The sequence below is a fragment of the Schistocerca nitens genome, chromosome 5, assembly GCF_023898315.1.
Source record: "Schistocerca nitens isolate TAMUIC-IGC-003100 chromosome 5, iqSchNite1.1, whole genome shotgun sequence".
NCBI lineage: Eukaryota > Metazoa > Arthropoda > Insecta > Orthoptera > Acrididae > Schistocerca > Schistocerca nitens.
In genome coordinates, this window is record NC_064618.1 from 668,555,707 (window position 1) to 668,699,885 (window position 144,179).

At 38.9% G+C, this 144,179-nt stretch overlaps 1 protein-coding gene across 5 annotated transcripts; it reads right to left on the reverse strand.

The window, feature by feature from the left end:
* Nucleotides 1-3,920: 3,920 nt before the first annotated feature.
* On the reverse strand, nt 3,921-117,014 carry LOC126259795 (uncharacterized). Of its 5 annotated transcripts, none has more exons than XM_049956811.1 (12): nt 116,643-116,817; nt 104,389-104,450; nt 99,045-99,074; nt 85,111-85,262; nt 74,010-74,095; nt 73,762-73,875; nt 65,582-65,683; nt 59,221-59,295; nt 51,362-51,473; nt 30,722-30,777; nt 27,576-27,654; nt 3,921-4,883 (listed from the first exon to the last, which is right to left on the reverse strand). In XM_049956811.1, the coding sequence occupies exons 1-12, from the start codon at nt 116,677-116,679 to the stop codon at nt 4,415-4,417; spliced, it is 1,374 nt and encodes a 457-aa protein (XP_049812768.1). In that variant the 5' UTR covers nt 116,680-116,817; the 3' UTR covers nt 3,921-4,414. The 5 variants fall into 5 exon arrangements, with proteins under 5 accessions (XP_049812768.1, XP_049812769.1, XP_049812770.1 ...); XM_049956812.1 differs by lacking the exon at nt 116,643-116,817 and adding an exon at nt 106,510-106,686; XM_049956813.1 differs by lacking the exon at nt 116,643-116,817 and adding an exon at nt 105,900-106,266.
* Between the last annotated feature and the right edge of the window lie 27,165 nt (nt 117,015-144,179).

Consider the following 144,179-nt stretch of genomic DNA (forward strand, 5'->3'; position numbering starts at 1 on the left):
ATACCCTAATTGCAGTACCGGTGCTCTAACTCACCTGCTCCTCCTAGCTTCCTGCATTCGGCCTACACTTTAGCTTTCAGGAGCAGACTCACATGCCGCCTTCCAGGTGGGATACAAAACATTGTACCATGGAATAAATGTTTTATAGTCAAAATTGTTTTGACCTCTGAAACTGTCATCTTCTGATTTTCAACTGATACTTAGACTAAGAGGTATCCATGATGTATACAACATGTCATGTAAATGTAAACATTTGTACATATTTGTATTTGTGCTACACATCATGCATTGTAATAACAAACAAGCCTCAGTGGAGTACTACACATGTAAACATGCTCACTGGCACAAGATCCATTTTATCAGTATATGGTTTTACTTCTGACAAACCTACATATAATATGCTGTATATCCTCCACCATAATGAAAATATGCCATGAGTGATAAACTGCCAGCTGAAGTGGCCGAGTGGTTCTAGGCGCTAGTCTGGAACCGCGCGACCACTACGGTCGCAGGTTCAAATCCTGCCTCGGGCATGGCTGTTTGTGATGTACTTTGGTTAGTTAGGTTTAAGTAGTTCTAAGTCTAGGGGACTGATGACCTCAGCACTTGAGTCCCATAGTGCTCAAAGCCATTTGAACATGAGTGATAAACTCCTAATGGAACACGATTTATAACCAAAAATTTTTTTGAAGATCAGAAGAACGTAGTTCCAACTGTCAAAACTGGTCATCAATAACAAATATTAATTAATGTTCTCTTGGCTATAAAAAGTTTTTCCACATTATATATAGATCACTCTTTTCATTTTCTCCATGTGACTACCTTCAGTTAAATTGTACCCTGGGATGGACGTGATCAGCCAAGGGATCAGATAATCCTTGGCAGTAATGAGACCTTGTAGAGTACCTATAGGCCCATGGAATAGAACGATATGGGTGCCCAAATCATCATCAAACCCCCCCCCCCCCCCCATGTTTCACTCTCAGGGCGTAAACTCGGCCAGAAGTTAGAAACAGCACGAAACAAGACTCATCTGACCAAATGACTTTCTTCCATTGCTCCAGAGTCCAGGTTTTATGGCTTTGGCATCATGTTTTCCTGTTATGGGCATTTGCATGACTGATGACTGGTTTTGGCATTTCAGCTTTCCTTCGTGTTGTTTTTGTACTGACAGGGTTCGCGAATGCGACATTCAGTTCGGCAGTGCTTCGTGCAGCTGTTGTCCTCTTTATTTTTCATCACTATCTTCTTCAGTGACTGTCTGTCATGATCAATCAACACACCCTTTCATCTGCATTGTGACTTAGCAGACGATGTTTTTTCACTTGTCCCTGTATGTGGTATAAATCTTCAATACAGGGCCTCTCGAAACACCAAACACTTCAACTACCTTAGCTGTGCAATCACCCGTCATATGGACACCAGCAATTTGCCCACACTGGAATTCACTTAGCTCCAACGTAATGCTCTCACACTACCTCAACTGGCACTTGCAATGTATTGAGGACATAACTCAGGTGCCGTTCATGGTCAGATATAATAGCACAACTTGGGGCATAGCGTATTGTGAACAGTAATGCTCCTATGTAACACATTCTTGGATCTCTCCCAAAGCTACTTTTTACGTCTTAAGATTTCTCTCCATTGACAATCATAAGCTGTGTTTTATTTGCAAGGAGCTGTTCAATACAGTCACAAAACTGGACTGATACTATGCACCCTCATATTTTCTCCGTTGGCAACAATGTGAACTGTGTAATATTATTGGTATTTCCGTCCTATGAAAGCTTTGAGTACCCTTTGAAAGACATTTGTTTTGTATAATTTACATAACTGTAAAGATGCGCATCTAGCGCGGACGCTAATACATCGATTGCGCAGTCAAAGAAACATTTTAACAGAAGCTGAACTGTCGTTCCGCTTCGATCTAAATAAAAGATGACAGTAAAAAACGTTTGTAGATCTTCAGATTTTTTTTTAATGTACTTCTGCTTGTGATGTGAAAACGTAAAGGAGGTCGACTTTAAGCTAACAAAGTGAGCGGTCTTGCCAGCGTGCAGACAACATTATTAATTAATAACATTCAAGTAATTTATGTTCGAAACTGTAACTCAGCAAGCTATTGTTATCAGAGGTGTTGAACAGTGCAAAAATTGTCTTTAACGAAGGAGAAAAGTGACTGTAATTTGTGACAAAAACGCGAACATAGGAGCTAGTACAGGACAGACTGAAATCTGCTCGCACCATGGAGTTAGATAATTACTTATGTAAGTTATGCTGTCTATAAAGTAGCTCTAATTGCTTGTGAGAATTATTAGAATATATTTAGTGTTTACCAGACTTCTTATTCTGTTTTTTTTTCCTTTATACTTTTTTAATCTCCATGCCATATTATTTTTATGAATGTCAAACAGCTTTTACTACAGCAGAGAATACTGTGGCATCCTGGTCGTAGACAGAAGGCCGCTCCTTGTCTTCTATACAACTCATAGCTGCCCCATTTATGAATGATTTCATTTGCAAATGCATATTTTTTACTGTTCATTGTTAAAGGTCCCTTAGGTAATTATAAAATTCATACTGATTACGTAAAGAAATCCGGGTTGTTCTTTTCCAAGTAATAGAAGTCTTTGCGTAATCAAAAACTAGCCTCCTTCTGACAACGATCAGGAGCCGACCAGAAGACGGACGTCTTCGACCGCTTTCGTGTCTCCTGTGGCAAAGCTGTGCCAAACTGGGAACACGACATTCTAGTATGAAACTCAGATTTAAATTGAAAGAATTGAAATATATTTAATAGTAATAATTTTTTTTATCATACTAGAACTGTATCGAACACCTTCTGTAAGTCAAGGAACAGTTCCATTGCATTTTGTGTCTTGTGGAGGAACAGAGTAAAAGATTGGACATGATCATTGTTTGCAGAATTCGTGTCATTCCTGCAGTGGAGATTTTGAATTCCAGGAAAGTCATAAGCATGCATAATGTGTATTCCAAAATTCTACAGTAAATAATTTATTGACTTTAGTGTCGTAGGCCTATAGTTGTGTGCATCTGTTCGACTACCCTTCTTGAAAACTGGAATGACCACTGCAGTTTTCCATTCACATGGAACACTTTGTTCCTCCTGCTGCCTACGACAGACTACTGTAGAAAAAGAGTGAGCTCTCTCACATATTCTATGTAGAATCATATACATATACCATCAGGTCCAGTCAGCTTTTCTGATGTAACTGTTTGCAGGGAAATGAAATGGGATGAAAGTTCTATTGCAGGTACAACAGGCAGTAGGCTTCAGTTCATCGGTAAGATACTGAAAAATGCAATCACAAGTGTAGAAAGGAAAGTGCTTACAATGTCATTCATGCAACACATTACAGAACATTAGTCAAGAATGCCAGTGTGAATGCTCACAGGTTGTTTGATCCATGGGAAAGCAGCACGGGGATGCTAAAAAATCTGAAGTAACAGGCACGTGACGATTGTATGCGTCAGTCCATGAAAGCCTACTTACAAATTTTCAAGAACCAGTATCAAGGGAAAAGGTTTGGAATATACTAAAATTCCATGTAAGATTAATTAATTACAGTGTGTACACTTAAGAAACAATTTTAAGAAAGGAAGCTTGAGATACAGGATATACTACAATCTCCTGCAGGATTAAACTAATTACAGCGCACATAAAGGCATTTAAGCAGTCACTCTTCACATGCTCTATATACAAATCAAATAAGAAAAAATTTCAATATGTGGTACAAGACACACATACTGTGCCACACAGTTCACTATGGTTTGTGGAGCATAGATGTTGATTGATAGAGTTGCAATTTATGGAGGGTTCGGAACTTATTTATTGAATAATTTAATATACTAGAACTTTATGTATATGTATAAATAGTAACACTCTGCTAAGACAGACAGTTAAGCTCCACGTGCACTGATTAAACCTGTTTTTGGAGTAAAGTGTTAGTTCTTGTTGACAATCCCACACTTGTAAGTGGCACTTGGTTCCAGATTCTACGTGAAAATATAGTGCACACCCAGAGAATGGAATGCAGACAAATTATTTTCTGCTACAAGAAACTGCTTTTATTGGATCTTTATTCCATAACACACGATTCAACTCATTTTTATTAAAAAAATTAAAAAACTATAACAATATAACATAAAAAGTTCTATACACTAAGAAACATTTTATGTTTGTTCTGTACAATAATCATATATACACATAAAGTATCTTAAAATACTGATAGTCACAGGAAGGATTAAGTACGATCTTACTGAGATGGACGACAATTACATTGAGCACTTCCATCCAGTCCGCTGCACAATATTGTATTACAATACGTGCTTATTTTACTTAAAAATACTCGCTGTAAAGAAAGTGAATGAATAGGTCATGTCACTATCATTATCAACGAATATTAACATGATTTAATATGTTTATATTTACAGGAAGATTAATATTTATAGATCCTCCCTCTGTGGAGGGTGGTTTATCTCTAGTCTGTGTATTTTCTCTAGAAGTATCATCGTGTAATTCCTCAAATTTGACAGAAGACTTAGAAATAAATCCAGAATCATATTTGGATGGTAAAAAAAATGTTTTCAATATGTTCTTTTTACATGAGCATTGTACAGGTACTTGACAACTACCCTCTATGTCAGACACCGAACACAAGCTATAAGTAGAATGATCTGATCTCAAGGCAATGTTACACAAAGAACCATGAGTATCAAACATGTGCTCATTGCTGCCTGTTTTCCTATTTAAAGCACACTTCCTGCAAGCAGGTTCAACCATTATGTCCCCTTGTTTGGGAGCTGCGGCTTCTTCACTCTGATTCAGATCCACCTCCATATGTTCAGTATTATTTGATAACCTACAAACAAACAAAAGTGACATATAGAAAAGAAGTAAATTTCATCACAAACTATACATAGAAAATACAATTAATTAGTTATTTTCATGTTTGTAATGTCTCACTTCAGTATGGAATATGTCAATTAATTATAAAAAATGACACTTTTCTCAGTGAAAAAATCTATGGAGCAGAAAGGACTATCTAGCAAACATACTTTTACAATTCGAGAGAAGGAAAGTTGCTACTCACCATATAGCAGAGATGCTGAGCCATGATAGACACAATAAAAAGATTCACACAATCATAGATTTCGGCCATTAAGGCCTTTTTCAGCAGTAGACAAACATACACACACGCGCACACACACACACTCACGCAAGCGCAACTTGCACACACATCCGCAGTCTCAGAGAGCTGAAACTACACTGCGAGCAGCAGCACCAGTGCATGATGGGAGTGGCGACTTGGTGGGAATAAGGAGGAGGCTGGTGCAGGGAGGGGAGGGTTAGTATGGTGGAAGCGGTGGACAGAGAAGTGTTGCAGTTTAGACGGAGGGTAGGAGAGAAGGTGCGGAGGGGGGAGGGGGTAAGTTGTGGAAAGGAGAGAAATAAAAATAAAAGAAATTAAAAGACTGGGTGTGGTGGTGAAATGACGACTGTGTAGTGCTGGAATGGGAACAGAGAGGGGGCTGGATGGGTGAGGACAGTGACTAATGAAGGTTGAGGCCAGGAGGGTTACGGGAACGTAGGATGTATTGCAGGGAAAGTTCCCACCTGTGCAATTCAGAAAAGCTGGTGTTGGTAGGAAGGATCCATATGGCACAGGCTGTGAAGCAGTCATTGAGATGAGGGGTATCATGTTTGGCAGCGCGTTCAGCTACAGGGTGGTCCACTTGTATTTTGGCCACAGTTTGTCGGTGGCCGTTCATGTGGACAGACAGCTTGTTGGTTGTCATGCCTACATAGAATGCAGCACAGAGGTTGCAGCTTAGCTTGTAGATCACATGACTGGCTTCACAGGTAGCCCTGCCTTTGATGTGACAGGTAATGTTAGTGACCGGGCTGGAGTAGGTAGTGGTAGGAGGATGTATGGGACAGGTCTTGCATCTAGGTCTATTACAGGGGTATGAGCCATGAGGTAAGGGATTGGGAGCAGGGGTTGTGTAAGGATGGACGAGTATATTGTGTAGGTTCGGTGGACGGCAGAATACCACGGTAGGAGGGGTGGGAAGGACAGTGGGTAGGATATTTCTCATTTCAGGGCATGACAAGAGGTAATCAAAACCCTGGCGGAGAATGTAATTCAGTTATACTTTTAATTATTTTAACTTGCTTTACTCATCTATCAGCAACATTAATACACTAAGGAAGATATGAAATATTCTTATTTTTGTTTAATATGCCACTTTCTACATCAGTCAGATTAAATCATGACTAGTGGAGACCATTGTTTTCCATATTCTATATGTAATGATGACTGTTTAGAAAATCTGAACAGTTGCAACAACAAAGTTCATTTAGGACTAAATAAATTGTTAATTTGATGTTGTTTTGCCTAGTTGCTTAAATATGAGGGTGGGCTGAAAAGTAATGCCTCTGCATTTATGTGAAAACTCTTAGAACTTTTTAAATATAACAAACTTTATTAACACTCTACATCTTTATTCATCATCTCTACTTATTGATTTCTCAACATAGTCACCCTGGCAACGAACACATTTCTCCCAACAAGAGACCAGTTTGCTGATTCTGTCACTGTAGAATATTTGACTCTGTTGACAGAGCCGCAACATCACCTCTGCTTGCACTGCTTCTTCACTATCAAAATGAAGTCGTCAAAAGTGTTCTTTAAGTTTTGAAAAGATGTAAAATCAGATGGGGCAAAGTTGAGATTGTATGAAGTATGATCGGTGACAGTAAACACAAGCTGTTGGGTTGTCGCAGATGTCACAGTACTAATTTGTAAACTGGCATTGCCATACTGAAAGAGAGGGTGGTCCATGTGTGAATGAATTCTTCAAATTAGCACTTTCAATTTTCTGAGGGTCTCCTCACAATACCCTGTGAAGTTTACAGTTGTGCATTAAGCATGAATTCCAAATGTACCATACCCTGAACATCTCAGTACACTGGGAGTATGACTTTGCCTACTAATGTGATAGTCTGGAACTTTTTTGGCATTGGTGATCACTTTCTGGCAGAATTTCACTGATGCTCTTTTGTTTCTGAGATCAAAATGGTGAACCCAGTTTTCATCACCTGTCACAATGTTATCCAACAGTTTTTTCTGATGAGTTCATCTACCCAGTTAGAATGAGTCTCATTGGCTACAGTATGTGGTTGTCCAGTCTGAGCTTTGTCACACAAGTTGAGGTTGGTACCACAATTTCCTACATTATGAGCACTAACAACCCAATGTCACTCATTACTGATGTTGATACAATCATTGCCATACACAGTTTCCATTCTTCTATGAATTTCTATTGGAGACACATTTTCAGTGGTTAGAAACTCAATTACAGCATGCTGTTTCTCACATGCCAATGAAGTTACATTACACACTGCCATATTATGCACTACAATTCAGAGTTCTCTAGTGGCAGAAGGTCACAACTTGCTTCATTGAATGCATGACATGTAATACCTCAAGTGATATTAAGAACAGAATCAGAAATTTGGAGGCATTGCTTTTCCACGTGCTCTTGTAATTGCCTACAGAAAGCTTGATGATGTAAGGCACATACACAATATGATCAAACGTATCTGGACACCTGGCTGAAAATGACTTACAAGTTCGTGGTACCCTCCATCCGTAATGCTGGAATTCATTATGGTGTTGGCCCACCCTTAGCCATGATGACAGCTTCCACTCTCACAGGCATACTTTCAATCAGGTGCTGGAAGGTTTCTTGGGGAATGGCAGCCCATTCTTCACAGAGTGCTGCACTGAGGAGAGGTACTGGTGAGACCTGGCATGAAGTCGGTATTCAAAACATCCCAAAGATGTTCTACAGGATTCAGGTCAGGACTCTGTGCAGGCCAGTCCATTACAGGGATGTTACAGTCGTGTAACCACTCCGCCACAGGCCATGCATTATGCACAGATCCTCAATCATGTTGAAAGATGCAATCACCATCCCCAAATTGCTCTTCAACAGTGGGAAGCAAGAAGGTGCTTCAAACATCAATGTAGGCCTGTTCTGTGATAGTGTCATGCAAAACAACAAGGGGTGCAAGCCCCTCCATGAAAAACACGACCGCACTATAACACCACCGCCTCCGAACTTTACTGTTGGCACTACACACGCTGGCAGATGACGTTCACTGGGCATTCGCCATACCCACACCCTGCTATTGGACTGCCATATTGAGTACCATGATTCGTCATTCCACACAACATTTTTCCACTGTTCAGTCATCCAATATTTATGCTCCTGACACCAAGCAAAGTTCTGTCTGGCATTTACCGGAGTGATGTGTGGCTTATGAGCAGCTGCTCAACCATGAAATAGAAGTTTTCTCACCTCCTGCCTAAGTGTCAGTGCTTGCAATTGATCCTGATGCAGTTTGGAATTCCTGTGTGATGGTCTGGATAGATGTCTGCCTATTACACATTAAGACCTTCTTCAACTGCTGGCGGTCTCTGTCAGTCAACAGATGAGGTCGGCATGTGTCCCTTCAGGTTTCCACTTCACTATTTCATCAGAAACAGTGGACCTAGGGATGTTTAGGAGTGTGGAAAGGCTGCATACAGACGTACGACACAAGTGACACCCAATCACCTAACCATGTTCGAAGTCCGTGAGTCCTGAGGAGTGCCCCATTCTACTCTCTCACGATGTCTAATGACTACTGAGGTTGCTGATGTGGAGTACCTGGTAGTAGGTGGCAGCACAATGCACCTAATATGAAAAATGTATTGTTTTGGGGGTGTCTGGATACTTTTGATCACATAGTGTATAACCCCATTGGCACACTTTTGGCAATGAATAATTATTAGAATTTTATAGCATATTAACTGAATATGAAGGAAGTGACTTGTTATTCGTAGGCCTATGGTAGACAACAGAAAATTCCAGTATATAGTACTACAAAAATTTCATGTATGCTTTGTTCACCACATGCCACCATACTTACGGATTTTGAAGATGGCCAAAAACTGGTCACTATTAAATATAGGTTTTGTGACTGTGTTTAAAAGAAAAAGAAGAGCATAAGATCTATCAAAGTTTCTAAATAGCAAACAGATGCAAAAACAATGGAAGTTTTACCCTTGCAGGGTGTATACGACCCGGGACAACCGGGAAATCCGGCAAAAACCCGGGAATTTTCTCATTCGGGAGAAACCCGGGAATTTTTCGGAATTTCGGGAATTTTTCATTGCTTTAGCTTTCAGTTAAATTTTTGTAATTTTGACTGCAGAATTGATTCTCTAACAAAGAATTTTATTGTTTCCTGCTACTGGAGAATGATACTGCAGCAATAAAATATAAACGAGAAGGAAAAAAATAAATCTAGTGGCAAAGGAAAAGTGCAATTTACAACAACAAAACACCGTGCACGCACAAGCAAAAATATGTCAAAGGCCGTAGGGCGCAGACTGTAATTCTTCGTAACAATAAACTGCTTGCTATGAGCATGATGTCACAACTGTTCACATTACGTTCGTTTGACCAGTTGCCAGCGGTCTGTTGCGCATGCGCATTTGATCGCGTATAAGCAGTACCTTCTTTCATCTCCCACTACTTGAAGTTTGGCTGTTAGCTGTATCGGTAGTAGCAGCAAGCAGCCAGATGCAAATGAGAAAAATTTTTCTCGCTTGCCATAGCTGCCAGATTCGCGCTTTCACAGAGTTGTCTGAGTTGTAGTGGGGAAGGGGTTAGTCTCCACGTGACCCGTGTTTACGTTAAGTGACTTCGCTGCTTATCTTCGTGTACAGCTCCCACGTCAAATGAAAACAAAACGGATTTCTGTGGCCGGGAGCTATCAACTGAATTAAAATACATTCACATAATTACGGAAGGCAAAAACATATTATTAATTTCAATTTTCTGATTTTATTTTATTTCCAAGTTAGGAGCAGTCAAGCATTAATCGCCTTGCAGAACAATGAAGTTATTTTTGCTGAATCATGCATTTTAGTATGGTTCACGAAATTCCAATGCTCTTTGGAGTATCCTCTGATGCCCTGTTTCTTTTATGGTGTAATGTAAGCTCTCTTAGTGCTTTATACACACTAACATGCGGGCTTCCTACACCACTGCAGTTGCACACGCACAATAATGCCAGTTTTCTGGCGCTCTCTGGCAACTGGTAAATTGAACCTATTTCTAACAGTCTCCAGATAGTACTGTGAATGGTGGTTAGAAAAGCGTTACTTTCAAAGTAAATTTCTTTTTACGCAAGAAGAAATAAGTTACGTGTGGGAAAGTGGGATGGATATCTAAATCATAGAGCGTTCGAAACTGAACAGTTTGAGAACCAGCCACTTACAAGAATTTTGAGCCAAGACATTTATGTCATAATTTTAAATTTACTGGCACAGTTGTGTGATGTATCTTAAAATGTAACACACGCAAAAGAGATCAATATTACATGTGAAAGCTTAACTTCTGTTGTAGCGTGTTAATCTTAGAGACCAATATAATGTGTAAAAGCTTAGCTTTTCTTGTAGATATACGGTACTGTGTACATTAATGTAAACCGTTAACTTTTCCTCTTGTGTGTTCGCGCTATGTAACCAGTGATCTTGCTATTGGCTGACTATAACACATGTCCTATGCTCTGAATAGCTGCTGTCATCGGCTGGCGAGACCTCGTGGCTTGAGATACGACTCGCTTACAAAAGGACATCACAACCTCGGTTTCAACGCTCTGGAAACTAACGCGCTGTGTTTGGTGCAATTCGAATTTATACTTTCATAATACGAAAATATGCAGCGTATATGTTGCTGCAAATCAAAGGTCCTTCCAAAACTTCTCTCATTTTTTTTAATTAAAAGTCTCTCCATACTTCTCTCCCCCGTCTTTTCTTTTTTTTCCCGGAAGTTCTACGCGATTGTATAAAACGTTAACCATTCAAAGGATTGATAAGTTTTGCAGTTCCGAGGGAAAATCTACTGAAAACCTGCTGTCACTTAACACGGAAAAAGTGTATATTCGCCCGGGAAAAAGCATATTTTTTAAACAGGATATCCGGGAATAATCCGGGAATTTTTTTTCCTTGTCCCCGTATACACCCTGCCTTGGTTTTCCTTCAGATCTGGCAAATGCATAGAGGAATACCCATTCTGCTAGCTCTAATTGTCACACGTCTTCTTCTTTCCTTCAGCCCCCCACACTCTTCTGTTCATTCCTTGTTTTTCCAATTATGTTTGTTTCTCTACCTAATTATGTTTGTTTCTCTACCTCACTCTTTAAGTTTGTCTTCTTTTTTTTACTTCTGAATGGCACTGGAATGGCATTCTACTTCATCAATTTTTCCAGCCTCTCTCTAGCAACAGTGGAGAAAAGATAAGAACTTCAATAAATGTTTCATCATTCTGCCTGGAGAAAATGACACAGAAACTGATTTCAGAGAATCCCAGTACACTGTGAACAAGCTACTTTTGAAAACAACTGACAGGAAAGTGAATCTGTGTACAGTACCCTACAGATTTGACTGGGCAGACCAAGACAATAGAATATATAAAATAAACAAAGTCTTGATGGAAAGCACAACCCAGTATAGTCATGCTAACACAGTGGTTATTATTAAGTTTTTAAGGAGGAGTAATTATATGAGACATGAACTGCAACTGCTTATGAAAGGAAAAGAAAAAAATTGCACAAACCTACATTATTCAGCTATGCGACAGCCTATCACTGTTCCATTGATCTCAGTTAATTTGCTTGCAATAGAAAAAACTGACTGCCATAAAACTGAGTACTCACAGTCTGACAAAATAACACAAGCAACAACAGCAAAATAATCAATAACTACACCTTCGGTGGCACAAATAACTGGAAAAGAGGCAGCACAGAAAACAATAACCTTGTGGGGCGGGGCGAAAAAAATGGCTTTGAGCACTATGGGACTTAACTTTTGAGGTCATCAGTCCCCTAGAACTTAGAACTACTTAAACCTAAGTAACCTAAGGACATCACACACATCCATGCCTAAGGCAGGATTCGAACCTGCGACCGTAGTGGTCGCATGAAAAAAAAAAAGAAGAAGAAGAAGAAGAAAGGAGCTGGGGAAGAAGCAGTGCCAAAAAAATCATGGTGAACAACACAGCAGAGCACAGCTTTCAAACATCACATGGAAGATATTTCTTATGACCCAGTCCCCTGCAGAAGAATACAATGAAGATTACAGCCAGGACTCCCGGGGTGTGAAACTCATGACAGAAACAAAAAGAATACAGGACTTTTCACTTCAAAGAATTAATATAGAAAGAAAGCACTTTATAATTATCTAACCATGCTACATCATAATGTATAGAGCATGACTATCAAGTTTGTAAAAAGATTTTCTTTTGACTAATACTTTGAAGGAAGTTTCAGTCTTGCTGCAACAAAAACAAAAATGTACTGCTAGAATATCAGACTTCCAAAAGGTTAGTAGCTTTTGCAAGGAAACACACAAGGGGTGGAACATGTGTATATGCAAGAACAGGTATTAAATCTTTTTTTAAAAAATGTACTGTTTATCTGAGCTAACAGAAAGTAATAATTGCATGTATATACAGGGTGAGTCACCTAACGTTACCGCTGGATATATTTCGTAAACCACATCAAATACTGATGAACCGATTCCACAGACCGAACATGAGGAGAGGGGCTAGTGTAATTGTTTAATACAAACCAGACAAAAATGCACGGAAGTATGTTTTTTAACACAAACCTACGTTTTTTTAAATGGAACCACGTTAGTTTTGTTAGCACATCTGAACATATAAACAAATATGTAATCAGTGCCATTTGTTGCATTGTAAAATGTTAATTACATCCGGAGATATTGTAACCTAAAGTTGACGCTTGAAACCTCCGATGTTCAGTAGCGTGTTGTAACAAACACGGGCCACGGTCGGCAAGCAGCATCTGCAGGGACATGTTTACGATGACGACCGTGTTTACGAGTGTGGCTGTAGTGCACTGTTGTGGTTTGGTCTAGCTGTCGCAGTATCCGCATGTAGCGCTTGCTGCTATTGTTATTCTGCATTCATCTCCGCACGCAGACCAACTGTAGTACACCATGTTACCAGACGTCTGTGATAGTGTAGTGTTGTAGGAACTGTGACCATGGTGTATTCGAACTCTGAAAAGGCGGAGATGATACTCATCTATGGCGAGTGTCGACGAAATGCAGCTGAAGCCTGCAGGGTTTATGCAGAACGGTACCCGGACAGAGAGCATCCAATGTGCCGCACATTGCAAAACATCTACCGCCAACTGTATGCAACAGGTATGGTCGTAGCACGCAAACGGGTCCGTAACAGGCCCGTCACAGGAGAAGCGGGTGCAGTTGGTGTGTTAGCTGCTGTTGCCATGAACCCACACATGAGTACACGGGACATTGCGAGAGCTGGTGGACTGAGTCAAAGTAGTGTCATGCGCATACTGCATCGTCACCGCTTTCACCCGTTTCATGTGTCGCTACATCAGCAATTACATGGTGATGACTTTAATCATCGAGTGCAATTCTGTCAATGGGCATTAACAGAGAATGCGGGTTTCACAAACCACGGGGCAGTGAATCTACGGAACATGCATTACTGGTCCGTGGACAATCCTCGCTGGCTCAGACAGGTAGAGCGACAGCGACCGTGGACTGTAAATGTATGGTGCGGAATCATTGGCGACCACCTCATTGGTCCTCACTTCATTGCAGAGACCCAAACAGCTGCAACATACATCGTGTTTCTACAGAATGACCTGCCAACGTTGCTCGAAAATGTCCCACTGGAAACGCGTCGACGTATGTGGTATCAGCATGATGGTGCACCTGCACATTGCGCAATTAACACTAGGCTGACCCTTGACAGGATGTTCGACGGGTGTTTCATAGGACGTGGAGGACGCATAAATTGGCCAGCCCATTCTCCTGATCTTACACCTCTGGACTTCTTTCTGTGGGGTACGTTAAAGGAGAATGTGTACCGTGATGTGCCTACAACCCCAGAAGATATGAAACAACGTATTGTGGCAGCCTGCGGCGACATTACACCAGATGTACTGCGAGGTGTACGACATTCATTACACCAGAGATTGCAATTTTGTGCAGCAAATGATGGCCACCACATTGAACATCTATTGGCCTGACATGTCGGGACACACTACTCCACTCCGTAATTGAAAACGGAAAGCACATGTGTACGTGTACCTCACACCTCATGGTAATGTGCATGTGTGTCAGTGAAAAAGACCAATAAAAAGGTGTTAACATGTGGACGTAATGTGCTGTTCCAGTCTCTTCTGTACCTAAGGTCCATCACTGTTCCCTTTGGATCCCTATGTAATTCGGTGCTCTCCGATACACACGATCGAACAGCGGAGGAGTGGTACTCAAGCGTCAACTTTAGGTTACAATATCTCCGGATGTAATTAACATTTTACAATGCAACGAACAGCACTGATTACGTATTTGTTTATATGTTCAGATGTGCTAACAAAACTAATGGGGTTCCATTTTAAAAAACGTAGGTTTGTGTTAAAAAACATACTTACATGCATTTTTTTATGGTTTGTATTAACCAATTACACTAGCCCCTCTCCTCACGTTCAGTCTGTGGAATCGATTCGTCAGTATTTGATGTGGTTTACGAAATATATCCAGCAGTAATGTTAGGTGACTCACCCTGTATAGTTTTGAGTGCTGTTTATCTGAGCTAACAGAAAGTAATATTATGATTACATGTATATATAAATTACCATCTGGCAATTTTAAAGTGTTCTCTGATAATTTAGAAAACCTCTTTAACTGTAAACTATTTAAAACAGTCAAAATACACAATTGTGTCTGTGGATTTCTATGTTAATTTCAGGGATAACTGTACAAAAGGCGAGCAATTGGTTAATCTGCAAGGAACATATAATAGGGATATAATTATAGAACATACCACCGGTATTGCAGCAAAAGTGAAACTGCTATTGACTAACATTTACTGATAAATCAAAATGTGGCTAAAAAGCTGAAGATACAAATTCAGGTTTTACTGATCAAGAAGCACAAACTGATTTTTTTATAAATCTACCAAGCAATGTGACAATGATAATTATGCAGAGAGAAAATTAATTAAAGAAGACAGAATTAAATTCTTTAATCTCACATTAAAAAATGTAAATTGGGACAAGGAAACCAATAGATCTGTACATGTAAGATTCAACACATTCTTGTCTAATTATAAATGCAGCTGTGCTATTTCATTCCATCTGAAGAGAGTTAAAATTAACAAAAAATCAAATGCACAGATAACAAGCGAAATCAAAGTCATTAGAAAATCTCCAAATGCTGTATAAATTTTCAAAGTGCCATATTGTTTTGAAACCATGTGCGAAGTACTATAGGAAAAAGTATAGGGGAGCTGTAATAGCAGCAAAAAAGCAATACAATGATCCATACTTCAGAAAGGACAGCAACAAAATGAAATCAGTGTGGAAAGTTATAAATAATCATTCATACAAACACAATAAAGGAAGTAATACATTCACCATACAGCACAGAAATGAAATTTTTTATGATCCATTTCTAATAACCAATATATTTAATTACCATTATATTAATGTAGTTCAAAACCTGATCAAAAGTAAATATCATCCAGACACAAGGAAGAAATTCCAGTAGTGGAAGAACACTGTCCATATATCCACTAGCACCCAAAGAAGTACAAAGGGCTATAAGTAAACTGAAGAGTAAAATGATCTGTGGATTTGATGATATCCCTAACAAAATTATTAAATATAGTGCTGCTAATATTGTTTCTCAACTTGTTAGCATAATCAATAGCTACTTTGCAACAGGAGTGTTTCCATGCAGACTTAAGCAATCAACAGTAATACTAATTTGTAAAAGTGGTGAAAAGTTTGACATTAGAAACTTCAGACTTCTTGTTAATGCACAGATTGGTTTCAGAAAAGGTAAATCAGTGGAAACAGCTTTCTTCAACTTCCTAAAACTTGTTTCCAAAGCTATAGATGATAATGAATTACATTAAACTGTGTATTGTTTTTGGACTTTCCCAAAGTTTCTGAAATTACAAATTATGATCTAGTATTTTTAAAACCATTAAGGTGTGTGTGGCATTTCCTATGAGTGGTTTTAGTCATATTTACTTGACAGGTAACAAGGAGCGAAAATTTGTCAGAAAGGTAACGTGCACAATTCTGAATATAAAAAAGGTAATTACAGGGAGCCCAAGAGTTCAGTACTGGGCCCACTATTGTTCATGGTTTTTATTAATGACCTATCATAAAAACTATTAATGGCATAAACACAGCATTTACACAGGCTACCAGCTTTCTTATGATAGGAAAGAATGATTAAGATCTGCAACAAAAAATGACAAAACAACAGAAGTAACAGAAAAAATGGTTTAAAGATGATTGTCTAGTTGTTAATGATGAGAAAACTGTATGGATGAACTTCAACCATATACAAAACAAAGCTACAACCAACATAAAGGTTGCGATAGTGACAAGCCACATTCATTGGGGGAAAATAAAGGATAATGGGAGGATGAACACCTATTGAAGGAAAAACTTAACACAAAGTTATTCAAGAGCTGTTACATATTAATAATGTTCAAATATTGTTGCAATGCTGAAACAGTGTTGTGCTTAGTCTACTAAGATATGATAGCCATTCTGGTAAATACTACTTTTGCAAAACAGTCACTTAAGCTTCAGAAGAAAGCTGTTGCTCACAGAAAATCATGTAGAGGTATTTTTAAAGAATTAAAGATCATGACACAGCCATCTATATATGTAAAATTATCCGTTTCATTAAGGCCCTTCAAAAGTTTTCAAGTTTGAACAGTGGGATTCACAATTCTGAAACAAGAAAGAGGGATGCATCCACAAAATCAACATACCAGGACTATGTGTTACATATAACATAATCCACTGCTTCTACAGCATTAATGAATACACCCAGTTCTTGGAAAAAAGCACAGGTCACACCTGCCTACAAGAAGGGTAGCAAAAGTGATCCACAAAACTACTGTCCAATATGCTTGACACTGGTTTGTTGTAGAATCTTAGAACATATTCTGAGCTCAAACGTAGTGAGGTATCTCGAACAGAATGACCCCCTCAATGCCAACCAGCATGGATTTCGAAGAAATTGATGATGTGAAATCCAACTCGCACTTTTTACATGTGACATACTGAAAGCTTTGGATCAAGGCAGTCAGGTGGATGCAGTATTTCTTGATTACCGAAAAGCATTTGCCTCAGTACCTCTCCTATGCTTATTGTTAAAGCATAATCATATGTGGTATCAGGTGAAATTTTTTACTGGATTGAGGACTCTTTGGTAGAGAGGATACACCATGTTATCTTGGATGGATAGTCATTGCCAAATGTAGAAGTAACTCCTGGTGTGCCCCAGGCAATTGTATGAGGACCCTTATTGTTCATGTTGTGTATTAATGAGTTTGTAGACAATATTAATAGTAACCTCAGACTTTTTGCAATTGATGCAGTTTTCTGTAATGGAATACAGTCTAAAAGAAGCTGCATAAATATTCAGTCATACCTTCATAAGATTTTAAAGTGGTGCAAAGATTGGCACCTTGCTGATGTAAAATTGTGCTGCTGTAAAATTGTGCACTTCACAAAATGAAAAAGAAATGTAGTATCCTACGACTATAATATCAATGAGTCAGCCAACTCATACAAATACCTGGCTGTAACACTTTGTAGGGATGTAAAATGAAGTGATCACTTAGCAGGGGTGGTGTCAGGGGGGGGGGGGGGGAGCTATGGGGGCTATAGCCCCCCCCCCCAATGGAGTATCATATTACACTGGATAAAATGACTTCAGAAATCAGCGAATATATTACTTCAACAGATTCATCATATTTTATAATTATTTAGCAATATAGGTTGCAATGTATTTCAAGTATTTCAAACACATTTTAACAAAAGAACAATAGCGGCAAATAGCTTACTATCTATTACTTACTATCTATTAATTTAACTTAAAATGGGCATCTCGTTATTTATTAATATACTGTACATTGGATGTATATTAATGTACGAGTACCACTTACAATAATCAAGAAAGCTAAATATGCCGGGTATGCCTAACAACACTTAAATTGCTGGACCCAGACAAAAACTTTGAAGTCGCTGGACATATGCATCAAATCATATTATTTTCCCAGGCACACACATTCTGTAGACAGGTTTTTACCCTGAACTCCAAAACAGTTACCAAAAACTACTTTAAGCAACACCAAATTTTACCATTTGTCAGTGGAGGATCCCAACTCTCTTTTTGTTAAGCAATATTCCAACCCCCCCCCCCCCCCCTCCCCTGCCATTAGTACCCCCCACCCCTTGACCAAATTCTAGAGTCACCCTGTCACTTAGGCTCAGTTGTGGGTAAAGCAGGTGGTAGGCTTTGTTTATTGGTATAATACTGGCGAAGTGCAATCAGTCTACAAAGGAAGTTGCTTAAAAATCACTCATGTGACTGGTTCTAGAATATTGCTGCTTAGAGTGGGGTGCGTATGAAATAGGAGTAACAGGGGATATTGAATGCATACAGAGAAGAGCATCGTGAATGGTCTCAGGATTGATTGATCTGTGGGAGAGTGTCACAGAAATAGTGAAGAAATTCAACTGGAGGACCCATGAGGATAGATGTAAACTATCCCGAGAAAGTCTATTAACAAAGTTTCAGGAACTGGCTTTAAATGATGACTCTAGGAATAAACTACCAGCCCAATGTATGGCTCATGTAGGGATCATGAGGATAAGATTAGAGTAATTACTGCAGACGCAGAGGCAGTCAAACGGTCATTCTTCTCGTGCTCCATATGGGAATGAAATGGGAAGAAACCCTAATAAATGGAACAATGGGATGTACCTTCTGCCATGGACTTCATGGTGGTTTGCAGAGTATAGATGTAGATGTAAAATATTGTTTACTTTACTACAATCAATCAGGATGTGTCCGTAAGAAATCTATCAGTCTAGATATAATACTACAACTTACCTGTGGCTATACTGTGTAAATGAATGTAAATATGTAAAACTTTATAGTGTCTTGTATTTTGAAAGCCCTATGTCATGAATGTAATAAAATGCAAGCTAAAAAAATAAAATAAATAAATAAATTAGAGATCTACGTAGATAAGACATGTGCTATCCGTGCTGCATTTACAAGTCTTATTTGCATCTGCAGATATTAAATCCTTGAAAACCACTTTAATCTGTTTGGTATGTCGGATTTCTGATGGTAGGTTTGCACCTGGCCACAGTTGCTGAAGTTGTCCCACATAATTCACAAGAGGAAGTAGCAGCTGATTATGACCATGTTTTAATACAACATAGTCTGTCACATTGTTGATATTTTCAAGTTATGATGTCCTGTCATAATTTCTAGAAAGGATTTTGTAAAATTTTGTGCAGAACATTTTCTTGCTATGGAGCACTCAAAGTCATGTTACAAGATGTTGTGACATCTTCCATACTGTTACATATTAACCACATAATTCATTTTTCTAATTATGTTAATTCAACATAATGTTAAATCATGCTAACATGCTGCACTCCTGACTAATACACATTGCATTGTGTAAATGCAAATATTTTTAAGAGAAATGCTGATGGCATCACTGAATTTATACTGAACATTAATTATGACATAGTCCCCTATGTCAACAATGTGGGAAAAAGACAGATTGCCATTTACTGTAAAGAAGACACATGAAGTTGTAGACAGGCACAATTAAAAGACACTTACATAAAGCTTGCAGCCACATCCTTCAGCAGTAAAAGAGAGATACACACCATTCAAACACACAAGCAAGCACACCTCATGAACATGTGACCTCCAACTCTAGCTTCTCATGCCAGAATGCACTATCACATGAGATGCAAGCAGCAATCTGGAGGGGACAGGGAAGGAGAGGGAATAGTAGAGCACGAGTGGGAGAGATGAACCCTGTGTGGTGGACCAGAATACCAACAGGCACAGCAACAGGAGATTCTGAGGCAGGGAGGTGGGAAAAACAGGAACAAAACAAGAGAGAGGGTGTGGGAGGTGGAAGGGGGGGGGGGGGGGGGAAGACAGGCAGATGCAATGGCTGAGGGTGGCTAATGAACAGTGTTAGAGATGAGAATGGAGAGGAGGTGATAGGATGGGAGGGTGGAAACTTTTGGGTGGAGGGTGTGGGGACAGTATGTTACCTTAGGTTAAGCCCAGGATAATTATGGGAGTGGAGAATGTGTTGTAAGAGCAACTCCCATCTGTGCAGTTTAGAAAAGCTGGTGGTGGAAGGGAGGATCCAGATGGCTCGCGTAGTTAAGCAGCCATTAAACTCAAGTGCTTTACGTTCAGCTGCATCTTGTGCCACAGGGTGGTCTACTTTGCTCTTGACCAAAGTTGGGTGGTGGCCTTTCATTCTGGTGTACAGCTGGTTGGTAGTCACACCAATACAAAAAGCTGTGCAGTGATTGCAGCAGAGCTGGTAAATGATATGGCTGCTTTTGCAGTTGGCCTGGCCCCTGATGAGGTAGGATAAACATGTGACAGGACTGGAATAGGAAGTACTGGGTGGGTGGTTGGGCAGTGCCAAGACATCATATCTTCGTTCCTTCACAACCTGAATGCCTTCTCTCCCATCCACTTCAGTGGTCCTCCTCAACACAATCTATATGGCCTCCTCCTCTCTAATGGCTCCATCCACACCCCTGTCCACGTTACACCCACCAATGAAGCATTATAACAGCTGTCATCCCTTTCACACCAAAAAATCCATCCCATACAGCCTGGCCAGCTGGGGATGGCATATCTGCAGTGACAAAAACTCCCTTGCTCAGTGTGCTGGGGGTCTCACCAAGGCCTTCACAGACAGGCACTAACCCCAGACGTAGTCTGTAAACAGCTCTCCTGTGGCATTTCCTCTCACACCTCCAGTTCTCCAATTCTCCCACCACTTCAAAGAACCAGCCACAAAAGAGTGTCCCCTTGATCACCCAGCACCACCCCGGACTGGAACAACTGAACCACATCCTTCGCCCAGGCTTTGATTACCTATCATCATGCCCTAAAATGAGGGACATCCTACCTGAGATACTTCCCACCCCTTCTAAAGAGATATTTCATCACCCACCCAACCTGGTTGCCACTCTCAATCCCAACCCCCTGCCACAAGGATCATATCCCTGTCACCGGTTTATCCAACCACATCAGGGACCGGGACCCCTGTGAAAGCAGCTGTAACATTTACCAGCTCTGCTGCAATGATTGCACAGCTTTTTATATTCATATGACTACCATCCAGCTGTCCACCAGGTGAATGGCCACTGCCAAACTGTGACCAAGGGCAAGTACACCACCCTGTGGCACAACATGCAGCTGAACATCCCAAGCCATCTGGATCTTTCCCTCCACCATCTGCTTTTCTGAATTGCACAGATGGGAGTTATTCATACAACACATTCTCCGCTCCTGTAACTATCCTGGCCTCAACCTACAGTAACATACTGTCCCCACACCCTAAATCCAACAGTTTCCACTCCCTATCCTCTCACCTCCTCTCCATTCTCACCTCCCACCGTGTATTTGCCGCCCTCTGCCAATGAATCTGCCTGTCTTCCCCCCCACTCCTCTCTTTTTCTGCTCCTTTTTTCCCCACCTCCTTGCCCCACAACCCCCTGCACACTCCACCACACATCTTTCATATCTCTTGCCACCCATACACTACTATCCCTATCCCTATCCCTTCCCCTCCCCCTTCAGACTGCCGCTTGCATCCTACATGATAACTGCATTCCGGCCCAAGAGGCTGGAGTTGCAGGTCATGTGCGCATGAAGTGTGCTTGTTTGTGTGTATGAGTGGTGTGTGTGTCTCTTTTCCTGATGAAGGCTCTGGCTGAAAGCTTTATGTAAGTGTATTTTAAGTGTACCTGTGTCCAATTTAATGCATCTTTATGGTAAGTAGCAAACTGTCTTTTCCTACATTGTTGATATTCCTACCTGAGGTTTCCATTGTTTGATTTTGCCGAACGGCTTTCTTCCATCCTACAATCCTGTGATGCTTTCCTTTGTTACTCTTCTCTATAGCATAACTCTTCTCAGTATCCATCTTTCTCTTCTTTCCTCTGTTTATTCACTGCCTTCCAAACCACGTCTACTTATGAGCCATACTGTACCAGCGATCATCAGTGCACAACACACACTTCGCGACTGTGCGGATTATTGATGCAGTAGCTGATGCCCCCGATTCTTTCCTCTGATAGTTTTAATTATATTTATTCCTAATAATCCCACTTCATCCCTCATCCTGACATACTTTAGCAGCAGTTTGTTTTCCACACCTGCCCATGCCACACAAACTTAGAACCTTGTCCTAACCCCTCCCCCTCCCCCCCCCCAACTAACTCACTCACTCACTCACTCACTCTCTCTCTCTCTCTCTCTACTCATCACAACACACACACACACACACACACACACACACACACACACACACACACTCCCATAACTCATTGTTTCTTTCCTCCTACATTTCTGTACATTTTTAATGTATTTGTACATATTTTTACATAGTTTCATGTGGTTTCACATTTTTTGCATATTTTTACATATTTGTGTGTGTTTTTACATATCTGTGTTTATTTTGACACATCTGTGCACGTTTCTGTGTGTCTTTACGTATTTTTATGCATTTTTACTCATCTTTTTGCATATCTGGCTCTTCTCACAATCATCAACACCTATTTTGCCCATTTCTGCCATTTCCATTTCCTTTACACCATTCCTACCACAATGGACCCTTGCTCCATCTTTCTACACCAGGTCAGAAAAGTATACCTTTCCCTGGCTAAAACCCAGTCCCATGTCCTGCTTCTCAAATGCTGCCTAAACCATGGAATCCTCCCCCCCCCCCCCCCCCGCCAACAGCCTAACTGTAAAGATTCCTTTCTCTGGATCCCACCCATCCTCTCATGATGATCCACACCTTTCTATATTCCACAATTACTGACCCTCACAGGCCTGGTACTTCTAAAACCTATCTCCACGGCACAGGCATCCCAGAACCACCTTTGCTCCCTCCACAAGATACTACTATTCTGCAATCCCTACTCCATACATCACACCTCTGAAATTGAATCCCTTGCTCTGAAGGAGCATTCCCGACACCACCTCCCTAAGTTATCTAACCTGCTGACATCCTACTGCCACCTTGGGGCACCACTATCCAAGCCCTAACTTACCCACTGTTTCCTTCCTTGTCCACCCCTCATAGCAGCTAATCACTGCCTAGCTGACCTTTTTTTTTTTCAACCTGCCACATCCCCAAAAACTCCCTACCAAATCCAGAGCCAAAACATTCCTGTAACACTGTCATTAACCTTTCCAACAAAACTCTCAGCTCCACAGATGTTTGACTCCTATCCAAAGGCCTCACCTTTAGCCCTACACCCAAATTTAACTATGCTGGACTTGTCAAAGACCTACTCCCCTTCTCCCAATCTCTGCAGTGGAAGAACTTCTATGCTGCCAATCTCTCCAACCAAAACCACCCTAATTCCAACAGTGAACACCATCTCTTCCAGTCCACACCACCATCCAACCATGATCCTCCCCCCCCCTCCCCCCCACCCCCACTCACGGTCACCTTCCAGGAATTCCTTACCTCCAACTTAGCCTCACCATCCTTCCCCAGGTCACTTCCTCAGAATGCCAGCCTTTAAGAAGAAGAAAGAACAGCAACACACAACCTCAAGACATATCCCGACCTAAACATCCTACCTGCAGACAAAGGTTGCACCGCTGTTGTTATTAATCGCAGTTACTACCTGGCACCAGGCATTCACCAGTTATCTGACTCCTCCACCTATAAACAGAATCTGAGATGGCTGAGTGGGGACTCCTATGACACTTGATGTGGAACAACCCTCCTGCATCCATACAGTACTCAACTTGGAACTCATTCTGTGCCCCCCTAACTGATATATAATTGCTGCAACTTCTGTTGTCATTATCTGATGGCGAAACCATTATTCCATAATCAATTGGCCAGTTCATTTCACTTCACTTTACTGACCATTACCATCTATAACTTCCACTCATTTGTCTTTTTAGATTTTCTAGTTCTCTATGAGATCTATAATTCCTTGAACTAATTCACTGAATATTGGTTGTGTATGCTTTCCTTCTGACATGGGTGTAGTCAGCACTCTGCATCCAAAGGACTCACTGCAGAGGAGGTAGTTAATTTGTATCCAGACATTTTCCTCTGGTGGAAGTCATGGAAATAAAACACACAATATCTTCTGTACATTTCATCTGAATGTTTAATGTAGTAATTTCAGCTATCTACTACATCATCATGCTGCTGGTTGCCTCTAATCTTTCCATGTCCAGAGGCCACTCCATGTTCCACAAACAAACTGGTTTATCAGTCTCGACCAACTCTTGCTCACTTGTTTGCAACGTGTCATTAAACTGGTAATATGTCTCAGCCCAGTAAAATGTAATAACAAAAAGGTAATCAATGCCTCACATGAAAACATCTGGTGTATACGACCCAGGACAACCAGGAAAGCTGGGAAAAATCTGGGAATTTTTTCATCCCAGAGAAAACCGGGAAAACCTCAGGAAATTTTTCAGGATTCTGGGAATTTTTCATTGTTTTAGCAAAGAATGTTACTGTATCCTGCTACTGGAGAATGATACTGCAGTAATAAAATATAAACAAGAGGGGAAAAAATATAACTTTAGTGGCACAGGAAATGCATCATTTACAACAACAAAACACTGTGCACGAACAAGCATCTGCAAACAGCAAAAATATGTCAAAGGCCTTAGGGCGAAGATTATGTAATACTTCGTAACAATAAACTGCTTTCTATGAGCAAGACATCACAACCGTTTACATTAGGTTCGTCTGACCAGTTGCCAGCGGGCTCACGCGCAGGCGCAGTTGACTCGTGTATGAGCAGTACCTTCTCCCACTTCCCACTACTTGAAGTGTGGCTGTTAGCTGTATCGGCAGTAACAGCAAGCAACCAGATGCTAATGAGAAAAAATTTTCTCGCGCTCCCTAGCTGCCAGATTCATGCACATGCAGTGTTGTCTGAGTTGTAGTGGGGAGGGGGTTAGTCTCCACCTGACCCCTGTTTGCGTTACGTGTTCCTCTTCATTTACAGATCCCACATCAAATGAAACCAAAACGGATTTCTGCAGCTGGGAGCTGTCAAGCGAATTATAATACAGTCACATAAGTATGGAGGGCAAAAATATATTATTAGTTTCAGTTTTCTGATTCTATTTTATTTCCAACTTATTAGCAGTCAAACATTAATCGCCTTGCAGAACAATGAAGTAATTTTTGTCAGTTTGCTAAAGAAATTTGGCATTATTAATCTTTCTGCTGAGGCAATCAATTTATTTGAAACGAAATGTTTTGTTCCATAGTATTGGCTAGTTCACTATTTGTTGAATTTCAAGTGCACATTTTCATCTTCTGCCACTATGGCATTATGCCATAATAAAGAACCAAGTATGAGATAGTACTGGTACTCCAAGAAAATTTACATTCCAAAAACCACACTGAAAAGCTTAATATCAGATGGGACCTACTGCATTGTGAATCTGGAAAAAAAACTGATGTGCACTTCAAGCTGAAATATGCATTTTAGTATGGTTTACGAAATTCCAATGCTCTTGGAATATCCCCTGATGTCCTGTTTCTTTTATGGTGTAATGTAAGCTCTCTTAGTGCTATACATAGGAACATGAGGGCTTCATACACCACTGTAGCTCCACACACACAATATGCCTGTTTTCACGCGCTCTCTGGCAACTGCTAAATCGAACCTATTTCTAACAGTCTCAGGATAGCATTGCGAATGATGGTTCAAAAAGCGTTACTTTCAAAGCAAATTTCTTTTTACCCAAGATGAATTATGTTACGTGTGAGAAAGTGGGATCAATTTCTTAAATCACAGAGCGTTTAAAACTGAACACTTTGAGGACCAACCACTTACAAGAATTTCGCGCCCAGAAGACCAGACATTTATGTCATTATTTTAAATTTACTACAGGGTGTACATAAAGTCCGGGAACACTTTCAATTATTTATTGCACAAAAACTAAACATTGTACTGATGTCATACATATTGCATTTTGAAGAGAAACTCTGATTTATTATTATTATTATTATTAATTTTTTTTAATTAACCATGTGATATGCAAACCATGAGTGACACAGCAGACGCCAATACAGAAACCGAATTCTTGCCATATCCGTCCCAGCGTGGCATCGTCGACTGTGGCAGTTGCTTCTCGTATTCTCTCCCTGAGCTCTGCTACATCACATGGTAGAGATGGTACATACGACAGATCTTTAATGTGTCCCCACAGCAAAATGTCACATCTGGTTATCGGGGAGGCCATTTCATGAAACAGCTGTTCCCTCCAAAACAGACACCTCGCTCCGCACCTGAACGCGCCATGTTTGTGACTAGCGCTTACTATCGGCAAATTACCAAACTACACTGTGGCGGTATACATGGAAAAGGAAAAAAAAAAAAAAAACTTTCAGGGTTTCTCTTCAAATTGACATATGTATGATATTTCTGAACAATGTATGATTCTTGTGCAATAAATAATTGAAAGTGTTCCCGGACTTTATGTACACCCTGTATTAATGTAAACCATTAACTTTTCCTCTTTGGATGTTCACGCTACATAACTGGGATCTTGCTATTGGCTGACTATAACATGTGTATTATGCTCTGAACATCTGCTGGTGAGACCACGTAGCATGAGACATGACTGGCTTACAAAAGGACATCGCAATCTCAATTTTAATGCTCTGGGAACTAAAGTGCTGTGTTTCGTAAAAATCGAATTTATATTTTCGTAATTCGAAAATATGCAGCGTATATGTTGCTACACATCAAAGGTCTTTCCAAAACTTATCTCCTTTTTTTTTTTCAACAAAACTCTTTCCAAAACTTCTCTCCCCTGTCCCACCCATCCCACCCTCCCCCCCCCCCCCCACCCACCCAAAAAAATTGATAATTTTTACAGTTCCAAAGGAAAAATCTATGGAAAACCTACTGTCACTTAGCACGCAAAAAGTGTATTTTCGCCTGGGAAAAAGTATATTTTTTTAAATGGGATAACCGGGAATTTTTTTTCCTTGTCCGCTTATACACCCTGGAAAAAAATCCCTTTTCTGAAAGATCCACAAGAACACACACACACACACACACACACACACACACACACACACACACACAAGATCCTGAGTTCAAAAAAATAGCAAGAACTTCTCGTGTCATCATTCTCAAAATGGTGATTACTGAAAATAGTATGTACTTTAACTAGTGGAATTTACATTTTTTATAATAGTAATGATTAATAATTATGTCACCCAGTATTCTATGAGACCAAGACAGTAATTTGTGTTTTATGTCTCAAATGCATTATATAATACAAATAAAGATCATAATATAAACAAAGATAGCAAGCAATAATTACCCAGAGTTGCAGGGATCCACTTCATTAACCCCATTGTCGAACGTAACACTCAGTCCATCTTCATTGTCGTCATCCTCATCTAAAAAAAAAAAATCTTCATATTAAACACTAAAATATGTAGGTCGCTTCATATAAAAGAAAAAAATATACAGTGAAACCTCTATATAACATTTTTCAAGGGACCACAAATTCTGAACAATGTATAGAGGAAAACACTATAAAGAGGAAGGCTTCCAAATAATAATTATAGGGCTTTACTGAAGTTCGGCATACCACTAATCAGCTTTGACAAATGATGCCATAGATGACATTTTAAATTTGCACAACACTATAATATGATATTCATTGCAAATGATCAATGTATCAAATGATTAGTAAATGGTACAGATTAAAAAAGAATTAGTTACAAAAAAATTACTTCAATAATTAAATTATGAAACGGAACTTAAATTTGCACAAAACTCTAGGAATCTATGCAATCTGAAAATCATATACCTATGATTTTTTTTAAATATTCAAGCAAGCATGTTTGTTTTCTATTTCTCCTAGACTCTATGGTAATCATTTCTTGGTCCAAATGAGCAAGTTGAACTACTGTTCTGTCCTCAAGTCTATGGGCCATCATATATATCCTGAATGTTTCAAAGGCTTCAGCTGCTTTAGTATAAGGGGACAGGGTCATCTTCCTTGTCACTGCCACTTTCACTACCACTATTATTCTCCAAGCTTCTCTCTGCAGTCAGCTCCTCAATACTTTGTACTCCTGTGGCTGCCACATTGTCATCCACAGGCACAAAGTCCTCAAAAGTGACAGAATCACTGCCTATTAATTCCTGAAACTCTTGCAAATCATTTGCATCATCTTCCACAGGAGCTGCCATCTCATTCTCACAGAATCCCGCTTTCACAAACAGTTTTTAATAGTTTCAGCAATGACTTCCTTCCATAAGTGCATAATTAAATTCATTGCCTGTAAAATATTCAGCTTCAGTTGTGAGCTCTGCTGGCTTCCCGGTTTTCTTTGGTCCATCAAATTCAAGGCCTTTTTTTACAAGGGCTGTCCTATATATAACCTTAAGGGCTTGTATTATTCCCAAGTCCAAAGGTTGCAGATGGCTGATGCAGTTGGGTGGCAGGAAAATTACTTTCACATTTCTCAGAAAGGATCCGTGTGGTGGATGTGCCACACATCTATCTACAAACATCAGCACTTTTCTTGCAGCACTCCCCATTTTGGCATCAAATTCTCTGAAACCAAGTTAATAAAACTTCCTCCATTTCATCGTAAGTCAATGGTTTCAAATGCGTACATTTCGAATTTCCACAATTCTCAAATCCTTCCATTATCGATGATCTGTTTTTCATAATAGTGTTGAGTGTTAAGGGGGCCAGTTCAAATTGCTTCGCTAGCTCCACGCGACTCACACCAGGAGATGCCTCCACTTTTTTAATAACAGAAGCCTTCTCTTCCAGAGAAATGTTCTTCCGCTTTTCACTCATGTCCACTGATGAAAGCTTTTTTTTGAAAACATTCTATCGAAGACACACTCTCACTAGACACACGAACTGTTTGCTGCTCAGCTCACACAACATGCTACAAATACAAAGCATCGACTGAAATGACTCCACAAAGGTCGCAAGCAGAATGTGTGTCACATGTCGCATGACAGGGTTCTGCCGCTGACATATGAAAAACGCTGAGTGCGGGCTTTCCGAGCTAGTGCAAACTGTGAATCCACAGAACGGAAAACAATGCGTCTACATCCAGTCACTTAAACATTATAAAGAGGTAAATAATTGACCAGGGTTCCAAAAATATGAGTGTTACATGGAGGAAATTGTAGTATAGAGGAAACGTAGTAAAGAGGAAAATTTAACATTGTTTATATGGGTTTTTAGTCGGGACTGAAAATAACGGACGTAACATAGAGGAAAACATTATATGGAGGAACGTTATAAAGAGGTTTCACTGTATATAATCAACCTCTCCACCTGCCCACCCATGTGGATATATGTTGCATGTTTCCAAACTCAGGAGGGAGATGCTGTATATAGCTATTTAAGGGCACACAAAATAGCTAGTACACAATGTCTGCACCAAAAAATGTGCAAGACAAAAATGATGTATCATAATCTACTCAGAACTGCAGTTCTAATGGCTTAAGTAGCTTGAATGATGACACAACACTACAAAGCTTTCCTACATTAAACAGTTGTCACACGGAAGATGCTTCAGAAATGCTCAGTGATTGGTTACAGAAAATACAGGAAACAAAAGTTTTAAAGAAAATACCTTTACTGACCTTCAAAGTAACCACCACTGGATACAACACACTTCTGACATTGGTTGTAAAGCTGTTGAAAACTGTCAGCAAATGCTCCTTTTGAATCACTCAAAGCACTGTGATCAAGCATTGTTGGATATCCAAAATTGTCTAAAAATGTTTGTGAACAATAGTGCTTGCACTGTCTTTGCTTAACTCCAACTGTTTTTCTCTCATTCTCAAAGACAGCCACCAATCATCCACAAGAAACCATTGCACATGTGTCATTGCAAAATGGTGCGATGCATTAACATGAAGTTTTGCTTCAAATTAGGGAATACGGCAATGGAGACTCATGCCATGTTAGAGCAAGTGTACAGTGTTGAAGAAGTGAGAAAAAACTGTGTTTTAGAGAAGGAAAGGACAGTGTCGAGGATGAACTGCATTCAGTTCAACAAGCACAGTCCCAGACAACACTGAACAAGTGCACGGCTGCTTGTGCATGTTCAGCAGCTCCCTTTGAGAATGAGAGCAGAAGAGCTGAAGATAAGCTGAGACAGTGTAAGTACATCGTTCATTAACACTTGTGAATGTTCTAGATATCTGACAAAACATGACCGTGGTGCTTGCAGACAGTTTTCAACAGCTTTACAACCAATTTCAGTATTGTATTGTAACCAATGGTGATTACTCTGAGGGACAGTAAAGGTATTTTGTTTGGAACTCTTATTTCACTGAATTTTTCTATGCACCTTGTATGACACCTTATGGATTCTTGTGTAAAACCAGAATTATTTTTACTATTATAACCTTCTTCCATTACTAGGACTTATTAATTTAACAGTTTCGAATGATTAACTGTTTACTGCACTGACAACTTACCATGATGATCTGTCCCATCATTTGGTCGGCAGGCATCATTTGGTCGGCAGGATGATCTGGAATTTAAAATCTTTAATTAGAGATTGTTTTACTGAGTAGTTATCTTTTCAATTCTCTCTGTTAATGTATCCATACACACATTTACCATTTATGAATTCAGTATATTTGCTGTAAAGATAAGAGCAACACAGTGACAGAAAACTGGGACCATAGCCAACTGAAATTGGTAGTCCGTAAACACTTAACACAGTTGTAATTTGGAATACAATTATCCACCACTCATTTGTTGTACCAATATGATAAAATCAAGTGGCAGCTGTTTCTTCTGAATAATAATAATAATGTGTCCACCCACACTTGTTCATTACAGACGAGTAAATTTAAATACCAATGGAAGTTATGATCAAACTGCTGCACCCTGAACTGGTTAAAAAATGTTAAATGTTAGTGACTTGCAAATGGTCACAAAATATGATGCTAGATAAATGATTTTACACCAACACAGCTCTCTTGGGTACCCTTCTTCGTGTATTTACCAGACACATACAATCACCACAGTCAACACTACGTACGGTGTAAAAGAATTAATTTTCAGACCCATAACAGCTTCTTCTCAGAGTCAGAAATTAGTGGATATCGTCATAAATTATAGATTTCAGCATGTTGGACTGAAGTCTGCACAATGTAGTGTTACATATCACTCCAGAGGAGTGCTGTGTTCCTTACGTATTCTTACCAAGGAAAAATACTTGTGAATGAAGACTACAAAACAAGTCATCATAGTGGAGAGCACAAATATTAGGCAGATTTGTTATTTTAGTTGCATGCAGAGAATCACACTTAAGGACAATGTAAGTCTCCAAGATGGGATGGCAATTGCAGTAACTTCACAAGAGGAAGTTCCTGGAAGCATGCAAATATATCAGCTCATTGCATCACTGGCCTAGTTTGGAGAAGTGCAAAATCCTCAGAGAATATGTAACTCTGACAATCCTTATGACTGGACTCGAGAAAATGAAATGTCATTCTGATTCTATCTCATATGATGAGGTTTTGTGTTGGACATTCTGATTTGATATGTGATGTTATTACATACACATAAGGTGTCTGCAAAATTAGTCAAGAAAAAGGGTATTTGCAGTATTAAATTTTTCCTTGCAGCACAAAACAATAAAGGAGGAGATGTCTTATTGCTCCATTCAAGGTAACAGTTCAGCAAAGCAAGAGGTAAACTAGAAAAACAGGAAATCTTCATTAATTAATCCACATCTAACTCAACAAGTACCCCACACTTGTTGTGCACTACTGGAGGGTGCAGAGCTAATTATTGCTGGAGGGCAGACATAAACTGGAATACTGAACAATTATACAAATAAATAACTGAACGGTGAGAAGAAGTGCACATATCAATACATGCACTAAAAACCAGATATTTAGAAGAAATATATTCTCAAGGGAATTCAGTTAAAATTGATAGCATTACATACAACAAAGAAGGTTATTAACACAGTGAGTCAGATGATTGGTGGACGGCAGCTTTTACCAATGGTGACTGTTATCAACTCATGACTGACAATTCTATGGTGTCTAGCAGTGCAGGTGGCAGTTGCTCAACAACTTCATGATGTCACTGAGTTGCAGTTGCACTGTGCATTCCACATTACAGTGCTGCATGCTGCATGACAAAACTCTTTCTCTCTCTCTCTCTCTCTCTCTCTCTCTCTCCTTCTCTCAAGACTTAATTGATTTGTAGTAGAAATTTTCTAACAAAGAGTCGGTGAATGGTTTATTAGAAAAGTATTGTTAAAATATTATTATTTCTTTCCTTTCTCAGAAAGTGAAGCGGACCTTGATCAAGCGTGACTTCCTTTTAACTGTACGGTATATGTTACATTGTATTTAGGAACTTTCGGGTAATTGAACATGTATCAATAATTACAGATACCTGTAGTTGTATATATACGTTTGCTTGTAGCTGTATTGCGTTGATGTACTGGTGGATATTGTGTGGTATGACTCCTGTAGTTGATAGTATAATTGGTATAATGTCAACTTTATCCAGATGCCACATATCCTTGACTTCCTCAGCCAGTTGGATGTATTTTTCAATTTTTTCTGCTGTTATCTTCTGTATATTTGTTGTATTGGGTATGGATATTTCGGTTAGTTGTGTTAATTTCTTCCTTTTATTGGTGAGTATAATTTCAGGTTTGTTATGTGGTGTTGTTTTATCAGTTATAATGGTTTTGTTCCAGTATAATTTGTATTCATCATTCTCCAGTACATTTTGTGGTGCATACTTGTATGTGGGAACACGTTTTATTAGTTTATGTTGTATGGCAAGTTGTTGATGTATTATTTTTGCTACATTGTCATGTCTTCTGGTGTATTCTGTATTTGCTAATATTGTACATCCACTTGTGATGTGATCTACTGTTTCTATTTGTTGTTTGCAAAGTCTGCATTTATCTGTTGTGGTATTGGGATCTTTAATAATAAAAAATGGCTCTGAGCACTATGGGACTCAACATTTTAGGTCATAAGTCCCCTAGAACTTAGAACTACTTAAACCTAACTAACCTAAGGACATCACACACACCCATGACCGAGGCAGGATTCGAACCTGCGACCGTAGCAGTCCCGCGGTTCCGGACTGCAGCGCCAGAACCGCACGGCCACCGCGGCCGGCTTTAATAATATGCTTGCTGTAATATCTGGTGTTAATTGTTTGATCCTGTATTGCAATCATGAATCCTTCTGTCTCACTGCATATATTGCCTTTTCTTAGCCATGTGTTGGATGCGTCTTGATCAATGTGTAGCTGTGTTAGATAATACGGCTGCTTGCCATGTAGTTTTTTCTTTTTCCAATTTACTTTCTTCATATCTGTTGATGTTATGTGATCTAAAGGGTTGTAGAAGTGGTTATGAAATTGCAATGGTGTAGCTGATGTACCGTATTTACTCGAATTTAAGCCGCACTCGAATCTAAGCCGCACCTGAAAAATGAGACTTGAAATCGAGGAAAAAAAAATTTCCCGAATCTAAGCCGCACCTGAAATCTGAGACTCGAAATTCAAGGGGGAGAGAAAAGTTTTAGGCCGCACTTCCAAATTGAAACAAAGTTGGTCCATTGTAATATGAGACACAATTTAGGTTGAATGAATGACGATACAGCTGTAGTAGTTTGGTTCGAGTCGTAAGCTTAGCAGTTAAACTTTACCAGGTAGCCGTTGTTATGCGTCAGGCGCTCCGTCCGTATTTATACGGGTACCCTTCCTTTTTCACGTGCTTCGTCTGGTTTGAATTGATTGCTTATTTTTCTTTGATCTGACAAGTGCAGTTCTCTTTGTTATAGGTGTTTCCGTCACTCAAAGCTGAAAATGCATTACTGTACTGTGTCATGCATTGTTTGTCGCATTCTGAAAATGAGGGTTTACGGCCTGTCGCCGCTCGCAGCATGGCTTGCTTTTGTGCACGCTACCGCCACTTACAATTAAAAAAAACAAAGAGAGGAATTGTCTCATTAGCAAAACAATGGCAAGAGACTGCTATTCGTTGCTACTTACACTGCTGCTTTCTTTGATAATGATCAACAAGAACCAAATAATAGACTGCGTATGATAGAAGATGTTCTGAACGAGAATTTAGCGAAAAAATTTTCCGTTTGAAAATCTTTGCAGACGCCTCTTTAGTACATTACATTATGCACAGAAATTAGAGTCATCTTAGCTTTAAAAATCGTCAATTGCCGTGCTTCATTTCTGACTATCACTATTAGGCATAAGAACAATACGAATATAAACATGACATGGTATGTTTATTCTTCCGTGTCTGCTGTTGTCAAGTTTCGTAGTTTATTAGGCGGACAGGATTTAAATGAGATAGCAGCAAACACGAAAGAATACATGGTAAAATGTTTATATTCGTATTATTCTTATGGTGAAGAGAATACTGCATGTGATTCACAATTCATAAAAGTTCCTATTAGCAACCATTTCTTCTCACAGTTAGGAAAAAATTCAGAAAGCAGAGTTGGCCATATTGACAAATATCCCAAACAGTCTTGCCAGTCGGATTTTCGTAGTACATTGAAATGCTGCTAAGTTCGAAGAGGAACAATACGGAATTTGTATTTACTTCGTTGGATAATGTATGAAAATGCAGTGGTCAAAACTCTGGGCGGAGAAAAAAAAGCTCGTCTTCCACCTTTTTTATTTATTTATTTACTGACGCAGAGGTTTTGGTGCCAGTATTTGTCTTTGTGCCTGTGAAGCGCTACATATATTCGACGACAGAAGTTAGTTGTGGCGGCACCTACCAACATTTTTCAGAACTTCCGCTTACTTTGCACTCGATTCTAAGCCGCAGGCGGTTTTTTGGATTACAAAAACCGAAAAAAAAAGTGCGGCTTAGATTCGAGTAAATACGGTATTTATATGAGTGATTGCTTTGTGTATTTTGCTACTTTCTGCTCGTTCTATAAACAATTTTCTTAAATTGTCCATAATGCAGGTTTTTTATGTTGATAAATCCCCTTCCTCCTTCCTTTCTGCTTAATGTGAATCTTTCTGTTGCTGAATTTATGTGATGTATTCTATATTTGTGGCATTGTGATCGTGTAAGTGTATTGAGTGCTTCTAGGTCTGATACTCCATTTCACTACTCCAAATGAGTAGGTCAATATTGGTATAGCGTAAGTATTTATAGCTTTTGTCTTGTTTCTTGCTGTCAATTCTGTTTTCAGTATTTTTGTTAGCCTTTGTCTATATTTTTCTTTTAGTTCTTTTTTAATGTTTGTATTATCTATTCCTATTTTTTGTCTGTATCCTAGATATTTATAGGCATCTGTTTTTTCCATCGCTTCTATGCAGTCACTGTGGTAATCCAATATGTAATCTTCTTGTTTAGTGTGTTTTCCCTTGACTATGCTATTTTTCTTACATTTGTCTGTTCCAAAAGCCATATTGATATCATTGCTGAATACTTCTGTTATCTTTAGTAATCGGTTGAGTTGCTGATTTGTTGCTGCCAGTAGTTTTAGATCGTCCATGTATAGCAAATGCGTGATTTTGTGTTGGTATGTTCCATTAACATTTTATCCATAATTTGTATTATTTAGCATGTTGGATAGTGGGTTCAGAGCAAGGCAGAACCAGAAAGGACTTAATGAGTCTCCTTGGTATATTCCACACTTAATCTGTGTTGGCTGTGATGTGATATTATTTGAATTTGTTTGGATATTAAGTGTGGTTTTCCAATTTTTCATTACTGTGTTTAGGAACTGTATCAATTTAGGATCTACTTTGTGTATTTCCAATATTTGTAGTAACCATGAGTGGGGTGCACTATCAAAAGCTTTTCGGTATTATTATTATTATTAGCAGTAGCAGTGTGCCTGTATGCCCATATTAACTACAAATGTAGAACCTCGTTTGAAAGATTTATTGACAAATCTAACTGAAAAATTTAAGGCAGATCAAGAACAATTTAGGGCAGAACTAAAGCAGCCTGAGGAAGCTCTTCTCAAGACAAATGCTCCGACAACTACTGAGCTAAATTCTAAATTAGATATAACCAACACCAAAATAGATGAACACACCAATCAATTTGATGCAACTAATGAAAGACACATAAACAAGTTAATAATTAGATGAACAAATTGATGAATCACATCAGGGAACATAGAGACAAACAGAAATTTATTACAAATAGAAATTTACAATATTGAATTTACTTGAAGACTTACATTCTGACATAACAGAACAATCTGATTTGATCAAGAAAAAGGTAAACAATCAGTCTGATGAATTAAATACAGATCTAAAACAAACTTCAGACACTATTGCCAGACTTAATATTTCAGAATAATGTACAGACTCAGATGAAGTAGGAATATTATGTTCCAATTTAACAAATACTGAAAGAAAGTGTTAATATTTTAAATGAACAAAAGGCCAAATCAGGTAACAGTAAACCTCATTCATCAGTTAACAATATGAAAACTAAAGTATGTAATTTAAATTTAAGAGCAGAAAATAGCTTTAATTATATTGCATGTGAAGAATCTATACGGGAAAATTATTTAAATTTATTTTACAGGTGCAGCTGAACTGGTGGAGAAAATATATCTAAATATTTTTTGTGGACAATTTAGAATTAACTGTAATGATTTTGCTTTATACAATTATGTAATGATAACTTAACATTAGCTTAAAAAAAAAAAAAAAAAAAAAACTCTTATGAGTGCCAAAGAATAAGATTCAGTTGCTCATGTAAGTTTAGATCGTACAGCACAAACAAAGAGAAAAGTAATTATCTTGGGAAAACAAATATAAAGAAAAGAAGAAGTGAATTCGACAAAGAAGGTACGAGGCCTCAGGCCTACAATAAGTAAAATAAGAAAAGTAGGGTAACTGATGTATCCTGAGAAGGGTATTCGGATATATTTTTCAATGGCACTGGCACAATGGGTTAAAATGATGCGCCAAAAGCTTATTCCACTTTTGATTTATCTTTAAGGTGACAAATACAAAACTGAATAACAATGTACTTCGAAGTAAAGTTTAGCATTAACTCCTCAAGCCAGCACCTCGTGTATGAACTTGTGTGTTGCGAGCATCTGCATTGGCTTTATCTTGATCACATACTTGCCAGGTGCATTCTTGCAGGTGAAACTACATTACTTTGCCTTCTGTTGACAACCAATGATACTGTTTCATCAGCTAACTGTAAAAAGGTCTGTGCTGACCTAGCTTTAACATTTTTGTTAGAAAGTGAACAGGTCAGACGAAACAATGTGTTGTATCTTACAATCGGAGTGATGCCCTCGAATGCTAAACTACACAGCCAAATACTTAGTGCAGTCTTAAATCGGAGCAAAATCTTGCAATTCTCAGTGAACCAAGGAACAAATTGTATAAATGACAATGGGAGTGACCTAGATATTACTGATGACAATTATACTGACTGAAACAAACCAGACTATGCACCAAGACAGATTTGAGATACTTTGTAGATGCCATTATGAGAAAGTGAATGCATCTGAGAAAAATAAAAGATTGTCCAAGCTGCACTTGGTCATTCAGCACTTGAATGATACATTTAAAAATATATATAAAATGGGAGAAAGCACTTGTGTGGATGAATCCCTTATGCTATGCAAAGGAAGGCTGGCAATAAAAACCTGCCAACCTAGAAAAACATCAAATTTTGGAATAAAGACCTAGAAGATCTGTGAATCCGCCGCACAATATTTATGGCAGTTATTTACACATAAAGTCCCACTGAGAAAGAAACAAAATTTCTTTCTGCAGATACCCTGAAAACAAGTCAGACAGTATTAGAACTTACTGAGCCTCATTTTAACTTAGGCCATAAACTCTGGGCAGACAGTGATTACAAAGCGTACATTTGTGTCAGATTACAAAGCACACATTTTTGTTACTGTTTGGTGGAAAGAGGTACAAATGTGGCTGACACACTTTGGCTGAATAGGAAGAATGTACCTGATGCCCTGATGCACTCAAGAAAGGTAAAATCATTCATTGGGTATTATGATGCTGAAATGGATGGATAAAAAACAGGTGACTTTTATTTCAACATTCCATAATGATGCAGCTGCTACAACAACCAAATGGGGCAAAGAGATGAGAAAGCCTCAATTTATTAAAAAATACAATTCTTTTATGGGTGGTGCAGATATGAAGGCTTAGAAACTACAGTGAAACCTCTTTATAACGTTCCTCCATATAATGTTTTCCTCTATGTTACGTCCGTTATTTTCAGTCCCGACTAAATACCCATATTGTTTGTCGTTGTTGTGGTCTTAAGTCCTGAGACTGGTTTGATGCAACTCTCCATGCTACTCTATCCTGTGCAAGCTTCTTCATCTCCCAGTACCTACTGCAACCTACATCCTTCTGAATCTGCTTAGTGTATTCATCTCTTGGTCTCCCTCTACGATTTTTACCCTCCACGCTGCCCTCCAATGCTAAATTTGTGATCCCTTGATGCCTCAAAACATGTCCTACCAACCGATCCCTTCTTCTAGTCAAGTTGTGCCACAAACTTCTCTTCTCCCCAATCCTATTCAATACCTCCTCATTAGTTACGTGATCTACCCACCTTATATTCAGCATTCTTCTGTAGCACCACATTTCGAAAGCTTCTATTCTCTTCTTGTCCAAACTGGTTATCGTCCATGTTTCACTTCCATACATGGCTACACTCCATACAAATACTTTCAGAAACGACTTCCTGACACTTAAATCTATACTCGATGTTAACAAATTTCTCTTCTTCAGAAACGATTTCCTTGCCATTGCCAGTCTGCATCTTATATCCTCTCTACTTCGACCATCATCAGTTATTCTACTCCCTAAATAGCAAAACTCTTTTACTACTTTAAGTGTCTCATTTCCTAATCTAATTCCCTCAGCATCACCCGATTTAATTTGACTACATTCCATTATCCTCGTTTTGCTTTTGTTGATGTTCATCTTATATCCTCCTTTCAAGACACTGTCCATTCCGTTCAACTGCTCTTCCAAGTCCTTTGCTGTCTCTGACAGAATTACAATGTCATCGGCAAACCTCAAAGTTTTTACTTCTTCTCCATGAATTTTAATACCTACTCTGAATTTTTCTTTTGTTTCCTTTACTGCTTGCTCAATATACTGATTGAATAACATCGGGGAGAGGCTACAACCCTGTCGCACTCCTTTCCCAACCACTGCTTCCCTTTCATGCCCCTCGACTCTTATAACTGCCATCTGGTTTCTGTACAAATTGTAAATAGCCTTTCGCTCCCTGTATTTTACCCCTGCCACCTTCAGAATTTGAAAGAGAGTATTCCAGTTAACGTTGTCAAAAGCCTTCTCTAAGTCTACAAATGCTAGAAACGTAGGTTTGCCTTTTCTTAATCTTTCTTCTAAGATAAGTCGTAAGGTTAGTATTGCCTCACGTGTTCCAACATTTCTACGGAATCCAAACTGATCTTCCCCGAGGTCCGCTTCTACCAGTTTTTCCATTCGTCTGTAAAGAATTCGCGTTAGTATTTTGCAGCTGTGACTTATTAAACTGATAGTTCGGTAATTTTCACATCTGTCAACACCTGCTTTCTTTGGTATTGGAATTATTATATTCTTCTTGAAGTCTGTGGGTATTTCGCCTGTCTCATACATCTTGCTCACCAGATGGTAGAGTTTTGTCATGACTGGCTCTCCCAAGGCCATCAGTAGTTCTAATGGATTGTTGTCTACTCCCGGGGCCTTGTTTCGACTCAGGTCTTTCAGTGCTCTGTCAAACTCTTCACGCAGTATCTTATCTCCCATTTCATCTTCATCTACATCCTCTTCCATTTCCATAATATTGTCCTCAAGTACATCGCCCTTGTATAAACCCTCTATATACTCCTTCCACCTTTCTGCCTTCCCTTCTTTGCTTAGAACTGGGTTGCCATCTGAGCTCTTGATATTCATACAAGTGGTTCTCTTCTCTCCAAAGGTCTCTTTAATTTTCCTGTAGGCAGTATCTATCTTACCCCTAGTGAGACAAGCCTCTACATCCTTACATTTGTCCTCCAGCCATCCCTGCTTAGCCATTTTGCACTTTCTGTCGATCTCATTTTTGAGACGTTTGTATTCCCTTTTGCCTGCTTCATTTACTGCATTTTTATATTTTCTCCTTTCATCAATTAAATTCAATATTTCTTCTGTTACCCAAGGATTTCTATTAGCCCTCGTCTTTTTACCTACTTGATCCTCTGCTGCCTTCACTACTTCATCCCGCAGAGCTACCCATTCTTCTTCTACTGTATTTATTTCCCCCATTCCTGTCAATTGTTCCCTTATGCTCTCCCTGAAACTCTCTACAACCTCTGGTTCTTTCAGTTTATCCAGGTCCCATCTCCTTAAATTCCCACCTTTTTGCAGTTTCTTCAGTTTCAATCTGCAGTTCATAACCAATAGATTGTGGTCAGAATCCACATCTGCCCCTGGAAATGTCTTACAATTTAAAACCTGGTTCCTAAATCTCTGTCTTACCATTATATAATCTATCTGATACCTATTAGTATCTCCAGGATTCTTCCAGGTATACAACCTTCTTTTATGATTCTTGAACCAAGTGTTAGCTATGATTAAGTTATGCTCTGTGCAAAATTCTACAAGGCGGCTTCCTCTTTCATTTCTTCCCCCCAATCCATATTCACCTACTATGTTTCCTTCTCTCCCTTCTCCTACTGACGAATTCCAGTCACCCATGACTATTAAATTTTCGTCTCCCTTCACTACCTGAATAATTTCTTTTATCTCGTCATACATTTCATCAATTTCTTCATCATCTGCAGAGCTAGTTGGCATATAAACTTGTACTACTGTAGTAGGCATGGGCTTTGTGTCTATCTTGGCCACAATAATGCGTTCACTATGCTGTTTGTAGTAGCTAACCCGCACTCCTATTTTTTTATTCATTATTAAACCTACTCCTGCATTACCCCTATTTGATTTTGTATTTATAACCCTGTAATCACCTGACCAAAAGTCTTGTTCCTCCTGCCACCGAACTTCACTAATTCCCACTATATCTAAATTTAACCTATCCATTTCCCTTTTTAAATTTTCTAACCTACCTGCCCGATTAAGGGATCTGAAATTCCACGCTCCGATCCGTAGAATGCCAGTTTTCTTTCTCCTGATAACGACGTCCTCTTGAGTAGTCCCCGCCCGGAGATCCGAATGGGGGACTATTTTACCTCCGGAACATTTTACCCAAGAGGATGCCATCATCATTTAATCATACAGTAAAGCTGCATGTCCTCGGTAAAAATTACGGCTGTAGTTTCCCCTTGCTTTCAGCCGTTCGCAGTACCAGCACAGCAAGGCCGTTTTGGTTAATGTTACAAGGCCAGATCAGTCAATCATCCAGACTGTTGCCCCTGCAACTACTGAAAAGGCTGCTGCCCCTCTTCAGGAACCACGTGTTTGTCTGGCCTCTCAACAGATACCCCTCCGTTGCGGTTGCACCTACGGTACGGCCATCTGTATCGCTGAGGCACACAAGCCTCCCCACCAACGGCAAGGTCCATGGTTCATGGGGGAAGAAAAAAAAAAACCATATAAACAATGTTAAATTTTCCTCTTTACTACGTTTCCTCTATACTACAATTTCCTCCATGTAACACTCATATTTTTGGAACCCTGGTCAATTATTTACCTCTTTATAATGTTTAAGTGACTGGATGTAGACGCATTGTTTTCCGTTCTGTGGATTCACAGTTTGCACTAGCTCGGAAAGCCCGCACTCAGCGTTTTTCATATGTCAGCGGCAGAACCCTGTCATGCGACATGTGACACACATTCTGCTTGCGACCTTTTTGGAGTCATTTCAGTCGATGCTTTGTATTTGTAGCATGTTGTGTGAGCTGAGCAGCAAACAGTTCGTGTGTCTAGTGAGAGTGTGTCTTCGATAGAATGTTTTCAAAAAAAAGCTTTCATCAGTGGACATGAGTGAAAAGCGGAAGAACATTTCTCTGGAAGAGAAGGCTTCTGTTATTAAAAAAGTGGAGGCATCTCCTGGTGTGAGTCGCGTGGAGCTAGCGAAGCAATTTGAACTGGCCCCATTAACACTCAACACTATTATGAAAAACAGATCATCGATAATGGAAGGATTTGAGAATTGTGGAAATTCGAAATGTACGCATTTGAAACCATTGACTTACGATGAAATGGAGGAAGTTTTATTAACTTGGTTTCAGAGAATTTGATGCCAAAATGGGGAGTGCTGCAAGAAAAGTGCTGATGTTTGTAGATAGATGTGTGGCACATCCACCACACGGATCCTTTCTGAGAAATGTGAAAGTAATTTTCCTGCCACCCAACTACGTCAGCCATCTGCAACCTTTGGACTTGGGAATAATACAAGCCCTTAAGGTTATATATAGGACAGCCCTTGTAAAAAAAGGCCTTGAATTTGATGGACCAAAGAAAACCGGGAAGCCAGCAGAGCTCACAACTGAAGCTGAATATTTTACAAGCAATGAATTTAATTATGCACTTATGGAAGGAAGTCATTGCTGAAACTATTAAAAACTGTTTGTGAAAGCGGGATTCTGTGAGAATGAGATGGCAGCTCCTGTGGAAGATGATGCAAATGATTTGCAAGAGTTTCAGGAATTAATAGGCAGTGATTCTGTCACTTTTGAGGACTTTGTGCCTGTGGATGACAATGTGGCAGCCACAGGAGTACAAAGTATTGAGGAGCTGACTGCAGAGAGAAGCTTGGAGAATAATAGTGGTAGTGAAAGTGGCAGTGACAAGGAAGATGACCCTGTCCCCTTATACTAAAGCAGCTGAAGCCTTTGAAACATTCAGGATATATATGATGGCCCATAGACTTGAGGACAGAACAGTAGTTCAACTTGCTCATTTGGACCAAGAAATGATTACCATAGAGTCTAGGAGAAATAGAAAACAAACATGCTTGCTTGAATATTTAAAAAAAATCATAGGTATATGATTTTCAGATTGCATAGATTCCTAGAGTTTTGTGCAAATTTAAGTTCCGTTTCATAATTTAATTATTGAAGTAATTTTTTTGTAACTAATTCTTTTTTAATCTGTACCATTTACTAATCATTTGATACATTGATCATTTGCAATGAATATCATATTATAGTGTTGTGCAAATTTAAAATGTCATCTATGGCACCATTTGTCAAAGCTGATTAGTGGTATCCCGATCTTCAGTAAAGCCCTATAATTATTATTTGGAAGCCTTCCTCTTTATAGTGTTTTCCTCTATACATTGTTCAGAATTTGTGGTCCCTTGAAAAACGTTATATAGAGGTTTCACTGTGTATCCTTCTCTCATAGAAAGGAAGAAAGGCACAAAGTTGTACATGAAAATGTTCACAAGGCTGACGAATATTGTCATGCAAAATGTTTTTATTGTTTACAAAAAATTGGCTCTGAACACTATGGGACTTAACTTCTGAGGTCATCAGTCCCCTAGAACTTAGAATTACTTAAACCTAACTAACCTAAGGACATCACACACACCCATGCCCGAGGCAGCATTCGAACCTGCGACCGTAGCGGTCGCACGGTTCCAGTCTGTAGTGCCTAGAACCGCTCGGCCACCCCAGCCGGCTATTGTTTACAAGTCCAGTGAGAAGACAAAGGAAGAATCACATGTACATTTCAGGTTGTTTCTTGTATCATAACTGCTGGAAACTAATGGAAAGAATGTGATTTCACCTCAATGTGGGCAGCCTTCAAAAACATCTCTGCCTGAATGGCTCACAGCATGGGATTTCATTGAGAATGTACCACCCACACAGAAGAACAGTCCTATAAAGAGATGTGCAGTGTGATGCAGAATGATAGGGAAACAAAAGGAATTATCATTATGCTGCAGAGACTTTGATGGGGAACTTTGTTTTGAAGATTGTTTCTAGGTACACCACACTGAAAATTCATATTAAGTGACAATGTACACTGCCTCACAATTGCTAAGGAACGACACTTTCTAAGGAACAACTGCCAATGGCTACAGAACAATCGATAATTATTATGAATATTTGGTCATTGATATTAAACAAAAATGTAGAGAGTGAAGCCTATTCGCAATGCTCTGTACCCATTCGACACACAATGCAGTATGGTGTTAGAAGAAAGTGGTTGGGGAACCGATTAGTGTGACATTCTACGTGGTACAGCAGCATGAACCATGAACCATGGACCTTGCCATTGGTGGGGAGGCTTGCGTGCCTCAGCAATACAGATGGCCGTACCGTAGGTGCAACCACAACAGAGGGGTATCTGTTGAGAAGCCAGACAAACGTGTGGTTCCTGAAGAGGGGCAGCAGCCTTTTCTGTAGTTGCAGGGACAACAGTCTGGATGATTGACTCATCTGGCCTTGCAACACTAACCAAAACGGCCTTGCTGTGCTGGTACTGCGAATGGCAGAAAGCAAGGGGAAACTACAGCCGTAATTTTTCCCGAGGGCATGCAACTTTACTGTATGGTTAAATGATGATGGCGTCCTCTTGGGTAAAATATTCTGGAGTTAAAATAGTCCCCCATTCGGATCTCCGGGCAGGAACTACTCAAGAGGGCATCGTTATCAGGAGAAAGAAAACTGGAGTTCTACAGATCGGTGCGTGGAATGTCAGATCCCTTAATCGGGCAGGTAGGTTAGAAAATTTAAAAAGGGAAATGGATAGGTTGAAGTTAGATATAGTAGGACTTAGTGAAGTTCGGTGGCAGGAAGAACAAAACTTTTGGTCAGTTGAATACAGGGTTATAAATACAAAATCAAATAGGGGTAATGCAGGAGTAGTTTTAATAAAGAATAAAAAAATTGGAGTGCGGGTAAGCTACTACCAACAGCATTGTGAACGCATTATTGTGGCCAAGATAGATACGAAGCCCATGGCTACTACAGTAGTACAAGTTTATATGCCAACTAGCTCTGCAGCTGATGAAGAAATTGAAGAAATGTATGATGAGATAAAAGAAATTATTCAGGTAGTAAAGGGAGACGAAAATTTAATAGTCATGGGTGACTGGAATTCGAGAGTTGGAAAAGGGAGAGAAGGAAACATAATGGGTGAATATGGATTGGGGGAGAGAAATGAAAGAGGAAGCCGTCTGGTAGAATTTTGCCAGAGCATAACTTAATCATTGCTAACACTTGGTTCAAGAATCATGAAAGAAGGTTGTATACATGGAAGAATCCTGGAGATACTACAGATGTGGACTCTGACCACAATCTATTGGTTATGAACTGTAGATTAAAACTGAAGAAACCGCAAAAAGGTGGGAATTTAAGGAGATGGGACCTGGATTAACTGAAAGAACTAGAGGATGTACAGAGTTTCAGGGACAGCATAAGGGAACAATTAACAGGAAGGGGGAAAGAAATACAGTAGAAGAAGAATGGGTGGCTTTGAGGGATGAAGTAGTGAAGGTAGCAGAGGATCAAGTAGGTAAAAAGATGAGGGCTAGTAGAAATTCTTGGGTAACACAAGGAATATTGAATTTAATTGATGAAAGGAGAAAATAGAAAAACGCAGTAAATGAAGCAGGCAAAAGGGAACACAAACGTCTCAAAAATGAGATCGACAGGAAGTGCAAAATGGCTAAGCAGGGATGGCTAGAGGACAAATGTAAGGATGTAGAGGCTTATCTCACTAGGGGTAAGATAGATACTGCCTACAGGAAAGTTAGAGAGACCTTTGGAGAAAGAGAACAACTTGTATGAATATCAAGAGCTCAGATGGAAACACAGTTCTAAGCAAAGAAGGGAAAGCAGAAAGGTGGAAGGAGTATATAGAGGGTCTATACAAGAGCGATGTACTTGAGGACAATATTATGGAAATGGAAGAGGATGTAGAAGAAGATGAAATGGGAGATAAGATACTGCGTGAAGAGTTTGACAGAGCACTGAAAAACCTGAGTCGAAACAAGGCCCCGGGAGTAGACAACATTCCATTGGAACTACTGATGGCCTTGGGAGAGCCAGTCCTGACAAAACTCTACCATCTGGTGAGCAAGATGTATGAGACAGGCGAAATACCCTCAGACTTCAAGAAGAATATAATAATTACAATCTCAATGAAAGCAGGTGTTGACAGATGTGAAAATTACCGAACTACCAGTTTAATAAGTCACTGCTGCAAAATACTAACGCGAATTCTTTACAGACGAATGGAAAAACTGGTAGAAGCCGACCTCGGCGAAGATCAGTTTGGATTCCGCAGAAATGTTGGAACACGTGAGGCAATACTGACCATACGACTTATCTTAGAAAATAGATTAAGGAAAGGCAAACTTACGTTTCTAGCATTTGTAGACTTAGAGAAAGCTTTTGACAATGTTGACTGGAATACTCTCTTTCAAATTCTGAAGGTGGCAGGGGTAAAATACAGGGAGTGAAAGGCTATTTTCAATTTGTACAGAAACCACATGGCAGTTACAAGAATCGAGGGGCATGAAAGGGAAGCAGTGGTTGGGAAGGGAGTGAGACAGGGTTGTAGCCTGTCCCCGATGTTATTCAATCAGTATATTGAGCAAGCAGTAAAGGAAACAAAAGAAAAATTCGGAGTAGGTATTAAAGTCAATGGAGAAGAAATAAAAACGCTGAGGTTCGCCAATGACATTGTAATTCTGTCAGAGACAGCAAAGGACTTGGAAGAGCAGTTGAACAGAATGGACAGTGTCTTGAAAGGAGGATGTAAGATGAACATCAACAAAAGCCAAACGAGGATAATGGAATGTAGTCAAATTAAATCGGGTGATGCTGAGGGAATTAGATTAGGAAATGAGACGCTTAAAGTAGTAAAGGAGTTTTGCTATTTGGGAAGCAAAATAACTGATGATGGTTGAAGTAGAGAGGATATAAAATGTAGACTAACAATGGCAAGGAAAGCGTTTCTGAAGAAGAGAAATTTGTTAACATCGAGTATAGATTTAAGTGTCAGGAAGTCGTTTCTGAAAGTATTTGTATGGAGTGTAGCCATGTATGGAAGTGAAACATGGATGATAAATAGTTTGGACAAGCAGAGAATAGAAGCTTTCGAAATGTGGTGCTACAGAAGAATGCTGAAGATTAGATGGGTAGATCACATAACTAATGAGGAGGTTTTGAATAGAATTGGGGAGAAGAGGAGTTTGTGGCACAACTTGACAAGAAGAAGGGACCGGTTGGTAGGACATGTTCTGAGGCATCAAGGGATCACAAATTTAGCATTGGAGGGCAGCATGGAGGGTAAAAATCATAGAGGGAGACCAAGAGATGAATACATTAAGCAGATTCAGAAGGATGTAGGTTGCAGTAAGTACTGGGAGATGAAGAAGCTCGCACAGGATAGAGTAGCATGGAGAGCTGCATCAGACCAGTCTCAGGACTGAAGACAACAACAACAACAACAACAACAACAACAACAACAACAGCATGTCTGCAAGACAACATTTGAGTGCTTACAATCGTGGATGAGCAGTTACACAGCTCGAAGCCAGTGAAAGTATCACCGCTGTGGCCACAGTAATGGGTGTGTCCAAAAGTGTCACCTCGTGACTAAAAAAGTCTGCCAGACGTGGAAATGCTTTGCAAATACATACCAATACTCACAGACGGACCACCACACTGCAAGAGGATCGACACATAGGCATAATGGAGAAAAGGAACAGATATCTCACTCCTACGCAGATTGCTGTGGACCTTGCAGTCGTTGCTGGTACATGTGTCTCTCCTAGAACCATTAAATCAAGCTGGTTTGTATGTTCAGAAGCCTGTTAAATGCATCCCTGCATCCCTCTTCACCCATGCCATCATTGAGAAAGAGTTCATTAGTATAGAGAGTAGTGATGTTCTCCGATGAATCCTGCTTCACTATGGCAAGGGATTCTACCCACCAGTCAGGATGGGTGGGAGGGGGGAGGGGGGGAGGGGGGGAGGGGGGGAGGGAGAGAGAGGGAGAGGGAAAGAGAGAGGGAGAGAGAGGGGGAGAGAGAGAGAAAGAGAGAGAGAGAGAGAGAGAGAGAGAGAGAGAGAGAGAGGGGAGGGGGGGACATGTCACACAGCACAGAATGTTCATCAGAGTCATTGGTATGGCCTAGGCATTATGGTGTTGACAAGTATTATGTACAATGGCCGAACACCACGTCTTTGCCTACTTTATTGATGGAGATTATTCTGGATCATGTCCATCTGTTTGGGGGTGCGGTATGTCCCAACTTTCTGTTTATGGATGACAATGCCCACACAAACAGGGCCGCTGAGGTGTTGACAATGGAATGTAAAAACATTGAGCTTTGGAATGGCCAGCATACTCCCTAAACCTAAACCCTACAGAGGATGCCTGGGATGCTCTTGGTAGGTGCACTTCTCAACAAACGCCCCCTCTATGAAATGTGCAAGAAATGAAAACTGACTTGAGTACGGAATGAGACAATATCCCAGAAGGACTCGATAGTTTGGGAACCATGAATAACATGTTAAAAATGTCTTTTAGAGCCCACAAGGAGGGCACATTCCTTGCTGAAAGTCCAATATCAACCTTTATATTGGGAGTCTGACATTTATCAAACATGAACATTATTTATGTCTGTTATCCTGATTTCCCATGTGTATGATTTTTCATTATAAATAGACCACTACACCTCAGTTATGTATATACCGTGTTTCATGTTGTCCAATCATTGGCTGTGATTATTCCTGTCCAACAATGCCTCTGTTCCTCAGCAACTGTTATGCAGTGTCTGTCTGAATTGTAATTAAAGATGTATAGTTAGCAAATCTTGAAAATTTCATTGCTTTTCTATATATAAAAAATCTTGAAAATATCATTGCTTTTCTGTAAATAATTTCAAAGTTAGAGCAATTCCAGTAAAACACTACATTCCTGTACCAGCCAGCTGTGTAAATTACTGCAGTAGACTAGGTGAGTGCACAGAAACTACTGGCTTGAAGGATTAACTCTGAGGAAAAGGACTGGTTTCCTGAAATACGCATATAAAGGTTTAATTAATACTGTTCTGTACAGGGTAACTATACATTACTTATTGAAGAAAGATTCACAGAAATGTTCATTTTTAACATTCTGAGCAAGAAAAGGTTGCTGAGAATATTTTATTTCATTATTATACTGACTGATAACATTTACAATATTCGCTATAAGAAATGTTTCCTCCATTGCCCTTTCTGTTATATATCAAGGGATTACATCAGAACTGTGCCACGGTTTATTTTTATTATTATTATTATTATTATTTTCAATAGTGTCATAATACAATTATCATTTTGCTATGAACTACAGTAAGATTTCTTTTTCAGGACATTAGCAATGTCAATTTGACAATAGGAAGAATAGGCAAGCTAGTTTAATGGACATGAATTTATGACATGCTACATACAATAGTGAAATTAACAGTGATGATGTGCCTCAGTTACTGCAAATATAACATTATAACAGACTGTTATAATTTTATAATGAGTGACTTAATGGCAAGGAGTGCTAACAAATATGATGTACATGTGAATTAATTACAAGGATAGCTGGCTAAAGTGGTCTAAATGGGTACTTAGAAAATGGAGATGAGACGAAATCAGGCAACCAGATGGTAAAAGTTTTTGCAAAATAAGAATATCAGAAGAGCAAGAAACAAGGAGCAAGGCGCAAGGAGCAAGAAGCAGGGAGCAAGAGCAAAAACAGAGGCATGCTTTTTAAATAGGATGCTGTTCCCAAATATATGTAGTATGGTAGGAAATGGTATATGTCTACCAAGGAAGACACCATCTCCGTAAAGTAACGAAGGAATACGAATAGGAAAAGATAATAAGTGTGTCTGAGAAAAGAGGTGTGAACGATAATTTTTATAAACGTAGAATATTTAATATTTTGAAATTTACTCCAATGGGAACTTGCCTGAGTTGTAAAAGATTAAGGAATATAATCAAGCAGGAAACTATTAAAGGTATGAAATTGTTTGTCTCCATGTAACAGAAATATTACAATGATAAAGCAGTATTATATCCAAATATACAGGCATATTAAAACAAATTTGAACGTTTATCATATTAAGAAAATGTTAGGTGCAAGGATAAATGCATATTCCTCCAATTACAACTGAGACACAATTAATAGTACAATAATAATGGAGATGAAATGTCCAGTAGTGCAAAAATGAGAAGCATAGTACTATTCTCATATGATAAGGCTTACTACCTTTATAATATAGCATTATAAATATTTATCAAAGGAATTTACTGATAGTATCAAAGGATTATAAAATGGTAGAAGTTTGACTTATGAACTAAGAAAAGTAACAATATTTATCGCGAGATCATTCACTAAGAGAGGGGGACATATGGTGCTACATATCATTCTAGAGGACTGATGTGTATCCCTGTGTATTCTTACCAATGAATGGAACTTACAATTGAAGACGAGGAAACAAATGATCACAGAGGAGAGCACATATATTCTGTGGATTTGTTATTTGCACGTGGAGAATCATGCCAGGGGACGAGGCATGTCTTTACAAGGAGGGACAGCAATCACAATTACTTGGCAAGAGAAAGTACCTGCATGGACGCAAATATATGAGCTTCTGGCATCATTGGCTTACTTTGGAGAAGCGCGAAATCCTCAGAAAATATGTAACTCTGACTGGACTCAAAAAAATAAAATGAAACGCCATTCTGATTCTATCATTGCATGGATAAATCTGTATGTAGAGTTTTCATGTTGGGCATTCTGATTTGACAATTGATGTCAAACAAAGGATGTTTCACATGATTGTGGACAACATTATTTGTACATAATTATATATATCTAAGATGCCTGCATAATTATTCAAGAAAAGTATAAAGTGCAGCATAACATTTCCTTACAGCTACACACACATAAACACAAACACACACACACACACCCTGCAGTGAGTGATAGAGTTGCTGTTGCCACAGGGGTGTGCATTTGAGAGAGTATGTACTTGGTTCCAATAAACAGTGATAGCTCACTTCACACACGGTGCAGTTTCCCTATCTGTTACTCATGTCCATGTATCAACGGCCATTTGGGGTTTGATTAATCGTTTACATCCTGTAATATTATTGTACATAACAAGTACAAACCTTGTCCTTGACTGAGGATTAATCTTTTGCAGTTCATCTGGTTGATACTCAAACGGCGTAGCCTGCTGGACCCCGTCTATGGTCTTCTCCACTACACTGGTTTTCACAGGTTCTGAAAAATTATTTATTCATTTTTATTTACCTACCTTTTGAGAAGATTAAAAAATTATTGCCAATTCATTATGAAATAGTGCATGCAGTGACTGCTGTTAAGATAGGAATGAATAGTGTTGCATTGTCTTTTTACACAATAAAATAACTTCTTTGCAAGAATGCATAAATAATACAAACTTCTACACTTGGGTTGAAACAAATGAAGTGCTGTTTTAAACTGGCCATGTATTCAGGAAGATGGAAGATCTATTCCCAACTGGCCATCCTGATTTGATTTTCTATGAGTTCCTTAAATTACTTCCTACTGTTTGTAAATGCCTGTATATATGAATTATGTTTTTTTCCTGAAACTGGAGTACCAAAAAATATATAATCTTCTTCTTTTGCCCAGTATTTATCCTGCCTAGCATGGGGTCTACCTTGGCAGCATTTGTTGAATTTTATTTCACTGTTTAACTTTGTAGTTGTATGCCCTTCCTCATGCCACAGTCATCAAGGTACCATAACGGAGGTAAGGTGTGTAGGTCATCTGTCTCTGAATCATATAAAGTGTGTTTTGTGTATTATCATGTTTTAATTGTTTGTGTATGTATTTTTTGAGGTGGAATTTGGGGACCTTTGCCTAAACGAGCATGCAAAACCACCATAAAACCACACTTACATTTGCCAGTTATCAGCCCAGTGCCAATGAATCACCATGCGGATTCAATCTTCAGCTGGCTCACCTCCCCGTATTGCAAGCTAGCACATTGCATGTTATGCTATACAAGCAGGTCAACACCAAGATATGTCTAATACATAAGTGATCCACAAATGAACACAACCATTACTGCTACTACTACTACTACTACTACTACTACTACTACTATTATTACTACTCCCCAGTGATTACCCTACAGAGCTACATACCTAACCAACGCTGAGATATTGAGCAGCAAGTTCAATATCTCTCTAGGTTGCTGAACTTTAGCTGCCTTCACCCAGGACATGGCATTCAATGTGCAATATGCTGATGTGGTCTCCACCATGCAACTGAATGCTCAGATCCACCTTTTAATCTGGTTAGTGTACTGCGACGCTGTCATATGCTACACAGCACACTCTAGCAGCAATACATGTGACCCTTCCCCTCTATACACAACTTCTCACAATGGTTAAGCTGAAACCAACTTTTCACTTAGTCAATGGCTACATGCCAAGTTGAGAACTGTGTCAATATCACGTAATGTGTCTACTATCTGTGCACTCCAAGGTGACACTCAGCACAGTGGCTAATGGAAGTGACCATTAAGGAATCTATCATTTAAGCTTTCTCCCATTTGCCACAACACTGAGTATCAGCTTAGAGTCCACAAACAGAGCCTACACTAAGCAGCTTGCAATTAGGCTTCTACCTGGGCCTGCCTCACCCTGTCCTTAATAATTGTGGTGTGCTTTCTGCAACATCTCCTTTCATTCTAAGATTTGTCACCACTGACATGAACATTATTACAGGTATAAAAATTAGTAATTCATCTTCATATGGTAAGACTTGAAACACAGACTGTTATACAATAGTGCCTTGGTAGTTTTGCATTTGTATTCAGTTTCTCGGCATACTTTCTGTTTTGAGCAAACTGTACATTTTCACTTTAGCATAACTTTCTTGGAGTGCTAAACTGTTATAACATTTGTAAAATGGCTCCCCAGATCTGCAGAAGATTATCACCACAGTACCTCCCCTGTCAACTTTTTGCAATCTGTTGTGTACATTTCTAGAAGTTCGCATTCCAGCAACAGATGAAACTTTGCACTTTATGTTTTTTGACCTGCTAATGACCTCTGCAGAACATGAAGCATTTAACACACACACACATTGGGAACATGAAAAAAGGACTTTTATGACATTTAACTCCTCTCATATTTAAGTTTTATTCTGCAATGCATTGCAGTTTCTTAATTTCCGCTCTAATATTCCTGTCAGTCTTTCTTGTTTCAAGCATTTGTATGGTGTTATAAGTGGTTAATGCCCACACTTCCTTTTTGTCACACTGCTTAATGGAAAGCATCATATTAGTTGGTGTAAACTGAATATCTCCTCATTTGACTTTCTTCTGAAATTTTGGCATGTTTTGTTCATTGCTACAAACAGCATCATATGTTCTATGAAATTTCAGGCAAACTTCCAGATGTCAAATTTCAGCACTATATACGTCCATGCTACCTTTTTCAAGCCAGGAAAACAGATCTGGGCCAGAATATCAATTGTCAACAAAGAATATGCCCACATTCCAAATAGGGCTTCGTTAACTGTTGCCACTATGTTATGATTTTTCCCCAAACAGTGGAACACAGTATCTGTTGCTGTCCCTGTGTATTCAGTGAAATCTAAGAGAGAGACATTCTGACAATCAAACAACACTGATGTAGATTAAATGCAATGGAATGCCATACAAACTTCATCAAAAATCTTCCTGATTTTAAATAATCAGTGTCCTCCGCTGGCAGCAAATTGTCATTAAAACATAACAATCTCAAAAATAACAAAAAATGGTCTCTTTACACAATTTAACTGAAAATTGGAGTTTTCAGAAGAATGTATGTGGACAAATGTTTGCTAATTTTTAGCTTTTACAAAAGGGGCATTTGAAGACAAATAGCTATGAAACAATATGTTTCTTCATGTTCTGTATCTTTCCACTTTGAAGGTGAAGAACGAACTGTTCCTGGAGTAGTTTCCTAGATGAATAAATGAATCTCATTGGCTATGAACGTCACCAGATCTTCCGTCAAAAATAACACGAAGAATGACAGAATGCTTGGATCATCCCCTAGTTGACAGCTGTGTTCTGACATACTTTGTATACAGTCATGTACTGATAGCAAATAATCGAACATGTGATTAAGTGGACAAAAATCTTTTTCTTCCCAATCAAATTTGTCACTGATTTTTTGTTTCTTACTAAGGAAGTCTGTAGTGTTACACCTGCTGACAGACTTTTTTTTTTTTTCAGAATTGAAGCAAGAGTTATCTCTTACATTCAAATTTAAAAATTTATCCTCACTATCACTTTTCATAATTCCACGATCTTTCGCTCAGTGCAACCACTTATCATTTTTATTGATGGAAAAAATGATGAGAAAAACACTGATGCCAATCCTTATAAGCAGTGAGGTAGAAACCTAAGTAAAGTGCACAAAGGAAGACAATGTAAATATTCCAGAATTCAAATCTAGAACAACTGCCAACTTATGTTAACTTACGTGTTAGAAGTTACTATTTCAGGTGTAGCAAAGCAGTAATAAAGGCAAGGTGTCTCATCCACATTGTATATAAGCAGATTCTGTTCAGAGTTTGCTAATACCATAGTTCCATACTTAACAATCAAATACAACCACTCACTCATTGAAATATCCATACCTATAGAATGAAAAGTTCCATAAATCATACCAATATCCAAAAAGAAAATAGGAGTAATTTGCTGAAGTACAAACCCATATCAGTAACATCGATTTTCAGTAGGCTTGTGGAGCATGTACTGTGTTCAAACATTATGAATTACCTCACAGAAAATGATTTATTGACAAATAATCAGGATGGAGTCAGAAAATATGATTCTTGTGAAACAAACTAGCTCTTTATTCTCACAAAGTAATGAGTCGTATCAACAGGGGATGTCAAACTGATTCCATATTTTCAGATTTCCAGAATGCTTTTGACACCATTCCTCACAAGTGACTTCTAATCACATAGCATGTCTGTGGGGTATTGCCTCAGTTGTGCAACTGGATTCATGACTTTCTGCCAGAAAGGTCACAGCTTGTAGTAACTAATGGAAAGTCATTGAGTAAAACAGAAGTAATACCATGTGTTCCCCAAAGAAACTTTATAGGCCCTCTGCTGTTCTTGATTTACATAAATGATGTAGGGTACACACAAAGCAGCCCTCTTAGATTGTTTGCAAATGATGCTGTCAATTATCGCCTTGTGAAGTCATCAGATGATCAAAACCAACTGCAAAATTATTCCAACAAGATATCTGTATAGTGCAAGAAGTGGATATCTGCATGGCACAAAAAGTGGCAACTGATTCTAAATAATGAAAAGTGTGCATCCATATGAGTAGTAAAAGAAATCTGCTAAATTTCTGTTACGCTATAAATCACAAAAAATCTAAAGGCTGTAAATTCAACTAAATATTTAAGGATTTCAATCATGTTCACATAGATAATGTAAAAGACTGCAATTTATTGGCAGAACACTTAGAAAGTGCAACAGTTCTACTAAAGGTACGGCTTACACCATGTTTGTCCACCCTCTTCTGGAATTTTGCTGTGCAATGTGGGATCAGCTTCAGATGGGACTAACACAAGACATCGAAAAAGTTCAAAGAAGGGCAGCTCTTTTCATACTATCACAAAACAGGGGAGAGGGTGCCACAGACTTGATACATGAATCCGAGTGACAATCATTAAAGCAAAGGTGTTTTTTGTTGTGGCAGCACCTTCTCAAGAAATTTCAATCACCAACTTTCTTCTCCGATTGCGAAAATATTTCATTGGCGCCCTCCTACATACGGAGAAAACATCATCATAATAAAATAAGAGAAATCAGACCATGCACAGAAAGATTTAAGTGCTCGTTTTTCCTCCACGTTGTTCAAGAGTGAACAATACAGAAATAGCTTGAAGATGGTTTGATGAAAGCTCTGTCAGACACTTAATTGTAAATTGCAGAGTAATCATGTAGATGTAGATGTAGATGTAGAAAAACACGATCACAATAGATGAAGTACTCAAACAATGCTTAGTGACCAGAACTGTGAAGAGACACTGAGATCTGAGGTGGAGAAAGAGATACTGAGATATGAGGTGGAAAATCTGCTGTATGGTTGAATTCTTCATCAACACACAGGTGCCTGAATGGTGGCTCAGGGATTGGCAATGATGCCCATGTTAATTCATCAACTGCTCTCCATGAAAATTCTGAGGTTGCATTTAAACTCATCAACAGCTCCTGGGAAGTGCAGCAGCTGGCGGAGTATGAGGAGTTAACTCATCTAAAGCAGTCAAAAGGATAAACATACCTATAAATACACATAGGTCTAAAAGTGATACAGTGTCAAGAAAATATATGATGAAAGGAGATAAAGAAGTGAAGAGTAAACACATTTTGGTTGTTCTCCATCATGGATGGATAATGAGTGAAGACTGTAAAAAAAGAAAATGGCAGGAAAATCTAAGCAGTGAATCATAACAAAAACAAACAATAAAAAAGGAAGGGAAAAGTAATGAAGTATAATATGTGTACATTAAATATTTCACTGCATACGTTGCCCTCTTTTTAGGTTCCATACCTTTTTCTTATGAACTGGAAGATGTATTAAGTCAAGATTTATGTCACATATGAAGAACTATGGTCTCTCTGCAGTGTAAAAATTTTAAGCTTCCAGGTCAATATATTCAAAAGATAAAGCCATTTACAGGATGAAAATTACTGAACTATATGAAAAAATGTAAATTAGTTATAAACTACAACATGCACACACTTTATTCAATATGTAAATGTCACTACAGATATTCAGATTTAGGTTATGATATGTTCGATATGCCTGCCATCATTGGCAGTGATGTGGCACGGACAAAAAGCAAAATTCTGCATGAGCCAGGGAAGTGTCAGAACATCGATGCTGCCGATGACCTCCTGAATGGCTCTTTTCAGCTCAGCAATGGTTTTGGAATTACTGCTGTATACCATGTCTTCAATATAGTCCCACAAAAAGGAGGCATCTGTGTTCAGATTTGGAGAACGTGGCAGGCAATCGAGGCCCATGCCAGTGGCTTCTGCGTACCCCAGAGCCAGAACCTGGTTCCCAAAGTGCTCCTCCAAGACATCATCAAACACTCCTGCTTCAATAGAGTCAAGCTACATCTTTCTTGAAACACATCTTGTCAAAATTAGGGTCACTTTGGATAATGGGGATAAAATCATCTTCCAAAACCTTCACATTCTGTTTGGTGGTCACTCAAGGAATATTGCACCAGTTATTCCATGACTGAACATTGCACACCACACAGCCACCCATTGAGGGTGAAAAGACTTCTCAATCATGAAATGTGTCTCACCAAATATGCCAATTTTGCTTTTTGATGAAACCATCCAAATGAAAATGGGCTTCATAGCTTAACCAAACAATACATGCGCATCCCAATTTCCATCATGTCCCCCAGCTAACTGTGCAGTTTGAACATTCTAACACAAACCATTCAGAAGTTATGACGATTTTATTACATATAGTTCAATAATTGTTACCCTGTTGTCACATATCTCGATACTCACAAACTTGCTCATCAAAACCTTCCCATTGACCTAGAACCATCAAATTTGGCAAGCAGTAAGCTTTCACAATAAAAGCAGAGGAAAAAATATGAAGACTGTTAATTTGTAATTGTATCCCACAAAAGAAATGTTTTTTGTCATTCTTGAAAGTCTTGGAATTCCTGGGACCGACATCTTGCCAGTTTCAATACAAGTAACAGGCAGAGATCTTAGAAATACTTGATTCCTGTTCAACTCACACTTATCTGGATTTTTTCCTTTTCTTTTCTTTCCTTCTCCCTTTCTTCCTTAGTGTAACCGCCTCTTACCTTCCCCATGTCATCCGACAGTCCTGTTTATCTCAAATACTTAGGTTCTTTTCCAAGTTGTTTTCATACAAATCTCTCTTATTTCATTTTCCCCCAAACGCAATTGATTCCTATCACTTCTGCAAAATTGCAAGTTTACTTCAGCATCAAAACTACATAAGAGACATGGTGAACACAGTGAAACAACTCACAGTCTAAATTATTCAAGCACAGGAAAGTAATAACAATAAATAGAAAAAATCTTTTTGAAGTTGCAAATGAGGGAACATAGTTTTACAATAGGAACAGATGTATGGTCTTTTTTTTTTTTTTTTTTTTTCAATACTTGTGACATATAAGACCAATCAATTGTTAACATCCAACATGGATTCTGGAGATAATTAGTTACACTTCATGCTACAGTTATGATGGACCCTTCAGAAATGAAACTAAATTAGAAAAGAATGAGTCTGTAAGAGAATACTTTCACACAATACACCTGCTTAAACTACTACTTAGTACATGTCCATCATGGTGATTTAACACAGATTACATTAAGTGACTATTTAACTTGCTTAATTTCAGAAAATGTCAGCTTCTTGATTTGCACCACGTTTACAATAGGTATGGGATTTATTAACCATGATTTAGGGCTAGAAACAACAAGGTCATGCAGTTAACTGTAACCAAACTGCTGTCAGAAAAAATTATAATGCCATTATAGGTATCAAATTTCTCATACCTTTATTGAGTACCAGCAATTTCATTGTCCTGAACAAAAATTGATAGACCTGCGGCATAACAGAGGATGACAACTTTGAAGTAAGCGGTTCATTTGCTAATCACACAATGTAAAAGTAAAAAATTCATATACTTACTTTATACAGCCCCACCAATATCTCTCTCTCTCTCTCTCTCTCTCTCTCTCTCTCTCTCTCTCTCTCTCTCTCTCTCCCTCTCTCTCCCTCCCCCACCCACCCCCTTTCCCATGCTTAGTATGCAATTACTAATAAATTTTACAACTAAAATTGTGAAACCTTAGTATCAACAAATAAAAATCATAATTGAAAACTTGGACTAGTAAATGACTCATCAAAATAAACCTGTTTATTGTTTTAGTTCATTTCAAACATACACACCTTTATCATGGTAGCTGCTGCCACTCATCTTGTGATCAGTATGCCACACGCTGCCACAATAGTACTCTGATTCACCTACAAAAGTTAATGATTTCTAATAGGAATGTTGTAACTGTTCTGTAAGGTATGAAGCTAAACACAAATTTGTGGCAAAAATTTAAGTAAAAACATTCATTAGTGCAATACAGAAAATGAAATACAGAGAAATACTGCTGATAAATAGCACAAAGGATGAAGGAAGGTTGTGAAACAGAATGATGATGGGAAAGAAAAGCCAATGGAACTTCAGACCAGAAGCCAGTGAAACTTCAGACCACACAGATGGCAAGAGTCAAGTGTATACAGGAGTGCTGGTTCCCAAGTGTAGAGTCCAGTAATTGTGTTGTGGTAAATGGGAAGATGCACCCAAATACCACGAGCGGTTAATTCAACACCCAAGATGACACTGATATGTTTCATAGTATGCTCATAAGCAGACACGTTGTGTTCTTCCAGTGCAGACAGTTTATTTGTAGTTTTCATGTACCAACACTCCAAACATGTGTGTTTTGCTAGTCTGCCATTATTACTTCATGTTCATTTCCACATCATGTGTCTCCCTTAGTGAAGGCCTTTTAACAGATTTCCTTATTTCTAGTACTTGTCTTCTCTTAATCTTACTTCTTATTTTTATATTTAGGAATCTAGTTTCAAGTTGTGAAGCATGTATCAGCCCATCTCCACAGCATGTTATTCATAAGCACAGTCCAGTTCTACCAGAGAGCTGGACTGTTATATTTTGTTCTGTTACACATGATACGAAGAACAACTAGGTGATTAAATCAGTATACATTGATTAAAAGAAGCTAGATCCACTAATCCAGGAAAGATCTGTTCCATTGGCCAGTAAAATCCATACAAATTATAAAAATCGTTGAACATACATATGTATATGTATGTAAGTTCCACATCACCACCTAAACCACTGGATCAATTTCAACCAAACTTGGATCACGTATCATTTACTCTCTCTGTAAAGAGTCACTGTGGGGGTAAAAACCACCCACCTATCAAAGGGGTGGTTAGGGGTGAAGAAACAGTGTAGCCCACAACACGAGAATATCCATACTTTAGTCATCCAGTATTTGAAAGTGAGAGCATTAGGGACAAGCAACAAATTTTACACATAATTTCAAACCTTTATGTAACTTTTCCTCACTGACAACACCCACAAAATGATCAATGGAATAATGTTTATCACCTACTATGTTTTCACTGTTCATGCAGTAAAACTGCCACAAGAAGTGTGACGTTTCAATTTATTGCTTCTTTACTACTAGCTGTACTTGTTACACATTTTGCAGACAGTATTCACATATACCACTGAATGTACCACAAAAGGCACTTCACTGTACAGCATTTAATTCAGGAGGTAACAACATAATAAACACTGACTGTGTGAAAAACTACCACATCATGCAATATGTTTACATATATTATCCTGTTGCTACTAACTCAACTGACAACACATTTTGCAGACAGCATCCACGTATGCTGCTGAATGTTCTGTTGTTGTTGTTGTTGTTGTTGTTGTTGTCTTCAGTCCTGAGACTGGTTTAATGCAGCTCTCCATGCTACTCTATCCTGTGCAAGCTTCATCATCTCCCAGTACTTACTGCAACCTACATCCTTCTGAATCTGCTTAGTGTATTCATCTCTTGGTCTCCCTCTACGATTTTTACCCACCACGCTGCCCTCCAATGCTAAATTTGTGATCCCTTGATGCCTCAGAACATGTCCTACCAACCAATCCCTTCTTCTTGTCAAGTTGTGCCACAAACTCCTCTTCTCCCCAATTCTATTCAATACCTCCTCATTAGTTATGTGATCTACCCATCTAATCTTCAGCATTCTTCTGTAGCACCACATTTCGAAAGCTTCTATTCTCTGCTTGTCCAAACTATTTATCATCCATGTTTCACTTCCATACATGGCTACACTCCATACAAATACTTTCAGAAACGACTTCCTGACACTTAAATCTATACTCGATGTTAACAAATTTCTCTTCTTCAGAAACGCTTTCCTTGCCATTGTTAGTCTACATTTTATATCCTCTCTACTTCAACCATCATCAGTTATTTTGCTTCCCAAATAGCAAAACTCCTTTACTACTTTAAGCGTCTCATTTCCTAATCTAATTCCCTCAGCATCACCCGATTTAATTTGACTACATTCCATTATCCTCGTTTGGCTTTTGTTGATGTTCATCTTATATCCTCCTTTCAAGACACTGTCCATTCTGTTCAACTGCTCTTCCAAGTCCTTTGCTGTCTCTGACAGAATTACAATGTCATCAGCAAACCTCAAAGTTTTTATTTCTTCTCCATTGACTTTAATACCCACTCCGAATTTTTCTTTTGTTTCCTTTACTGCTTGCTCAATATACTGATTGAATAGCATCGGGGAGAGGCTACAACCCTGTCTCACTCCCTTCCCAACCACTGCTTCCCTTTCATGCCCCTCGACTCTTACAACTACCATCTGGTTTCTGTACAAATTGTAAATAGCCTTTCGTTCCCTGTATTTTACCCCTGCCACCTTCAGAATTTGAAAGAGAGTATTCTAGTCAACACTGTCAAAAGCTTTCTCCAAGTCTACAAATGCTAGAAATGTAGGTTTGCCTTTCCTTAATCTATGTTCTAAGGTAAGTCGTAGGGTCAGTATTGCCTCACGTGTTCCAACATTTCTGCGGAATCCAAACTGATCTTTGCCGAGGTCAGCTTCTACCAGTTTTTCCATTCGTCTGTAAAGAATACGCGTTAGTATTTTGCAGCAGTGACTTATTAAACTGATAGTTCGGTAATTTTCACATCTGTCAACACCTGCTTTCTTTGGGATTGGAATTATTATATTCTTCTTGAAGTCTGAGGGTATTTCGCCTGTCTCATACATCCTGCTCACCAGACGGTAGAGTGTTGTCAGAACTGGCTCTCCCAAGGCTGTCAGTAGTTCCAATGGAATGTTGTCTACTCCCGGGGCCTTGTTTCGACTCAGGTCTTTCAGTGCTCTGTCAAACTCTTCACGCAGTATTGTATCTCCCATTTCATCTTCTTCTACATCCTCTTCCATTTCCATAATATTGTCCTCAAGTACATCACCCTTGTATAGACCCTCTATATACTCCTTCCACCTTTCTGCTTTCCCTTCTTTGCTAAGAACTGGGACCGAGTGAGGTGGCGCAGTGGTTAGCACACTGGACTCACGTTTGGGAGGACGATGGTTCAATCCCGTCTCCGGCCATCCTGATTTAGGTTTTCCGTGATTTCCCTAAATCGCTTCAGGCAAATGCCGGGATGGTTCCTTTGAAAGGGCACGGCCGATTTCCTTCCCCATCCTTACCTCGCCCGAGCTTGCGCTCCATCTCTAATGACCTCGTTGTCGACGGGACGTTAAACACTAATCTCCTCCTCCTCCTCCCTAAGAACTGGGTTTCCATCTGAGCTCTTGATATTCATACAAGTGGCTTTCTTTTCTCCAAAGGTCACTTTAATTTTCCTGTATGCTGTATCTATCTTACCCCTAGTGAGATAAGCCTCTACATCCTTACATTTGTCCTCTAGCCATCCCTGCTTAGCCATTTTGCACTTCCTGTCGATCTCATTTTTGAGATATTTGTATCCCCTTTTGCCTGCTTCATTTACTGCATTTTTATATTTTCTCCTTTCATCAATTAAATTCAATATTTCTTCTGTTACCCAAGGATTTCTACTAGCCCTCTTCTTTTTACCTACTTGATCCTCTGCTGCCTTTACTACTTCATCCCTCAGAGCTACCTATTCTTCTTCTACTGTATTTCTTTCCCCAATTCCTGTCAATTGTTTCCTTATGCTCTCCCTGAAACTCTGTACAACCTCTGGTTTAGTCAGTTTATCCAGGTCCCATCTCCTTAAATTCCTACCTTTTTGCAGTTTCTTCAGTTTTAATCTACAGTTCATAACCAATAGATTGTGGTCAGAGTCCACATCTGCCCCTGGAAATGTCTTACAATTTAAAACCTGGTTCCTAAATCTCTGTCTTACCATTATATAATCTATCTGATATCTTCTAGTATCTCCAGGATTCTTCCACGTGTACAACCTTCTTTTATGATTCTTGAACCAAGTGTTAGTTATAATTAAGTTATGCTCTGTGCAAAATTCTACCAGACGGCTTCCTCTTTCATTTCTCTCCCCCAATCCATATTCACCCACTATGTTTCCTTCTCTCCCTTTTCCTACTGACGAATTCCAGTCACCCATGACTATTAAATTTACATTTCCCTTGACTACCTGAATAATTTCTTTTATCTCATGATACATTTCTTCAATTTCTTCATCTGCAGAGCTAGTTGACATATAAACTTGTAATACTGTAGTAGGCATGGGCTTCGTGTCTATCTTGGCCACAATAATGCGTTCACTATGCTGTTGGTAGTAGCTTACCCACACTCCAATTTTTTTATTCATTATTAAAACTACTCCTGCATTACCCCTATTTGATTTTGTATTTATAAACCTGTATTCACCTGATCAAAAGTCTTGTTCCTCCTGCCACCGAACTTCACTAATTCCTACTATATCTAACTTCAACCTATCCATTTCCCTTTTTAAATTTTCTACCTACCTGCCCGATTAAGGGATCTGACATTCCACGCTCCAATCTGTAGAACGCCAGTTTTCTTTCTCCTGATAACGACGTCCTCCTGAGTAGTCCCCGCCCAGAGATCCGAATGGGGGACTATTTTACCTCCAGAATATTTTACCCAAGAGGACGCCATCATCATTTAACCATACAGTAAAGCTGCACGCCCTCGGGAAAAATTACGGCTGTAGTTTCCCCTTGCTTTCAGCCATTCGCAGTACCAGCACAGCAAGGCCGTTTTGGTTAGTGTTGCAAGGCCAGATCATTCAATTATCCAGACTGTTGCTCCTGCAACTACTTAAAAGGCTGCTGCCCCTCTTCAGGAACCACACGTTTGTCTGGCCTCTCAACAGATACCCCTCCGTTGTGGTTGCACCTACGGTACGGCCATCTGTATTGCTGAGGCACGCAAGCCTCCCCACCAACGGCACGGTCCATGGTTCATGGGGGTTCCTACACAAATATACATTTTTGGCACAGTTCAGGAGATGTAGCATCATAAACACAGAGATGCATGAGAAACTGTTGCATCAAGCATTATGTTTTAATCTATTACTCCTTTATTATTAACTCTATTCAAACACATTTTGCAGGCAGTAGGCACATATACTACTGGGTTTACCTGCAAAATTATATCATTGTACAGACATAGTTCAGCAGATATGACATCACAAACATTAAGCTGCATGAAAATGCAGAATGGAATTCACTAGACATACAATTGAAATATGTGCACAAATATGCAACAAGCAAAGCCAGAGGTAAAAAGCTCATCCTAATGCCCTGGAATGATTTCAAGCAAATTCAGCACACATACTTCTTACAGTTTGGAAAGAAATACTGTAGAAGTAAGAACCACCAGCCTCCGATTGGGATGAGTGTGATAATGTGGAGAGAAAAGGAAGATAAGAGGACAAAGAAACAACAAGGAGAAGGAGGAGATAAACACAGACAGGAGAAGGAAGAGTGGACAGTGTTAGGGGAGGAGGGAATAGACAGGGAGACGAGAAGAGAAGGAAATGGGCAGAGACAGTGGAGGGAGGAGACAGGCAGAGAGATTCAGGAGGAGGAAGTGAACAAATGAGGAGAGAGGGGAGGAGGAAATAGACAGAGAAAGAGAAGAGGAGAAGATGGGCAAAGACAGGAGGAGGAGGAAACAGGCAGTGAGGTATGTCTGAGTCTGCATCTATATATGTGTATGGTACCTGTTCTTTCAGACATGTCAGAAAGAACAGACAAAATGGTGGAGCATGACAGCTGTGAAGAATGAAATTTCAAAGAATTACAAACATCAGCTATGTATGGGAGATTGACAGAATCAACAGGGAGAGTTGAAAATTTGTGCCCGACCAGGATTTGAACACAGGATCTCCTGCTTACTAGGAAGTTGTTCTAACCCCTAAGCAACCAAGAACACAGAAATTAATGTGGCTGTACAGTCTTACCCCAAGCAGGCCTCAGCAGACTCACATTTTCAACTTACTCCACACACTACAAAAGGGAGGAGGAGATAAACAGACAGAGAAGGAAAAGGATGGAGAAAGGGAAGAGGAAGAGATAAACAGAGAAAGGGGAGAGCAGGAGATACACTAATAGAAGATTGGAATAAATAAATAACCCGAGCAATGCGGGGTTTCTCTAGTCATAAAATAAAACTGTTCAAGTAAGCTCAGATTCATTCACAAATATAATTCATTACCTGTATGTCTTGTTAGAAGTGGTGATCCTCCACAACTGCTATAAGGTGGTGGCCGCATGTTAACAGGTCCTGATAAAGGTCGCTCAGTTTTCAGAACTTCACCTGTTAACAAGATTTGTATAACCAAATATGATTACAGGAAATAAGTACATCATACATTAATCTTGCACTCCAAGAAGACTCTTGATGGAAGTGGCTGAGTGAATAGAAAGCAAATGATGTAGACTGGTACCGCCCAGTTTCTGATTGCAATAAGTGTTAGTTGTGGATTATGTAATATTTAAAGTATCTAATGTATCATTTACAAGATGCTTCCAAAGCCCCTCCTGTCATTTCAATGATAGGTAATTCCCGTCACTTGTTCTTTCATAGACATAGATGCATCAAACAGACTGTTCTCTGGTTGCTAAAGATTGGAAGAAATCAGCCAAACAGTGATTGATGTCATCTGAGTTTCTTTTATTCTGCAACTCTCATCAGCCACTTTGACAAGAGTCTTAAGTACATATATTGTACCATACACTAAAACAATTTTTAAAATATGACAAATTATGAATGGGGATATCGACCTTAGTCACTATGGGAACATCTAGGTGGCAAATTCAACACACATTACAGTGGAACTTCGATTTTACATTCTCCGATTTTAGGTTTTTTGTGAGTCTACACCATAAATTCATATCACCTGTGGAAAACCCATAAGATCAATGCTGAAAATTACACAATTTTGCGTGTCTTCCTAATAAAGTTTACCTCAATTCTATGTTCTTACTTGACACCTCACTTTACTTCATCCTATTGACATTTGATGTGACTGAAGGAGTTATAAGTGACACAAAAGACAGATGGTTCACACTTGCAACATTTAGCTTTACTGTGCAATTATGATACAACTACTGCTAGACGGTAGCAGCAATGAAAAAACAGGACAGTCAACGTGAAGTGTTTTGGACTGAGCCAATTCATGGCAAAAGGGCCCAGCTACCACTTTTTATTGTGTCAGTTATAATGCAGTCTTGTCTTTTTGCATGTATTTCCAATGTACTGTATTCAGCAACAATTTCAATCATCAATCTTTTAAATTCAAACACTCAGTCTCGAAGAATGTGATAGGTCATATCAAGTATATTTCACACTACTTTTTGCAGGCACTGATGTAATCGTGACATAGTGGCACCGTGAAGGTGACCAGAAACAAGACTATCAATTTGCCAATTGCTATAGTGCTGAGTTGATGTTTATGGATGTGTTAATGACAGGAGAATTTCAGTTGTAGCACGAACTTTTCATGGGAATTGAGACAAGGAAGTTGACTGTATAAAAGGGGTTTTTAACACATGTAAAGTGAGCTCGCATGCTGGATACACTAGGGGTCAATGCATTAACATCACCAGAGCATGCTGCACTGCTATTGGCTATACAACAAAAAACAAACACTCCCACAGGTTAGATTCTGATGCCTTTCACTGTACTTCACAGTTTTCAGTTTAATTCACCATGTTCATCAATATTTGCTTTTTTCTGGGTGAGCACAATGGAAAGGTCTCTCAAAAACAATTTTAACGTATGATTTGTAGTCAGCATGTTCGTAAATAGCTCAATTATCTTGTACCCAGGTACCAATATCAATTTTCTGATGAGTTTTTACTTGCCGTTACATGTCTGTGATTTTTTAAGAACTGATGACATTCATTATCACGAATTACTATATAAAGATTGTACTGAACATTTAGTTTTCTTCACTTACACAGATTTTGTACAATGTATTGGAGATGATAATAAGTTTTAATCATATATGGCAGTTACATCTGTTTTTACTAATATTTTGGGGATTTTAACTTTTTCATCAATTTTGATTTGCGTTTTTTAAGTCTGAACCACACAAAAACGTAAAATAAGGGTTTCACTGTAATCACAACTGTAAGGGTAAGTTTCCAAAGAAGGAATAAGAAACACACCAAAAAGAAAAGCCAAAAACTTCAACACACCAATCTATAAGATCAAGGGTGGCAAGACAATAGCTCCAGTTAAATGTTATTTGTTTACTGCTCATGAGTGCACATAAAATATATATACTAGTCCCTCAGCTTTACAGCCACTTTTTACATGTCCTGCCATTCACACTTTTCCATAACCATGTCGGTACTGATTTTTCTTGTAATTTTTAAACAAAAATATCTGTCTTCTGAAGGTTCATAATATTCACTTTATATTATAGTCTCTTGCTTCTGCATCTATATATCTATTCCATAAGCCACCATACGGTGTGTACTTGCAGAGTGAGGGTAAAACAAGTTTCTATATGCCTTAATAGGAGCCCTAATTTCTCTTATCTTATATTCATAAGTTATGCTAAACATATGTTGGTGGCAGTAGAACTGTTCTGCAGTCAGCTCCAAATGCCAGTTCTCTAAATTTTCTCAACAGTGTTCCTCAAAAAGAACATTGCCTTCCCTACAGAGTTTCCCATTTGAGTTCTCAAAGCACCTCCATAATACTTGCATGTTGTTCGAATCTACTAGTAATAAATCTAGCAGCTCGCCTCTGAATAGCTTCGATGTTTTCCTTCAATCTGACCTGTTGTGGATCCCAAACAGTCAAACAGTACTCAAGAATCAGTCACACTAGTGTCCTATATGTGGTCCCCTTTACAGATGAACCACAGTTTCCTAAAATTCTCCCCATGAACCCAAGCCAACCACTCACTTTCCTTACTACAATCCTTATATGCCCATTCTATTTCATATCACTTTGCAACATTATGCCTCAATACTCAATTGACATGGCTGTGTCAAGCAGCACACTACTAATGCTGTTTTCAACCATTACAGGTTTGTTCTACATTTAAATCTAGCTGCTGTTCATCACACCAACTAGAAATCTTGTCTAAGTCATCTTGTATCCTCCTCCAGTCACTCAACAATGACATCTTCCCGCACACCACAGCATTATCAGCAAATGATCACAGATTGGTGCTGACCCTGTCCAACAGATCATTTATATTTAAGTAGATATAAAATGATAGTGGACCTATCACACTTGCATGGGGCACTCCTGACAACACCCTTGTTCACTGTCGAATACAACGTACTGGGGTCTGTTACTTGAGAAGTCTTCGAGCCATACTCATGTATTTGGGAACCTATTCCATGTGTTCATACCTTTGGTAACAGTCTGCAGTGGGGCACCATGTTGAATGCTTGTCGGAAATCTATGAAGATGGAATCTGCCTGTTGCCCTTCATCCATAGTGTGCAGGGTATCTCATGAGAAAAGGTTAAGATGAGTTTCGCGCAAGTGATGCTTTCTAAACCTGTGCTGATTCATGACAGAAGTTTTTCCATCTCAAGGAAATTTATTATATTTGAACTGAGAATATGTTCAATAATTTTCAAGCAAACTGATGTTAAGGATACTAATCTGTAATTTTGTGGGTCCATTCTTTTGTCCTTCTTATATACCGGAGTCATCTATGCTTTTTTTCCAATAACTCGAGATTTCGTGCTCGGTAAAAGATTAGTAATTAATGTAAGCTTCGTAAGGAGCCAATGCCATAGAGAACTCTTTGTAAAAGCAAATTAGAATTCCCTATAGACCTGGAGACATATTTGCTTTTAACCCTTTCAGTTGCTTCTCTAAGCTGGAGATGCTTACTATTATGTCCTCCATAAGGGAGTCTGTGAGATAGTCAAATGACAGTATGTCTGTTAAGATTCTCCTCTTGTATGAACATTATCTTAAATACAAAACCGAAAACTTCAGCTTTCTGTTTGCTATCTTCTATTGCAACACCAGACTGGTCAACAAGTTACTGGATAGAGGCCTTAAGACCCACTAAGCAGTTTTAGGAAGGACCAGAATTTTCTCAGATTCTTGGCAAGATCTTTTGCCAAGGTATGAAGGTATCCGATGTTGTATACTTTGTGCATAAATTTTTTTAGAGATGCACGAATTACTACTAACTTTTGCCTGTCGTCATTTGTGCTTTCCCTTTTGAACTGAGGGTGCAACACCTTTGCTTCCTCAGCATTTTCTGAATTTCGTTGTTAAATCACAGTGGATCTTTTCCATCCATAATCTACTTACTCAGCACATACTTCTCCAGAGCACAATTTACAAACTGTTTAAATCTTGTCCATAAATCTTCTACATCCATCATACAGGAACTAAATGATGCTTCAGTGCAACATGGAAAGCGTTTTTAAAGTATCATAAAAAAACCTGAACTGCAAGCCATAGGTTATAGATTGTCATTTCTGCATTACAGATAACTGACTCCATAGATCTGAATGTAGAATTGACTTACTTATCCCATTTTCATTCATTAATCAGCTATGGCATCTTTTTCTAGTGTAACTTTTCATTGAGGAAGAAACGGTTTGTGGTACAGAAGAACGTACTGAAGATGGTATGTGGTGTTCTTGTGTACAACTCTAAATAGTTGGGTGTACTGATAACACTCACAGCAATTCTCATAAAAATAATTCTAGAAAGAGGAAGAATTTAAAAACCATCCAGCACCCAGCATTAGTGTTGCACAGAAAGGAGTAAGCAATTTAGTGAACAAAACTCTGACCACATACCGAGCGGTAACCGAACTTTATCTAACAGATAATACAAATTAATTTCAAATACAAACTGAAATAATGTCTGCTTAACATCACTTCCCACTGTGCTCAAGAATTTCTGAAATGTGTTCTATCATGTAAATGGTCAACATGTTTGCATTTTTTCCTAAAAAAATGTATTACAGTGGTAAATGGACTCATTCCACATTATAACAGGAGCAATTACTCCTCAAATATAATATATAGAACAAGGCAAATAACTAACAAACATGTTACACCATAGTGTAAATGCAGGTAGAACAAAAATACCACAGGAAACAACTTTTTTGTAACATCTTTCATCATTAAGAGAGATAAGTAAGCATGTTATACTAGTATGGCAGAGCTAATCACACCTAAAATAAACATTCTGTCCATATACAGCCTAAGCAAAAACTCCCACAAATTGTATTTGTGCTACTGACGAAGCATGTCAAATTCAAAACCATGTGCTGCCACATTTGTCATGAAACTTATCACTAAATACAAACAGACAGTCCCCAAGAAAAACTGTTGCCAGTTGACAATGTGCATTAAATCTTGTCCAGAAAATTACCTCTCTCCCTCCCTCTCTCTCTCTCTCTCTCTCTCTCTCTCTCTCTCTCTCTCTCTCTCTCTCTCTCTCTCTTAATTAACACATGAAAAGAATGTCTTTACCAGGGTTGGTTTGAGAACATTTTTTCACACAAATGGCATATCCATTTCACATCCTGCCCTTTCCTACCTCAGACATTAGTTGTCTCATTTGTGGACCCTTGTTTACTGAACATTTTTAAATCTGTTATCATATGCTTTCACTTGTGTCTGTTTTTAGTATTAATTACAATACAGTCTGCACATAAAATTTGCACCTCTGATAAGCCTTTCAGCTTGGCGTCACAAGCAGATGTCTGAGTCATTTGGGCCTTAAACTGGCCCTGGTCTTAAGGCACTAATTTCTCCCCATGAACTAGGAGTAATGAGGAAAAATTAAAAACAAGAAAGGGAACACTGAGAGACACTACAAGTGTTATCTTAACAGAACCACAGTTACTACTGTCAGAGGTCACTCCTGATTTGAATAGGCCCTTACTGTCGTTTTACTCTGGTAGTCATTCATGGTATTACTAATTTTACTGACTACTTCATCTTTCCAGGTATTTGAATCAATCTTGCTCTCAGTCTCACTGTCAGCCTTCTATCTGTTCTTTTTATTTCTGTCCTGGCATTCTCTATTCTCTATCTGCCCAAACCAGGGCTCATCCTCGTGAACAGTTAATAAATTCTTACATAAGATTTGTCAGAAAATTACACAATTCACTGGCAGCAGGAAGATACATCCTAGAGCCAAACACCAACAGAAATTTTGGCACACACAATGTGTTTGGACTGCACTGTTTGGGTCAGTAGGCTGTTTTCTGGTTCTGATTTTATGCTCTGTATAGACAACCTCTATCCTGCAGGACTTCCCCACAGGTGAAGCAGAAATCCTTGGGTTTTCGCCCATTCTCGCCAAACTTTGACCGTTACCTGTATACATATATGATGCAACCTTTAGAAAATCAGCATGTAGTACAATATACATGGACATTGGTGCACAGTGTTCTGGTGAAGATGTGTTAAAAGGATGATATCAAGGCATTTTTAATGATGATGATAATGATAATGACAGTAATGTAACAAAACATAAATTTTTTTTTAACTTTACACTTTCAAACTGACAAACAAGAAAGGCCAGGATTTATCCTGTGTATCACTACAATCTCTATGGGCAGCAATAAGTCTCCTGGTGGAAGTTAATGGTTACAGCAACTTCCAAGCATTTGAAGAGTATAAAGAAGTGCACCATCAATATATCCTAGCTGAGTGAACCATTCATTTGTGAAACTAAGGAACTATGCCAGAAGAGGTAATACTAAGCATTTCAATGTACCGTATTTACTCGAATCTAAGCCGCACTTTTTTCCGGTTTTTGTAATCCAAAAAACTGCCTGCGGCTTAGAATCGAGTGCAAAGCAAGCGGAAGTTCTGAAAAATGTTGGTAGGTGCCGCCACAACTAACTTCTGCCATCGAATATATGTAGCGCTACACAGGCATGCTTTGCAGACACAAAGATAAATACTGGCGCCAAAACCTCTGTGTCAGTAAATAAATTAAAAAAAAAAAAAGGTGGAAGACAAGCTTTTTTTCCTCCGCCCCGAGTTTCGACCACTGCATTTTCATACATTATCCATCGAAGTAAATACAAATTCTGTATTGTTCATCTTTGAATGTTGCAGCGTTTCAATGTACTACGAAAATCCGACTGGCAAGACTGTTAAGGATGTTTGTCAATATGGCCTACTCTACGTTCTGAATTTGTTCCTACCTGTGAGAAGAGATGGTTGCTAATAGGAACTTTTATGAATTGTGAATCACATGCAGTATTCTCTTCACCATAAGAATAATACGAATATAAACATTTTGCCATGTATTCTTTCGTGTTTGCTGCTATCTCATTTAAATTCTGTCTGCCTAATAAACTACGAAACTAGAGTGAGACAACAGCAAACGCGGAAGAATATACATATCATGTCATGTTTATATTCGTATTATTCTTAAGCGTAATAGTGATACAGTCAGAAATGAAGCAGGGCAATTGACTAGATTTTTGAATCTAAGATGACTAATTTCTGTGCAGAATGTAATGTACTAAACAGGCGTCTGCAAAGATTTTCAAACGGAGAAAAATTTTCGCTAAACTCTCGTTTTAATTGTAAGCGGCGGTAGCACGCACAAAAGCAAGCCATACCGCGAGCGGCGACAGGCCGTAAACACTCAGAATGCGACAAACAATGCGTGACACGGTACAGTAATGCATCTTCAGCTTAGAGTGACGTAAACACCTACAACAAAGAGAACGGCACTCATCATATCAAAGAAAATTAAGCAATCAATTCAAACCAGACGAAGCACATGGAAAAGGAAGGGTACCCGTATAAATACAGACGGAATGCCTGACACATAGCAATGGCTACCTGGTAAAGCTTAACCGCTAAGCTTACGACTCGAACCAAACTACTGTAACTGTATCATCATTCATTCGACCTAAATTGTGTCTCATATTACAATGAACCAACTTTGTTTCGATTTGGAGGTGCGGCCTAAAACTTTTCTCTCCCCTTGAATTTCGAGTCTCGAATTTCAGGTGGGGCTTAGATTCGGGAAACTTTTTTCCTTGATTTCGAGTCTCATTTTTCAGGTGCGGCTTAGAATCGAATGCGGCTTAGATTCGAGTAAATACGGTAAATAATAATAATAATGTTTTGATTATCAAAATAAAGAGTTGAGTACTGAAGTACACATTAAATCATTTACTTTTCTATCCTGTGATGTGTCACATTGCTGAAAAATGGGCTGATACTAAGTGAAGATTAACCACGATAATGGCCACCATTACACTGGACTCCAGTCTGGAGTGGACTACATTTCCTACTTGTGTTAAAAATATATTTATTCATTCTGTTTCTCTCTACTGAGCTCTCTGCCAGTTATAAAAGGAACCACTTTTAGACATCTAAAAGTCTATCTCTCCATAAAATAAAAGTACGTTACCTCTATTGATTCGACATGCGCCAGTTTTCCAACAGATCAGCAGGATGACACATAACACTGCTAATGGAATTCCTATCACCATGATTCCATAAAGCCAGTTAGGCCACTGGTCACCTAAAACAAATATTGTTATATAATTTTGTTATACTATGCAATGAAACAATTTTTTCAATGTAAATTTTTAACATTATATCTGAACTTTTTTAATGGCCTTGACAAATGATGACAGTGAATTACAAATGTCATACCTGGAATACTTCGGCTGCCCTCTGATTGTTGTACTTGCGTGCAGAGCTCTCTCTCCCTGCCATCTGTCAGGGGATCTGCTGCATAACTGAAAGAATGAAATAAGCAGTGAAAACTTTCATTAATCCCTCACATGCAGTATTTCTACAATCAGATACTAGGAAGACAAACAGTTCAAAAACTAAAGTATCTAAACCCATTCCAAAATTGCATCTGCTTAAAGCCTGATAATTGCCATATGTAATCAATAATGTAATGAGGAATAAGAATATGTAATACAAGTAAGTTTAATACTTATGTGTATTGAACAAAACTGTAAATAATCAAATTCACTTTATTATACATGCAAATGCTAGACATTACAAAATGTGTCAATTAGCTTACTGTTAAAAGCTGGGAAATTGAAGACTAAATCTTTCAAAAGTTTCTCTCAAGCAATGGATATGGAGCACAAAGTTGAAATGGAATATAAAGATGATGACTGATTACAATGTACTTTAGCCCTTTCGGAAAGGCTTACTTTGTGCCCAAAGCCGATAATGTTCCAGGTACAGACAAACATTCAAGGGAAACAAAAAATGGAATGGGATAGAAACATCAAAAAACAGCTAACTTAAGTAGAAATGAACTATATTCACCTAAATTTAAAATAACCTACAACAAAAGTTCCAGTTTGAATACGACTAGCACCAAGGATTTCCTTTTTGGAAGTAAGATAGAGGATGTTACTTCAACATTACAAAAGAAATTTAAAGACTGACCTTTTAAAAAAAAAAAAAAAAGCAGTGGTATGCAAAATATAAGAGTCTAGACTCCAACTAGTGTCAATGGTGTAGGGGAGGGCCTTTCAGCAACTGCTGCTGACAGCCACCTCTCTTCTGCTCTATACCCTCTCTTTGCTGTACTCACCTTGCCCCAAGTGTGTTCCCATCACAGAGTTGCCCAATACTTTCCTCTGCCCCTCACATGTGTCTATCCAGACAACAACTTATTAACAGAACTGTCAGTCTTTCCATGTGTGTGTGTGTATGTGTGTGTGTGTGTGTGCACGGGAGAGGGGGGCATATCTGTATGTGTGTGCATGTGTACGCATTTTATGTTTAATTGAAATCAACTAAGACACATCTCTTCATCATCTTGAACCTATTAGCATAAAGGATATGTTTGCAAATGATGCAACTATCTCAGACTCCGAAGACATACTACGCCATTTCCATCATTAAATACTAGGAGACCAGGACCATCACGTAAAAATGCATCTTTGTTTCCCAAAGCTCTGTAATGCAAGTGCTTCACAGGTACTTAGCCCTCAAGCAGGCATGCCTTAATCAAAACATGAGTGGGCGCATAGCGTACTTTGTACACAAGTGAAGAATAGCTGTCTATGTTACCAGGGTAAACATTTGTGAGCAAAATCACATTTCAATCTTAGTTTAATTCGACACTGATAAAATAAACTTTTATTATATCACTCTGCTGCTGCGTACAAGTATTATCTCACAGTAATGACCCACTTGAAGTGTTAAATCATACATTTGCATCAGATCCCAGTCCCAACTGCTTACTCAATCACATATTATCTCATTCATAGACACCTGCCTCATTTTTTCACATAGCTCGAGCAGAATGACATCCTCTATGCCAACCAGCACAGATTCCGAAAACATCAATCATATGAAACTTGCACATTTCTCACATGACATACTGAAAGCTAAGGATCAAGGCAGTTAGATATATGCAATATTTCTTGATTTCTGAAAAGCTTTTGACCCAGTACCAAACTTGTGCTTATTATCAAAAATACAATCCTATGGTATATCACACAAAATATGTAACAAAATACAAAGATGATGTGACTTACCAAACGAAAGCACTGGCAGGTGGATAGACACACAAACAAACACACAAAATTCAAGCTTTCGCAACAAACTGTTGCCTCATCAGGAAAGAGGGAAGGAGAGGGAAAGACCAAAGGATGTGGGTTTTAAGGGAGAGGGTAAGGAGTCATTCCAATCCCGGGAGCGGAAAGACTTACCTTAGGGGGAAAAAAGGACGGGTATACACTCGCACACACACACATATCCATCCACACATATATAGACACAAGCAGACCTGCAGACCTGTTATCTCTCTGTAACACACTGGTGTGCAAAACTTAATGATGAAAATAATTTTCACATGATATGTCACTGCCAAGTTAACATATTCTGATGAAATTTGGACCACACATAAAAAGAACTTGTACAGTATAGTACAGAGGGAAACTGAAAGAAATATGTGTGGATGGATATGTGTGTGTGTGCGCGCGAGTGTATACCCGCCCTTTTTTCCCCCTAAGGTAAGTCTTTCCGCTCCCGGGATTGGAATGACTCCTTACCCTCCTCCCTTAAAACCCACATCCTTTCGTCTTTCCCTCTCCTTCCCTCTTTCCTGATGAGGCAACAGTTTGTTGCGAAAGCTTGAATTTTGTGTGTATGTTTGTGTTTGTTTGTGTGTCTATCCACCTGCCAGCGCTTTCGTTTGGTAAGTCACATCATCTTTGTTTTTAGATGTATTTTTCCCATGTGGACTGTTTCCCTCTATTATATTATAAAAATATGTAACAAGATACATAAAAAAAAATCTACTCTCTAAGCAGCAGCAGAACACACACATAAAAAACTGTTGTAATTGGCAAGTTTTCGGAGCCAGTGGCTCCTTCTTCAGGCAGAAGGGTTGAAGGGAAAAGGAAGAAGTGTGAAGGGAAAAGACTGTAGAGGTCTGGGATAAGGGGCAGATTTTGGGAAAATCACCCAGAACTGCGGGTCAGGGGAGACTTACCATACAGGATGAGAAGGAAAGACTGATTTTTGGGAACTGCATCGGATGAGATTTGAAAACCTGAGAGCTTAATAGTAGAAGATGGGGTAATACACAGACAGAGATTACTGCTTAAACATCAAGCATGAGTTAATAAGAGTGAAAAGCTAAGTGCATTGTACGTAACAGAGCTGGGACGGGGGCGGTGAAAAATAGACGGGAAAGACAACGAAAGATGTAGAAAACTAAAATGAAGTGAAGCAAAGAATATTTACAGTGAATAAATGCTGAGACAGAAGAAATTAACATAAATTAAGGCCAGGTGGGTGGCGAGGACCAAGGACGTGTCGTAGTGCTTGTTCCCATCTGTGGAGTTCTGAGAAACTGGTGTCTGGGGGAAGAATACAGATGGTGCGTGAGGTGAAACAGACACCGAGGTCAGGAATGTCATGTTGTAGAGCATGCTTTGCAACAGGATATTGCGAGTTCCCAGTATACACCTACTGCCTACGCCCATTCATCCTAATTGGTAATTTGGTGGTAGTAATGCTGATGTAATAGGCCAAACAGTGTTTACATAACAGCTAGTATACGACGTGTCAATTTGCAGGTGGCTCTCCTGTTGATAGTATTTGTTTTGCCAGTTACAGGGCTATTATAGGTGGTGGTAGAAAGGTGCCTAGAGCAAATCTTGCAGAAGGTACAGTCAAGGGGGTAGTACACAAAAGGTAGGGAAATGGGTGCACCAACTGCTTCACCTTAGTTTTCTACATCTTTCATTGTCTTTCCCATCTATTTTTCACCACCACCCCTCCCATCTCTGTTACATACAATGCACTTAGCTTTTCACTCTTATTAACTCATGCATGATGTTTAAGCAGTAATCTCTGTCTGCATATTACCCTGTCTTCCACCTTTAAGCTCTCCGGTTTTCAAATCTCATCCAATGCATTCCCCAACAATCAGTCTTTCCTTCTCATCCTGTATGGTAAGTCTCCCCTCACCCACAGTTCTGGGTGACTTTCCCAAAATCTACCCCTTTTTCTAGACCTTCCCAGTCCTTTTCCTTCACCCCTCTTCCTTCCCCTTCAACCCTTCTGCCTGAAGAAAGAGCCAATGGCTCTGAAAGCTTGCCCATTACAACTGCCTTTTATGTGAGTGTTCTGCCGCCACTTGGTGAGTAGATTTTTTATCTATCCAATTAAATAATTTTGTCAATAATTGATTGTTTTCATTGTTATAAAACATGTAACTGGGTTGAGGAATTTTAGGCAGGGAGGATGCAGCATGTTATCTTGGATGGAGAGTCATCATCAGATGCAGAAGTAAGTTTGGGTGTGCTCCGAGAATGTTTGTCAGGACCCTTGCTGTTCATGTTGTATATTAAAGACTTGGCAGACAATATTAATAGTAACCTGAGTCTTTTTGCAGATGATGCAATTATCTATAATGATGTACTGTCTGGAAAAAAAAAACATAGTATCCTATGACGATAATATCAGAGTCCCTGTTGGAATCAGCCAACTCAAATAAATACCTGGGTAAAACACTTTGTGGTGACATGAAATGGAATGATCACACAGGCTCAATCATTGGTAAAGTTGATGGTAGGCTTCAGTTTATTGGTAGAATACTGGAGAAGTGCAATCAATCTGCTAAGGAGATAGCTTACAAATCACTCATGTGACCGGTTCTACAACATTGCTCAAGTGTGTGGGATGCATACCAAATAGGACTAACAGGAGCTATTGAACATATACAGAGAAGGACACCATGAATGGTCACAGCTTTCATTTGATCCATGCGAGAATGTCACAGAGATACTGAAGGAACTAAACTAGCAGACTCTTGAAGGTAGATGTAAACTATCCTTAGAAAGTCTACTAACAAAGTTTCAAGAACTGGCTTTAAATGATGACTACGGAAATGTACTACAATCCCCTATGTATGGTGCAGATATGGATCATAAGGCTATGATTAGAATAATTAAAGCATGCACATAGGCATTCAAACAATCATTCTTCCCATGCTTGATATGTAAATGGAATGGTAAAAAAACCCTAATAACTGGTACAATGGGATGTACTCTCTGCCATGTACTTCACAGTGGTATGCAGAGTATAAATGTGGATGTCAATGTTTATTTTATATTACTGGTGCTCTCTTGGACGTATAACAATACAGCACATCAATGTGTTAGCTGAAGCAATAATGAGGGAATAGATATGGGATCATGACTGTACAACAACAATGAAACAGTACAAGACATTGTTATTTGCAGTTGGTGCATTTTATACATAGGCGCACCTGCTCAAGCATTAATTATCAAAGTCAATACTCAAAATAACAAAGTAAAGTTATTAATGGATGTGCTAAATATACTCGACATTCAAATTTTAACACATCAGGAAAGCTGCTATAGGCATAAAAAATTATTCTGGATCAGGAGATTTACAGGATCTATACAAGAAAGCCAGCCACAAATGCTTCCAACGAACCACTGGTTTGAGACAAGTGTTTGTGCTTAAAGAAAATTTCACCAGTTCAGTGTTAATTTTCACATTTTCACATCAAATGAGGAAACAAGACATACACAATAATCAATTTGCTCTTTCCAAAAACCATCTAAAAATGAAAAACTCACGAAAACTGTATGACTTCTAGGAACTTCTAGAAGAAGTAACAAAATTCCTGTACACATCATAATATTACTGAGAGACTTCAAGGCACAAGTTGGTATGGAAAATAAAGAGAACAGTGAGACTATACCCAACACCTACAAAATCACATGAAAATCTTGTAAGACTGACATCTGATATATTTAAGCTAACTACAATATCAACACACTTATTGCTAATCTGCAGCAAGAGAAAAACATAACACTCAACAAACACCAAGAAGAATTTCACACTAATCGCGCACCTGTTATCTCTCTGTAACACACTGGTGTGCAAAACTTAATGATGAAAATAATTTTCACATGATATGTCACTGCCAAGTTAACATATTCTGATGAAATTTGGACCACACATAAAAAGAACTTGTACAGTATAGTACAGAGGGAAACTGAAAGAAATATGCAAAGAGACAAACAGTAATGACACTTTTATTGAAAGACAATATTTACACTGCAGTCACCACAATCCATGGGGGTCACCTGGACATTAAATAAGTGTGACATGGTTTTTAATAGGGTGTGCAATACCATGGACAGCAATACATGTAGTGCAATGTGCTCACATTGTTAAGGGGGTTCTTGTGATAGGTAATTTCATTCCTCCACGAGCTTGGCTGACAGCTCCTGGATGGTTGCTGGTGCATGTAAACATGCTGAAATATGTCTCTAAAATGCATCCCACATAGGCTCAAGGGGATTTAAGTCAGGGGAATGGGCAGGCCAGGCCATTCGGTGAATATTCCCTCATTCCGAGAGCACCTCCACCTGCACAGCTCAATGCGATCACACATTGTCATCCATAAAAATGAATTCCAGGCTGACTGTAACCCTGAAAAAAAAGCACATGTGGCTGGAGTATAGTGTTACAATAATTTTGATTTAGAGGTCAGTACACCCATGCAACATTATGCCTCCACACACCACAACCCCTGGACAACCAAAATGATTATGTTTGATAATATTCCTGGGTGCATTACATACCCTCATTTGGTGAGAGATGCAGACACCTAATGCACCCAGGAACACTGCTGAACATGATCATTCTGGTGGCCCAGGTGTTATAGTATGGGGGTACATGGGCATTCTGACCTCCAAATGTTTGAATACTGTACACTCACCTGTCAGCATTATTGAGACACACTACTCTGTGCATCTTTTCAGAGGTGCATTCAGCCCTGACTTCATTTTTATGTATGACAATATGCAACCACACTGAACTGCACTGGTGGACCAGCTCTTGGAATGAGAAGATATTTGGCACACTGACTGGCCTGATCATTTCCTTGACATAAATCCTAAGAAGATTGTTTACTTAAAACAACATGATCATTCTTCCATTACAAGCTACACATCATGTGGCGCACAGTCACATTCTGAAAGAAGTAAATGCAATGAAAAAGATTGACAAAGTAAGAGATATTGGTCAAAGTTCAGCTCCAGGTTTCTCAGCAGATGAAGTAATATTCCCAGTATACTCTGCACAGCCCCCAGAACTCGCATCATGTTACGTAACTTGTAGGAACACATTAATTGTGATGCTCTAACAGCTGATTGCTCAGAAACTTCATGGCATCAAATAACCAGAAAGCTTGACAGCAAAATCAATGAACTTGCTAATAAACTTGCTTCTCTCTATGACAAATATGTATCTACAAGCACAAACCATGTAAAAAAAACCTCCTGCATCATGGCTGAAAATTGAATTATTTCAAATAATGAGCAATAGGGATAGTTCCCATAGACTTTCAAGGCAAATCCAAAATTAGACCATTACGAAAAATACAGAAAGCTACAAAACAGAGTAAAGCAATGCGTTTGTAATGCCAAAATCAGGCACACTCGTTACCTTGCATGCAGTAATACGACACACACAACTCTGTGGAAGTATCTCGATAGCCTGGGTGTTGGAAAGGTGATATCAGAAACTGCTTTTCAAGGCTCAGCTGACAAATTGAATGAATTATTCTCTGCAACTCTTAAACTCTGTGTGGCAAAGAACTATCACCCAAAAGAATCCCCAAACTACAAAACTATCCAAAATGCTTTCCATCTCAAACAAGCAACAATTAATACAACAAGAAAAGCAATAATTAAAATCTCTTCTGAAGTATCATGCAACAATGGTATCAGCATGGCCACAATCTTCCAATCTGGAAGGGAGGAGCTGAGATGAGTAAAGCTGTGAGGACGGGTAATGAATTGTGCTTGCTTAGCTCAGATGGTAGAGCACTTACCCGCAACAGGCAAAGATCCCAAGTTCTAGTCTCAGTCTGGCACATAGTTTTAATCTGCCAGGAAGTTTCATATTAGTTCACACTCCACTGAAAAGTGAAAATTCATTCTTGAATAATGTCACCAATAGCTTAGTACCTGCATCAACTGACATTTAATTTTTCCTTCGATAATAGAATATATACTACTTTGCGGAAAAAAAAGTATAGTCCGACACATCCTTAAGATCAAAAACCTGCTATTGGTTACTGACCAATTAGCACGTTACCTGCTGTTTCCAATGTCCTGGAATATATTTCTCACCAAACATTTGTGCAGATTCAACCTATGTCACAAATATCAGTCCAGCTTTTGTAAACACCGCAGCACAAAAATTGCACTAATTAAGGTAACTGAAACCTTGAACTATGTCACCAACAACCATGAGGCATCAATACTGACAGTATTAGACTTTAGCAAAGCTTTTGTTACTGTCAACTTTGACATACTTCTCAGAAAAATGCAACAGCTAAATTTCTCTGATAGTGTGATGAAGTGGTTTGAAAGCTGCTTGAAAAACAGACAGCAATGTGTTGTCTACGGGAATGAAAATCTTCCTGGAAAAATGCCTCAGGAGTACCATAGGGATCAGTCTTAGGCCTTCTTTTGTTTCCTTATATGTCAATGACCTTACACTGGTTCTGTCCTTCTGCAAAATCATTTTCATACTGATGACCTCCAATTTTGACAAAGTGCCACACCTGAAAATATAAATACTATGATCATTTAGATGAATGATGTGATAAACCTGGGCCTTAAACTAAATGCAAAAAAATCGCACAGAAGCTTAGTATTCCATCAGAAATTAAGTCCAGAATTCTGTGAACAACTGAGTCCTGTTCAGCTTGACAGTATTCCAATACCATACAGAAAACTGTGGAGAACTTGGCAGTAACATTGAATGAGCATCTCAACTGGATAGATAATATTGATTGATTGGTTAATTTAGAGGGGTTATGGAACCAAAATGGCAAGGTCACCAGTCCCGGATAGAGAATAGCGTTGCAATATCTTGGAAGACTTCTGCTTGTCTCTCAAATTATGTAGCTATCACATGCTGTGTCTACTTCACTAGCTCCTTAGAGCACAAGCACCCAATTACCTCACATCTGAGATTAAACAACTTTCATGTAATCAGAATCTTAACCCAAGATACCATTTATCTAGTATCCTACCTGTGCCACTGACATGACAGAAACATTCGTAACACTCTTGGAACAAATTGTCCTGCACTCTGCACACAATTTGGCACACTGTTGCTATTAAGAAGTAGAGGGCATTCTGAGCAATTCAATGCACTGTTGCTATTACAGAAGTTGAAGGGTGTCCTATTGTAATAATGTTTTCCCTCAAAATTTAACATATAAAGCCAGCTTCCCCGATGTCAAATAGCAAAGCCAATGCTCCTGTCTTCTCTCAGTTGTTCTCCTTTCTCTTTTCCTTCCTCTCTGAGTCACCGTATCTTCTTTTTGCTTACATTCCTTAACTGTGTGTCACCATATTCCTCTTTCCCTCCCCTCTACACAACTTTTTCTTGTGTCCACTGCTGTTAGTGCACATTACTAAAAACCCTCCTTACCCTAATTGCTAAGAACTGCTGTACTTATCATGTATGAATATTAACTTTGTGCATGTATAATGTAATTGGATTCATAAAAAAGTCTACTCACCAAGCAATGGCAGGAGCACACACATACAAAGGTATTTAACTCAGCAAGCTTTCGGAGTCAGTGGCTCCTTCTTCTGGCAGAAGGGTTGGAGGAGAAGGAAAAAGACCAGTGAGGTTTAGGAAATGGGAGGGAGTTCAGAAAAGTCACCCAGAACCCTGGGTCAGGGAAGACTTACCAGACAGGGTGGGAAGGAAAGACTGATTGTTGGAGGCTCGTCCAGTGCAGTCCCCAACAATCAAGTCTTTCCTTCTCATCCTGTCTGGTAAGTCTACCCTGACCCAGGGTTCTGGGCGATTTTTCCAGACTCTATCCATTTCCTAAACCTCACCAGTCCTTTTCCTACATCCCTCTTCCTTCTTCTATAACCCTTCAGCCAGAAGGAGCCACTTGTTCCAAAAGCCTGCAAATTTAAATACCTTGATATGTGTGTTTTCCTGCAGCCAGTTGGTGAGTAGATTTGATTATTTTTGTTGATATATCTGTATGTATGCATTTTTTTATTTGTATCAACGTAATTTTTAAATGTAGTATAACATGCTTAGTGAAATACATGTAATGTATAATATGTACAATTCCCAGTTACTTTCAAGAGGGGACCTGATGCCCCTTATCTTGCCAGGTTAAATAAACCAATAACTAAATAAAAATAAATATACCTCTTTGGGTGTATGTGGGATGCACTGTGGAGCTGTACTGCGGCACTTCCACATGCACAAATGACCTTCCAGCAGTTGTCAAGTGTACTGGTGATAGAATGGAACACCCTACAACAAGAACTCCTTACTAACCTCATGACCAGCATGGGAGCATGTTGCAGAGAATAATGTGCCATCTGTTGTTCTCACATAAGCTATTAAGAACCATGTCTCACCTTTTATAATGTCCAGGGGGACATAATAAATCACAGCGACCTCAGCGTAATTATTGTCTTTGAAGAAAAGTGTTATTTCTGTTCATCTCATTGCATATTTTTTTCATTTACCTTCTGCACTATACCATAGCAGTTCTTTGTATGTATGGTCTAAGTTTAATTGAGCTATGTTACTTGGCAGTGTCACACCATGCAAAAATTACTTTTGTCCTTAAGTTTTGCACATGAGTGTACAAGTAATGTTTCAGGCTATCAAACCCAACTAGGGCCCTTGATAGATACCTTCATGAATGGATGACAGCAGTTTTAAAGTCACCCATTTAGAAGGGTTACAAATAGAATCATCAAACATTTAAGGCTTGCCTTATAATGAAAATTATCAATAAATAGCTAATAGCAACACACGGACATAAAAAAACTGCATTTGTCATGAAATCATTGATGAAGAGATCAAAACTGAAAACTCTTATCTAATAAATGGAAATGAGCGTATGGAATTGTTGGCTGGGAGGCCCCACCCGGGGAAGTTCGACTGCCAAGTGCAAGCCTTATTGCAGTCAACGCCACAGTGGGTGACTTGCATGCCGGTAATGAGGATGAATGATGATGAGTTGCTGTGATGCCTGCTGAATGAAATACAAGACAGACCAAGGAATGCAAGAGAAACCGCAGTGTACAGATGAAGAGATAGCAGGAAATGAAGAAGAGAATTAAGTAAGTTCAAACTTGTTGCCCCCACTCCTAATTTCCATAATCAGTTTAGGTTTCAGATATTTTACATTAAATTAACTCATTGCAATGTTGCATTAACTTACCCGGGGAGACACGGTCCACATTCATTTGGAGATTTTGAACAGTATTTCCACTCATGTGGCATCCTAAAATAGGTGGAACAGTTTGTGCAGGGGGCACATAGGCCAGTTTGATAGCAGAATTTCTTTTCTCCACATTCATGATCCTCTTCACACTGAAAAACAATGAACATATTTGAATTTATTAATTTATAATTTTACATTATCAAAAGATAAACTTTTATGACAAACATGACGATGATATGGTATCAAACACTTCACACACCATTTTATGACTTTAGAAAGTAAACAATAAGATTTACGATTTCTATCTGTTAAGATGTACAATATGTTCTTTTCACAAATGTTGCAATACATCGTGTTAAATACAAATATAGCAGATTACATTATAACTGCAGCATTCAGATTAAAGACAATATGTTTAACAAAATATTTGCTGGCAAATGAAATTGGTCACCGTTTCAAATGTGAAACACATATCGGTATACCAGAGGCGCCACGGTGAGAAAGAACCTTCAAGGTTGTGAAATGAGTTAAGAAGTACAACAGCAGAGAGAGTCACACTTTTTTTCTGTGGGACTTCAGCCGTTCACTTACATAATAAAATGGAACACCTGCAGCTGTCATTCTTGTGTTATTTTATTATATTGCAAACCATTTCAGTGACTCGAAACACCATCTTCAGGACTTAATTGACACTGAGAAGGTGAACTCCAATAGTATGCATGATTCCATAAGTGGCCAACACCTATGAACTGGCTTCCATGGTTGATGGATGCAAACACAACATTGATTTACAGTATTCTATGTAAGCCAGTTCACAGATGTTGGCTACTGATGGGATCATACATACAATTGGAGTTCACTCCCTCAGTGTCATTGAAGCCTGACGGTGTACTGAGTCACCGAAACTGGCTGCAACATAACATCATCAAAACGACATTTCATTATGTAAGACTCACACTTAGTTCATTTACTCAGGCTAATATATCAATAAAAATAATATTTTTTGAGAATATAATGTACTGGATAAATACAAATGGTCAGGCTGACCTGTTAAAATTCCTGGAATCTCTAAATAAATTCTCCAAATTAAATTTCACATGGTTCTATTCCAAATTTCATGCCACTTCTCTCGGTGTTGATCTCATCCTCACCAAAGGTCAGCTACATACTTCTGTTCATATTAAACCTACTAACAAACAACAGTATTTTCATATTTGCAGTTGCCATCCTTTCCCTGTCAAACATTCTGTCCCACACAGTCTCTGCATCTGAGGCAAACATATTTGTTCAGATGCAGATTCTTTAAAGCAACACACCACCGTTCTCACCTCAGCTTCGCTGGATGTAGTTATCCCACTAGCCTAGTTCAAAACCCAATTTCTCAGGCCATCACATCCAATTCTGGTACTGCTGGTCCCTCCAAAAACCAACTTAGGAGTACACCACTTGTCGCTCGGTTTTATCCTGGTCTTGATAGCTGATTAGCTATTTCGACAAAGTTATGACTTCCTCAAATCATGCCCTGAAATGAGATCCATTCTGTGAGATTTTTGCCAACCACACCTAGAATAGCTTTTTGTCACTCTCTCAATCTCCGCAGTATCTTTGTCAGACTCTATGCTCCTTCTGCACCCATCTTACTACCCTATGGTTCCTACTCCTGTGACTTGCCCTATGCACCCTCCTAGCATCACCTATATCAGCCTTGTAACTGGAAAGACAAATATTATCAAAGAAAGAGTCACCTGTGAAATGACACGTCATATACCAGCTGTTACGTAAACTATGTTCGGTCTTTTCCATCAGCATAACTACCCCCAAGTTAGGATGAATAGGCGTAGGTAGAGGGTGTATTCTGGTAGCAGAATATCTTGTTGCAGAGCATGTTCTACAACATGACAGTCATGACCTTGGTGCCTGTTTTATCACATGTGTCATCTGGTTTCTTCCTCCAGATGCCAATTTTTGAGAACTCCAAAGGTGGAAACTGGTGCTACATGTCCTTGGTTTTCGCCACCCACCTGGCCTTAATTTATGTTATTTTCTTTGGTCCAAGCATTTCTTCAGAGAACTATTCCTTTCCTCACTGTCTTTTAATTTTCTAAATCTTTCATTTTCTGACCTGCCTTTTTTCACTGTCAGCCTCTTACCTCTATCACATACAATGCATATAGCTTGTTGCTCTTATTAACTCCTGCACTAATCTCTTTCTGGCATAATACCCTATCTTCCACCTTTGCTTCACACAGGTTTGCAAATCTCTTCCAGTGCAGTCCCCAACAATGTCTTTTCTTATAATCCCATCTGCTAAGTCTCCCCTGACCCAGGTTTCTGGGAGACTTTTCCGAACTCTACCCCTTTCCCTAAACCTCATCAGTCCTTTTATACCCCACCCTTCCTTCCCCTTCAACCCTTCTGCCAGTAGGAGGAGCCACTGGCTCTGAAAGTTTGCAAATTGTAATATCTTTTATAAGCATGTTCTCCTGCCACCACTTGGTGAATAGATTTTTTACATTACATTAGTTCATTCACTATACTTTCCTCTTGGTGGATCATACAGTGGGTTCATAATGCTTCTCGAGTGGGAGCTATGACTTTATCGTAATCCAGTACAGTCCCTCACATTTTCCCTTACATTTATCGCAAGCAATTGCACTTTCAGCAATGAAAATATTGATGACACCAAAAATCCTATTGGGGGTAGTCATTTCCATGACAGGTCCATTAAGCAGAAAATTCTTGCACACTGCTCTTATCAGCAAAACAAGTATATGCCATCAAATGGATATTTTTTTAAATTTATATAAATATCCAGTATGTATTATAGGTAGTTTATAAACTCAGAATGACTTGTAATTTTTAATTATATGAATATTTTCAACTCCCCCCCCCCTTTTCCCTCCGTTACAAGTCTGCTTCTTGAAGAATGCCAGTTTTGTTGCATACCAATTAAGTATAAACAAACCACAGGTAATAATAAATCATGACTCTTACTGAAATAAACAAAAAACAAGACTTCTAGCGGTGGATACATCGTGGCAGTAAAAACTACTCTGGAAATTTCCTGAATAACTCAAATGTAAGTACACACAATGGGCACAACATGTGGTCAAACAGAGAACAATGACAGTACCTCAGTAAGAAACAAGGCCTGTCCATCTATCTATCTATATCCGGATCCCACGCCAGCATGCTGCCGAGTCCTCTCCATTTGGCTTGATCCTCCCACCACTTTTCTTCCTCCATTTGCTGTCAGGTCACACCTCTCCTTTCCACAGATATTTTCACTCCCATTTTCCACCGTGTTCTTGGGCGCCCTCTAGGTCTTTTCCCATCCATCTTTAGTTCTTCCATAATTTTGGGGAGTCTCTGCCCATGCATCCTCTTAACATGCCCATACCATGCCTGTCCATATGGAAGCCAAATGTCTATGGTGTGGAATAAAACAGCACAAATCAGTCTCCACAGGATATTCAATTACCATAAGGTGATTTTCCACAAGAGAGCAGGTGGTATACATCGGCAAGCTGAGCCAAGTACAACCAAGATGGTCCAAGGTAGTCCTTAAATCAGCTGCTGCTGTTTATCCTCATGATCTGGCATCGGTTGGTTTATACTCCACTGGATCTCGCTGAACATAAGGATGATTATATAAACTGATCCATTGATATGTTCAGCAGAACTACAAGACCCCTCCTCTCCTGGAAGGCATGTATCACATTTTGACAACCTATTAAAAAATCTGATTGATGTTTAAGTGAGTCAAACGGTAGGGGCCACTGCTAGCTAATCTTATTTTTTCTAGAAAATCACATGGTTGCTGTATTGCCTCTTTTGTAGGTAAATGCAGAGCACTGTCAAGCACATGCAGCTGCATGCCAGCTATGCTGCCCCTCACCACTGCAGTATTTCAATCATAAAATTATTTTATTCAAGCTATTATACTTTTATAGTTCGCTGATAAACACCAAGCTTTCTTCTTATTTACAATGTTTACACTGCAGAACTACCAGCTCCAGTACAACTTATTCATTGTGTAGGCACCATGACACTATTAATAATGTATGTAAAGCAATCATCAAGCTGAAGATTGTTTTGAACACCACAGTACTTTACCGGGCATAACAATGTTGGACGTGGAATGTGCTTGTCTTCCTCCGACCTCTGAAGTGACCTACCGAACCAGCTATTGGGGAACCTTCAAATTAACGTGGATTCTGAACCATGGTGCAACTAAGCATTTTTCACATCAACAAACATTGCCAGAGGTGAAAGAAGTGGTGAATGGTAGATAAAACTCCCAAAATTAAGCGGGGATCAAACCTGAGACCTTTGGATTTGTAGTTGGACACTTTACCACAGAGCCAACAAATCATGTTCAATCAGCTACTATGAGAAAATAAGATGCTAACTGCTACTGACTCATGTTGTCAAATTCACTGCTATGACACATTACTCAAAAAGCTGTTCAAATCAATTTCATTAAGAATTAAATTCTACAGCCTTCAAATTTATTCTCTTGAGTATTTGTTGTCACCACCTTTTTTTTCATTTACTACTACTACTATTAACAGCAAGATGTATACTATTACCCAGCAGGGTTAATGTGTTTTATGTAAACAATCTCAAAAAATAAATAGCTAATTGAGCATTTAAGTTACAGTAAAACCCCCTTTTTATAATTTTCAGTGGACCGACCCAAAAGAGTGTAAAATGCAGGGAAGTGTTAAACACAGGAAGGCAAAGGAAACAACAACAAAAATTAATAAATTACACTTACTGTCATTCTCTTTATATTGTTCAAAATATGAAATTAAAACAATTTAAATTTTGGCTATTTAAAAAAATCTGAAATAATTAATTGTTTTTGTTTCTTTCTAATAGCAGTTAGCACTACTTGTCTCTCCACAGTATCCAATGCATCAAACACAATCATCACCTCATGTACTACCAGTGCAAAGCCTTGAAAAGTTCCAATCATGGCCAATGTGTAAATAAAACACAGAAGCAAAAGTCTTACTTGATACCACATTAAAAAGCTATGCATACTCTAATGTGAGACTTATTACTGATAATCAATAAAAATTATGGTAAATAATTGTAACACAATACTGATTAAAACACCAAAGTTGGCAGTCTTTGTAAATGGAGAAGAACAGGCACAAAACCTACAACTTGATGGCTACAAGGTGGTCACTCGGTTCAGGGACGTTCTAGGTGACAAAGAGGGTGGAAATTGCAGTCATGTTATGGATAATCTTGAAGAGGAATGTTTACATCTGACATCAGGTCATACCAATCTAAACTGAGAACCTAGAATTAACATGTTTCACGTGGAAGTCACAATAATTCCTGAAAGCCCATTATAGAGACAGCCATCTTCAAAAGCAGTTTTTATTAGTATAAATGACTGTAAAATTAAATTAAAGCTGCTTTAATACAATGCAATGAGCAGAAAGAAGGTTGCTACAACAGTCACTATCATCAGATCGTGATTATCACTGAAGCAGTAACTCAGCATACTTTCCCACCCTTTCCAACACTGTGAACTTGTAACACAGGCAACCGTGATTCAACACGCTGACAATGAAAATCTTGAGTACCACACTAACATTCAGTTACAGGATCAATAACTTTGCGTATATTTTGCACTTTTCGCTTTGTTCCAAGACTGACGTTGAGCATGAATATTAAAATGCGGAATGTTGTAGCACGGAATTGTCAAATGACAGGAAATCATTGTATTGAGAGAATATGACTTCTGTTAGGACAGACAAAAATTAACATAAAAAACAGGAAAATGTAAAGTGTGGGAACATAAAAATGTGGTTTTACTGTCCCTAGTAGCACGTAGAACCACTTTTGACTTAAGGGACACAAAGAATAGTGGTACTTATCCACAACCGTTCAACAATAATATACAATTCATGGAGGAAGTCAGAACAGTATCAAATATAACACCAGCATCCCAAATATGCATTTGAAGATTAACTGGATGTGACATCACAGCCAGGAAGCACGCTCATCCATGTACAGTAGTGGTAATTTCTGTAAAATTATAACAGATAAAATTGCCAATTAAAGATGACACAACATTACTTCACTCCTTTAGTGGAAGGCAATGGGACAAGCTTTCGCAAAGGTTGCACTGATACATGACAGAGGATGAAATAAGAGGGGTAGATAAAGCGTTAACTAACAATTAAAAAAAAATAAAGTTACATAATTCACTTTTGTTTGTTTGCAAGCACACGTCTGCGGTCCTGGACATACTGAAATTCTCACACCACGGTTTCTCAGCAAGCCGCTTGGGGAGCCAAAGCAAAATGGCATAGCCCTTTGGTAGAATGGAGATGGGCTGCAACATTTAGCATTGGCTCCCCAAGCAGAATGCTAAGACACTGTAATGTGGGGATTTCCATTTGTACCAGGACTGCAGACATTGTATGTGGTAACAAACAAGAGATTCCAGAATGAAATTTTCACTCCGCAGTGGAGTGTGCTTGATATGAAACTTTGTGGCAAATTAAAACTATGTGCCAGGACAAGACTTACACTTGGGACCTTTCCCTTTCATGGGAAAGTGCTGTACCAACTGATCACCCCAAGTGCAAGTCATGACCCATTCTCAAAGCTTTACTTCTGCCAGTACTTCACCTCCTACCTTTTGAACTTCACAGAAGCTCTCCTGCGAAATTTGCAGGATTATCATTCCTGGAAGAAAGGATGTTGTGGAGAAGTGGCTTAGCCACAGCCTTGGGGTTGTTTCCAGAACAAAATTTTCACTCTGCAGTGGAGTCTGCACCGATATGAAACTTCCTGGCAGATTAAAACTGTGTGATGGACCAATACTCAAACTTGGGACCTTTGCCTTTTGTGGGCAAGTGCTCTACCAACTGAGTTACCCAAGCATGACTCCCAGGCCAATTTCCAACAGTAACTCATCGCCTACCTTCCAAGTGTCAAAGGTCTTGAGTCGGAATCTTTCTGGAATGCAGTTTTAATGTGCCAGGTAGTTTCATATCAATTCATGCTCCACTGCAGAGGAAAAATTTCGTTCTGGAAACATTCTCTAGGCTGTGGTCAAGCCATGTCTCCACAATATCCTTTCTTCCAGGAGCGCTTTCCTGAGAGTTTCGCAGGACAGCTGTAAAGCGGAAGATTTGACATGAGATACTGATGGAAGTAAGCTGTGAGGATGGATCCTGACTTGTGCATGTATAGCTCGGTGGAAAGAGCAGAGGCAGAGGTTCCGAGTTCAGCTCTCAGTCTAGTGCTCTGTTTTATTCTGCCAGGAAATTTCAAACAAAAGATTAATTAAATAACTTTATTTTTGCAAAGTGATAATTAAAACTTAATGACAACTTCTCACATACATTTATTTTAAACAAGGGTCTTTCACATTTCTCTAAAACATGCTCCAGTTTCTTGAAGATGTCACACTGTCTCAGTCTCTCATACTGTCAATACAAACTCTGCAATGGTGTTAGAGAGTACCCATTATTTGTACCACAGATTATAAGATTAGACAGTGAGTGCTTGCTTGCTTGAAAATTAACAAACTAATCTTCTACTTTAAAAAAAAAGTAAGCTGGTTAACTAGTTGTGATCCTAACAGAAGCAATATAAAACTGGACCCAATCAGATGCTGCGAGGCAAAGTTTGACATGGTATTCAAACTACAATGCACACACACACAAACACTACACATATTTTGCTGATTTTCACTTGTAAATAACACTTTTGCACTTTGCAAAACACAATGTTATTGTTGCTGGTATGTTTCCAGTCCCTGTTGACGCTCACTTGTTCTGATGACAGATTGGTGCCAAATTGCTTCAGCTATGCTGTCCTCCCTCAGCTGTATCCAGCTGACGTAGATTCCATTTCTGGGCAGTTTATTACCAATTGAACATTGACATGAAATTGTGAAGTTTCATTCACCTATCTTGGCAACTTCCTTAAAGTAATCTCATGTGACACAACTTTTACACTTTGGGAACATAACAGAAAAATGTAATTTCTCTAATGATTTTTCTTTGGGATGTGGCAAGTAAATTTTCTTGAATGTGTGCTGTGGTTGTCCCATGGCTAGGCCTCAGACTACTAACACAAAAATTCTGTGTTTTATCTGCAGTTGGCTTTAGAAAGTTCTCACACAAATGTTCAATTGATAATAAACTGTCAAGAAATGGAATCTACGTCAGCTGGATACAGCTGAGGGAGGACAGCATAGCTGAAGCAATTTGGCACCAATCTGTCATCAGAACAAGTGAGTGTCAACAGGGACTGGAAACATACCAGCAACAATAACATTGTGTTTTGCAAAGTGCAAAAGTGTTATTTACAAGTGAAAATCAGCAAAATATGTGTAGTGTGTGTGTGTGTGTGTGTGTGTGTGTGTGTGTGTGTGTGTGTGTGTGTGTGTGCATAATACCAACATATGAGAATGCAGATGAGAAAGGATTTTTAAAAGCTAACTGAAAATAATCACAAAATTTAGTTCTGAAATATTTAGACATAACAAAATTAAATTAATTTAACTTTAACTAAAATTAGTTAAAGTTAACTGTCAATTCAACAACCAAATTCACAGTAACATCAATATCCAGTAATTTACAAAAGGGTCCTTTTGTTTGGATCATCAGTCTTCTGACTGGTTTGATGCAGCCTGCCATAATTCCTCTCCTGTGCCAACCTCTTCATCTCAGAGTAGCACATGCAACCTTCGTCCTCAATTATTTGCTGTATGTATTCAAATCTCTGTCTTCCTCTACGGTTTTTGCTCCCTACAGCTCCCTCTAGTACCATGGTAGTCATTCCCTCATGTCTTAACAGATGTCCTATCATCACTGTTTTCCATACATTCCTTTTCCTCTCCAGTGCTGTACAGAACCTCCTCATTCCTTGCCTTATCAGTCCATCTAATTTTCAACATTTGTCTGTAGCACAATATCTCAAATGCTTCAATTCTCTTCTGTTCCGGTTTTCCCACAGTCTATGTTCCACTACCATACAATGCTGTACTCCAGACATACATTCTCAGAAATGTTTGATACTAGTAGACTTCTCTTTGCCAGAAATGCCCTTTGACCATTGCTAGTCTGCTTTTGATGTCCTCCTCACTCCATCTGTCATCGGTTATTTTACTGCCTCAGTAGCAGAATTCCGTAACTTCATCTACTTCATAACCATCAATACTGATGCTAAGTTTCTTCCTGTTCTCATTTCTGTTACTTCTCATTACTTTCTTTGATATACTCTCAGTCCATATTTTGCACTCATAAGATTGTTCATTCCATTCAGCAGATCATATAACTCATCTTCACTTTCACTCAGGATAGCAGTGTCATCAGTGAATCGTATCACTGATATCCTTTCACCTTGAGTTTTAATTCCACTTCTGAACCTTTCTTTTATTTCCATCATTGCTTCTTTGATATACAGATTGAACACTAGGGGAGAAAGACTACATCCCTGTCTTACACGTTTTTAATTCAAGCACTTCATTCTTGATCATCCACTCTTATTATTCCCTCTTGGCTCTTGTACATTTTGTATATTACCCGTCTCTCCCTATAGCTTACCCTATTTTTCTCAGAATTTCGAACATCTTGCACCATTTTAAATTATCAAATGCTTTTTCCAAGTCAAAAAAATCCTATGAATGTGTCCTGATTTCTCTTTAGTCTTGCTTTCATTATCAACCGCAACATCAGAATTGCCTCTCTGGTGCTTTTACCTTTTCTAAAGCCAAATTTGATCATCATCTAGCACATTCTCAATTTCCAGTCTTCTGTATATTATTCTTGTCAGCAACTTGGATGCATGAGCTGTTAAGCTGACTGTGCAATTATTATCACACTTGTTGGCTCTTGCAGTCTTTGGAATTGTGTAGATAGTATTTTTCTGAAAGTCAGATGGTATATCACCAGACTCATATTCTATACACCAATGTGAATACTCGTTTAGTTGCCACTTCACCCAATGATTTTATAAATTCTGATGGGATGTTCTTATCTATCCCCTCTGCCTTATTTGATCTTAATTCCTCTAAAGCTCTCTTAAATTCTGATTCTAATACTGGATCCCCTATCTCTTCTATATCAACTCCTGTTTCTTGTTCTATTACATCAGACAAATCTTCTCCCTCACAGAGACTTTCAATGCATTCTTTCCATCTATCCATTCTCCTCTGCATTAACAGAGGAATTCCCATTGCACTCTTAATGTTACCACCCTTGCTTTTAATGTCACCGACAAATGTTTTGACTTTCCTGTATGCTGAGTCTGTCCTTCCAACAATCATTTCTTTTTCGATTTCTTCACATTTTTCATACAGCCATTTTGTCTTAGTTTCCCTGCACTTCCTGTTTATTTCATTCCTCAGCAACTCGAATTTCTTTATTCCCGAGTTTCCCTGAACACTTTTGTATTTTCTCCTTTCATCGATCAACTAAAGTATTTCTTTTTTTACCCATGGTTTCTCTGCAGTTACCTTCTTTATACTTATGTTTTTCTTTCCAACTTCTGTGATGGCCCTTTTTAGAGATGTCCATTCCTCTTCAACTTTACTGCCTACTGAGCTATTCCTTATTGCTGTATCTATAGCCTTAGAGAACTTCAACCGTATCTTGCCATTCTTTAGTACTCCCAGTTCTTTGCGTATTGATTCTTCCTGACTAATGTTTTAAACTTCAGCCTACTCTTCATCATTACTCTATTACGATCTGAGTCTATATCTGCTCCTGGGTACGTCTTACGATCCAGTATCTGATTTTGGAAACTCTGTCTGACCACGATGTAATGTAACTGAAATCTTCCCGTGTCATCCAGTCTTTTCCAATCATACCTCCTCCTCTTATGATTCTTGAACTAAGTATTTGGTATTACTAGCTGAAGTTTGTTACAGAACTCAATTAGCCTTTCTCCTCTTTCATTCCTTGGCCCAAGCCCATATTCTCCTGTAATCTTTTCTTCTACTCCTTCCCCTACAACTGCATTCCAGTCTCCCATGACTATTAGATTTTCATCTCACTTTCCGTACTGTATTACCCTTTCAATATCCTCATACACTTTCTCTATCTCTTCATCTTCAGCTTGCGATGTCGGCATGTATACCTGAACTATCATTCAGTGTTGGTTTGCTGTCAATTTTGACAAGAACAACCCTATCACTGAACTGTTCACAGTAACACACTGGCTGCCCTACCTTCCTATTTATAACGAATCCTACTCCCATTATACCACTGTCTGCTGCTGTTGGTATTACCCTATACTCTTCTGACCACAAATCCTTGTCTTCTTTCCATTTCAGTTCACTGACCCCTACTATATGTAGATTGAGCCTCTGCAACTCCCTTTTCAGATTTTCTAGCCTCCCTACCACATTCAAGCTTCTGACATCCCATGTCCTAACTCGTAGAACATTATGAAACCTAGCAAGGTGCAGTGACTCCAATTTTTATAATCCCATTTCTTAAATAAACATTTTTCTTTTGTTTTTCTGATAACTTTTCTACAGAAGGAAGGAAGATTGGGTTTAATGTCCCATCACCATACAGGTCATTAGAGACAGAGCACAAACTCGGATTGTGTCAACGATGGGGAAGAAAATTGGCCATGCCATTTCAAAGGAACCATCCTGGCATTTGCCTGTAGCGATTTAGGGAAATAATGGAAGATCTAAATCTGGATGGCTGGTCACGAATGCAATTTCAGTGTGCTAACCACTGTGCCACCTCACTCGGTCCACCTCTTCTAGAAATAAGATGGTGCTTGTGGTGGTATGTATAGGGCACATTCAACAGTGTGGTCATCAGTGCTCATACTCAACTAAAAGGCATAAACTATATCAACATACCATTGCTAGATTCTGTCAAGATGTATTTTGCTGACTTTTACCATTAAATGTGTAGTTTGCAGACCACTGGAAATAACAGTGTTAATTATTTTATATTTAAACATTTTAGTTAAAGAAATATTCACAGTTTTGGAGTTACACAAACCACATGCACTTCAGAGTCAGACCTCACTAATAATTATTTGTTTTAGCATTTACATTCCTTATTTAAAAGAATCTGTTCTCCTCTTTCAAATAAACTCTTTACTTTTTCCAAATAACTTTGTATTTCAAAAGTAATCTTTATTCAAAATCAGTATGTTTAAATCTTAGCCCTTTTGAAATACCAGTGTTACTAGTTTTTTTCTGTTTCCAAAAATTGATGCTTTTACTAAAATAACAGGTTAGTTTATGAAATATGCAAATTAATAAAATTAAGCTTCCAAAAAATTTTTGGCAGACTGTTGTAGATCTGAGTGCATGCCAAAACTTCCACCCCATAAAATACCACCATTATTTGTACCCATTTAAGGGCATTCAGCAATGTGAACCCCAATAACAACTGTGTTTAAAGTGAATCCATTCTATGTTATTTTCCGTCTCAAGTTAATATTTAAAATGTAATAGCTTTCAACATTTTGTAATTTCTGTCTTACATGTGTCTTTAAATAAGTGTTGCACACAAAGCCCGAGTGAGTCGGGATTTAGCATTCACGGAGGGCAACAACTGTTACACAAAATTTGCTGACCGCATGAGAATATGAGTGATTTTATTTCCAGAAATGCCAATAAACCAGCGGTTTCAAAAGTTAAATTACTAACTGTTGTGTAACTTCATTGACTGTCCCACACCACTACTGAACGTGTTGTATTGTGTCTCTTCACAAGAGATCTCAAGAAGCCGGGATAAAGAAGAAACAAGAAGAAGGCTATGGAAGAGGCATTGGTATACCAGGGAGTGGAATGGAAACAGTAAGGATGATGACTAGATGAAGTTTAGGCCAGGGGGACTGCAGAAACAGGAATGTACTGGAGACAGAGAGAAGGGTAGAGGGGGTCAGGTTTCAAATAATGTATGTCACTTGTTCATCAGTTATGTTGTCATTTTTGCAGTTAGCCACAGTTTAGACTGGTCATTCACGAGGGCAGACAGCGTATAAGTAATACGCACATGGAACCCTGTACAACAACTGCTGCATGAATAGATTACTCTCAAAAGTGACTTCTGTTTATTAAATTCACTTGCCCGTGCTCCTGTATCCCTTGTAAATTTTCCTACCCCACATGCAACTGATTTTTGATACTTAAATCCCCATCTTCTAGAGGCCACCAATAAAAGAGCTCTCAAGTGCAGTGCCAACCAAGACCCCTACCCTGCCTAGTTCACATGACCCTGACAACCACCAGCATGGACGAGTGAATATAATAAACAGGAGTAAAGTAATATAGCTGAGATGGTCCCTGTCCACCATCCTGTGCAATCAGTAAACATTCACTAGTTCCTGTGAAATCTGTAAACATTCACTAGTGAGCCCAAGCAGAGAATCTTTCTATACACTAACCATCCATAATGGGGCAGCCCACAGGAAGAGGAGACAGGTTTGTTGAGGCTGGGAGCTGGTAAAAGAAGGTACAGGAAGGGAGAAGCACTCAGGTGACGAACTTTGGGATGCAACTAATGGTCTAGGTAGTTATTAGTAGTTGTACTGCATAGATGAGATGAGATTATAGTGGTAGGTTTGATAGAAGAGGTGACTGACACAGATTGTTATTTGTTGCTGCTGATTCAAAGTAAGCAGCTTTCTTGTGAGAGATATTTGCTTGTATCTACACCTTAAAGCATTTATCTTATTAAAATTTTAGAAGACTCACCATTTCCACAAAAAATGATTTTATGCTTTTCCAAATACAACAGAGTTCAGAAAAAAAATAAAGTTTGCAAAACTACTGTGATTTACCATATATTGTGTTGGATAAGTTCCACATGAGCTGATAGACCCAGCACGCTATGTATTACAATCTGTGTAAAAACTAATGATAGGAATCCATACTTATATAATAATCTGTTAGATGCACTAGGATTACGCACCTCAATAATAAGATTTTTTCCTCCCACTTCCTGAAACAGAAGAAATAATCACTGTATTTCATACCAAAAGTGTGGTTTACAGATATGATTCATCCACTGAGCCTTGCTCAAAATACACCAATGCTGATCTACATGTTTATCAAAGAATACAGATGTACTGTGTTTACATTACCAGGATCAAATACGATTTTGTTCAGTTGTTTTTATGCTACAGCAAAGACTTGAGCTCTGCATCTTCAGATCAACAGCAAAGTAGTTTAAAAATCAATAGAATGTACTTTGTATCTGAATACTTTAGCTTATACAGGTAAGGCAAATGAAGAGAAATTTTACAGGCTCATCTAGAACAAAACTAGTCACCCTCTAGGAGAAACTGAACATAGAAGAATATTTAAATATGATGCAGTTCCAACATTATAAAACCATATTAACTACAAAGAAAAGGTAGTGAGCTCCAAATACAGTGCAGGACTGCATATATTTATTTATTGTCTTATTTATTTATCCATTGGTCATTCTGATAACAGTAAGCAACATGTCACAAAATAACATTTAGTTGAAACATAACATACAACATGAAAGATATTCCTTGTGAAGCTGTAACAAAAAAGAATACAAACTAATATAAACATCAATACACTAAAAAAGACTAGACCCTTGAAACAGCTGGCATCTCTGCTACATTCTACACTAATTTCTGACTGGCAATTGTTGAAAATTAAAAGCCTGTAAAGACCCCAAAAAGTTAGATCAAAGTTATAAACCTATGATATTAATAATTATGTATTTTAGAATTTTGTAAGGCACTTTGCACAGAGTACATCAGGCTGAATATAGTTAGTATGTGGTGTACTGATGCAGATTCTACAACATCTTTAATATACCCTAAAACATTTGATTCAGTATCACATCAAACTACAACAGACAAAGTATTTTTCCATAGTTTTTAATGTCTGGACTCTCTCTCTCTCTCTCTCTATCTATCTATCTATCTATCCATCTATCTCAAGACATGAAGGTATATTTGCCAACTCAGATCACAAAATTATGGACAATTTTCAGTGATAATTTCACATGTAGGTGACTCACAGCACACAAAGGCAATATCTATGACGAATGATAGGATGAGATAGTATAATCTAAAGTGCATGGAAGGCTTGTCACAGGTTTCAGTTATTTTGAAAGATAGTGTGGCTTATCCAAGAAGAAGACGACCAACAAAATCAGTGTGTAGAATCTATACTAAATATGATTAATGCATACAGTAAGAAAATGAGAGCATAGACAATGATTTATAATTGTTAAACATGTACAGAAAGGTTGAAACAAAAGACACACATTCAAATTAGCTAATGTTTTGAGACAAATGCTAACTATCTCAATAGAAACAACTTGAAAATATTTCACAATCCATTTTCAGTTAACATTATGTTAGCTATTTATGTCCAGTGAAATTTAAAATAATCTACTATTAAAAGAAGGAAAGTGTTACTTAGTTTCACATTCTATGCACAATAAATCATAGATGTGGAATGAGTCATTTTAAAATCACATCGCAAATTAATTTGTAAATATGGCTACATGCTGAACATGTGTAAGGTTCCTTTTTTTTTATTTTTCTTTTATGTACAGATGTAAGTTACTAATTCCTACCCACCACCTTTTGCTGTAGCTGTTCATTTTAGGATTCCGATAAGCATTGAAATATGAAAGCACTGAAATATGAATACAGGAGACGGAATAAAGTAAAGGATGTGAATATTGAGATTGACCCGTGGGTTCTTCACTGGTTTGTATCAAAAAGGAAGCCATTAACATTTGCATACTGATATTATATCGCACTTCAGTTAGTTCAATTAACTAAGTTCAAAATTAGTTCAAATGGCTCTGAGCACTATGCGACTTAATTTCTGAGGTCATCAGTCGCCTAGAACTTACAAGGGAACCTCCCCATCGCACCCCCCTCAGATTTAGTTATAAGTTGGCACAGTGGATAGGCCTTGAAAAACTGAACACAGATCAATCGAGAAAACAGGAAGAAGTTGTGTGGAACTGTGAAAAAAATAAGCAAAATATACAAACTGAGTAGTCCATGCCAAAGATATGCAACATCAAGGATAGTGTGAGCTCAGGAGTGCCGTGGTCTTGTGGTTAGCGCGAGCAGCTGTTGAATGAGAGGTCCTTGGTTCAAGTCTTCCCTCGAGTGAAAAGTTTACTTTCTTTATTTTCGCAAAGTTATGATCTGTCCATTCGTTCATTGATGTCTCTGTTCACTGTAATAAGTTTAGTGCCTATGTTTTGCGACCGCACCGCAAAACCGTGCGATTAGTAGACGAAAGGACGTGCCTCTCCAATGGGAACCAAAAACATTTGATCTCAAGGTCATAGGTCAACTGATTCCTCCACAGGAAAACACGTTTGATATATTCTATACGACACATGACAGGAATATGTTGTCGACCCACCTAACTTGTAAACTTGGCGAATGGGTAAAAAGATTCTTTTACCTTGCCGGATTAAGGTTTTCTTGTGGATGTGATAATCACTCCCAAAAAAGTGATGAAATCACAAGAGTTTGTCTCATAAACTGCAACAAATGAATGCAACAGTTTCACAGTCGCACAGTTTTCCCTGTGCTCTGTCAAAAACATATGTTTTTAACGTTTTCAAATTTTTCCGTGTGTACACCGTCAAATCCTGCATATGTCCAAGCAAATCTGAACATGTCCTGGAACTTTGGAGAGCGAAGTTGATTGTGTGTGTGTTCCTGAGCTTTGATAATTGTCTGAAAATAAAAATTAAAATTTTCATTCGAGGGAAGACTTGAACCAAGGACCTCTCGTTCCACAGCTGCTCACGTTAACCACAGGACCACAGCGCTACTTGGCTGGTACACTCCTTAATGTTGCCTATCTTAAGCGTGGACTACTCAATTTGTATATTTTGCTTAATTTTTTCATAGTTCCACACAACTTCTTCCTGTTTTCTCGATTGATCTGTGTTCAGTTTCTCAAGGCCTATCCACTGTGCCAACTTATAACTAAATCTGAGGGGGGTGCGATGGGGAGGTTCCCTTGTTAGAACTAATAAAACCTAACCAACCTAAGGACATCACACACATCCATGCCCGAGGCAGGATTCGAAGCTGCGACCGGAGCGGTCGCTCGGCTCCAGACTGTAGCGCCTAGAACCACACAGACACTCCGGCCGGCTCAAAATTAGTAATCTCATTATTAAACAGGAGGCAGAAGAGAATTTAGAACTTAGAAGGCAAAATTGAATGCACATATTGAAATATGATATGTGTAAAATCACCAGGCAGACTGTTAGACGGACTAGAATCTAGTATTCACAGTACAACAAACAGTCTCTATAACTACATATGAATAATGGAAATGTAAGATGTTTAAGTACCAGTTTGAACATTTGTTTCAGGAGCATGAAAATGCAGTGTATCTCTGTTTGTACCAAACGGCCCACCACATCTAAAAATAATGAGAAATTTATAAAATAAATGCTTTATTAAAAACATTCAAAGTGCCATACCAGGAAGCTGACTGGTTTTAAGTGCCAATGAGAAAGTTTTACAAGTTAATTCTTGCAAAGAAGAAAACAGCAACCAGCACTGTTAATAATGCTATTTATTTACTCAAATAGCACCATTACTGGTCTTGAAATGTAATAAAAACATTAAGAGCCATCTGACAATGAACCTGTCAATTCAAAGGAGGTAACAGCACTATTTGTGTAGATAAGTAGCATTATTAACAGGAGTTAGTTGTTGTTTTCTTCTTTGTAAGAATCCACTTGTATTTTGTACATATAGTCTCAAAAATTTCACTTCTCAATAGAATAGTAGGAGTAAGTTTTTGCTCCAAGTGCCATTAACATCGAGGCACGACATTTTATTTGTGATAACACAAATACAGAAATACAGCATTATATTTTTAACCAGTAGAACTCCTTGAAGAAAGAAGTACAGCTTGGCTCAAAGACTATGTGCCATCTACTAATGTATGTTTGAAAGACTTTCTCCATGGTTTGGCACCTAAATCAGTTCTAGGGGCATGCAGCAGAGTACTGGTCTTCACAAAACAAAATTTTATTTCTTAGCATTATTATTGTTTTTTCCTCAATATGATTTCTCATCTCTTAATATTTTTGTTGTAGCACATTTGTGCTACCGTTGCTCCCCACAAATCTGAAAAGGACCTAACAAAATAAGTAAATAACAGATCGTAGAAATTTTAAGCACAATGCTAGTATACTATAACCATTTGCTAGAGTTAAAATCATTAATATCATGGGGTACACATCTTGTAGGGAAGTAGCATGAAGGGTATGAAGCCAACATCAAAGACTACATCTTTTTTCCAAATCACGTGTTTAAAAACATCTGCGGGACTGATGGCCTTTGTAGTCTGGTCCCTTCAACCCCCACAAACCAACCAACCAACCAAAAACATCTGCTGCAAAACATCTGAAGGAGAGGGAGGGAGGTGTATGGGGTGGGGGGAAGAATAACAGCAAGTGTTGCACAAAAAAGGGGGCTAAGAAAAGTATATCAGAGAAAAATTTGATTGCTTGGATTTTATTTGGAGTTAAACGGATTGTATCAGTGAAATGCACAACATACATTAGTATGTCAGTATTGTTTGAGCTATTTATCATAAAAGACAAGAAGAACCACGTATACACAACAGTATTATAAAAGTAAGTATGACAACATAGTCGGAAAAATGGACAGTGAACAGTCCAATCAAAATTTCAACTAATACTCATCCCGCATTGCTGTGTTATGAATGAGTTATTTCACAAGTTATAGTTTGAAGAATCTACGTGCCACTGCAAAGACAACTTCCTGTTTTTATAGATAGGATGTGGGATGGATTTCATTTGTAAACTAACTCCAAATTAAAATTTAATGAAGAAAATAAAAAACTGCAAGATACTACTGAAGTGGACACATAAATAAAAAACTTTTAGAATTAGTACTCAGCACAGAAAAGTGCATTACTTGCAAAACAAAACTTCACAACTCTGACACCATACTATACATATATAATGAGCTACTTAATTAGCAAAATGAGCTTCAAAAACAAACAAATGAAAGTGAAAGTTGAGTAGAGTTGATCAGAGTATCATGCAGAACTCACAGAATACACAAACCTGGAAGGACACCAGTTCACTATTGTGTACTACATACAATAACAGACAAGTGTTCTTATTGCTTAATTAAGTAATGCTTGGGACACTGTTACAGTTCCTTTATAGTATTAAAGCAGTTCATTATTCTGGAAGATGTAACGTTTTGGTGGTATTTAAAAGTGATACGTCTACTTACTGATAGTGTCGCAGAGACCAGAAGCAGTGGTAAGATTTTGGCAGATTCCATGTTCCTGTCAACTGCAACAAAAATAATGAACTTGGTTTTGTGTCTAGGGGGCACACAATAAAATCATAAAATTTAATTGTTAAATTGCTACCTATTTCCTTTCAAACAAAGTAAAATGTGTTTTGTTTTGCAGGCCTACATATGTCTTTGATTGATTGATGGACTGATTTTTTTATTGGTCCAGTTTTATTAGACATCTCTGTAAGTTTATCATCTCCTCTTTAAGGACAGGTCAGAATAAGGACACAGTAATACATAAAATCAGCAATATAGTGGTTAAAAATAAAATTAGGCCCCCATTCTTACAATTGTTTAAGTAATATGCATTTTCAAATATTCAAAAATAATTTTATAGAATAAAAACAGAGCTTTATTATAAATGCCTCTAGTTTCATTTTATTGAATACACAGCAATTTCTGTTTCCTATGGTATGTTATTGTGAAGTATGATACTAATATTAATTAGCCCTTTAATAGGAGGTTGTTCTGGAATATTTCTGGTATATATCCGATTTACAAATCTGCAAAAATTTCATCATTTTGGGGCCACAAATAATTTGCATTCTAAAAGTATTTATGCTATGAGCTGAATGTCCCCAGAAAATTATCCCATAATGGAGCAATGAGTGGAACTGTGCACAGTACGCTTCTAGTACGGTTTTTTTCTTGTTGTAGTCATCAGTATTCTTAGACCATAGAATAAGGGTGAGGAGAGCTTCTTTGATAAGTTATTTACATGCATATCCCATTTTAAGTCCTCTTAATCCACACACGAAAAAATTTTCTAGAGGATCTTTTTTAATCTCACTCGAACTTACTTAGATGGTGGAAATAAGTGAAAGCTGGCACACACAAGTTTTTTTCAGTTTTTATAATGGGTTTGTTGATACCTTCTGCTTGCAATTTTCAGCTATTAACACTACAAGTAATGTGTGTGCTTCTTACACTTTGTCTTTCTAATTTTTCAAGCAGGGTTTTATGGTTCAGAACATCAAAGGCTTTTGAAAGATCTAGGAAAATACCTGCAGATAATTATGTTGATCAAAGGATTTTATAGCACGTTAAAAGAATTCAAAAATTGTTGTTTGTATAGATTTGGTCTTTCCACACCCATGACGTTGTATGATGAGAGGGGAATATTTATTTATGAAATTGATGAGTCTTTGATAAAAATGTTTTTCCATAATTTTTGAAATGAGACTTTATCGTGACACAGGTCAATAGTTTGTATTGTATCAGGAAAACCTTTTTAGCAGTGGTAAAACTTTTGCTATTTACAGAACATCAGAAAAGACACCTGTTTCTACAGAAAAGCTGAACATTTTTGCAAATGGCATTTTTATGTAATAAGCCCAAGTATTTAACATGAAGTCAGGTACTTCATCATGGCCACTACACATTTATAACTTAATGATTCAATTTTACTTATAATTTCATGGAAATTTGTTTTATGAACATACATAGAGGCATCCTGTCCACAGCTCATGTTTGCTGCTTCTTGATCACTGAGTCCTGCGTATGATTGCCAGCTGGCTTTTGAGATATTCTTTGCTTGGGGACTAGGTGTTTGTGTTGTCCTAATCATCTTGTCTCATCTTCATCACAAAATTGTGCAAGCTGTTAAAATGATTCCAAATAGACAGAGTTGCATCAGGCAAACAACCCCAGAAGAGGTCTCCCACCCATCAATGCCACACAACCACTTTTTCATAGAGGTATCTGAGATCACCAGTTTACTGGAGAAACAGGGTCTGGTCCTATATGTTTACTTGAATGAGATCTTCAGCTAGCAATGTGAAGAATTCATTGAAGTTTTTCACAATTGCTTTTGAGCTCTCTAGTGTAAATGGTACACTCTTTCTTTTTGGTACCGAGGTACAGGTTTCTTTCTTTATATCTCTTAATATGGATCTCATTTTCTTTGATGAGTTTCTTATCAAATTGTTAATCTATGTAATTTTAGCCTGTCTAACATAGATTCTTTTGTAGGCTTTACAATAATCCACAAATTCGACTAGCCCCAAGCAGGAATTTTTGACCAAGTTCTCTTAGTTCAGAAAATATACTAACATATGCATTTGTAACTTCTTCTTCTCAGCATTAACTCCCTCTGGTATGAGGACCGCTGTACTCAAGATTTGGTAAACACATTTTATTAAACTTTGCAGACAAATGCCCTTACTGTTGCCACTTGATGTAACATGTGAAGAGAGAAGCTGTGCCCGCCATCTGTCTGTGAATTGAGTAAACTTTGTTCTGTGTGTGTGTGTGTGTGTGTGTGTGTGTGTGTGTGTGTGTATCGGGGTGGGGGGTGGGAGTGGGGGGAATTTTGCATGTCATATTTTATCAGACAGAAATTCGGGACCAGCTCAGCATTTACCTAAATGAGCATGGGAAACCACCTAAAAACAACCCTCAGGGTGGCCGGTGCACCAGCCAGTCATTCACCACCCAGATACAATCAATCCCGGGCTGGCTTACATTCTGATCTCGCAAGATAGAAAGCTGTGCGTTATGTTAGAAGATTATCTGAGCAAATCTGTCTCAGCACAGTTTTTTTTTTTTTTTATAGTTGTTGTGATTATGCAATTAATGGCATAAATGCATACAACTGCAAACACATGATACTACTAGAAGAAAGGTATAGCAAATTTGGGATCTAAAATGCATACCTGAAGAGCAATGGGCACTTCATCTTTGATAGTGTAAAACAAACCTCTTCCACTGCAAGCCTTTCGTTTTCTATATTTTGGGAAGACATAGTATGGACCAATGCAAGAATAAAATATCTAAAAAATATGGGCTCTAATATTCATACCTTAAGAGCTATGTGAAACCCATCCCCTCTACTGAACAAGAGCGCATAGATCTTAAGGTATGCATTCTAGGACCCACGCCTATTGGATTTTTTTCCTGTTTTGGTGGTCACTAATACTTCTCAAAATATGGAAAGCAAAGAGTTTGCAGTAATAGAGATTTATTTCAGAGTATTTAAGATGAAGAAGTGGCCATAACTATTCAGGTATGCGTTCTGGAGCATATGTTTACTAGACCTTTTCATTTCTAGTAGCGTGTACTTCAAACAGTATGCGTTTAGGCCACTGATTATAATACACCCTCCATAGTTCACACCTGCTGTAAGCCAAGCATCTTCTTTCCCTTCACTAAGTTCGCAACTGCAGTATGTCTATGGGGCACAAAACGTCCACACAGCGTATAGGGAAGGTGACTTTTTGCATGGTACAACTATGATTTACTGGAATGTATCAAGTAAATTAGCAGTCAGTGACAGTGCAATATTAGTGTTTACCCAGTTAAATTACTTCAAATATGTCGACGTTATAAACTATTTATGGGTACAAACAGAATCGTTCTGACTATTGTTAAATACGTCATGAAATATTAGCTGAATGACTTTGGAAAACGGAAGACTTAAACGATACCAACTGCCCAAGTCTAAGCTAGAATACGGAAAATTATTTCGTATAGAACATTTTGATACGCGCAGTAACTAGGATCTATGGATGATGCAACAGCAAACCCCGCCTTGCGGCGTGGGATTTCCTAATCCAGTGTGGCGTGATTTCCCATCACATTGGCACTGAAGTTTACGACCTAAAAATCTCAGCGTCGTCTTGCACGGAACTAGTGACATGACTCACTATAGCGGGAAAACCCACTGTATTTAAGTCAAGGTCATAAAGTTCAATGGCTTCGCGTGGGATCCTGTACGCACTTCCTACGCTGTTGCCACAGTTGAGACATTAGACGTTCTCTTCTAACACCTTTTCAAGTGCTCGGTTATCCCGAAAACTCCATGCGGCGTGTCAATTTGCGGTTATGTCTTTCGGACAAGTTTTGATCTACCATCATCCACGTCTTGAGAGAATAATCTACAGCTTACATTTCAGTTCCAAAAAAATGCTTTGGTTTCATAAGCAATTTGTTGGTTTCCTTAAGCTGTGGTGAATATTCGTTCTAAATAGCAATAATCAATATCGAGGAGTAGACATCTTATATTAGAACTGAACACACAGAACATCAGTACAGATTTGTACGGGAATTGTTTCCCAATGTACACAATACGAATGGAGTGTAGCCATTGTCACTTTGGTTAAGCCCCTGGCCAAGTAGTAAGTGCAAATTTCTCTTAATTTTTTTCATACAATTACGGATAAATAGGTACTACACAACCAGTTAATGCGCATTGTCATTAAAAGTTGCCGTTCCCTGACGTCAGAAATTTTTGAAGCAGTTCACAGGAGCGAATTTTTTGGTTGTTATTTGGTATTCACTAAGAGGTTCTGCGACACATTTTGGTTTCATAAGAAATAATTGGTTTTAGTGATTTTTCGCCTCTAAAATATTTTCTTATGCACACTTTCCCTCGGACCTTAAGTCTCAGTCTCGTAAATAATGGTCATACAATACCTTGAAATTTATTGCAGATTATCTATGATCGCAAAAGCAAGTAAAAGGTTTTCTCGATTACTTGATTTGAAATATGGTCTTATTTATATTAGACTCCGCGGGAGTGGGCTGATCTAGTCAGACTACACTCTCAGAACGGTTCTCATACATTCCGTACGGTAAACTAAAAATGGGGTGCTTGTGGAATGATGTAAATCATTTCAAAAGCATTTCTTCATCATTGCAAAAGCATTTCTTCAGTTTGGTGCAATCTTACCCATTTGTACCACATTCAGCATGGTATCAGAAAACCATATAATTTCAACTGGAGAATTTTTCTACAGCTTTGCATTTTGTGCCACGCTAATTTTATGCGACGGAATTAGTGACAACATCTTTAAACTTAAACACCACTTCAGCACCGGTATTTGCAAACTAGCTATTCGTGGAAGGTCTAAGACTTAAAAAAAAGGACTTTTAGGCTTCTTGGAAAAACAGGAGGCGGTTGCTGAAATGAAGTTCAGTGTCAAGTCCTCATAAATGACTTAACGAGTGATGCACTACCGTATCCAAGCTCACATGCGAGTACGAAATGAAAATCGGGATGTTCGTGTCGACAGGGACGATTTCGTTATTTACAGCTACAGTCACTTTCATGTAGTAGTAGTAGTTGTTGTTGTTGTTGTGGTCTTCAGTACTGAGACAGGTTTGATGCAGCTCTCCATGCTAGTCTATCCTGTGCAAGCTGCTTTATCTCCCAGCACCTACTGCAACCTACATCCTTCTGAATCTGCTTAGTGTATTCATCTCTTGGTCTCCCTCTACGATTTTTACCCTCCACACTGCCCTCCAATACTAAATTGGTGATCCCTTGATGCCTCAGAACATGTCCTACCAACCGGTCCCTTCTTCTTGTCAAGTTGTGCCACAAACTCCTCTTCTCCTCAATTCTATTCAGTATCTCCTCATTATCTTCAGCATTCTTCTGTAGCACCACATTTCAAAAGCTTCTATTCTCTTCTTGTCCAAAATATTTATCGTCCATGTTTCACTTCCATACATGGCTACATTCCATACAAATACTTTCAGAAACGGCTTCCTGACACTTTAATCCACACTCGACGTTAACGAATTTCTCTTCTTCAGAAACACTTTCCTTGCTATTGCCAGTCTACATTTTATATCCCCTCTACTTCGACCACCATCAGTTATTTTGCTCCACAAATAGCAAAACTCCTTTACTACTTTAAGTGTCTCATTTCCTAATCTAATTCCCTCAGCATCACCCGATTTAATTTGACTACATTCCATTATCCTCGTTTTGCTTTTGTTGATGTTCATCTTATATCCTCCTTTCAAGACACTGTCCATTCCGTTCAACTGCTCTTCCAAGTCCTTTGCTGTCTCTGACAGAATTACAATGTCATCGGCAAACCTCACAGTTTTTACTTCTTCTCCATGAATTTTAATACCTACTCCGAATTTTTCTTTTGTTTCCTTTACTGCTTGCTCAATATACAGATTAAATAACACCGGGGATAGGCTACAACCATGTCTCACTCCCTTCCCAACCACTGCTTCCCTTCCGTGTCCCTCGACTCTTATAACTGCCATCTGGTTTCTGTACAAATTGTAAATTTAACGATTGCGAAATTAAGGACAGTCACTTTGGCTCTGTGATAATAATTATGCGTGACTAATTTCTACGAATTCAATCGCAACTAAAAGTGCTTTCTTAGTTGCTTTCAAAAAACAAAATCCAGCGTCGGTTACAGAGCAAAGCCTTTCTCTGTTACCAAGAGCAGAAAAAATTCATACATAATGGACCCACTGGCCTCCGCTGAGTTTTACCGAGCTAGGTTGCACAGTGGTTTTAGGCACTACACGCATTCAGAAGGAACGTGTTTCAAATCACGGTATGGCTATTCGGAACTGATATTTCCGTGGCTTCTGCAAATTTACGAAGGCGAATGCCGCGACGGAAAGGATTAAATGGAAATTTCATGTTTTCTAGCACATCCTAGCACTGCCGTAACAACCTCGTCGCCGTCGTCGTGATATTATACCCTATTCTTTCTACCGTAAGACTCTTACCGGTGCAGAGGATACTTCGAGTTCGTACAGGAAATTAAAAGCTGTTGTCGCACCAATGATATGTCAGCTGTCGCAGGGGCAGGGGTCATGGAAGAGGAAAGTGCCTTGCGCTCATGAGCATTGCGAGTGGAAGTCCTAGAGGCAAACATCATCATCTTATTGTTACTAGTAGCTGTGTGGTAAGAGGGTGAATGTTGGTAGCTCCGGCAGTAGCGTATGCGACAGCTGACTGTCAGTAACGGTATGCCGCTGCCGCTTCTAGCGCTAGTGTAGAGCCACACGCTTGTTGCAATAGTCTCACAAGGGAACCTTCCCATCGCACCCACCTCAGATTTAGTTATAAGTTGGCACAGTGGATAGGCCTTGAAAAACTGAACACAGATCAATCGAGAAAACAGGAAGAAGTTGTATGGAACTATGAAAAAAATAAGCAAAATATACAAACTGAGTAGTCCGTGTCCAAGATAAGCCACATCAAGGTACATCTACACTGATGAGCACCGTGGTCCTGTGGTTACCGCGAGCAGCTACGGCACGGAAGATCCCTGGTTCAATCCTCCCTCGAGTGAAAAGTTTTAATTTTTTTATTTTCAGACAATTATCAAAGTTCATGCACTCAGACATGATCAACTTCGCTCTCCAAAATTCCAGGACATGTTCAGATTTGCTTGGGCACATGCAGGATTTGACGGTCTACACACGGAAAAACTTGAAAACGTTAAAAACGTATGTTTTGACAGAGCACAGGGAAAACTGTGCGACTGTGAAACTTGCATTCATTTGTTGCCGTTTATGTGACAAACTCTTATGTTTTCATCACTTTTTTGGGAGTGATAATCACATCCACAAGAAAACCTAAATCGGGCAAGGTAGAAGAAACTTTTTACCCATTCGCCAAGTGTGCAAGTTAGGTGGGTCGACAACATATTACTGTAATGTGAAGCACATGCCGTCACCAGTGTCGTATAGAATATTTCAGACGTGTTTTCCTGTGGAGGAATCGGTTGACCTATGAATTTGCGATCAAATGTTTTCGGTTCCTATTGGAGAGGCACGTCCTTTCGTCTACTAATCGCACGGTTTTGCGGTGCGGTCGCAAAACACACGACACTAATCTTATTACAGTGAACAGAGACGTCAATGAATGAACGGTCAGATCGTAACTTTGCGGAAATTAAGTAAGTAAAATTTTTACTCGAGGGAGGACTCGAACCAAGGACCTCTCGTTCCGCAATTCCTCACTCTACCCACGGGACCACGGCGCTCCTCAGCTTGCACGGTCCTTGATGCAGCATATCTTACACTTGGACTACTCAGTTTGTATAATTTGCTTATTTTTTCATAGTTCCACACAACTTGTTCCTGTTTTCTCGATTGATCTGTGTTCAGTTTTTCAAGGCCTATCCACTGTGTCAATTTAAAACTAAATCTGAGGGGGGTGCGATGGGGAGGTTCCCTTGTGAGAGGGGTGCGTTGGGGAGGTTCCCTTGTCAGCATTTAACCAATACCCCTAACGCACAACTGATAGAAATATAGACAAATTTGTCAGCCATATCTTTTAAGATACGAAAATCTTTACAAAGTTACGATTTCGCGAGTTACTTCACAGAGTAATTTTTTACATATGATACGACAAGCACGTTTTGTTCGTTGCATACCTTTCCAGATGCTAATTTCTAGGTAAGGCAGAGGTCTTCAGAGAACAGTGTAGATGATAAATGTGGTCGTAATTTAGAAACAACTTCACAGAGTAATTTTTTACATATGATACGACAAGCACGTTTTGTTCGTTGCATACCTTTCCAGATGCTAATTTCTAGGTAAGGCAGAGGTCTTCAGAGAACAGTGTAGATGATAAATGTGGTCGTAATTTAGAAACAAGAATTACGGCACAGGTGATGAATCACTTTTCAGAATAATTTTAACTCCCTAAACATGAAAAAATGTAATTAAGAACGTCTTATATAACTTTGTGGTAATGCTAGCCATCAAAATTGCAACATCATGCCTGGATATGCAAATGATTAGCTTTTCAGCACAATCTCACAAAATTGGCATGAGTAACGTCATCTAAGTTATCGAGACTGCGATTTACCGTTCCGTGATACTGCTGGTCGCGTTAGTCGGGATACCATGTGAATATGGAATCACCGGGTTCTGGAGGACCATACTTAATGACATGAAGGCTCTCGATGCTCCCACGCGATTAGCTCAAGAGTGGACAGACATTTGCTCGACCGTGCAGTGTCCGTACAGCGACATCGCTTACTTCAGGAGGGAAACAGGCTTGTTTGCACCAAGACGGTGGATAACATCTATTTTTGGGCAACACCGACCGACAGCCGACTATTTGTCTGTAGAAGCTCCGAGGAGAAAGAAAGTTGCCATTGATCGCATTCTCTTCGTCATATTGTTGCTGCCATAGGGGCAGTTTTGTGCTGCAAATTTTTGCACCTTGCACACCCTCATACCGACCAAAAATTTAATAATGCTTATTTCCTACTATATTGTATACGCATAATAAGCAAAAATTTCGTTATTTGCTATCCTTCCTGGTGCAGCAATCTCAATTTGAAGCAGTGTTCTTGAACCAGTATACACAATATAAATGCACAAATTTGCACCTAAAAACCCAGCTGTGTTGTCTCTTTCCAATACACAAATATCACAACGTTCAGAAATAAGAGGAATGATCTGCGTTCCAAAATTCACATGCATGAGCTTTCAGTCTCTTTAATCATTTATTTTTTAAATGTAAGTGAATGTATGAGACTAATGTGATCACGAGATGGCTGCAATAAAGACGTCGCTGCAGTTACTGTAATAGCCATAGCAAACAATAAGGCAAAAGAAATAGCACACTGTGTTCGAAAAGAAATCCGTGGACCAATACCAGCCCTCACGGCTCACCAAACTATAAGTTTACAACATTGCGAGGAAGTACTTGAATTTAGTCTTCGTCTCGTCTACTGTAGGCCCAACACAACGAAACCTTGAAATGTGATACTATGTTCGATCCATTTAATCAATACATACAAATTAAGGTTTTTGTGAGCGAAACCACCCACCGTTAATCACTGTTTTTTGTGTGTCTGGTGCTACCTTCAGCCCTCCCGTTGTGCACCACTATAGTGGTGTTCTCGAGTTTTCGAATATTATTGAAACTTCTATAATACAATTTGGAAACAGCACATATCGCATTGATCCGCTCTCGCCTTACCCGACAATTGGTGCAAAGTACTACAGACAGGAAAAGTTATAAGCAATTTGTTCTACTTGAGTGAACTGCCAAATAAGTCCCTATACTCACATATGATTTAAAAACCAGTTATTGCCTCAACGCTTGTGCAAGGTAGTTGCTTAATGTCATGATTATTTCTTATCAGCCACATTAGGGGCATAACCACTTTTCCTCCGTGCAAAGCTAAATATTATCACATGAGCCCGGATTTCCATGCAAATGCGTGTTTGCCATTTGGGGAATAAATGCATATTTCGAAGATTTCATTTTAGACATTTACAACGCATATTATATCATTTTATGGCATCAGTGCATATATTGCAATATCTTCCATGAGAGCACCTTTTACTGAGGTTTTTTATATGTAATCGCCAAAAGTGCATAACATGAATAATTTTGTTACAGTCTGTAAACTTCATAGCGCACTCAATAAAGCAATGATCGGATCAATATACAGTACTTCGTGCCAACAGAATTACTAAATTCCTATTGTTGTTAGGCGATGCTATCCCGTATAGGATAAAGGCTGGGACAGAAAATAATTTATCATAGCCTGAGGCACGTTACATCGTGTAGCTGAAATAGGGACGCTGATATCCTCCACAAACAAGGTAAATGGACGCACAAAGTACAAAGATTTGATAACTCTGTTACGATTAGTTGTCATGCATCTTTTTTACCTAAGGTATTCTATAAAGGAAATGTCCGTGCTGCCAAATTCAGAGATATACTGCCAGATTTAGTTTTCCCAGCACAACTTATTTTAGCCAGATAGTGTACCTGGACAAGTGCTGCCATCTTCTACTGTAATAATTTTTGATGAAGTTAAATCGGCAAAAGACTGCAAATTACCGTAGTATTATAGACGTTATCATCTGTTTGCTTCGTTCTATGGAAAAGCCTTAAGTTACTGCTCACTAGCTCTTTTTTCCGGTTTTGGGTTGTAGACACTTTCTAAGCCACTAATGTAGATTGCGGAAGTGGCATTTAGGAAAACAGACTGAAAAAAAAACACATTTGTATCAAATCAAATTTGGCGCATTTGTCTCCGGCAATAACAGCGTAGGAACCACAGGTAACAGATGGAATCTGGCAATTATTGAAGAGGTGAAAAATTTTTACAATCATCCTTATTTCTAGTGGTGGGTGTTGCAGCCATGATTGCAGCAAAAAATAAGATGAATAAAATTATCTGATGAAATCCTGATTTTGAGCTTATTAAGTTGACAAAAATATTTTTAGCGAAAATATAAAAAGACTTTATCCGATTTTTTCCAACATTTCTTCTGTTAAATATGCACCTTTCATGTCTTGTGATGTAGAAAGGTCTTTTTTATGTACAAAATTATTGTCTAATAAAATTGTTTCTTGTGTGCTGTTGTAGAATGAAATAGAAGTAATTATAGAAATGAATTTTGATACCGCTTATTTAAATTGTTCTGGTACATCGCTGTGGATATTTAAATATATGACACTGCCTGAATGCATGCAGGTTTTTCGATTTGGTAGTGATGAAAATCCGGGCTCTAATTATCACAATGATAGTGACAGTCAACTTTTGGGGAAACTGTGCAAATTGTATTACTGGATCGACATCTTTTGATTCAATAGTTCTTTCTCTATCGAAAAAGAAAGAAACAAACCATTTAAAATTAAACAGAATCGTGCATGCGTGCATTCTCAGTTTTTCCCCGGTGAGGCAAAACAACACAGACTATCAACAACAATGGAAAAATGTAGAAAAAAAGTCCTTTCACGGACTTGTAGAACTAACAAATGACACAATTTTTTTAAAGTTCTGCCTGTTAATACACATAGCACACTGCATTTACAGAACGAGTCACAAAAATTACAATTGTCTAGCCTGATAAGAGATTATCTGCGGTTAGTTCCAGAAGGGAAACGGCTTCACCCGGAAACCACCTGATAGATGATTCGCGGAAAGAAAGGAAACTGGGTAAACAAGATTAGGTTTTGTGTACGCTAAGCGTTTTCATGAAGAAGTACCAGCTACAATTGGACAAAGATGTGAAGGAAATGGAATCATCCTAGCATTCGCCATAATTGAATTAGAAAACTATTAAGTCTAAACGATTGAACGGGGAATCTGCACTGCGCTTATCCCACACGTGAATCCAGTGTCTTTCCGCCAACTCGTTCGGTTGCGAGAAAAACAGCTACATAGGACTTAAAACTGATATAATGAGCATAGAGCAATACAAAGTTCACGGAACAGTAAAAAAGAGCACCTTCAAACATTGCGAAAAAAGGTGTTGGCATTTTTAATATCCGAGTCCCAAATTCTTCTATGCAAATTAACTGTACATTCGTACAGCAATACAGTTGCAAGAATCTTGATTAGCAATGCATGCATGTCCAAATCCAAGCAATTAGGCAAAAGATTATTTCGTATATAGTGAAAAACCATGTTGATCATAATTTTATAAAATCTACGTACCGTTTACTAAAGTTCTCTCCATCGAAACAAGTAACATAAAATGACAAGATGAGGCTTCCAACTTCTGAATTTCGTAGACGCAAACCTCATCACTACATTTATTCCCAGAAGAGGTATATGTGTATGTTAAGCAAATGATTTTGAATTCATGTACGTGTTGTCTTATTAACAAACAGATGCGGCGGCAAACACTGTGCGGGAACAGTATTACTCATAACACATTCACAACACAAATGTATTACATCAGCTTACCTAATTTCTGATGCTACGCGTAAGAATATGCCCTTCCCGTCACAATACTAGCACTACTCTACCACTTCTGCAGAAGCCAATCGGCGCTGTGCTTAAGCGGCGGACCGCCGGGCAAGTCTGAGCCTGCCGTAGCCATGGTTGCTAGTACGCCAAATGGTCGAGACATAATGGACGCTACAGCTGCGTAACTGCAACCCTGTAAACTTTCCACTTTGAGGCCAAAACACGCATTGAAATAAATTTAATTAATTATAGAGATATAAATACAAAAACTTTTTCGTGTGGATTTTTCTCAAGTTAAAGTGGATAGTGGTGCGCTCTTTGAGAACCCGTGTGGGATAACCCTACGTGGAGCTGCGTCACCTCCCAATCCACATTGGAATTGGAGAATGCAGAACAATTGGCTCTTGCTGAATACTGTTTTAAATATATTTATATTCGAGTGCAGAAATTCTTTCACGGGACATTCCAGTCGAAGTTAAAAAATAGTTTTGCAGGTTAATATGCGCTGTAATCTGAACTTGGAGTGTGACGAGTAAGTTCCTCGTTTTCTAAAAAGAGACAATCTACGTGGATAAGAAATATATACATTTCTTCTGAATAAATGTTGCTAGTGCGACAGAGCTTCCTTGCAATGTAACAAATCACAAGGTCCGTCAGGACCATTATTTGCAACCACAGTTCTGGCTACTCAAAAAATGGCTTACTAGGAAGCACATAAACAGTTTTTGTTCTGTCTTATTATTCTTACGTTTTATGAAAAAATGGTGAGGTAACATATTCTACTAAACGTCAACCGTATAGGTACAGTAGTAGAGCTACTAGATTCAGTCCTTGCTGTCGCTTTCTTTCATCTGAAATGTGAAACATAAAATCTTGTTCAAAGTTCTTTTTACAAATAATATGTCTTATGCTAAAGCAACACATCTAGATTTTTTTGTCCGAGTTGCGTCACCTATTTGCGTCATTAAAGGCCTGAGCAACTATATCTACAGTTATGTAGTAGTTTTCAAAATTCTGCTCACTGTGTAATTTTGAGTTACGAATAGTTTTGGCTGTACATTTTGCTGTATTTCGAAGTTTTAAGCAAATACTAGGCTCTACAACTAACATTGGCTACATTCTTCGGAAAATACTGCCAACACCTCGTTTCGTCTTTCCTCGTGTCCACAGGGCAATTATAACTGTTGAATTCAAGTGGTACGACGCCCGCGACGTAACTACTTTCCCGCCAAAAGCTATTCAGTCTACAACACCCACTCACGAAGCGACTTCGGCTTCAACCCAATTCAGCACACCTAAGCGCCAAACAGCGAAATCAAGGACGAAATCAAGGACAAACAAATGAAAGGATAAAATCTGTGCAACTGCGTTCAGTGATTAATAGCGGGGCACCGCACGAGAAAAAATTTTATATGTCTTCAGGCCATACTAACCAGCCAAAAGCATCATACGCTTTGCTCCAGGCTTGAATTCCTAGTTACACAATCCCACTGGAAATCGACTTGTTTGAATACTACAGTATCTTTATTCTTAATCTGGGAAACTGTAATCAGGTGGAAGCACAACGGACCAAAGACTCTGCCTTATGAAGAAAACTAAACCCATACGGAAATTTAAAATCAACGTCACCCTAACACTTGATCAGTGAGCCTCTCTACAGAACATCTGATTGCCTAAGTCAGCTGTGCCTCAGCGACCACTGCGGGAATTTGAAAACAATCAAGATATAAAACAGCAATCCCGCTAAATAAAACTGAGAGGAACCCACAGTTTCCACTTTCATGACTTCTGCCACACCACTTAAAACCATCCTGTCCAATCAACTAACACCCTAAAATTCCTCAAACAACTCTTAGCAGTCAGCTAATGTGGGTCATCACGTATTTAGTACGTAAAGCTCACAACAGACACTGTGAACTGCTCCTCATCTTTCATATCCATATACCTGACACATAGTGCCATGATTCATTTTGACAGATGGACTAGGGTGGGGATGGGAGTTGTGTCGGGTATGGTGGGCAGAGGATGAGAGAGTTGAGAGTAGAAAGAGGGGTTGGGACTGGGAAGCTAGAGGCACAGAGGGAGGCAGCAAAAACCTGGTTTCCTGGCTGGTAATGTGGGAGAGAGGGGTGGCAGGTGTATGGGCTAGGCATGTGATATATGGGTACCATAGCCAGTGAGGTGCAGTGCACAATGAAGATGATGTGGAGGCATGGATTAGGAAGGGGTGACATGATAGAGGCAAGGGAAACTGTTGAGTAGAACATGTGGGGACACTGATTAGCAGAGACTGAGAACAGGAAGGTTATGTGAGCAAAGGATGTGTTGAAAGGATAACTCCCATCAATGTAGATTAGATTAGATTTCTTTCATTCCAAGTGATCCGTAGTGAGGAGATCCTCCAGGATGTAGAACATGTCAGAAAAACAACAATACATGACAAATATTTACAACTAAAACAAATAAGCTAATGTACCATTCCACAGGTCCCAAGTGGAATGATCGTCGTTTTTTAATGAACACTATATGAAAGAGTCATTTTACAAATACTAATGCACTGAATTTAAAATAAAAAAGTTTTTTATTTATTTATAAGGTAATCAACATGTAATACAACTACTATAAAACTTATTTACAATGAACACATTACTGCACTGAAATTGTTGCTTCTACTGAGAAATTCATCAATGGATTAGGAGTTGGCCACCAATAAATCCTTTAGGCTTCTCTTAAACTGAATTTCATTGGTTGTTAAGCTTTTTATGGCTGCTGGCAAGTTATTGAAAATCCGTGTTCCTGAATAATACACACCTTTTCGTACAAGACTAAGTGACTTTAAATCCTTGTGAAGATTATTGTTATTTCTAGTATTGATTCCATGAATTGAGCTGTTGGTTTGAAAAAGTGATATATTTTTAATGACAAATTTCATTAAGGAGTAAATATATTGGGAAGCAGTAGTTAGTATCCCTAGTTCCCTAAATAGGCTTCTGCACAATGTTCTTGAGTTTACACCACATATAACTCAGTAATATAATATATAACAGAAAACTCTATTATTATATAAGTGCTTGTCTGCTGTTCAGTGTCTTCCCCAAGCAATGAGTAGCAGTCTACTTTAATATGCATATCTTTACTTCATCCCAGATATTCCACTGATTGTTTTAAAAAGCTTAAGACTGATATGTGCCACCAAGTGATTTTTTATGTTGTGGGGGGGGGGGGGTTAAAAAAATTTAAAAAATCTGTTCATGGAGAAATGTGATTTACATGTATTAGGTAATTACTTTTATTCCTTCTAAACACAGTTGCTAGGTGATTTGCCGCCTTAGGCGAGAATTGAAAAATGACACCCCCTCTTTTTTACTAACATCAGTCTCCCCAATATCCCCTCTATTTTCCACTACACACAAAGGCACAACTATGCAAACCTCAATACTTTTACTCATTAAACTAATGTGCCCAGGTGTCCTCCTTTTCTGGAGACTCCTTAATTCAACTGATCTATGACAAATGATGAAAATAACTGATGATGGTCGAAGTAGAGAGGATATAAAATGTAGACTGGCAATGGCAAGGAAAGTGTTTCTGAAGAAGAGAAATTTGTTAACATCGAGTATAGATTTAAGTGTCAGGAAGTCATTTCTGAAAGTATTTGTATGGAGTGTAGACATGTATGGAAGTGAAACATGGACGGTAAATAGTTTGGACAAGAAGAGAATAGAAGCTTTCGAAATGTGGTGCTACAGAAGAATGCTGAAGATTAGATGGGTAGATCACATAACTAATGAGGAAGTATTGAATAGGATTGGGGAGAAGAGAAGTTTGTGGCACAACTTGACCAGAAGAAGGGATCGGTTGGTAGGACATGTTGTGAGGCATCAAGGGATCACCAATTTAGTATTGGAGGGCATCGTGGAGGGTAAAAATCGTAGAGGGAGACCAAGAGATGAATACACTAAGCAGATTCAGAAGGATGTAGGTTGCAGTAGGTACTGGGAGATGAAGAAGCTTGCACAGGATAGAGTAGCATGGAGAGCTGCATCAAACCAGTCTCAGGACTGAAGACCACAACAACAACAACATGACAAATGATCTGCAGAGACAAAAACAGAAAGAGGGACTGAGGGAGGTATAGTATCAAGTCACAACATGATCGCGAGCAGGCACATTGCCCCACTCCAACTCTCGTCATAGATGAATCAATGTCATATTTGTTTCCATTTTGTACCCAGTAGTGGCTGCTTTAGTTTTGAGTTAGGTAGAGGCAATGTGCTTATTTTCTTCAAAGTAAATGAAGACTTATTAAGTAACTGTTTTGTACACTTTTGAAAACAATTTGGTGTTTTAATTGTTCCTCTTTTTCATTTGTTCTCCTCATTTGTCAATGTTTTCACTATTTTGTTCAATATTTTTTTACCCTAATATTTTGCTGCCCTATGTGGCCACCTAGGCTTGCCTAGTGGTAGAAATGGCCCAGCATCTAAGGAAATTACAATGTAAAAAACAAGAGAAAGTTTACATCGAAACATTTAAAACTTCATCAGTTTTACTTACCTCTGAATGTTTCTGATAAGAATTTACTTGCATGAGTAGATTCCAGAAGCATTCATTAAGAAACTGTCTAACTGCCTATTGGCTTCTGTCTCGGGTTCTTCGGCCGACGTTCATCTAATGATTTTTCTGACGTTTCGCCAGCACGAGTGGCTGGCATTGTCAAAGCTTCACCCTCCATTGCCGGTGGTGAACTGGAGCCGAGCTCGCGGGCGCAGACTATATGTACCTGGCGCGCCAACGTCCGAGGGCTTCTCCGCGGTCATTTCCGGTGCGGTTCTCCTCTTGCTACCTGCGACAGTCGTTCGCTGCAGTACGGGAAGCCAGGATCCGTTGACCTTAAGGCTTTCCTCTTTCTTGTTCAAAGGCCAACGGATCCTGGCTTCCCGTACTGCAGCGAACGACCATCGCAGGTAGCAAGAGGAGAACCGCACCGGAAATGACCGCGGAGGAGCCCTCGGAAGTTGGCGCGCCAGGTACATATAGTCTGCGCCCGCGAGCTCAGCTCCAGTTCACCACCGGCAATGGAGGGTGAAGCTTTGACAATGCCAGCCACTCGTGCTGGCGAAACGTCAGAAAAATCATTAGATGAACGTCGGCCGAAGAACCCGAGACAGAAGCCAATAGGCAGTTTGTCAACAAGTGGCCACGAAAGCCTTAACAATTTTGTATGAAACTGTCTGCCCTATCCTTGTAAGTTGCAAGATTATCACTTTTTGGGGTAAATATTTCTGAGAGACAAAGTTACTGAATATCTGTAGTGACAGTTGGAAAGAAAAAGGGGGATGGGAGAGGGATGGAGGGGGAACAGTTTTACCAAGGAGATATAAAAGATAGGAAATTTAATTCTTTCTTAAAAATATTCTTACACCATTATGAGTCCAATTGTCCTTTTTTAATGGTCAATGGCAACTACAGTGGAGGCCAAGAGAAAGAGTTGCTAACATCTGGGATCATGGAGGATTATCTCTAAACAGTACTTAAAAATACTCTACAAATGGTATTGCAAAATTTTTCACTATGTCTTCAAAAAGTAATACCAAGTATTGTGCACAAAAAAGATAAAGAAAATTCTGAGAATAAAGGAAATGCAATTTGGAGCATTATCAGACACGAAACAAACAAACAAACTTGGTAAGGAAAATTATATAAAAGTTCCTGCTGACAGTAGTAGCAAGATGTAATGTTAAATCATAATGATCAGGCACTAAAAACAAGAACTTCTTTCTAATAGTAGCTGAAAATACAAGGGAAAAGAACCAACTATCAAAATCAGATCCATTAGACTTATTCAAACAGATATTGTGTACTCCACCACCAAACAACAGATTTACTATATCAGTTGTAGAAGAGTACAAAAATCATTAAGTCAGTGAACAGTAGTAGCTCCTCTGGCTATGATGGCACTTCAGCCAAAGTACTGAAATCTTTTGCCTCCACCCCTCTTCCCCTCTTTAGTTATCTTTGCAATCTTTTAATGAGTTGAGTCCTGAAAGACTGTTGTATGTGGTAGTAACATTAATTTACAAAAGTATCTCATTACAGACCCATCTTCTTCCTTCTCATGTTGTCAGGATTTTTGAGAATGTAACTTACAATAGTTATTGAACTGCCTTGTCTGACAATAAACTTTTAACAAAGCCCAGTTTGACTTTCATGGAGGTTTTTCTACAGAAAACAATATATGATCTAATGAATTCAGTTCCCATAGAACTAATAAGAAAAATTACTCTGTTGCCATTTTCTGTGACCTTACCAAGGCCTTTGGTTAAGTAGATCACAAACTCCTACTAGGGAAACTGAAATACTATGCTGGTAAAGATAGTTCCATTGAGTGGATGGAGTTGTATCTTATCAACAAAAAACAAAAGGTCACTTTAACGAACAGCAAAACTCATCTTCTACTTTTAGTGTCTCATTTCCTAATATGATTCTCTCAACTTCCCCTGATATAATTCGATTACATTTCATCACACTTGATTTACTTCTGTCGATGTTCCCTTTCTAACCTCTTTTCAAGACCCTGTCCATTCAGATCAGTTAATCTTCCAAGTTCTTTGCCATCCCTGATAGAATTACAATGTCACAATTAAACCTCAATTTCTTTATATCTTCTCTCTGAACTTTAATTCACTTCCCAATTTTCCCCTAGGTTTCCTTCACAGTTTGCTCATTGTAAAGATTGAATAACAATGGAGATACATTTTTTTCACCGCAAATACGTTTATAAAGTAACCTAGAAGTAATTGCCATGATCTTCAGTATGAGCAGATTTATAATAGTCATAATTTGTTGTTAGCATGCTGTACAGAAGTTGCCTGTAGTGGCTGCTGCTGCTTATTCATGTATAACTTGACTTTTTCCACATTCTTGAAGATACTCCTTTATGATGAGATTTATGGAACAAGTAATTAAGTTTTCACTGAAAGTGAAGAAGAAGAAAATCATGGAGAAGCACCTCAGGAAAGAAAATCACAAATAATATGCACTCCACCGCCAGCTTCTCTGAACAATGCAGATTGAAGTTATCACTGCAACACATCCTTCATTCCTGTAATCATCCTGGCATCAGTGTCCAGTAACCCACTGTCCCCACATCCTCCACCCACTGGTTTCCCCTTCCTCCATCCTGTAACTCCTTCCCAAATGCATGTCCTGATGTCGCCTTTATCATACACCACTCCCTACTTTCTCCGACATCTGTGCATCGCAAGTCTAGCCTGCACTCCTGCCACCCCTTCCTCCCCCATTTATAGCAGGAAAACTGACTGCCACCCCACTGAGTCACTAGCCACTCAGCCCCAAGCCCCCTCTCTGTCTCCCGCCACTCTCTCCTTCTACCCATCCCACCTGGGACAACACCCACCACCACCTAGTCCACCTGCCTTTCAGTCTGAAAAATCTGCTGGCAACTTTCCAGTGCTTGTTAGATGGAGTTAAATGTGGCCTGAAACTGAAGCAGTGACTAGTGTATCTAGGTGACATAATAGTACAATCCAAGCACATCCAGCGGAACATGAAGTATTTGAATAGTTGTGTGTGGCGTGGCTGACTCTCAGCTTAGAAAAGTGTCACTTCGTACTGCAGGTGCTCCGCTATTTAGGTCACATTATTGGTCAGGATGGAGTATGCACCAACCCTTGGCTTGTGTAAGTGGAAAAATGTATACCAATGACTAGCACAGTAAAAGAAGTTCAGTCACGTCTTGGGATCACAAATTTCTTTGCTGTTGTGGTTGTGGTCTTCAGTCCTGAGACTGATTTGATGCCACTCTCCGTGCTACTCTATCTTGTGCAAGCTGCTTCATCTCCCAGTACGTACAGCAGCCTACATCCTTCTGAATCTGCTTAGTGTATTCATCTCTTGGTCTCCGTCTACGATTTTGCTGTAAGAAGGTGTAAAATTCAGACTCCAGACTGTCAAGAAGCTTTTCAACAGTTAAAGGGTTTATTGACCTGAATCCTGTTCTCATTTTTCCATTCTATCAAAAACAGTTTATCTTGTCCTGTGATTTGAGCAACCATGCCGTCAGCTGTGTCCTGACCCAAGAGGTGGATAGGAAGGAACACCCAATAGCCCATGCCTCCAGGCATCTAATAAAGCAGAAGAAAACTACTCAGCTACAGAAAGCAATTACTTACTTACTTTACGCTATCAGGCCCAATGGACCGCGCGCTGCTTTGAGAGATTGCCTCCACTTCAGCCTGTTTCAGCTTCTTTTTGCCATCCTTCCAGCAGTCCCACTCTCTGAAGATCTTTGGATACGCAGTCACTCCATCAAGTTCTAGGTCTTTCTACAGACCTTCTGCTGGTTGGCTCGGTGTTGAGTACAGTTTTCAGCCATTTATTGTCCTGCATTCAAGCAACATGCCCTGCCCACTGGAGTCGTCATGTCTTCATTATAGCCACGATGTTCGTCTCTTTGTAAATATCATACAACTCTGTATTGTGACAAATCCTCCATTGTTCACTCTCATTGTCATAAACTGGTCCAAAAATCTTCCAAGGATTTTCCTTTCAAATATCATCAGTCTGTTCAAATCTTCCTTGGTTGTACTCCAGATGGCACATCCATATACTACTGGCTGTAGCAGTGTTTTATAGATGTTTATTTTGAAACATCTTGACAAACTTCCGGTTTTGAGGAGAGCATTAAGGCTGTGGTAACAGTTATTACCTGCCTGTAGTCTTTCCTGTATTTCCATTTTACTGGATGGTTCATCTCTGAATACTGCACCCAGATATTTGAACTCCCTGACTTGACAATAAGAACCTTCAGTTGTCTGTAAGGGTGGAAGTAGTTCTTGACTTTCATTATGTCTACGGTGCAGAACCATGTGTTCTGCCTTGTCACAATTAATTTGAAGTCCAATTTTCCTCACTGTTGTTTCCAGAATGTCAGCCGTTTCCCCTAATTCTTCTTGTGACCAAGACAGCAGCACTATATCATCAGCAAATCTGAGGTACTTGATGTTCACATCCCTGGTGTGGACTCCTCAGAGTTCATTAGATGACATCTCTCACATTACCTTCTCTAATGTCTCTTCCAGACACCTCATCATACTTTCCTGATGAATGCAATCATATGTTTTTCTGAAGTCGACAAACAGCATGTATAGTTCTTGGCCAAACTCCCACCTTTTTTCTATGATCTGGCATAGGACAAAGATTTTGTCAATAGTGGATCTCCTGTGATGAAATCCTACTTGATATTCTCCAATAATGGTGTCTGCCAATGGTTGGATTCGATCTAGAAGACAATTTGAGATGATCTTATAACAAATATTGAGCAGAGCGATACCACGGTAGTTTTCACATGCCATTCAGTCATTATTCTTGTGGGTGGTAAAGATTAGTACATTCCTCTAGTCTTCTGGAATGTTTTCAGTGTTCCAAATGGTCTCTATTAATTTATGAATCCTCGCAACAAGGTATTCACTCGCTTCCTGAATTATTTCAGTGTGGATGCCATCTTATCCCGGGCTTCTGTCCTTTTGAAGCCATTTTATCTGCTTCCTGAACTCTTCTATAGTTGGAGGTAGGTATTCAGGGTCTGCTGTCTGTGGTAGGGGAAAGTTAAAGAGTGTCGTTGGATCTTCACAATTTAAGAAGTCACTGAAATATTCTTCCCATCTCTTTGCAATTTGATATTCATTAGTTAGCATATCTCCTTTGGCATTTTTTATGAATTTCTCAGCGAGTTTATAGGATTTCCTCAGATAGTTGACGTTTCCGTACATGTTCTTCACCATCCTTCCCTGGAAGTCTTCTTCTGCTTCTGTAATAACCCCACTCATGAACTTCCTCTTTTCTCTCCACAATACCGCTTGTGTTTGTCTTCAGACTCTGTCAAATTCTGTCTCACTGCCCTGATCAGTTGCTGACTGTAATCACTTGTCACGGGCTTCTTTTCTCCTGTTGACCGCCTCTTCAAAGATCTCATTGAACCATTGCTTCTTCCTCGCCACTCTTTTTCTAATGACTGCTCCTGCAGCCTTTGTAACCACATTTCCAATTTATTCCCATTGCTGATTTACATCTGAGTCCTCTGTTTCCAGCAGTACTATAAAATGATTCCTGATCTCAACTTGAAGTTTATTTCTGGTTTCTTCCTGTGCTACTTTTTCTATTTCTAAGTGTGCTGCCTTCTTTAGTTTACTTCTTTGGTTTGGTTTCAGAGCGACTCTTAAGTTGACTTTTACCCAAGAAATGGTCGGAACCACACTCAGCCCCACAGGAATTTCTTACTTCCATAATCCAATGCCTGGCTTCTGTGTTAATTGCTATGTGGTCTATTTGGTGGACTGTTTTCCCATCTGGGGATACCCATGTTCCTTTGTGCACCTGTCTGTGTGGGAAGTTGGTGCTAGTGATAAACATGCCCTTGGACGTAGCAAAGATAATTAGCCTTATTCTATTGTCGTCATTATTTTTGTGCGGACTATGAAGGCCTATAGGCATAATACAGGAGTAGGTTTAATAATGAATAAAAAAATAGGAGTGCGGGTAAGCTACTACAAATAGCATAGTGAACGCATTATTGTGGCCAAGATAGACATGAAGCCCACGCCTACTACAGTAGTACAAGTTTATATGCCAACTAGCCCTGCAGATGATGAAGAAATTGATGAAATGTATGATGAGATAAAAGAAATTATTCAGGTAGTGAAGGACAAAAATTTAATAGTCATGAGTGACTGGAATTCGAGAGTAGGAAAAGGGAGAGAAGGAAACATAGTAGGTGAATATGGATTTGGGGTAAGAAATGAAAGAGGAAGTTGTCTGGTAGAATTTTGCACAGAGCATAACTTAATCATAGCTAACACTTGGTTCAAGAATCATGAAAGAAGGTTGTACGCATGGAAGAATCCTGGAGATACTAGAAGGTATCAGATAGATTATATAATGGTAAGACAGAGATTTAGGAACCAGGTATTAAATTGTAAGACATTTCCAGGTGCAGATGTGGACTCTGACCACAATGTATTGGTTATGAACTGTAGATTGAAACTGAAGAAACTGCAAAAAGGTGGGAATTTAAGGAGATGAGACCTGGATAAACTGACTAAACCAGAGGTTGTGCAGAGTTTCAGGGAGAGCATAAGGGAACAATTGACAGGAATGGGGCAAAGAAATACAGTAGAAGAAGAATGGGTAGCTTTGAGGGATGAAGTAGTGAAGGCAGCAGAGTATCAAGTAGGTAAAAAGACGAGGGCTAGTAGAAATCCTTGGGTAACAGAAGAAATATTGAATTTAATTGATGAAAGGAGAAAATATAAAAACACAGTAAATGAAACAGGCAAAAAGGAATACAAACGTCTCAAAAATGAGATCGACAGGAAGAGCAAAATGGCTAAGCAGGGATGGCTAGAGGACAAATGTAAGGATGTAGAGGCTTATCTCACTCGGGGTAAGATACATACTGCCTACAGGAAAATTAAAGAGACCTTTCGAGAAAAGAGAACCACTTGTATGAATATCAAGAGCTCAGATGGAAACCCAGTTCTAAGCAAAGAAGGGAAAGCAGAAAGGTGGAAGGAGTATATAGAGGGTCTATACAAGGGCAATGTACTTGAGGACAATATTATGGAAATGGAAGAGGACATAGATGAAGATGAAACGGGAGATACGATATTGCGTGAAGAGTTTGACAGAGCACTGAAAGACCTGAGTTGAAACAAGGCTCCGGGAGTAGACAATATTTCATTAGAACTACTGACGGCCTTAGGAGAGCCAGTCCTGACAAAACTCTACCATGTGTTGAGCAAGACGTATGAGATAGGCGAAAAAACCTCAGACTTCAAGAAGAATATAATAATTCCAATCCCAAAGAAAGCAGGTGTTCACAGATGTGAAAATTACCAAACTATCAGTTTAATAAGTCACAGCTACAAAATACTAATGCAAATTCTTTACAGATGTATGGAAAAACTGGTAGAAACTGACCTCAGAGAAGATCAGTTTGGATTCCGTAGAAATATTGAAACATGTGAGGTAATACTGACTCTGACTTTTCTTAGAAGAAAGATTAAGGAAAGGCAAACCTACATTCCTAGCATTTGTAGACTTAGAGAAAGCTTTTGACAATGTTGACTGGAATACTCTTTTTCAAATTCTAAAGGTGGCAGGGGTAAAATACAGGGAGCAAAAGGCTGTTTACAATTTGTACAGCAGAAACCAGATGGCAGTTGTAAGAGTCGAGGGGCATGAAAGGGAACCAGTGGTTGGGAAGGGAGTGAGACAGGGTTGTAGCCTATCCCCGATGTTATTCAATCTGTATATTGAGGAAACAAAAGAAAAATTCGGAGTAGGTATTAAAATCCATGGAGTAGAAATAAAAACTTTGAGGTTCGTCGATGACACTGTAATTCTGTCAGAGACAGCAAAGGACTTGGAAGAGCAATTGAACAGAATGGAAAGTGTCTTGAACGTAGGATATAAGATGAACATCAACAAAATCAAAACGAGGATAATTGAGTGTAGTCGAATTAAGTCGGGTGATGCTGAGGGAATTAGATTAGGAAATGAGGCACTTAAAGTAGTAAAGGAGTTTTGCTATTTGGGAAGCAAAATAACTGATGATGGTCAAAGTAGGGAGGATATAAAACATAGACTGGCAATGGCAAGGAAAGCGTTTCTGAAGAATAGTAATTTGTTAACATCGAGTATAGATTTAAGTGTCAGGAAGTCATTTCTGAAAGTATTTGTATTGAGTGTAGCCATGTATGGAAGTGAAACATGGACGATAAATAGTTTGGACAAGCAGAGAATAGAAGCTTTTGAAATGTGGTGCTACAGAAGAATGCTGAAGATTAGATGGTTAGATCACATAACTAATGAGGAGGTATTGAATAGAATTGGGGAGAAGAGGAGTTTGTGGCACAACTTGACAAGAAGAAGTGACCAGTTGGTAGGACATGTTCTAAGGCATCAAGGGATCACAAATTTAGCATTGGAGGGCAGCGTGGAAGGTAAAAATCGTAGAGGGAGACCAAGGGATGAATACACTAAGCAGATTCAGAAGGATGCAGGTTGCAGTAAGTACTGGGAGATGAAGAAGCTTGCACAGGATAGAGTAGCATGGAGAGCTGCATCAAACCAGTCTCAGGACTGAAGACCACAACAACAACAACAACAACAACAACAGTGAAGGCCTAGTGTGGGAGTAAAGCTGGTCTCCTTTCCAATCTTGGCATTAAAATCCCTGATGAGAATTCTGCAGCTGTTTTTAGGGATGGAATCCATAACATCTTCCAGCTCTTCATGGAATATATCCTTTACTTGATCACCACTTTCCTGTGTTGGTGCATGATAGTTCACAAAGGTAAGTTGTTGGTTTTTCACTGATAAAGTTAGAACTGAGTTTCTTGCGTTCACTGCCATAAAATTCTTTACCATTGGTAAAATGCCTTTGTTAAAACAGAAACCAGTTTCAAAACTGCGCTTGACTTCATCCCCAAAGAATATTATGTAATTTTCAACATCTATTGTCCCTGTACCTTCCCACTGAACTTCCTGCAAGGTAACCACCAGTGTTTTCTGCTTTTCCAATTCTCTAACTAAAGTTATTTCCACCCCAGGTTTGTACAGAGACTGTATGATCCATGTTCCAAATCGTAGTCCTTTTCTATGCTTGGTTCGTTGTATTGGGTGTCTGTTCTGTATCCGAGGCTTCTCTCTAACTTTTGTAACACAACTAGTTTTACGAGGTGGGATTGTTAGCCCCACACCCAACCCCCAACCTGGAGAACCAGGGTATCCCACTTAGTCTGTATCATCACCTTTGCCCTGTCCAGCTTGGGAGGCCCTACCGGTAGCTAAGCTACCGCTGGCATAGCTCTCATGATCATTTGACCACCCAAGCCCCACCATAACAACAAGGTAAGGATACCGCTGGGGGAACAGAAAAGAAAATGCTGGCACTAATTTTTGGGATCATGTATTTTCATTGCTATCTGTATGGGAGGCATTTTAAGATCATAAAAGATCACACTGCATTAAAATGGCTTTCAGGATTAAAGGATCAAACCAGTAGGCTAATCCACTAGACCTTAGGACTTGGTAAATTTGATCTTTATGTAGTGTATTGTTCAGGGAAGTCTGACAGTTATGCTGACAGATTAAGTCCAAGGTACACATCATAGAATGCATCAAATAAGCACAGAAGAGTGGCGCAGAGCTCAGGCCACTGACCACAATTATCAGCGATATGCAAAATGGACAGTTCAGCTCTGATGACATACTGCTTTACAAGCAAAGATGACACAGCCACCATATCATTGTGGATGAAGTGTTGAACCAAGCCCATGATTCCATCTAGCTGGGCATAGTGGACAATGAACCATGGACTGCCACATTGTGGAAAATTACTGGTGGCCACAGAGGAAGCAATATGTTGAATGCTCAGTAAAGAACTCTGCATTCCTTACACTCAAAGAGCCAAACTGAGTCATTAGCGAATACCACTGAACAGACTACCTGAGGCAGAGAAACCTTTTCAATTAATCGACCTCAATGTACTAGGCCCTTTTGCCCAAACACCAGTGGGAAACTGATTTGTACTAACCATAACTGATCTTCTTTTTGGCCATCTACATCACATCTAAACTCAGCAAACCACCATGAGGTGCATGGCAGAGGGTCCATCCCAATGCACCAGTTATTAGGGTTTCTTCCTGTTCCATTCACATATGGTGCGTGGAAAGAATGATTGTTTGAATGCTTCTGTGCATGTAGTAATTATTCTTATCTTATTCTCATGATCCTTATGTACATGAAACATAGAGGACTGTAGTATTTTCAATCATCATTTAAAGCCATATCAAACCAGCAAGCAGACACAGTGCTCAAGCTTTTGTTAACGGTTGGCTATTGATATTCGACACTTCAGAAGCCATAATGACAGACCAAGGCACAAACTTAATGTCTGAATTGTTTAAGCAGCTGTGTGGACTGTTGTGCATCAAGAAGGAATGAACCCCTGCCACCTCAGCTGCATCAGCCAACACAGCTTCTACAGCCAGCACTTCCATGTGAGGGATGTCACATGCACTCCTGCCACATGATTGACCAACCTGCCGACTACATCACACCAGGAGATCGACATTGCTCCAGATGTTCTGATGTGGTCTCGATACAGGAGACCTTCTGCAACTGTCAGCATGTGAAAACAGGACCTAAACTACCACAACCAGCCCATCAGCAGGTCATTACAGCTAGGCCATCTGATGATGCACAGGCTGTCTCTGTTGTCACCCTAATTATGACACTGCCTCCCCTGGGCCACAAACCAATGACTGCTGTCTGACTGTCCAACCCAGGCACTGGGACATCATCTTGCTGCCATGCCACTATCTCACAGATGTCAGCCATCGGCCGCCATCTGCCAGCATGCTGAGCTAGCTGGGACACCTCTACTGTCCACGTGAAATGCCGGCGTCAGCATGACTGTACTGGTGTGCTGGAGTCCAAGGATCATCTCCTGTCATCTGCAGTCTGTCTATTTCAGATGTGCTGAAAGATATTTGTTTGTGTTCATTAATGAAGTGTTCTATCAGCTGACTGTTTGCCTTCTTTGCCACCTCCATCACCAACATCTAGCAGAGAAATACTTGCCCACTGCTACTCTGCAGTAAGCTCCATTAACACTTGCATAAACATCAAGACACAGAACTCATTTGTTACCATACTGGTTTACTGAACTACTTTCAACAAACCATTATTGTTATAGATGAAGACAATTGTATTAACAAAAATTATCCATGTTCCTTTTACAATGGCTACATAGTTGTATTCTTGCATGTTGACTGTTAAAACTCCTGAGTGAATAGTGTATCAACGTACTATAATAGACATTGTCTTCACTACACAAGGGGGCTGTACAACAATATTCAAGGGGCTGTACAACAAATTTAATTTCAAGTGGACACCCCAGCTGAACTTGACATTTCGATGTTAGAATAAGACTATGTTTCAGAAAATCAAGTTCATCTTCGTGTGCGAATTATTTGTGACAGACATTTTTGACCCCTGTTTGTTAAACTAATAGAACTGATATACCTTCCTTCCTTCCACTTCTTCTTCTTCTTCAAGCATCTGTCATATAAAGTTGTATCATTCATGTAACTCGTACTCTGTGTTAAATAGTAATGTTTGTTGAATTATTTTCTTTTTTTCTTTGGTGCTTTGTATAAGTTTTGGTCTGCAAATTAGCTGGAAGAAGTGATGCGATGATCGTGCACTATCCTTTCCCCATTTCAACTTTTGTGCTGCCCGTATTTTAAAATTAAGTCTTGACTATGATTTGCATTAACAGTTAACAATAACAGGGTTTCTCATTGCCACACTGCTTTCTAATGATGACTGTTTAGCCTGAAGCTAATTTTTGCATGAGAGTAAAAGTAAACACGCATGAATAAAAATCATTTTATGCCATAAGAAAAGAGTAACAAAGCTAATACTTCCTTGTAAATTTTATGACTATATGTTTTCTTTTCCTTTCAGCATTGGAATACATTCTTCCTTCAATAACATTTTACTTTCATGTAAAAATTTAAAATAACAAAACCCATAAAGTTGAAGGAAGGTGATACATTACAAATCCTGCACTCAGGCAATCACATTGCAAATAAAAGCCAGAAACTTGGGGCAAAGTGGCAGCACCAGAAACATCAAAACTGATAAAATTGATTTATAAATGCTTTCAAACAGTACTCATGCCTAAGAAACAAAGCACCTACTTACGATGGCACCTGACATCATGTATAATGTGATTTTTTTTTTAAAAAAAAAGAACTGTCTCAGTATTACATTCTAGTGCATCCTTCAACATCGAATTTCTTTTGTGCAAGAAGGTTTTTTTTTCTAACTTTTCAATGTAAAAATGAGAACCTGACTACGGGAACTATTAAAAGAAAATCTTCAGAGTCAGAATACTTGTGGATGTTAAATGGATGGCTGTTTTGTTTATTTTGTGCAATGTTTCATTTTTAATCTTTTGTATACTTCATAAATAAAATAAACATTACAGCATCTTCAGTCTACGGCACATGTTCTTCAAAACTGTGACCTGACTCCTCCGAAGCTGTAATAGCAAGGTGAGTAAATAAATTTTATACTTTTTGTATATGAAGACAGAGGAGATGGAGGTAGGTCAGGAAGTGTTTGCATAAGGTTAAAAAGATCTCATAGGTACCATTTTTGTGTTGTTGTGGTCTTCAATCTGAATACGGATTTGATGCAGCTCTTCATGCTACTCTATCCTCCCTCTACTCTATTGAGCCTCTTCATCTCTGAATAGCTACAGCAACCTACATCTTTCTGAATCTGCTTACTGCTTCATCTCTTGGTCTTCCCCTATGATTTTTACCCATCACACTTCCCTCCATACTAAATTGGTGATCTCTTTATGTCTCAGAATGTGTCCTATCAACTGATCCCTTCTTTTGGTCAAGTTGTGCCAAGAATTTCTTGTCTCCCCAATTTTATTCAGTACTTCCTCATTAGTTACATGATCGACTCATCTAATCTTCAGCATTGTTCTGTAGCACCACATTTCAAAAGCTTCTACTCTCTTTGTATCTAAATTATTTATCATCCAAGTTTCACTTCTATACATGACAATACTATGGAAAGATCGGTTTTAGTGTAATTCCAGTCTTAGATCACAATTTTTATTTGTAATGGGGTTATTAATTTCGGTCAGAATGATCATCTTCAGACCTGACTAAAAACATGTTGCATTATACATACCATGCTACGACAGGGAGGGGGGATCAAATAGAAATGGGATTTTTGTTCCTGAACATCAACTGTTAGTAGGACTGGCCCCGCACTTCTGCTACGCTTAGACGGGACCATTGCAAGTGAGGAGAGCATGCTGTTAGATATTTCCCGACATTTCGTCAGTAACGCTCATGATGTCTGAGCAACAGGTGCACCCCTCGATTGCGCAATGCATAGTTATCATATTTCTTGCTCGTGAAGGAGTTACAACAGTGGAAATTTGCCAAAGATTGACTGCACAGTTCAGTGATAAACCATTATCAAGGACACATGTGTTTGCCTGGCATAAAAAGTTCAAGGAAGGAGAAGAACGTGTGGAAAATCAGCAACATGATTGCCGCCCTTGGACCAGAATTACAAACCAAAACATTCGTGCGGTTAAAGACATTATTGACAATGATCGACGGGCAAGAGTATCAGAAATTGCACAAAAAGTTGGAATCAGTTATGAGAGCTGTCAAGCAATCATCACAAACAACCTACAGTTCCGTAAAGTGTATTCAAGATGTGTCCCTTAACTTTTTACCGAAAATCTGAAGTTTAGACATTTGGAGATCTGTCAGAGGCTTAAGTAAGGTTTGTGGAAGTAGGTGATGCATTTTTGAGTCGGATCGTCACCTGTGACGAAACTTGGGTTCACCACTACACTCCAGAATCCAAACAAGCCAGTAAGGAGTGACGGAGGAAAGGGGAGGCAGCACCAGTGAAAGCCAAGACTCGACTGTCAGCTGGCAAGTTTCTTTCAACCAGTTTTTTCGATCAGCGAGGCATTTTGCTGACTGATATTTTGCATGATCCACACACAATCAATGCTGCTTATTACTGTGAACTGTTGAACAAGGCAATAATTGCATACCACCGCCAAAGACGAGACCAATCGATTCAACAGGTCATCCTCCTCCACGACAATGTGAGACCCCATACGGCAGCTCTGTCTGTCTCCAAGCTACAGGAAATGCACTGGACTACAGTTGACCATTCTCCTTACAGCCCAGACTTATCACCCTGCAATTTCCATTTATGCAGACTGCTTAAAGAAGCTCTACGAGGGCAACGATTTGAAGATGACGAAAGTGTGGAAGACTTCATGTGCAACTGGCTGGTGACACGACCCAGTTCTTTTTATGACAAGGGCATCAAAAAGCTGCCCCATACACTGGGACAAATGCATTTCCAAAGCAGGAGACTATGTGGAAAACTAAATTATAATTGCCTTGAATTTTTCGATAAATGAATTTAAATAAAAAATAAAATCCCATTTATATTTGATCCACCCTCGTATTACATATGACGGTGCAATCAAAATCCTTAGCCATGCTGGCTTCATCAAACAAATGAAAGTGTGGTATATGAAGAGCACCGTTGAAGTGTGAATATGTCACCTTGTAAGGAATGGATAGGTTTTATACCTAATGTAATTTTTTTTTTTTTTTTTTTTATCTTACCTCCAATAAATGATACTAATACACTGTCTTTATTAGTCATATAACTGTAGTAACCTACAAAGAAAAGGAGCAAATAGTTTACTCATGTCTGCTTTCAAATACAAGGGTTGGAATTCAAATAGTGGCGGCTCTTTATTCACACCCGATACAAATAAGTTACATGTTTGCAGCTGTTACTGTCCTACAAAGCAGTCACCAGCGTTGTGTAGAACCCGTTGCCAGCTATGTGGTAGGAGTATTATACCATTAGCAGAACCTGTTCTGTTGATGGTGTAAATGGAGTGGTCTACTGCCTGTCGAATCTCTGGAACAGTTCTGAAGCGAATGCCACAGAGTGGTTCCTTCATCTTTGTAATCAAATCAAAGTCACAAGGACTTACGTCCAGGGAGTATATGATGGATGGTACAGTACTCTCCAGTCACATCGACCAACCAGAGCAGCCATAGCTTGCGCTGTATGCACCCACGTATTGTCATGCAAAAGATGGGTGGGTTGTGCAGAGAGTGTCGCCGCTTATTTCGCAAAGCTGGTCACAGGTGATGCTCCAAAAATGAACAGTAATACTGTTCATTGACGCTCTTCCATGGAGGAATGTAATGTGTTAGGATAACACCATCACAATTGTACACGAAAATAACCATAACTTTCACCTTACTGGGGCTCTGCTGCACCTTCGACTTTTGCGGTGATCATATTGACTCCATTCGCTGGATTGCCGTTTCAGTTTTGGCTCATACGATGTGCCCATGTCTCATTCAGTGTTACGATGTGGTGTAAGAAAGCCTCTCCTTCGTGTTCATAGTGCTCCAAGTGCATCTGAGCAGCATAGTAACGCGTCCATTTCTGCATTTCCGCCGAGTCATGCGGAACCCATTGTGATGCAATTTTTTGCATACCCAGGCATTCCTTCAGGATGCAAAGCACAGTCGTATGTGCTAATGTGGTTTTGTGGGTGAGCTCACGAATCGTATGGCGTCAATCACTGTCCACTAATGCGGCAACAGCATGCACTATTTCTTCAGAGACGCTAGGACGACCTGCCCGATGCACGTCTGGCACAGTTTGCCGACCTTTGTTGAAGGCTTTTACCCAATGTGCCCCTGTTGTGTACGGCAATGCTGATTCCCCATATGCCTCTTGAAGACCTTGATGACACTGTCATGCTGTACGACCTCTGGCACATTCAATCTTGATCCAACTCTGCTGTTCCTGTTTCAAAAACATAGTGACACCGTTATGTTACACCACTCACTCACAAGTGACTGTTTCCCTCGATTGTGTGCAAGTCGGTGACTTGGGATGTGTGAGTCCATTTGCTCGGAGGTAAGGTAGTATGTCAACAACGTGTGCTATCAGGGACAATAGTACATTCCATTGCATAGTGTCTCCACAGCAGTGTTCCCACTATTTAAGTTCAACTTACATATTTTGTGTTTCTTCAAAAACCAAATTGTGTGCCTTTTACTTGGCTTTCAAAACTGAGAACAAATAGCACATTACACTTTACTTTCTGCAACATCCTGTAAACACTGTCAAGCACATGATTTCCTGTTTGTTGTCATTAATATAAATAACAAAATACATTTTATTTAGTACAGCTCTTTCCTACTCACACCAAAGTTCAAATGAAGTGACCAAATCTATCTCCTGTCTCCGGCTTTGCAAGCGTACCAGCCTATTTTCTGTGGATGTCACAGCTCCATATATGGCTCAGACTCTCGGCCATTTCTGCAAAGGTTTTAGCCTCTGGTTGTCCTCAGACACTTAAAGAGTGCCACAGAAATGTGCCACCAGAAGCGTGTTTCAAGTCTGAAGAGTGCCATTTTATACGAAATGCACTGAGAAGCTCTTTAGTATCTCAAAACAAGCACTGACTTCCCATCCCTGCTTCTTACTCACATAAACTGCACTCTCCCACAGCTAGCCAACTCACAACAACGTTAACCAGGCTGGCTGCCCTTTAGCTACTTATTAAGTCCCAGAAAACATTCTCTACTTTGCTTACCAAATATTTATTGATTTATTATTTATTTACACGTCAAGTTCTGTAGGACCAAACTGAAGTGCAAATCTCCAAGGTCATGGAACGTGTCAGTACATGAAATTACAACATAAAAGTTTTAATAGATAAAATAAAATGTTTACGAAACTAAAAAAAGACAAGCCATAAGTTTGTGTAAACACAGTCAACAATATAACATACAATTCAGCTTAATATTTCAAGGCACTAATCAACAGAATAGGAGGAGTGACCCATGAGGAAACTCTTCAGTTTCGATTTGAAAGCGTATGGATTATTGCTAAGATTTTTGAATTCTTGTGGTATCTTATTGACAATGGATGCAGCGGTATACTGCACACCTTTCTGCACAATAGTTAAAGTCCAGTCCAATTGCAGGTTGGTTTTCTGCCGAGTATTAACTGAGTGAAAGCTGCTTATTCTTGGGACTAAGCTGATATTGTGAATAACAAACAACAGTAAAGAAAATGTATATTGAGAGGCCAATGTCAAAATACCCAGACAAGTAAACATGGGTCAACAAGAGGTTCATGAAGTTACACTCCTTATTCAGAATGAGATTTTCACTCTGCAACCGAGTGTGTGCTGATAAGAAACTTTCTGGCAGATTAAAACTGTGTGCAGAACCAAGACTCGAACTCAGAACCTTTGTCTTTTGCGGGCAAGTGCTCTACCACCTGAGTTTCATATCAGCGCGCACTCCACTGCAGAGTGAAAATCTCATTCTGGAGACATCCCCCAGGCTATGGCTAAACGATGTCTCCACAATATGCTTTCTTCCAGGAGTGCTAGTTCTGCAAGGTTCACAGAACAGCTTCTGTTAAGTTTGGAAGGTAGGAGTTGAGGTACTGGCAGAATTGAAGCTGTGAGGACAGGTCATGAGCCTCGTACTTGAGAGCTCAGATGGTAGAGCACTTGTCTGCAAAAGGCAAAGGTCCTGAGTTGGAGTCTCAGTTCAGCACACAGTTTTAATCTTCCAGAAAGTTTTACACCACGAATTGCCCAAACCACCAGTTTCTGAGCCAAAAATATAATTTTAGAATGGGAAGAGTTACCCCAAAATATAATACCATATGACATAAGCGAATGAAAATGAGAAAAGTAGACTAATTTTTGTGTCAATCACTTACTTCAGATAACGTTCAAATAGTAAAATTGGCAGCATTAAGTCTTTGAACAAAATCCTGAATGTGGGCTTTCCACGAGATATTACTATCTATCTGAACACCTAGAAATTTGAACTGTGGAATTAAAATATCAGGTTTTGTTTAGTTGTGTGTTAGAAACTGTAAAAACTGAGTCTTACTGTGATTTAGCATTAGTTTATTTTCTACAAGCCATGAACTTATGTCATGAACTGCACTGTTTGAAACCGAGCCATTGTTTCACACATCACATACTACTAAGCTGGGTCATCAGCAAACAAATATTTTAGAGTTACCTGTAATACTAGAGGGCGTATCATTTATATAAATAAGGAACAGGAGTGGCACCCCACATTTCACTGCACCTCACTCAGATACTACATCACAACCCTTCTCAACACTGTGGATAATTACTTTTTACTGCCTGTTGTTAAAGTAAGAGGTGAACCAATTGTAAGCTACTTCCCGTATTCTGTTATGGTTCAACTTCTGGAGTAATATTCTGTGATCAACACAATTAAACACCTTATTTAAATAAAAAAATATGCGTAGCATTCAAAACCTTTTGTTTAACACATCCAGTACCTCACAGAGAAAAGAGAATATATCATTTTCAGTTATTAAATGACTTCTAAATTCTAACTGTGTATTTGATGGCAAATTATGTGATATAAAATGATAAATTATCCTTACATACACAGTCTCTTCAGTAACTTTAGCAAACACTGATGGCATAGAAATAGATCTAAAATTGTCTAGATTATCCATTTCTACCTTTTTATAAAGCTGCTTTACTACTGAGTACTTCAATCGTTCAGGAAACTGACCATTCCTAAAGGGAAAATGAAAAATATGGCTAAGTACAGGGCTAACATGTGCAGCACAGTACTTCAATATTCTGCTAGGCACTCCATCATATCCATGAGAGTCCTTAGTGTTCAGTGATTTAATTATTGATTCTATCTCCCCCTTGTCTGTGTCACAGAGGAGTATCAATACGAGAGAAGGAAAGTTGCTACTCACCATATAGCAGAGTAGCAACTTTCCTTCTCCCGTATTGTTACATTCCATCCTGGATTTTCCATTGTTCACAGAGGAGTATTTCAGACATCAATCTTGGAAAGGCGTTTGCCAAGAGAGTTATATGATTACCTGTAGAAACTAATTTTTTAATTTAATTCACCAGCACTGTTCAGAAAAAAATTGTTAAATGCTGTACATATATCAGATTTATCAGTAACAAATATTTTTACTACAAACTGACTTTGTATCGTCCAGACGCTTCCTTCACAACTGATCATATGGTTTTAATTTTATCCTGTGAATTAGCTGTCTATTTGCACACCACATACTCTTTGCATTCTAATAACATTTTTAAGCACCTTACAATACTGTTTGTAATGGGATACTCTAGCTTGATTGTGACTACTTCTAACATTTTGATATAATTCCCAATTTGTTCTACGTGATATCCTTATCCCACTAGTCAGCCACCCAGGCTGATTTATACTGCCAGTATACCCTGTTTAGAACATTCTAATGGAAAGCAGCTCTCAAAGAGTGTGAGAAATGTGTTAAGGAAAGCATTATATTTGCCATCTATGTTATCAGCACTATAAACATCCTGCCGTTCTTGTTCCTTGATGAGGTTTAAAAAACTATGTTGCCATTGGATTAACTTCCCTACATAGTTTGTAATTATATGTGACATTTGTTTGAATACAAAAGCCTTTTGGTGTTAAAATTTGTGCATCATGGTCTGAAAGGCCACACTCACTTTTACTAACAGAATGCCCATCCAGTAATGAAGAAAGAATAAAAATATTGCCTATGGCTGTTCTACTGTTCCCCTGCACCGTTGTTGGAAAAAAAAAACACAATCTGCATCGGATCATATAAATTTAGGAGATCTACCAACATCCTTTTTCTTGCACAATCATACACAAAATTAATATTTTAGTCACCACATATAATTAACTTCCAGTACTTCCTATAAAGTGCATCAAGAACCATCTCTAGTTCGAGCAGAAATGCTCCAAAGTTAGGGGACCTGTAAACAACATTAAATTAGAAGTTTAGTTTCACTAAATTTAGCTGCCCCTGCACAACATTCAAATATCTGTTCAGTGCAGTGTCGTGATAAGTCTATGGACTCAAATGGAATACTGTTTTTTACCTAAATGGCCACTCCCCCACCCAGCAAAACATGCAGGTAATCTGTATCCCAGTAAAGGAATCCCCTGAATCATCAAATTATTTAAGTGGTGCTCTGATATAACAATAATTTCACAGTCAACATCTATAAGCAGTTCACTAACTTTATCTCCAATACCTCTTATATTTTGATGAAATATGCTAATTCTTTCTCTACTTGCAAACATGATGCCCTCTGAAGGTGATTCCTTAGTTAGAGGGACTTCCTTTAAGCAGGTATACCTATAAGCTGTCCTCAATCTAAAAAAGGTACAGCTCTGACACCAACTACTACAGGAATTTTTCCATGAGTGATCCTACCACCATCCACTACACTGTCACCTATAAGCTTTGCCTATATCTATTGAGGTGCGGGGCATGCCTAGTGAAACTTGATCTATTGATAGACTCAACTAGCACCACTGCAATGTGACCCATGCCCTCTGCCACGAGTGGCTTCTCCAGCCCCTTGTTAATGTTCCTAACAGCTGCATTAAGATGAGGCTGCTCATGATGCTGAAACAGTTGCACAAAATGCACATTAGTGCCACCAATTTGAGTATACCAGGTCACCATCTACATCATATTCCACATCCCTATCAAGACTATTTCCTGCTCCACCCACTAGCACTACCTGATCCTCCTCCATTATCCTACATAACTCCCCTATGCTGTCAGTTACCTGAGCCAACCCTGCACTAGGCTCACAATGCTGGTGACCTGGTACTCACTCACCAAAACTTCCTGCAACTGCTGGCCCACACCTCTACTGTGTGAACTACCCACCAGCAGAATCTACTTCTTTCTGTTAGACTTTGCAACTAATTAGGCCTCCTAACTGCTGACGACTGCTGCATGTTTCCTACATCTACAGCTATAAGAGGCCCCTCTCCACTCAACTCTGACAGTTGGTCAAATCTAGTGCATGTAAGCAAAGTACTACTGTCTGAATACCTCCTCCTCCCACCTGCCTTCTTGCCAACTACCAGTTCCCTTTCCCAGCACTGTTCACCTTCCTCAACCTATCTAGCTCCATCTTTGTGTATTGTAACTGCACCTGAAGGGCACAGATCTTGCACTTCTGCTCCTCTATAAACTTATTTCTACTACAGATTCTACATTCCCAGGAGATGATCTCGCTAGAATGCCCACTGACTTCCTCGAAATGAAAATACTTTGAATACCTCCCACACCATAACCTACTACTCACAAACCTACGACAGAGCCCACACTATTCACTTATGGTAAAATTTTACTGTTACTGAAAAAAACTAAATGTCTACTTTACCTAAAATGGAGCTTTGTATAGAACTAATAATAGTGGTCTCAAAAGTCTCTCTCTACTAAGAGAGCAACAACTTTTATTAACACTACTTAACCAATACAAATACCAATAATACTCCACAGAATTTATTAGCTAAAACCGAACATTCAAGTGGAGACTGGAACACTCAACAAAGTTAAAACAGTGAATGAAAATTTTACTGAAATATTTCACTGGAAATAATAAGAAACGTAAGCTGGTAACTAAAGTGCAAATTTTCTAAATGACTTCAACACACAGGAAACTCTAAAGAATACAGTGAGCAAGCGAATGAATGTTTTCAAAAGTTTATTAAATAATTATTTCACCACAAACAGCATTGAAAACAATTAAATTTAATAACTGTATAACAGTGCACAGACAACTTTGTCAGTACTTAACTTAGCATATGCGTGACCTATTGCCCAAAAGTTTTGTTCATACATTACAGAAATTTAATTATCTTGGGAAATTTTGAATTTTAATATATACACTCCATCTAAAGGACAAACAACTTTATTTCATGGAAAGTTGAAATCAATCTACTGAAACTACAGTGATATTAACATTTCCTGCCAACAAATGGCACCCAAGTTACGAAACTGACAGCAGTGGCAAGACAAAGCACAACTGGTAATACTGAAATAATGGGAGCAGTACAGTCAGTCTACACTGATAAGCCAAAACATTATGACGACCTGCTTGACAGCATGTTGGTCCATCTTCAGGACACAATACGGTATAGTTCTGGATGGTATGGTTTTGACAGAGCCTTGTATATATCAACAAATATGTGGCACCAGATGGTCAGATATTATCACAAATTGTGGGTGCAGAGCTGGCACCTAATAGTGCCCCAGATGTGTTTCATCACGGTTAGATCAGGCAAATATGGAGGTCTAAACATAAACACAAGGTTCCTCAAACCATTTTAGCATGATTCTGACCTTGTCACTGTGACAATTATCCAGCTGGAAGATATCATTGCTTTCAGGGAAGACATTATGCATGAAGTGATGCAGATAGTCCACCATCAAGTTCACACAGTCCACAGCTCTCATGGTGTCTCCAACTACTACGTGTCCCAAGTAAGTCCAGGTGAATGTCCCCGTAGCATAATACTGTCTCCTCCAGCCTACATCTGTAGTGCAATACATGTCTTGCACAACCATTCACCTGGATGACAACCTACCTGGACACAATCATCAACCTGGTATGTTGCATGCCAACCTTGTACAAGGAAGCAGCCAGTTAAAATTTTCTAAGTTACAGAGTGAAACTACCTTGCTTACATTACTTTTGTTTGACACAAAGTGGGCATGAAGAATAACATTTCA

Excerpts from the sequence above, each read along its gene's own strand:
- LOC126259795 (XM_049956811.1), bottom strand. The coding sequence starts at position 116,679 with ATGTTACTTGTTTCGATGGAGAGAACTTTAGTAAACG. Across the intron at positions 99,075-104,388 it reads TGGTCTCTGCGACACTATCA|GAAGTGGGAGGAAAAAATCT; the intron begins GTAAGTAGACGT and ends CTTCTGTTTCAG. Across the intron at positions 4,884-27,575 it reads GTGGATCCCTGCAACTCTGG|GTTATCAAATAATACTGAAC; the intron begins GTAATTATTGCT and ends GTTTGTTTGTAG.